Genomic DNA, 144,179 nt, shown 5'->3' with positions numbered 1-144,179 from the left:
AGTCCTATCTTGGACAGATAAAGATAATTATAATTGCTGAAGATTAATTATTCCAGCCCAGTGCCTTGCCACAAAAATTCCTTAGGGTAATGCGTCATCTGTGACTGTCCTTCTATCACAGAGCTGGAAGTGGGGAGGTTTCGCTGACAATTGCATACAGCAAATGAAACAGTTCACATCTGCATGAAGCAAGACCTAGAATAACATCTGGGTATTGGCTGATAAGTGGCAATAGTAACATTCCTGCCACCTTCACTCAGTGGCCACTTTATGAGGTACCTCCTGTATTCAATAAAGTGGCCACGAGATGTGTACCACAGCTATTTTAGCTGTTAATTCTGGTAATATATTTCACAAGACACAACCCATTATTTAAGAAAAAAAAATTGTTCTCTGCTTTTAAAAGCTTACATCTTTCTCCCAATTCATTCTGGGCCATTGGGATATCCTGAAATTTTAAACACCTTTATCAAATCATAGTCATATAGTCATAGTCATAGTCATACTTTATTGATCCCGGGAGAAATTGGTTTTCGTTACAGTTGCACCATAAATAATAAATAGTAATAGTAATATTACTATTAGTAAATAGTAAATAGTAATAGTCATAGAAATAATAAATAGTAATAGAATAGTAGTAGAAAATAGTAATAAATGGTTAAATAGTAATATGTAAATTATGACAGTAAATTATGAATTAAGTCCAGGACCAGCCTATCGGCACAGGGTGTCTGACCCTCCAAGGGAGGAGTTGTAAAGTTTGATGGCCACAGGCAGGAATGACTTCCTATGACGCTCTGTGCTGCATCTTGGAGGAATGAGTCTCTGGCTGAATGTACTGCTGTGCCCACCCAATACATTATGTAGTGGATGGGAGACATTGACCAAGATGGTATGCAACTTAGACAGCATCCTCTTTTCAGACACCACCGTGAGAGAGTCCAGTTCCATCCCTACAACATCACTGGCCTTACAAATGAGTTTGTTGATTCTGTTGGTGTCTGCTACCCTCAGCCTGCTGCCCCAGCACACAACAGCAAACATGATAGCACTGGCCACCACAGACTCGTAGAACATCCTCAGCATCGTCCGGCAGATGTTAAAGGACCTCAGTCTCCTCAGGAAATAATATTCAAAATCAGCATATCATATCTTTTTCTATTGAAAATTTGCAATTAGCCATCCTTATATTTAAGTCCATGCCTTATTTTTTCTGTAGTTCTTCTAAAGTTTACAGCCTTTTGACTTCACCAATATGTAAGAAGCTAATATGAATTAGCTAATACCTAATCATGGAAGTAACTCTGGACCCACAGCAATACAGTTGTTGATGAACCACTACTGAAGTGGCCTTACAGAGGTCAGAAATAAATGATAGCCCTGCCAGAGATACTTACATACTCCAAATGAACTAGAAAGGCCTTTATTGGAAATCCAGATTAAAATGTTATTTCCTTTAGTTTAGCTTTCATCCAAAACTGACACCATTAACATATCAGCATTCTGTTAGTATCGCACATGTAGTGTCCTTGGAATGGGACCTGAACCCATAACTAAACCTGCAATGTTACAAATGAGTCATAATTAATATCTCGTGCTGTAGGTTCCTTTCCATGCAAGGTAATTTCATATTCAAAAGGTTTTCTCAGAAGAAAACTATGTTGTATTAAATAACTTTCAAAGGCAAACATTGCCCTCTAAGGGAAATCATTGATTCTCTTTGCAAATAATTCAAATTCTAATTTAAAACCAGCCAGACAAAAAAAAACTATTATGTTCAAAGGCTTGGAAATCTGACCACGAGTGACTCAAGCATCAGAAAAAAAATGCCAGGTACCAATGTACCAGGTTTTTGAAGTTTTAGAAAAGATAGAGGAGAGGTAAAAGAGGGTGGGGGAGGGAGTTGCACTACTACTCAGGGAAATCATAACGGAGGGGGTCAGACACTCAGTCCATTTGAGTGGAACTCAGGTGTAGGAAGGGAGCGATCACATTGGTGGGATTGAACTACAGACCCTCTAATAGACACCAGAACATGGAGGAACAGATATTCAAAGTACATTTATTATCAAAGTATATATAAATTATACAACCTTGAGATTTGTTTGCTTACAGGCAGATGTGAAGCAAGTGTAATCAGATTAAGGAAATGTGTAAAAGTAATAGGGTTGTTGACATGGCGTTTTCAACTTCCTTTATATAAACTGGACCATCTTAATGTAAGAGGTTTAGATGGGGCGGAATTTGTTAAGTGTGTCCAAGAAAGTTTCCTAAATCAATATGTGGAAGTTCCACCGAGAGAAGGGGCCATGCTGGATATGGTGTTGGGTAATGAGCCTGCCCAGGTGACTGACCTTTCAGTTGATGAACAGTTAGGGAACAGTGACCACAATTCCTTTGCTATAGATAAGGATAGGTATGGTCCTTGTGGAAGAGCTTTAAATTGGAGTAGGGCAAATTATGTGGACATTAGGCAGGAACTAAGAAGCATTAATTAAGAACACCTTTTCTCAGGCAAGTCTTCATCAGACATGTGGAGAGTGTTTAAAGATCAATTGCACAGAATACAGGAAAGGAAGGACAAGAATGCAAAGAAGTAGAAGGGTGGGTTAGTAAGTTTGCTGATGACACAAAGGTTGGAGGTGTTGTGGATAGTCTGGAGGGTTGTTAGGAGTTACAGTGGTACATCAATAGGATGTAGAACTGGGCTGAGAAGTGAAAGATGGAGTTCAACACAGGTAAGTGTGAAGTTGTTCATTTTGGTAGGTCAAATTTGAAGGCAGAATATAATATCAATGGTAAGACTGTTGGCAGTATGGAGGATCAGAGAGATCTTGGGGTCCGTGTCCATAGGACACTCAAAGCTACTGTGCAGGTTGACAGTGTTTTTAAGAAGGCATATGGTGTGTTGGCATTCATCAACCATGGGATCTGTGCTGGGACCTCTGCTGTTTGTGATATATATAAATGATCTGGGTGAAAATGTAGATGGATATACATTTTACTCCTTACATCAGTAGGTTTGCAGATGATACCAAGATTGATGGAGTTTTGCATAGTGTAGAAGACTGGCAAAGAACATAGCACGATATAGATCAGTTGCAGATATTGGCAGAGAAATGGCAGATGGAGTTTAACCCAGATAACTGTGAGGTATTGCACCTTGGTAGGGCAAATGCTAGGAGACAGTACTCTGTTAAGGGCAAATCCTTAACAGTGTTGCTGAGCAGAGAGATCTTGGGATCCAAGTTTATAGCTCCTTGAAAGTGGCTACACAGGTCGATAAGGTGGTTAGAAAACTAATGGAATACTTGCTTTTATTAGTCAAGGTATTGAGTTCAAAAGTCAAGAGGTTATGTTGCAACGTTATAAAGCTCTGCTTAGGCCATATCTGGAGTATTGCATACAGATCTGATCGTCCCACTAAAGGAAGGATTTTAAGGCTTTGGAGAAGTGCAGTAGAGCTTTACCAGGATGCTGCCTGCTTGAGAATGCATGCTGTATCGTGAAAGGCTGGATATATTTGGGTTCTTTTCCCTGGAGCTCCAGAGGCTGAGGGGAGATCTGATAGAGGTTTACAAGATTATGAGAGGCAGAGATAGAGTGGACAGAGAGTATCTGTTTCCCAGGGTTGAACTGTTGAAAGGTCCAATACCAGAGGGCATGCATTGAAGGTGAGTTGGGGTAAGATCAAGGGGGATGTGAGGGGTAAGTTTTTTCTCAGAGACTCTTGGGTGTCCGGAATGTGCTGCCTGGTATGATGGTAGAGGCAAATACATTAGAGGCTTTTAAGAGATGTTTGGATAGGCACATGAATGTAAGGAAGATGGAGGGATATGGACATGGTGTAGGTAGTAGAGCTTAGTGTTTGGCTGTTTTGATTTGCCCTTTAGCCGGTTTGCCTCAACATTTTGGGCCAAATGATCTGTTGCTGTACTGTACTGTTCTATGTTCCAAGTATTTTTGCATGGGATCTGGAATGGTTTCTTTATGTATTTAGGATATAATGTGGTTCATACGCTTCTTCGATGACTAGACTCAAATGGTCAGTGACAGGAGGAAGTAAAGTGCAAAGCTATGAATGGGTGGAAAGTTGGGCTGCTGGTGATTGTACTGGAATCATACCTGTAGCAAGTAAAAAGGCAGTGTGTACCTCATCTCTTCCCCTCCTCTTCAAACCTTCTCTGACTCTCCAGCTTCTGTTTTTTTAGCTTCTTTCAGTATAGCTGGTAGCATAGTCAATTCATCATACTGTATAATATTGCAGGAAGTTTGTTCCCTGAAGTTCTCCCTGTCTCTCTTCTCTCTTCCAGCAGCTTGTCCACCTTTGGATATTTCTCAATTGAATTGAATTGACTTTATTTCTTACATCCTTCACATATATGAGGAGTAAAAATCTTTACGTTACGTCTCTGTCTGAATGTGCAATGTGCAAATTATAACAATTTGTAATAAATAGTATGTACAATAAGATATACAAAAGAACAGTCAAAATAGCTTAGAAATACAATTGTGTCAGTGTGAATTAATCAGTCTGATGTCCTGGTGGAAGAAGCTGTCCCGGACCCTGTTGGTTCTGGCTTTAATGCTGCTGTACCATTTCCCAGATGGTAGCAGCTGGAACAGTTTGTGGTTGGGGTGACTCGAGTACCCAATAATCCTTCAAGCCCTTTTTACGCTCCTGTTGCTGTAAATGTTTTGAATAGTGGGAAGTTCACATCCACAGATGAGCTGGGCTGTCTGCACCACTCTCTGCAGCGTGCTATGATTGAGGGGAGTATAGTTCCCATACCAGGCAGTGATACAGCCAGTCAGGATGCTCTCAATTGCGCCCCTGTGGAAAATCCTTAGGATCTGGGGACTCATGTCGAACTTCTTCAACGGTCTGAAGTGAAAGAGGTGGTGATGTGCTTTTTTCACCACACAGCCGGTATGTACAGATCAAGTGAGTTCCTTGGTGATGTGTATACTGAGGAACTTAAAGCTGTTCACCCTCTCAACCCCAGATCCATTGAGGTCAATGGGGGGTCTCCATTCCTCCTGTAGTCCACAACCAGCTCCTTCGTTTTTGCGACGTTGTGGGAGAGGTTGTTTTCTTGACACCACTGTGTCAGGGTGATGACTTCTTCTCTGTAGGCTGCTTCATCATTATTTGAGATAAGGCCAATCAATGTAGTATCATCTGCAAATTCAATTAGCAGATTGGAGCTGTGGGTGGTGACACAGTCATGGGTGTACAGAGAGTAAAGGAGGGGCTTAGGACACAGTCCTGGGGGGGCTTCTGTGTTGAGGGTCAGAGGGGCAGAGGTAGGGGAGCCCACTCTTACCACCTGCCTGTGATCTGACTGGAAGTCCAGGATCCAGCTACACAAGGAAGGGTGAAGGCCGAGGTCTCCGAACTTCTTGTTGAGCCTGGAGGGAATGATGGTGTTGAATGTTGAACTGTAGTCCAAGAACAGCATTCTCACATAAGCATCCCTCTTCTCCAAATGTGTAAGGATGGTGTGTAAAGCTGTAGTTATTGCATCATCTGTCATCTGGATTTTGTCCCTGTAATGTTTTGCGGTCTTGATGACTGCGCATAGATTGTAGCTGCATTTCTTTAGTTCCTGGTGGTTACCAGTGGTGAAAGCTCTGTCTCCTGTGATGAGTGCAGTGTGCAAGGAATGGTTGATCCAGGATTTCTGGTTTGGATAGACCCTGAACGATTTTTGGGGGACTATGTCCTTGATGCACTTCTGGATGAAGCTTGTAACCCCTTCCATGAACTCGGAGACATCCTCATCGCGAAAGACATTCTAGTTGATGTTGTCAAAGCAATCTTGTAACATGGAGACTGATTGATCAGACAAGCTGTGGACCGTTTTAACTCTGGTCGCCTCCTGTTTCAGCTTCTGCCTGTACATGGGCAGAAGCAGGATGGAGGAGTGGTCAGACTTCCCAAATGGTTCATTTCCCAAGATACAAGATTTAAGATTCATTTATTATCAAAGAATCTATGAATTATACAACCTTGAGATCTGTTTACTCACAGGCAGCCACAAAGCAAGAAACCCGAAAAAAAATTAAAGATTAAGAAAGAATAAAAATAAAAATAAAAGACTAACACTCGATGCACAAGAGAAGAATAAATCATGCAAACAATTGAAGAGAATAACAGCATTCCGAACCAAAATTCAGACCTCAGCTCCAAACCCCGGAGGTGCCCAGAGCAGGCCCAAAGCCTCGCTTATTAGATCTTCATGTTAGCGAGCATGGAGCAGTGCAGCCGGGGCAGTCTTCACAGCCTCAGCGCCATGGAGATGACCATTGTGGGAGTGAGCAAAATCAGCTCTTGTCTCCTGGCACCCTGTCTTTTCAGTCTATCTGGGCTGGCATTTAAATTGACCAAACAATAGAACAGCAAAAGGCTTCGCGCCCTGGAGGGAGGAGTGAAGATCGCGGAGAGCGAGCAAAATCGGCTCTCACCTCCAATCTGGACCAGCGTTTAAATTATCTAAACAGCGTATTGTAACTTGTACTAGGCCCCAGGCACTGCTGCTATGAAAGGCTCTGGGCCTAGACCATGCCACCCAGCGGCTTGATCCAGGTCCAGATTTTGTTGCCCAGCCTGAAGCTGCCCTCAAGCTCTCTCATTCTGTCAGTTATGTTGCATTGCAAGGTAAATACCTACTAACACATCCATGACTAAAAAGAAAAGATTGGTGGAGAAGTTGAATATCATATTAAATAAAGTTCTGGAGCATCTGCGGCAAAGCAACTTGGATCAGCTTTTAGTGAGTATCAAGTGCTTACAGAATTACAATGGCAAGAACCCAACCAGCAACTAAGCTATTAATGATTCCTTAAAAATCATTGGCATTCTCCTTTCTGCTGATGAATGTATGGTCAGAAAAGCAAATTTACAGCAGCATTTAGTTTAGACATGTATTGGATCAGATTGAGACCTACCCTTTCCAACAGACTCCTGATACAAGCCTGTAGAAACATTATAAACACTATTTTGGATCTCCTAATAATTGTTGAAGTGCCTGAGAAATAAGGACCAACAAATCAAATTTCAGGCCCTAAGTCTATACATTTCCACCATTGTTATTGGATGGATGGTTGTATGTATTGTGCATGTAGACCAGGAGATCAGCAGTTTCTCAGATAATCCAACCACCCCATCTGGAACCAACAATCATTCTACTGTCAAAGTCACTTAGATCATATTTCTTCCCCACTTTGATGTTTGGTCTGGACAACAACTGAACCTTTTGAACTTGTCTGCATGCTCTAGGCATGGAGTTGCTGCCACATGATTGGCTGATTAGATATTTGCATTAACGGGCAGGTGCACAGGTGTACCTAATAAAGTAGCCACTGAGGATAGATCATTTCCGCATTTTAAGAGTAGGTTTAATGAAAATGAAATGAATGGAAACAGGATTGGGATGAAAGCATGAGATTAGGATTAATATACAGAAACAAAAATGTGGAATTATTGATGAAATTGTCTGAAATTCCATTAAAATGTTTCTTGAAAGGCTTTAGAACATAGAACATAGAAATCTACAGCATATTACAGGCCCTTCAACCCACAATGTTGTGCTGACCATGTAACCTACTCTAGAAACTGCCTAGAATTTCCCTACCGCATAGCCCTCTAATTTTCTATGCTCCATGTACCTGTCTAAGAGTCTCTTAACAGTCGCTGGCAGTGTATTCCACACACCCACCACTCTCCACTTTGTATGGAGTTTGCCTGCCATTTGCATTATAACAGTTCTTTGGATCTCCTGAAAACACTCTTCTCAATGGAACTTGATGGTTAACACTTTCCGTTGCAAAGTTATCAGCTCCTCACACCCGCTGCTTCACTAACTATGCAAAGAAATGCAGTATCCATCATCAAGGACCCCCATCACCCCACATGTTCTCTTCCCACCGCTGCCCATTGGGAAGGAGGTACAGGAGACATAGGCTCCACATCACCAGCTTCAGGAACAGTTCTTCCCCTTCAACCATCAGGTTTCTGAACCTTAGTGGATAATTTTACCCTCCTCAGCTCTGAATGAATTCCACAACCTCTTGCCTCCGATCTGGGCTGGCGTTTAAATTGTCCAAAACAGCGCATCACAGCCTGGTGTGGAGCATCCAAAGCACAGGATTGTGAGAGGCTGTAGAAGGCTGAAGACTCAGCCAGTTCCATCACAGGCACAACGCCCCCACCTCCACCACTGAGGATATCTCAAGAAAGCAGCATTCATCATTAAACACTCTCACTCTGCTGGGTTGAGCTTCGAGCTAGCCACTCGGCCTCGTAAAAAAAAGGATCACATCAGGAACATTCATGTTGTGACCCGAGTTAATCTGAAAGGAGACCAATCCTGACACTGCACGCCAGACAAGAATGGCTGACTGGTGCGACACGCTAGGAAGGAAGGACCATCTGGGACATGCCCTCTTCACATTACTAGCATACTCCATGTATGGAGACCCTTACTCAATGTTTCAAGAACAGCTTCTTCCTCTTTGCCATTAGATTTCTGAATAGTCCAGGAACCCATGAACACGACCTTGTTATTCAGCTTTTGCACTTTTTATTTATTTTTGTAACTCATAGTCATTTTTATGTCTTGCACCGTAACTGAAATTTAACTCTCTGAAGGATGCCTTGGTAGAATCAGCAAAATTAGTGATTCCTAAAAAAGAAAAAAGCACAAAGAATAAATGGATGACAGATGAAATCTAAAATCTAATGGAAGAAAAGGAGAAGGAAGAAAGCAAATCCTATAGAATATAAGTCTTTAGATAAAAAAGTTAAAAGCTTATGTCAAGAAACCAAAGAAGAATGGTTAAACCAGAAATGTGAGCAAATAGAAAGAATCCCTATTACTGATCCAAAAAAGTTACATCAACAAATGAAAAATATCACTGGTAAAAAGCTCCTCTGTTCTTCAGGTGGATGTTTGAAAGCAAAGGATGGTACCATTATCATGGAAAAAGATGAGATTATGAACAGATGGACAGAGTATATTCAGGAATTGTTTGAAGACGATTGAGGCGAAAAACCAGAAATTAAAAAAAAACATTGAAGGTCCAGGCCCAAGTATTTAAAATCTGAAGTTCGTAATGCAATAGATAAGATGAAGAAAGGAAAGGCAGCAGGTCCTGATGAATTAGTAATAGAACCAATCATCGCCCTTGAAAATTATGGAATTGAAAAACTTACTGAATGAATCAATGACATTTATGAGACTGGAATAATCCCAGAAGAGATGAAGAAATCAGTATTTATCACTCTTCTTAAGATAGCTGGAGCAATAGAATGTGAATTACATAGGACCATAAGTTTAATGAGTCATATCACCAAGATACTTCTAAGAATTTTGATGACAAGAGCTAAAAGTAAGATACAAGCTGAAATAGGCAAAGAACAATGTGGTTTTGTGAAAGACAAAGGTACAAGAAATGCAATATTGATGTTAAGGATGCCATCAGAATGAGCTATTCAAGTGCAAAAAGATTTGTTTGTTTGTTTTATCGACTATATAAAAGCATTTGATAAAGTGAAGCACAATAAGTTGTTCGAAATATTACAGGAAACTCTAGATCTAGATTCGAAAGACATCCGCCTAATTAGAAATCTGTACTGGGAACAAACTGCCGCTGTAAGAATAGATGGAGAAGTGAGTCAGTTTATAAAAATCAAGAGAGGCGTAAGACAAGGGTGTGTTTTCTCCCCTGATTTATTTAATGTGTACAGTGAAACAATATTACAAAAAATAACAGACATCTTAGGAATCAAAGTTGGCAGTGAAAACATCAATAATTTCAGATATGCAGATGACACTGTGTTAATTGCAAGTACGGAGGAAGAACTACAAAACTTAATTGATATAATTGTTGAAGAAAGTGCAAAAATGGGTCTTTCTATGAATTGCGAAAAGACAGAATGTATGGTGATATCCAAAAAGAAGGAGAATCCTATCTGCAGGCTGAGAATAAATGGGGAAGACATAAAACAAGTACAGAACTTTTGCTACTTAGGAAGCTGGGTGACACCAGATGGCAGGTGCGACTTGGACATCAAAAGAAGAATATTAATGGCAAAAGACACCTTTACGAGAAAGAAGAGAATACTGACCAATACTAAACTAGGCATGACAACCCGCCTCAGAGTACTGAAATGTTATGTTTATCCAGTTATGTTATATGGCTCAGAATGTTGGACAATATCTAGTAACATGAGGAAACGAATTGTTTTTGAGGAGGATGCAAAGAATATCATGGACAAAATGAATATCTAACGAGGATGTCATGAACAGAGCAAGCACAAAAAGAGAAATAATCTATGAGATCATGAAAAGGCAACGTAACTTCATTGGAAATGTGATTAGGAAAGAGGAGTTAGAATGTACGGTAATTATGGGAAAGATTGAAAGCAAGAGGAAGACAAAGACAAATAATGATGGATACAGCAGCCGGAGAACTGCAGATGAATACCAATGAATTGACCCACTTGACCCGAAACAGGAGTGTGTGGGCCATGACAGTCAAAGCTCAAAATGGGCGTGGCACCTGATGATGATGATGATGACTGTAACTGCTGCCACAAAACAATAAATTTCACAACATATATCAGTGTTAATAACCCCGATTCTGAATAGAATTGGCAAGTTAGCAAGTTCAGTGCATAAGGCTAGCAATTAGTCCCTTTACATACATGCCCAGTCTGAACTTGTAGGAGATACAGATAGTAATAACCCACCAGATCTTTTGGCAGTTATTTGAACCCAGAGAAATCCCATATGATTACAGGAAAAAGGTGCAGACTTCTTACAGGCAGTGCCAGAGGTGAGGACTGAAGCCGGGTTGCTGAAGCTTTAAGGCAGCAGCTCTAGCGGCTGTGCCTGTGAATCATCCTGTCAAAGGCTTTCAAAGCCTTCCTGAAGTGTGGTCTCCATAACTGTATGAGGGGTGATTGATAAGTCCGTGGCCTAAGGTAGAAGGAATCAATTTTAAAAAACCTAGCACATTTATTTTTCAACATAGTCCCCTCCTACATGTACACACTTAGTCATAGTCATAGTCATACTTTATTGATTCCGGGAGAAATTGGTTTTCGTTACAGTTGCACCATAAATAATAAATAGTAATAGAACCATAAATAGTTAAATAGTAATATGTAAATTATGCTAGTAAATTATGAAATAAGTCCAGGACCAACCTATCGGTTCAGGGTGTCTGACCCTCCAAGGGAGGAGTTGTAAAGTTTGATGGCCACAAGCAGGAATGACTTCCTATGACACTCTGTGCTACATCTCGGAGGAATGAGTCTCTGGCTGAATGTACTCCTGTACCCACCCAGTACATTATGTAGTGGATGGGAGACATTGACCAAGATGGCATGCAACTTAGACAGCATCCTCTTTTCAGACACCATCGTGAGAGAGTCCAGTTCCATCCCCACAACATCACTGGCCTTACGAATGAGTTTGTTGATTCTATTGGTGTCTGCTACCCCAGCACACAACAGCAAACATGATAGCACTGGCCACCACAGACTCGTAGAACATACTCAGCATCATCCGGCAGATGTTAAAGGACCTCAGTCTCCTCAGGAAATAGAGACGGCTCTGACCCTTCTTGTAGACAGCCTCAGTGTTCTTAGACCAGTCCAGTTTATTGTCAATTCGTATCCCCAGGTATTTGTAATCCTCCACCATATCCACACTGACCCCCTGGATGGAAACAGGGGTCACCGGTACCTTAGACCTCCTCAGGTCTACCACCAGCTCCTTAGTCTTTTTCACATTAAGCTGCAGGTAATTCTGCTCACACCATGTGACAAAGTTTCCTACCATAGACCTGTACTCAACCTCATCTCCCTTGCTGATGCATCCAACTATGGCAGAGTCATCCGAAAACTTCTGAAGATGACGAGACTCTGTGCAGTAGTTGAAGTCCGAGGTCGTGGAGCATACGGATCCCTTCTTTGTAGAAGTGGTCCACAGCATGGGTCATTGATAAGTTCGTAGCCTAGGAGATGAGTTATTAACTTCAAACTTCCTGCATTATCACTCAAAGAGTTGAACTGCACGTGCATGTAACGAGAGTGTCCTGGACCTCCAGGTTGTCCACAGCAGAGGTGATTGATAAAAATTCGTGGCCTAAGGTAGAAGGAGATGGGTTATACAGCTCTCGTTACATGCACGTGCAGTTCAACTCTTTGAGTGAAAATGCAGAAAGTTTGAAGTTAATAAACTCATCTCCTTCTACCTTAGGCCACGAACATATCAATCACTCATGCTGTAGACCACTTCTGGAGTTCCAAGACACCGACTTCTACAAAGAAGGGATCCGTATGCTCCACGACCGCTGGACTAAGTGTGTAAATGTAGGAAAAATAAATGTGCCTAGGTTTTCTAAAATTGACTCCTTCTAACTTAGGGCACAAACTTATCAATCACCCCTCGTTCACTGTAGTCTAGAGTATCTTCTCCAAGTGAGAATTTATTTTGTTCCTGACTATAGTCTCTAGTATTTTTCTTACCACAAGCATTAGACTTATGGGTTGAAAATTTGTCTTCAGTTGATTGTGGTAGGTATGCATGGGTGATGACTCTGTATCATATTCTGTTTCTGACCTTCTGTTCCATTGTTTCCAATGGAGCCACATTTTGAAAGCTGTATAGAATTGCTGATACTACTCTGTGTCTATTTAGTACAAATCGCTTGATGATGCAGCTCCATTTCAATGACTTGTATTTACAATGTTTAATCAATTGAAATACCTTCAATCCTTCAAGGATGTTATCCTGGAATTTCAATATAGTCAGGGGTTCCAGACCCTTAGCACTGTTCGGATGAAAATAAGATATGATCACCTCTCCATTAATCTTATTGTTTATTATTTTAAATTTCACCCCCCAGCTTTTGATCTCTCAACTAGGGGGAAATAAATCCTTTCCATTTGCTCCATATAGCCTACCCACAATTTTAGACATCTCATTTCAGTCTCAGCAGCCTTCTTTATTCTAATCTTCTGTTATACCTAAAATTTTCCAAAATTTGGCAAAATCTTTCCTACACTCACTCAAATACTCTCAAAGCTTTTCTGTAAAGTACTGAACAAACCATTAACAAACCTCAAGCTGCGACTTAACAACCATTTCTTCCATAAGTTATTGTGTGCATTTCTGGTTGCCCAGTGCAAAAAAGATGTGGAGCCTTTGGAAAGAATGCAGAAGCTGTTTACCAGGATGTTGCCGAATTAGAGGGTATGAGCTACTGTATAGGGATAGGTGGGACAAACTTGTGTTGATTTTCTTTGGAGCGTCAGAGGCTAATGGAAGTCTTGATTGAAGTTTATAAAATTATGAGAGGAATAGATGGGATAGACTGTTAGTATTTTTCTCAAGTTAAAATAACATGTACCAGAGGCCCACATTTAAGATGAGAGGAGGAAAGTTAAGGAGATGTGTATTATACAGAGACTGGTTGGTACCTGTAAAGGGCTGCCGGGGTTGTGGTGGAGGCAGATATGATGGTGGCATTTGAAAGGCTATTAGATAGAACATGGATTGGAAAATTTAGAGAGATATGGACCAAACAAGGACAAAAGCTTAGATATGAATCTTGGTCAGTAGGGAACAGCTGAGCTTAAGGGCTTTTTTCTGTGCAATATGACTCTATAACTCCATGATACCTGACTATAATATGTGTGTGGGGGGGGGAGGGGAAGCTATAGATTATGTGAGAGAATTAGTTTAATTTGGCATCACGTTCTGAACAGACGTTGTAGGCCAAAGGGCCTGTTTCTATGTTCTAAGTTACTGTGCCTTGATTAATAAAGAGAAGTAACCTGTATGCCTTTTTAACCATTTTATTCCTACTAGTTATATTACCTTTTCGGGTAACTGACACTCTGTACATCAATATCCCTTTCTTTAAAAGACCATTGTGCCTTGTTGTGTCATTGCAGGTGTCACACTTCCCTGTGCCATATTATCATTTTCCACTTTGCTCCCCTTTCTTTCATTTGTCCTGAATTAAACACAGCCTTCCCTTAATTATCATTTACTTTTACATTTTGACAAGCAATTTTAGAAACTCTTTCTTTTTAAATATTTTTATTAATTTTTCAAAATTATAAACTCAATAACAAAGTTGGTACAAAGAGATTGGAAAAATGTTCATCAGCATATATAAAATGAATTATAAGTAACATAGATATAAAAGACTTCCAAACTCATAATGAGATTAAACATTAAAAAAGAAATAAAAAGAAAAAAAATATATAAACAAAAAAAACCCCAAAAGAAAAAGAAAAAGAAAAAAAAATCCAAGAAAACAAAACAAAACAGGGCTAGACCAACAGCTTGTATCAGACACGTTCAATAATGTCAATAACTCCGCTTCTCTCATCATATAATTTAAGTTTAGAAAAAAGATTCAGAAAGGTCAGATTACATCATATGAAAATGTTGCATAAAAGGTTTCCAAGTTTCTTCAAATTTAACCGAAGGGTCAAGAAATAGAAACTCTTTCATGTAACTCACTAATCGTTTCTCACACACATTTTTCCCTTTTGAATCACTCTTCAATTTTCCGAGCACAGCTTGTGTCCTGTCTGGTGTAGGTAATATTTGCCATAAAACTTGCTTGTTTTTTTATTATCATTTTTATTTATTTTTCATCCACCTTTCCTTTACTCCTTTTAAAAGTGTGTTTGGATTGTAGCCAGGGGTAAAATTAACAAGTTTCTCAATTGTAATAATCACGTTTGTAACATTGACAATTTAACCCATTTATACTGATTGCTTCAACTACTTTCTTACCAGTGCATATATTGACCTGTAGCTGACTTACTTTTGCCACTGTCCGTACATGAAGTACGCTTGTATTTCTGCACCAAGTTCTGCCTTTGTTCAGTTTTTGTTTTTCTGACTAGTCTTTGTTTCTATTTCGCTGAAAGAGGTCCTTTTATGTTGCAAATTTGATTTCTTTTTTCCCTAATAACTTTAATAATTATAAAATTATCACTATTGCCTGGCTATCTTTCCATTGAAATGTTCTACTTATTGCTCCAGAAATGGTTTCAGTGCTTCTTCCTTTCTTATTCATTTACAAAATGCGTACATTTCTGGATTACAAAATCTGCAGGAAATGCCACACCTGGTTAAACACTGGTTTAACCACAACAGAATATAATTCTGAGCGCTACACTGCAGAATGGACGTGCAAACACAGACAGGATGAGGAAATATTTCCTACAATGATTCCAGGAATATTGACCTGAAGTTATGCGGACAGTCTGGAGAAGCTAGGGTTGCTTTCCTTTGATCTGGGAAGCTGAAAAATGGTTTGACATAAGTACTGAGAATCTAAACAAAGTAAATAAAAGGGAAATTGTTTCTAATACACAACTGCAGGAAAGATTTAAAGTGGATGCCAAAAAGACAAGGAGTGACATGAGAAAAAGCATTTTCATTCAATGAGTGATCAAAATCTGGAGTTTTTTTGTTTAATATGGTGTTGATGCTAAATTCAATTGGTTAGGTGGATAGGTGTACTTGGTAGATGGAAGCACACTCTGCATGGAAATATGGAGTGAAATGGGTTGGGGGATGTGCAGCATGGTAGCATAGTAGTTAGCGCAATGCTTTACAGTACAGGTGACCTGGGTTCAATTCCTGTAACACATACAAATGCTGGTGAACACAGCAGGCCAGGCAGCATCTATAGGAAGAAGTATATTTGACATTTCAGGCCAAGACCCTTCGTCAGAACTAACTGAAAGAAGAGATAGTAAGAGATTTGAAAGTAGGAGGTGGAGGGGGAGATCTGAAATGATAGGAGAAGACAGGAGGGGGAGGGATGAAGCTAAGAGCTGGAAAGTTGATTGGCAAAAGAGATACAAGGCTGGAGAAGGGAGAGGATCATGGAACGGGAGGATCATGGGATGGGAGGCCTAGGGAGAAAGAAAGGGGGAGGAGAGCACCAGAGGAGGATGGAGAGCAGGCAAGGAGTTACTGTGAGAGGGACAGAGAGAGAAAAAAGAGAGAGAAGAAAAAAGGAAAAAACAGTAAATAAATAAGGGATGGGGTAAGAAGGGGAGGAGGGGCATTAACGGAAGTTGGAGAAGTCAATGTTCATGCCATCAGGTTGGAGGCTACCCAGACGGAATATAAGGTGTTTTTCCTCCAACCTGAGCCCAGACGGCATCCAGGATAAGGTGTTGTTCCTCCAATTCCTGTTGCTGCCTTTAAGGAGTTAGTACGTTCTCCCTGTGACCACATGAGTTTCCTCCAGGTGCTCCAGTTTCTTCCCACGGTCCAAAGATGTATCATTTGGTAGGCTAATTGGTCATTGTAAATAGTCCTGTGATTAGCATACAAAATTCTCATGGGTCTTGAGTAGTCAAAAGTGTAGTTGATGTTTCCCCTGACTGGGGTGTTTAGAACCAGGATTTATCAATTGAAAATAGAGATGAGAAGAAATTACTTCACTAAAAGTATAGCGAATCTTTGGAACTCCCAAATGCTGAGGGTGCTGGAAATTGAAAGCCGGTTAAATATGAAGCAATCAGGTGATACAGAGTTTGTGCTGGGAAGTGGCATGTAGATAAATAATCAGCTGTGACCCCTGTCGATTGATGGAGCAGCTATTAGGGCCTGATTGGGCTATTCCTGAATCGGTTTCTTATGCTCTTAGAGTACTTTTAAAGCCAGCCCATCAAAATCCTCCTTTGAGACCTCTGAAGCTTTTCCAGCCTTTAGCAGAAGGCCGTTCATGCTCAGCGAGTCACCTGATGTAGGGCCTGCCTCTGCACTAAATATTCTGCAGTCTGTCAGCACCTGAACTGGTGTTTGTGAATGTCAAATCACATGATGGGGGGGGGAGGTGAATAGTGAGGGCAGTGGGTATATGCAACGAACTGCTAGAGGAAGTGTAGCAGTGGGTACAATTGCAAAGGTGAGTAGGGATTTAGACAGGTACATGGGTGAGAAGGGTTGAGAGTTACATTGGCTGAATGCAGTCATTATGGACCTAGCTGATATTTGCAGCTTGGTTGGTATGGAGGAATCGGTCAAAGGACCATTATCCATGTTATGTATCATTCTGACTATGAACCTATGACTGGGGATTGTAGAAAGTTGTCATCCTCAGTAGTTTCAGCCTCCCTGTTAACTACATCTGTTGACTATCAAATACCTTTTTCAACATTTGGACTAAGATGTACATGGGAAAAGTACATCAAAATGTTTGCCACTAGTTCTTGCAAAAAAATACAATTCCTTCATCATCAGTTCACTGTGGCTGCAGTTAAATCATAGGCTAAAGTTTCCTCAAAGCTCCTCTAAATCAGTTATCTATATCATCTGGAAGGAAGAGCAGAGAGCTCATGGGAATATTACTTTCTCTCCAACTGACACACCAGTCATTTAGAAACTTCTCCCTCATTGCTGCAGAATCAAAATCCCAGTTTTCCCTAAGTTACCGGCAGTAATTTAATTGGGCCTGTCCAACCTTCACCAGGCAGTTTGGGATCACCAATAACCGTTTTCATTTCATGAATGAATTGAAACTAATCCTTTTGGGTATGTACATTAAAAACACAAAATTTTCATCAACATTACCCCAAAATCAGCAACTCTTCTGCCCATTCTTAAAGCTCATGAATGCCAAAAGAACTTGTTCTAACCAAATTGCATTTGTATACAGTATCCTGTTCTGTGGAGTTTCTAGCTGATGGTAACACCTAGAGTGTTGTGCTATGAGCAACGTGAAAGGTAGTTTGTTCAATTGCCCCTTTATTGGAGTCCAAATGTTCATTGCCAGAGACTTCAATGACATAAGTGCCAATTGCCATTTATCAGCCTGTGCCTGAATGTTGTCCAGATCATACTGCATTCTTTACGTCTGAGGAGTTGGAAATAGAATTGAGTATTCAATGAGCATATTCACTTCTGGCCATGTTTTATTTTGTATTTATTTAGAGATATAGCATTGTAATAAAACCTTCCGACCCTACACCCATGTGACCATTTAACCTACTAACCCGTACACCTTTGGAATGTGGGAGGTGCTATGTTTTGTAACTCCAAAATATAAAACTAATTGAAAGAAAAACACATGGGAGACTGGGAGAATGTGTATGCTTCATTTCTTTATTTTAGTGAAACGTGTATAAGATGTGGTGGTGTAATGATGTATGCCATTCACATACTTTTACATATAACCTGTAGCAAATTATGTAAAAAAACAAAGAATGCTAAATCAAACAATCCTGCGTGCGAGATGGCATCTGTGTAAAATGCTCCCATAGTCGACATTTTCTGGATAGACCATGAAATCCTACATTTCATTTTTTTAATGTTTTTTGTGTTTGTTTTACATCTTGAATGTGATTCTGGAACTGTTGGAGCCTATGATTTGCAGCTTGGAGATCGTTTATGTGTTTCAACACTCTGCAGTCTTTGAGAGGATTCTGGGAGGCAGAGGCAGTGTACACGAACCTCGTGGTGAGAAGGCTACGGGACGAGGCGCGAGCTGATGTTCGATTCCATTTCATTGATTAGAGCTTCCATTGTTCACCGATTAAATCGATTGAAACATCGAGGCAAATGCGGAAGGTGAGTGCTGGCTGCCTGCCTTTTGATCGCTCTGCTGTGGAGAGGGAAAGCTGCCTACTGATTGCCAGTGGAATCGCTCTGCTGCCGGAGTGAGAAGCTGCCTCTGTGCCTGGAGAACGTTACCCAGGTTTTCTGCGTTTTGGATATGGAGATTTTTCAGTCTTAATTATATTCTGAGTTTTTCGCCAGATCTTTCTTATTTTTGTTGTGCAGGGGAGGGGCATTTGGGGGTTAATGTGCCTGCTCTGTTTTTGTTTGTTTCTCTGTGCGCAGAGGGGGCATTTGGGGGTTGATGATTGTGCTGCCGTTTTTTTCTTCCTTGGTTTCATTGCTATCTGGAGAAGAAGAATTGCTGAATTGAATACTTATATGATAAATGAACCTTTGATCCTTTGAAATTTACAATATTATTCAAATGTTAAATTCCTCCCTACTTAGCTATAAACTCAACCTCAATATAGGATGCATCACAACTTTTATCTACATATACACACATACATACACACAGTAGATTATAGCAAACAACTCCTATATAGACATCCACAGCATAGTTAATTTTAAGCTGTCCCTATTCAGGCCGAAAGATTTAATCGCTGGTTTTCTTACTTTTGTGAGATACCATCCTTCCTGACAGGAGGGATCACTCTGCTTGGCAGATGAGACTTGTGGCTGTGAAACAATCTCATAGTTCTGGAGCATCCTTTGTGTTGGTTGTAGGGGTTGACTCTGGGACCGCAGGAAGTGGTTCTGACAGCTCTGGACACCTTTCTTCTGGACATGTTGGTATCCAGAACAGAGCATGGAAAGATGATTGTTCTGCTGATCCATCCCAGGCACCAGACAAATCTTCAAGCCAATGCTTTCATTTCGACCATGCCCAGATGACAGGTGTGTAGCTCCTTCAACAATGTAGCTCTTAGCTTGGATGATACAACTACTCTCAATCCCCAGAAAAAAAACCTCCATTAAGGGCACGTTCATTTTGGCGCTGGCAAAATGGGGGAACTAGAATTTCTGCTGCACATCCCAGCCATGTAGACCTGAGACACTGAGGGATCTTTTCTGTTTTCCCCTTGGATTATCTTTGCTGTAATAAGGAGACATTTGGTTTGCAAGAGGAGAGTCCTCTTTTCATTTTTCAAATACTTCCTTTCATACAGATTGTAAACGGAACAATCTATTAGCATTTTCATGAATAGTCATCCTCTTGAACTTGTAATTGTGTCCTCCAAGAAACAAAGACCATCTCTGCATTTGTACTGCTGTTGTAAGTGGAAACCCCTTCTGCGGATTGAAAATGGACTCCAGTGGTTGATGATCAGTAATGAGGGTAATATCTCTCCCTTACAAATACTAGTTGAAGCGTTTTAAACCCCAAACTAGACTCAAGGCCCTCTGTCAATCTGTGCATAATTTTTCTCTGCAGTGGTAAGAGAATGTGATGCAAAGGCTATGGGGTATTTCATTTCATCACTCATAACACATGATATGTCTGCACCTACAGCATAAGATCTGATCTTCTAATCTTTTGAACGCTGTCTTGAGATTTTGGAGATGTTCCTTGTCATCCTCACTGGTAACAATGATGTCATCCAGGTAACACTGAGTGCCTGGGCAACCTTGCAGTACCTGGTCCACAGCAGGTGCCAGAATGTAGGTGCGAATCTACTCCAAACGTGAGCCTATTATAGCAAGTAAATCCTATGCGAGTGTTTTTGTGAGAAGTACTTTGAGCTCTTCTTCCATCCCCATCTGTAGATAGGCTTCAGCTAAGTCCATTTTGCTGAAGTGTTTCCCTCCTGAAAGGTTTGCAAAATGTCCTCTACTTTGGGCAGAAGGTATCCGTTTACTTTCAGTATTAGGTTAAAGTCAACACAGATCTTGATAACCCAATATTCTTGGCTACTGGGACCATTGACATTGCCCATGGGTCCCAGTCAAACTTTGAAGGAATTCCTTCAGCCTCCATTCGATCCAGCTCACTGGCTACTTTATCATGGACAGAATATGGAACTGAACAGGCATTGTTAAACTTGGTGTGGCATTTTCATTCAACCCTTGATATGTTTGAGTTTTCCAGTGCTATCCTTGCACACTGCTGTGGCATCATCCAGTACCTTTCTTAATTTGCTTTCATTTGACTCTATTGCAGGAGGTGTGGCATTCAAATCATGGATGAATCTTCAATTAAGTTGTAGTTGTCTCAGCCTGTCATGATCCCACTATGGTGGCCCTTCTGTTTTTACCACATACAAGCCCAATGTGGATTGTTGGTTGTTGTATTTCACTGTTATGCATGTCATTCCCACAGGCTTTATCTTTTCTCCGGTGTAAGTTCTTACTTGGTTATCTGCAGGCTTTAATCCAGCATCTTTGAAATGCCATTCAAACTCATGTTGTGGAATGACTGAAACAGCTGAGCCAGTGTCTAATTCTATTTTCAAGAGAAAATCTGCAGTTGCTGGAAATTCAGCAACACACACAAAATGCTGGAGGAACTCAGCAGGCCGGGTTGCATCTATAGACAAAAAGTAAACAGTCTTCGTTTCAGGCCAAGGCCCTGCACCAGGACTGGAAAAAGGATGAAAGTCAGAGCAAGAAGGTTGTGGGGGGGGGGGGGGGAGGAAAGGAAGAAGAAGTACAAGTAGGTAGGTGATAGGTGAAACGGGGAGCGGTGAAATAAAGAGCTGGCATGTTGATTGATGGAAGAGATAAAGGGCTGGAGAAGGGGGAATTTGAGAGGAGGGGACAGAAGATCATGGAAGAAAAGGAAGAGCACCAGAGGTAGATGAAGGGCAGGTAAGGAGATAAGATGAGAGAGGGAAATGCGGATGCGGGAAAGGTGAGGGGGGGCAATTACTGGAAGTTCAAGAGATCAATGTTCACACCGTCAGGTCGGAGGCTCCCCAGACATAATATACGGCGTTGCTCCTCCAACCTGAGTGTGGCCTCATCATGGCAGTAGAGGAGGCCATGGACTGACATGTCAGAATGGGAATAGGAATGGGAAGTAGAATTGAAATGGGTAGCCACTGGGAGAACCCATTTTTTTCTGGTGGATGGAGCGTAGGTGCTCGGTAAAGCAGTCTCCCAATCTACGTCGGGTCTCATTGATGTACAGGAGGCCACTCCGGGAGTACCGGTTTTGGTAGATGAGCCCAACGGACTCACAGGTGAAGTGTTGTTTCACTTGAAAGGACTGATTGGGGCCGTGGATGGTAGTGAGGGAGGAGGTGTAGGGGCAGGTGTAGCAATTGTTCCGCTTGTGAGGGTAAGTATCAGAAGGGAGACAAGTGGGGAGGGACGAATGGACAAGGGAGTTGCATAGGGAACGATCCCTGCAGAAAGCAGGGGGATGGCAAGATGAGCTTTGTGGTGGGATCCCGTTGGAGATGGCGGAAGTCATAGAGAATTATGTGCTGGCTGCAGAGGCTCATGGGGTGGTGGGTGAGGACAAGAGGAACCCTATTCCTGGTGGAGTGGTGGGAGGGTAGTGTGAGGGTAGACGTATGTGAAATGGAAGAGATGTGGGTGAGGGCGGTGTTGGTGGTGGAGAAAGGGAAGTCCTTTTCTGTGATGAAGGAGGACATCTTATTAGTTCTGGAAAAGCCTCATGCTGAGAGCAGATGTGGTGAAAGTGGAGGAACTGAGAAAAGGGGATGACATTTTTACAAATGACAGGGAGGGAAGAGGTATAGTCCAGGTAGCTGTAGGAATCAGTGGGTTTATAAAAGATATCAGTAGATAAACAGTCTCCAGGGAGAGAAACAGAAATCAAGAGGAAGGAAGTTGTCGAAAATGGCCCAGGTGAATTTGAGGGCAGGGTGGAAGTTGGAGGCAAAGTTGATGAAGTTGACGAGCTCAGCATGGGTGCAGGAAGTAGCACCAATGCAATGGTCAATGTAGTGTAGGAAAAGTTCGGGAGTGATACCGGTGTAGGTTTGTTCCACGTAGCCTGTTCCACATAACCGTCAAAAAGGCAGGCATAACTGGGACCCATGCAAGTGGCCATGGCTACACCTCCTCCCTCACTACTTTTCAAGGCCACAAACAGTCCTTCCAGATGAGGTGACACTTCTCCTGTGAGACTGCTGTTGTCATCTACTGTATCAAGTGCTCTTGGTGGGGGCTTCAGTATACCGATGAGACCCGACGTAGTTTGGGGGACTGCTTCGCCAAGCACCTACGTCGAGGCAACCAGACAAAGTGGGATCTCCCAGGTGGCCACCCATTTCAATTCTACTTCTAATTCCTATTTCGGCATGTCAGTCCATGGCCTCCTTTACTACTGTGGTGATGAGGCCACTCTCAGGTTGGAGCGACCACATCTTGTATTCCATCTGGGTAGCCTCCAACCTGATGGCATGAACATCTATTTCTGGAACTTCCTGCAATTGCCCCCCCCCCCTTCACCATTTTCCATTCCTGTTTCCCTCTCTCCCCCTTTCTCCTTACCTGTCCATCATCTCCCTCTGGTGCTCCTCCCCCTTTCTCCTTACCTCCCTCTGGTGCTCCTCCCCCTTTCTCCTTACCTGTCCATCATCTCCCTCTGGGGGTCCTCCACCTTCCCTTTGTTCCATGGTCTTCTGTACTTTCCTATCAGATCCCCCTTTTCCATCCTTTAGCTCTTTCATCAATCAATCTCCCAGATCTTTATCCCCACCCCCAGTGTTTCACCTATCCTCTACCTTGTACTTCTTCCTTCTCTCCCCCCACCTTCTTGGTCTGACTTCTCATCTTTTTTTCCAGTCCTGATGAAGGGTCTTGGCCCGAAACTTCAGCTATTTACTCTTTTCCATAGATGCTGCCTGGCCTGCTGAGTTCCTCCAGCATTTTGTGTGTTGTTTAATTAATTGCTGTTCACTTCTGGTGTAAGTCATATTGCTTGTCTGCAGTTAGTTTTCATATTGTACATCTCAAGGCGAGTGCTGTGTCACTCTCATCATTATCAAATTTTTCATCAACAGCTTAGTGCAGATTAGCGCTCTTTTTGAAACTGCAATGTGACTTTTTTTCTTTTTCTCTTGCCTAAGCAGTTCATTTATTTTTGTCTGCCCAACATGCTGTTTGTATCTGTCCTACTTTGTTGCATTTTCTGCAGGTTTCACCATTAAGTTTGCATTGGTCTGTTGAAGGTGAGACCCTGCCGTCATGGTAACACAATTTGTTCAGCCAGGCCTGTTTCTCTTCTGCTGTTGCAATTTTGTTCATGCTCACTTTTTTTCTTGACTACAACTCAATTAATATGTCTGCTGTTTCCATTAATACAGCTATTTCAACTGTTCTTTTAAATGTAAGTTATGCTTCAGTTAGGAGCCATTTTTGAATGTTTTCTGGTAAGATTCTACAGACTAAACAACCTCTCAGTGCCTCATTACTGAACTGACAATGCTCAGTCAGCTTCTTCAGTTCAGCCACACTTACTGACATGGGCTCCCCTTCCTTTGAATTCCGCATATGAAAACTAAATGGTTTTGATTCTAAATGTTCCTGTATTACTTCCACGATATCATCAAAGCTAATTTTGGCTGGTTTAGTTGGAGCAGTTAAACTCATAATAAACTATATGCCTTTAAACCTAATGCACTTAGCAAAGCTGGTACTCACTTTTCATTTAAAATTTGCTGGTGAACGCAGCAGTCCAGGCAGCATCTCTAGGAAGAGGTACAGTATACGTTTTGGGCTGAGACCCTTTGTCAGGACTAACTGAAAGAAGAGCTAGTAAGAGATTTGAAAGTTGGAGGGGGAGAAAAGAGAGTGAGAAAAAGAATGTGTGTATTGTGGCGACCCACTTTCTGGCACCCACGAACCGGCTCACGAAACAGCGCGCGCAGGCAGAGGGCCGGCAGCAAAAAGGGCGCCAGGCCATCTTCACCAGCAGGGGGAAAATCCCGCGCGCAGAAAGGGTCTGGGAATATGCATTCCCCACAGTAGTCCCGCCCAGGGAGGGCGGGAACGGGAAGGCTTTAAAGCGGGCCGCGAAGTTTGAATAAATCTCTTTCATCGCAACTCTAACTCACCGACTCCGTGTGGTTATTCTAGCGCTGTGTGTAGCACATCGCTACAATTGGTGACCCCGACAGCCCAAACGATATTTGGACCAGAGATGACCGACGCTGCATCTGTTCACGCAGTTTCGTTAAAACTGCCAAGCTTCTGGACGCTGCGACCCCATTTATGGTTCGAACAAGCAGAAGCACAATTCCACATTCGGCAGATAACCTCGGAGTCCACTCGCTACTACTACGTGCTGAGCTCCCTCGACCAGGAGACTGCTGCACAAGTTGAGGAATTTATACAGTCGCCCCAGGAGGACGGCAGATACACAGCATTCAAAGCCCTGCTCATAAGGACTTTCGGACTCTCATGGCGCAAACGAGCACGCCGCTTAATGCACCTGGATGGTTTGGGAGACAGGCTGCCGTCAGCATTAATGAACGAGATGCTGGCCCTGGCTGAAGGACACAAGCCCTGCCTCATGTTTGAGCAGGCGTTCCTAGAGCAACTGCCCGAGGACATATGCCTGCTGCTGTCCGACGCAGATTTCAGCAACCCCCGGGAGGTGGCGGCCCGAGCAGATGTGCTGTGGAATGCCAGGAAAGAGAGAGGGGCATCCGTCGCACAGATCACCAAGCCGTGTGCCCAACGACAGACCAGACCAGGCCCGGCAGCAGAGCCTACAAAACCCGGCGACGGTAGTGAGGAGCCCAACGAACAATGGTGTTTCTACCACCAGCGGTGGGGCACGGAGGCCCGCCGCTGCAGACCGCCCTACAAATTCCCGGGAAACGCCAGGGCCAGCCGCAGCTGATGGCTACGGCGGCTGGCCATCAGGACAGCCTCCTGTACGTCTGGGACAAGCAGTCGGGACGCCGCTTTTTGGTCGACACCGGAGCGGAGATCAGCGTCTTACCTCCAACGAGTTACGACACCCGCAACAGAGAACCGGGACCCACCCTGAGGGCCGCTAATGGCAGCACAATACGAACCTACGGCACCCGCACGGTGCGGCTACAGTTCAGCTCCAGCCGGTTCACGTGGGACTTCACACTGGCCGCCGTGGCCCAACCACTGCTGGGGGCAGATTTTCTACGAGCCCACAGCCTGCTGGTGGACTTGCAAGGGAAGCGATTAGTCCACGCCAAGACTTTTCAAACGTTCTCCCTGGGTGAAGCACAGTTGCCAGCCCCACACCTGGACTCCATCGCGCTGTCCGACAATGAATTCACCAGGGTCCTGGCGGATTTCCCATCAGTACTGACACCGCAGTTCACGGCAGCCATGCCCAGACACGGAGTACAGCACCACATCCCGACCCAGGGACCACCCCTCCACGCCCGTGCTCGAAGGCTTCCCCCGGACAAGCTCTGACTGGCGAAGGAGGAGTTCAAGAAGATGGAGGAATTAGGGATCATACGACGGTCCGACAGCCCATGGGCCTCCCCCCTTCACATGGTGCCCAAGGCAACAGGGGGCTGGAGACCATGCGGTGACTATGGCAGACTGAACGAGGCTACAACGCCAGACCGCTACCCTGTGCCGCACATTCAAGACTTCGCAGCAAACCTACACGGCGCAAGGATCTTTTCCAAGGTAGACCTCGTCCGGGGATACCATCAAATCCCTGTACATCTGGACGACATCCCCAAAACAGCAGTTATCACCCCGTTTGGACTTTTCGAATTCCTCCGAATGCCGTTTGGTCTAAAGAATGCCGCACAGACTTTCCAGCGGCTAATGGACGCGGTGGGACGTGACCTGGACTTTGCATTCATCTATTTGGACGACATCCTCATAGCCAGCAGTAGTCGGCAGGAGCATCTGTCCCACCTCCGCCAGCTCTACTCCCGCCTGAGTGAATTCGGCCTTACAATCAATCCAGCCAAATGCCAGTTCGGACTCGACACCATCGACTTCCTGGGCCACAGGATTACTAAAGACGGGGCAACCCCGCTGCCCGCCAAGGTAGACGCGGTCCGCCACTTCCCCCGACCCAACACAATCAAAGGCTTGCAGGAATTCGTGGGTATGGTGAATTTCTACTACCGTTTCCTCCCCTCAGCAGCCCGAACCATGCGCCCCTTGTTCACTCTAATGTCGGGTAAGGGCAAGGACATTACCTGGAACGAAGAGGCCGCAACCGCTTTCGTTAAAACCAAAGAAGCCTTGGCAAACGCCGCGATGCTAGTGCACCCCAGAATGGACGTTCCTACTGCCCTCATGGTGGACGCATCCAACACAGCAGTCGGTGGAGTGCTGGAACAACTCATCGAGGGTCGCTGGCAACCCCTGGCGTTCTTCAGCAAACACCTACGACCACCTGAACTCAAATACAGTGCTTTCGACCGGGAGCTATTGGCACTATACCTGGCAATCCGACATTTCAGGTACTTCTTAGAAGGTAGGCCCTTCACCGCGTTCACAGACCACAAACCGCTTACCTTTGCGTTCACTAAGGTGTCCGACCCCTGGTCGTCCCGCCAGCAGCGACATCTGTCCTACATCTCCGAGTACACGTCGGACATCCGGCATGTCTCTGGAAAGAACAATGTCGTGGCAGACGCACTTTCCAGACCTACCATACAGGCCCTGTCCCAGGGGGGTGGACTATGCAGCGCTGGCAGAGGCACAGCAGGCAGACGCTGAGATCCCCAGTTACAGGACTGCAGTCTCCGGTTTGCAGCTCCAAGACCTCCCCGTAGGCCCAGGTGAGAGGACCCTACTATGTGACGTAGCTACTGGCCAACCCCGCCCCGTCATCCCAGCAGCCTGGCGCCGGCGGGTGTTCGAATCCATTCACAACTTAGCGCACCCCTCCATCAGGACAACTGTCCGGCTGGTCTCCAACAGGTTCGTGTGGCATGGACTTCGTAAACAGGTCAGTGAATGGGCCAAAACGTGTATGCAGTGCCAAACGGCCAAGGTGCAGCGGCACACCAAGGCTCCACCGCAGCGGTGGCCCCTGCCAGTGTCACAAGGAGCGCGGTACCTCCTAACTATGATAGACCGGTTCACCAGATGGCCAGAGGCAGTCCCGCTCAGCGACACCACCTCCGAATCCTGCGCCCGAGCACTGATCGCAACCTGGGTAGCACGCTTTGGGGTACCGGCCCACATTACCTCTGACAGGGGCGCTCAGTTCACCTCCAGCCTGTGGTTGGCTATGGCCAGACTTTTAGGAACACAGCTACACCACACAACTGCCTACCACCCACAGTCGAACGGACTATTGGAGCACTTCCACCGTCACCTGAAATCGGCTCTCATGGCCCGCCTGGAGGGGCCTAACTGGGTGGACGAACTTCCCTGGGTCCTGCTCGGAATCCGCACGGCGCCCAAAGAGGATCTACACACCTTGTCGGCCGAGTTGGTGTACGGCGCGCCCCTGGTCGTCCCAGGAGAGTTCATACCAGCCCCAAGGGGGCAAGAGGAAGAACCCACAGCAGTCCTGGACAGACTACGGGAGAGGCTCGGTAACCTGGCCCCCATACCCACTTCACAGCACGGACAGAGCCCGACCTGAGTACCCAAAGACCTGCAGAACTGTAAGTTTCTTTTTGTACGACGGGGCGGACACCGGGCACCGCTACAGCGGCCCTACGAGGGGCCGTTTAAGGTGATCAGGAACAACGGGTCCACGTTCGTGCTGGACATTGGGGGGAGAGAGGAGGTTTTCACGGTGGACCGACTCAAACCGGCCCATGTGGACTTGGCGCAACCGGTCCAGGCTCAGGCACCGCGGCGCAGGAACAGAGGCCGATCCAGACTGTGGACATTGGGGGAGGTATCGCCGGTTCTGGGGGGGGGGGGTTATGTGGCGACCCACTTTCTGGCACCCATGAACCGGCTCACGAAACAGCGCGCGCAGGCAGAGGGCCGGCAGCAAAAAGGGCGCCAGGCCATCTTCACCAGCAGGGGGAAAATCCCGCGCGCAGAAAGGGTCTGGGAACATGCATTCCCCACAGTAGTCCCGCCCAGGGAGGGCGGGAATGGAAAGGCTTTAAAGCGGGCCGCGAAGTTTGAATAAATCTCTTTCATCGCAACTCTAACTCACCGACTCCGTGTGGTTATTCTAGCGCTGTGTGTAGCACATCGCTACAGTATATAAATAAATAACGGATGGGGTACGAGGGGGAGGTGGGACATTAGCGGAAGTTAGAGAAACTAACTTCTATTTCATTGCAATAAACTCAATTTTTATTGAAATAAGATGGTGCCGGTAACTGGCGACTCTGCGCGTGCTCTCCCGAGCAAACTGCCCTCTCCACTTTTCATTGCATACTTCCTTTGCTTCAAAGTAATGTTCCGTTTGCTCAGTGTGTAAACAACAAAGAATGCTTTATCAAACAATATATTTACACTATTACTCAAATATTACTGAAATATTAAATATACAACAGGGGTAAAATGGAGCACTTAGAGGAAACCCGTGTGGTCACAGGGAGAACTTATTGATTCCGACGGATAATGGCGGATTTGAATCTGGGTTGCTGGCACTGTACTAATGTTGCACTAACCGCTACACCACATTGCCACCCATATGATGCAAAGGAAGTCAATCTGGAGAATCTGAAGAAGGTTATGAGATGAGGAAGTTCTACAGTGACAACCAAATACTGAAATGATTGGCCTCCAACAGGCACATCCACCTTCCATGTTCCCAACAAAGAAATGGTTTCCTTTTGAGTCCCATCATTTGAAGCCACACTCTGTTAATTGCTGCTTTGACGTCAAGGACAGTCACTTTCACTTTCCTTTTGGAGCTTCGCTCTTTGTTCTACACTTGATCCAAGACTGCGATGAGGTCTGGAATCAAGTGATTCTGGTAAAATCCAAATTGGACTTTGCTGAGCACATTACTCAGTGGATATTGAACAGCTCACAGAAGATCAATTTTCTGTATACTTGGGCCAGTTATATGTTAAATGTTAGGCAGTACAAAATCCATCAGTCATTTCTTTCCCTGGGAGAGCATGCAAGGAAACACCCGCATATATGGTTCTATCCAATAAAAGTACTTCAGGGTATTCAGGGTCCATGAAATCTGCTATATTAGATTTGATCACCTCGGGGCCTGAGAATGTAAGTTCTCAAATTTAAAAAAAAATGAAATGAGTGCTTAATTGTTTATTTATCACATAGGCTGGGTTGGGATAAGTTTTGCAAATGTTGCGATAAAATGGTATAATTATGAGGGATAAGTTAAATGGACAGAGGATCTCTATCAGTCCTTTGTTGTTGATAGGTTTTCATAAAATGTAAGCACTTTATATCATCTTTAGAATTGAACTGTGCATTCAACTTAAAAGTGCTAGTATGGACACACATTTATGAAAAAGAAATATTTTCTGTCAAGAGCCAGTATAAGTGCATTGTGGTGGTGCTATCATGCTTATTTGGCACATAATGACCTTCCTTTTATATTGCTAATCAGAACCTTCGAACTTATTGTTGTGAGTTACCTCCACATTTTGGCTTCAGTGAATGTTAATCTGGTTGTATGCTACAGCTGATAAATCAGGGTGACTCATTTGAATGTATAATGTTATCTCATTCTGCAGGAACTGTGGAAAATGAACATCATTCTAATTACATTTCCTTATCACCCAGAAAGTACAATTTTATATTGTTTCCAAAGATGGTATACATAGATATACTTTGTTTTGTGTTACAACAGCAAAACTCTTTGCAGCTAAATACATTATAAAATAAGTCTTGAAGTCCGGAAATATTGACCTGTCATTCATTTCCATAGATGCTGCAGATGCTGCTTCACCTATTGAGTTCCTTCAGCAATTGTGTGTGTGTGTGTGTGTGTGTGTGTGTGTGTGTGTGTGTTTTGCTTTGGATTTCCAGTATCAATAGTATTTCTCGTATTATAACGCGTTCATAAATACAGATATATCTTAATTACAACATGACATTTCACAATTTCAATGTACCATCCAATCATTTGAAATCATAGTGATAAGTGTATGTAAAAATGTTAAATTAATATATAAATCTGTAAAAGGGAATTTCAACTAATCTAGCTATATAAGAGATGCTCAAATTAGTGCCACTTATTTCAACATATATATTCTGGTTTTGTTATTGTTGTTCACTACCACTTGTACCAGGATAAACTTGGGCACTGACATCACTGAAGGAGACAAAGAGAGTATTATGTGCAAGAATCTTTGCGTTGATGGCATGATAATAAACCTTCAATATCATTATGCTGTCTCCTCCTGATTTACATGATGGAAGTAGAGCTACTAAGTAGAATTAAAGTAGAATTAATAAGTAGAATTGTATTTCAATTCAAAGAAAAGTGAGCAATTCTGTTTATTTAAACTATAATCTGGAATCAATTTTTTTATGGATTAGAGGGGGGAAGAAATTTGACCCCTTAACACCTGTTTTGGGGACTCTACAAATGGTGGCGTGCTTCCAATTTGCAGTGTGAAGTACTGGCATAGATGCAGAACAATTTAAGCGTATTCTCATAATGAGAATGTCTAATACTTGAACAGTCTTCAGAGTGTTTGAGTCATGCATCAATCAATATTCATTTTACACCAAAATGGTGATTGATTTACAGTATTCCAATAGGAGTATTTCAATAAGCCTTCTTTTCATAATCAATGCAGTTCCGTTATCGCTGGTCAATGTTTTGCAGAAGAAAGTGAGCATGTATTGATCTTAAGCATTGACATAATATTGCTGCATACAGACATGAGCACCCTAATGAAGTCTCCTAGGTGTGTAGCATGTGAGAGAATGAGGAGGGGGAAGGCAAAGCAGAGAAATCTGATGAAAGATGGAGGCAAATGGGAAATGGTGTGACCAGTCAAGAGGTCCAGTCCAACAAGTGGTAGTATATGGAATACATATCCTAAGTTCAGCTTGATGAAAAACAATACTCTTGGAGACTAGAGTTTCTCAAGAATGACCTTGAAACCCCTAAATATAGTTGACCCTTAACTGCCTTCTGTAGTAGTCTAGTGTGTGCGGTCATTGAACTCATTGCAGAGCTGCATTCATGTCCATGGGGCTGCTCTGCTTTACCTGTCTCCCACTGTCACTTTGCTTGCACCCCAACTTCTTTATAGATCCTAGCATGTGAAGTACGCAGCCCCTTAGCACTGCATTGTAATGTTGCCTGCGCTGTTGTCTACACATGCACATTGTTCTGTCTCTCCCTCTCTCTCACTGCAATGCGAATACACCAGTTAAAGTCATCTCCTGCGTGTGTGCTTTTATTTAATTGATATGTAGTTGTGCACAGACACAACAAATTGGTGACAAGGATGAACTTAAATGTCAGAAAATATCACAAACTGCACCGACAGTTATGGGAGGAAACAGCAAGAGTTAAACAGCAGGAGAAGGCAATCACAGACGCTAACAAAGGAGGAGGAGAAGATGGCGGCACGACAGCAGTGCGCATGGCAACTTTGGTGGTGATGTCTGTTATCTGTCAAGTAGGGGACCATGCACAATTCTGATTTGATGGAGACAGACGTGAGAGCACGGAAGAACATCTGGAAAACTTCTGAAATGCCTGCTTCGCTGCTGCTGCTACTGTGTGGTAACCAGAATCTCCGGAGCAGAAGGCCCCGAAATCCTTGGCTTTGCGTGTTTCAGCGGCCGGAACGAGGTCGAAGGCGCTCGGCAGAGGATGGCACTCAGGAGGCTGTATTGGAGAGGCTGGTCGGAAGCTTGAAGCTTTCGGACGGATGGACTCAGTGTTGGCTGTGGTCAGCTGCTTCCAAGGCATTGGCAAGTTGGCGGTGCCTGGAGGTTTATGGCAGGGAGGTTCTCCTTTTTGCCGCCTGCTATCGGGGACTCGGAAGTCGATCGACTCAGGGACTTTTGAGACTTTATTTAAAGTGCCCATGGTTTGTCTTTCATCAAATTATGGTATTGCTTTGCACTGCTGCAACTATATGTTATAATTATGTGGTTCTGTCAGTGTTAGTCTTTGGTTTGTCCCATTTTCTGTGATATCACTCCAGAGAAATATTGTATCATTTCTTAATGCATTTATGCATTTCTAAATGACAATAAAAAGAGGACTGAGTGTTCTCATAATCTAATCTAAATGTGTGAGTATAGTGCATAGTAACAGAAAAAGAGGCACTGACTTTTAAGTGAAAATAATCGGACGATGGCTTCAGTTGGAAAATTTGACAAATTTGATAGTGCTAATGAAGGCTGGGAGTTGTATATCGAGAGGGTGGAACTGTATTGTAATGCAAACAACGTGGAGGAGCAAAGGAAAACCCCTACACTTCTTTGCCTAATGGGCCAAAGAACGTACAGAATCTTATGCAACCTAGAAATCCCAGCAAAGCCAGCAAGCAAGACGTTTGTTGAAGATGTTACAATTTTACAAAATCACTTGAGCCCTAAACCACTGGTAATAGCTGAAAGGTTTAGATTTTGCACAAGAAACCAGTCAAAAGATGAAAGCCTTTCTGAATACATTGGAGAACTGCACAATCTTTCCCTGTGCTGTGACTTTAGAGATGGACTTTCTGATGCATTAAGGGATAGGCTTTTATGTGGCATGCATTGTCAAAGCACTCAAATGAGGCTACTGGCAGAAAGAGACCTAACCTTAGAATGGGCATTGACAATTGCAATATCCTTAAAGACTGCAGCAAAGGATGCAACAGAACTACAGAAAAGGAGGTTAGAATGTGAAATGCACAAAATTTTCCTGAATGGTGAAAAAAGCCAAAAAATGTTGTCGTTGTCGCAAATCCTCCCATGATGCAAATGACTGTTGGCTCAAAGAAAAAGTCTGCAGAAGTGTCACAGACAAGGTCACATAGAGAGAGTGTGCAAGACAGACAAAAAGCACAACTGAGTGAAAAGGTTCAAACACAAAACTAAGCAAATGCATAAAGTTACTGGATGTAAAACAAAATCAGACAACATAGAGTCTGACATAGGTGAGCTGTCATGCCTAGAACTGCATAGTATACCTAAAGCATATCGCAATATAATATGGATCACAAAAGTTGTGTCTGGTGTAAAACTGAAATTGGAGCTCAATTCAGGGTCAGCTTTGTCTATAATTTCGGAGGCTGATTACAACGGACTGTTTTCTAAGATACCATTAGAGAAGACCTCAGTGATGCTAAAGACTTATATAGGTGGAAAATTGTCTCCCAAAAGCAAACTCAAAGCAAATGTGATGTATGAAGGTCAAAAAAATACAGTTACAGCTTTATGTATTGAAAAGTGGAGGACCAGTTCATTTTTGATGAGAATAGTTGAAAAAAATCCAACTAGTCTGGTGCACAACCAAAGCTCTCAGTGTGACATCAACAGGCAATGGCGGCCCAAATGGTAGCACTAACCAGAGACTGGCACAGCTGCTTAAGGCTAATAAGAAGGTGTTTGAGAAGGGGATTGGTAAACTCAAAGGCATGAAGGCCAGAATTGAACTGGATGAAGCAGCAACACCAAGATTCCATATAGCGTGTCCAGTGCTTTATGTGCTATGTCCTGAAGTAGATGCTGAACTTCAGAGCTGGGAGGCATCTGGAATTCTCTCCAAGGTTGAGTGGAATGATTGGGCCACACCCATTGTCCTGATGTTCAAGAAAGGGAAGGTCAGAGCTGTTCACTTATATGGAGATTTCAAGATGAGCATCAACCCTGTGCTGTGTACTGTACAGTATCCCCTGCCACAAATAGAAGATATTTTTTCATCTTTGGCAGGCAGAGAGTGATTTCCAAGATTGACTTGTCACAAACCTATCTACAAATGGAGATTGAGAAGTCAAGCAGGAAGTTCCTCACAGTCAAAACTCACAAGGGACTGTTCCAGTATAATTGTCTCGTCTTTGGCATCGCATCAACCCCAACAATTTGGCAAAGAGTAATGGACTAAGTGCTCCAAGATATCCCAGGAACACAATGTTACCTTGATGACATCATCATGACTGGCAAAATTGATGAAGAGCACCTCCAGAACCTTGGTAAAACGTTTATCAGCCTGAGTGAGTATGGTCTGCGTGCAAAGAGAGAGAAATGTGAGTTTTTTCATGAATGAAATCTCATATTATGGACATTTCATTGACAAGCATGGTGTACGTAAGTCACAAGAGAAGATTGAAGCAGTGCTACAGGCTCCCAATCTGGAAAATGTGTCACAACTCAGGTCATACCTGGGCCTTGTAAAATAAATGTATAACAAATATCTTAGGTGACTGATATTGATCTAGTTGTTAAGGCAAAACCTCTGTTCAGCTTGCTGCTCCATGAGGTTTTTATCATTTCCATGCTGAACATGGGTTGTGAGCTGCTCACCCATTATGACCCATACCTACCCATCAGAATGGCATTGGAGCTATTTTGTCACACATTATGAAAGATGGATCTGAATGCCTGATTGCATTTGCTTCAAGTTTACTGATGAGCCAGAGTACAACTAAACACATTGATGAAGATAGAGCCGTAGATGTAGTGTATATGGATTTTAGCAAGACATTTGATAAGGTACCCCATGCAAGGCTTATTGAGAAAGTAAGGAGGCATGGGATCCAAGGGGACATTGCTTTGTGGATCCAGAACTGGCTTGCCCGTAGAAGGCAAAGAGTGGTTGTAGACGGGTCATATTCTGCATGGAGGTTGATCACCAGTGGTGTGCCTCAGGGATCTGTTCTGGGACCTCTACTCTTCGTGATTTTTATAAATGACCTGGATGAGGAAGTGGAGGGATGGGTTAGTAAATTTTCTGATGACACAAAGATTGGAGGTGTTGTGGATAATGTGGACGGCTGTCAGAAGTTACAGCGGTACATTGATAGGATGCAAAACTGGGCTGAGAAATGGCAGATGGAGTTCAACCCAGATAAGTGTGAGGTGGTTCATTTTGGTATAGTCAAATACAATACAGAATACCGTATTAATGGTAAGACTCTTGGCAGTGTGGAGGATCAGAGGGATCTTGGGGTCCGAGTCAATTGGACACTCAAAGCTGCTACGCAGGTTGACTCTGTGGTTAAGAAGGCATATGGTGCAATGGCCTTCATCAATCACAGGATTGAGTTTAAGAGCTGAGAGGTAATTTTGCAGCTATATAAGACCCTGGTCAGACCCCACTTGGAGTACTGTGCTCAGTTCTGGTCACCTCACTACAGGAAGGACGTGGAAACCATAGAAAGGGTGCAGAGGAGATTTACAAGGATGTTGCCTGGATTGGGGAGCATGCCTTATGAGAATAGGTTGAATGAACTTGGCCTTTTCTCCTTGGAGTGACGGAGGATGAGAGGTGACCTGATAGAGGAATACAACATAATGAGAGGCATTGATCATGTGGATAGTCAGAGACTTTTCCCTAGGGCTGAAATGGCTAGCACAAGTGAGCACAGTTTTGAGGTGCTTGGATGTATGTACAGGGGAGATGTCAGGGGTAAGTTTTTTACGCAGAGAGTGGTGAGTGTGTGGAATGAGCTGCTGGCAGTGGCAGTGGAGGCGGAAATGATAAGGTCTTTTAAGAGACCCCTGGATGTGTTCCACACAGCAAACATCTATGAAATTACCATGCAAGGATGGCCAGCTCATGATAACCCTATGTTTCTAGTGTTCTCAGTGAGGTGTGACCAGTATGTCAAAGAACGCTGATGTGTTGATCTCATGTTGTGGTTCCTTCTAAACTGTGCACCAGAGTGTTAGAAAATCTGCATGAAGGACACATGGGTACGGTCAAGATGAAGAGTCTTACTCGGAGCTACAAGTGGTGGCTGGGAGTAGGTAGACAGATTGAAGACTTGGCCAAAAGCTGTTGTGGATACCATAAAGTTCAAATTGCAGTCCCACAAGCACTGTTACATCCATGCTAGAGAATGTCATCACCACGGTAAAGAGTACAGATTGACTTTGCTGGGCCATTCATGGACTCCATGTTTCTGATTGCTGTGGATGTTCATTTGAAGTGGCCGGAGGTTATACCAATGAAGTCAACCACCTCAGCAAAGTCTGTCTCTACACTGAAGACTATCTTTGCCAAAAGTGGCTTGCCAGAACAAAGTGTGAGTGAGAACGGATCAGAATACACGTCACAAGAATTCTGACTGTCCATGAAGAAAAATGGCATCAGACATTTCAAGTCAGCTCCTCACCACTCAGCAATGAATGGGTTAGCTGAAAAGTTTATCCAAACCTTCGAGGTCCATTAAAGCACTGCACTAGAGGAGGACATTTCTCTACAGCGCAAGGTGGACAACTTCCTTTTTTGTGTATTGGAACTCTGTTCATGTGCAATGCTGTCCAACCATGTGCAAACATCTGCGATGCTGTTCATGAGCAGAAATCTGAGAACTCACATAGACTTCCTGAAACCAGACCTCCGGAGTGAAGTACAGAATAAACAGTTCAGCCAGTTGCCAAGAAAAGCAGCAAGGAGCTTCAAGATTGGACAGGAAGTCCTGGCACTGAGAAGACAAGTAGACACCTGGTAGGATAGCTACAAGAACTGGATATACACAGTGGATGTTGGAGATCAGACATGGAGGCATCATGTGGACCAGATACTGGATGCTCAATCGAAGAACACAGGAGTCAAATGCATCCAACAAGATGGACACATTATAGTCACTGGACTTACCTCTCAGTGATGATGTCACAGTCAGCAACGTGACACTGGAATTGTGACAACGTTGTCTTAGACAAGACACCTGCCAAACCTGACGCAACTCCACAGGTCCAGAGGCGTGATGAGAACATTATCCTTGAGAAGGCACCTGCCAAACCAACCTGATGCCACTCCATAGGACCAGAGGTGCTATCCTGAAAGAAACAGAGCGCCACCCAAAAGACTGAACCTTTAGAACTGTGAAGTTAGTTATGGACTGTTATTGTGAAAGCAAGTTTATTTGAAACATGAGAATTAGAACCAAGAATAGGCCATTCAGCCCCCGATACCTGCTCTGCCATTTAATAACATGATATTCGATCCTTTATCACAGTGACTCTTTCCTTCACCAACCCTATATTCCTACATACCTTCTTACAAACAACCATTGAGTATATAAACTGGCCTGCACAACCCCGGCTCTACCTCAGCAGCAGAACACTGTAGAATGAAATATGTTTTTGTGAAAGGGAAGTTGAATGTTTTGTACCTATACAGTTTTATGTTGCATTAATCTAAATGGGGGAGGAAGTGTAATGTATGGATCTATTTCTTTTAGAGCAATCACACCTCCCCTTAGCACTGCCTATTGATCTGTTGTCTACACTTGCGCATTGTTCTCTCTCTCTCTCTCATTGCAATGTGAGTGAATACACCAGTTAAAGCCATCTCCAACCTGTGTGCTTTTATTTAATTGACATGCAGTTGTGTACAGATAAACAGACTCCTTGCAGATGACATTGAAATTGAACTCTGAACTCTGATGTTCCGAGCAGTAACAGCATGGCGCTGGCCACTACGCAATGCGACACTGATTTATGATTGTATTAGAGTTCCAGTTGAATGCTAACTTTAAAAGTCATTCCTAAGTGCAATTTAGTATTTATCTGGTAAGCAAGTTTTGATATTAAGCATCACTATCATTAATGATATGGAATCAAGATGGAGCCAATCATCATTGGCATAGCCAAATTAAATAATATGGAGCATCCAACTTACTTTTTAACCCAAACTTTGATGCTTTTGAAAATTAAATTGCTGGAAGAAAATATGCAATGATCCAAATATATAACAAATATCTTAGGTGAATGATATTGACCTATTTGTTACAGCAAAATCTCTGTTCAGCTCATTGCTCTAAGAGGTTTTTATCGTCTCTGTGCTGAACTTGGGTTGTGGATTGCAACTAATAGGCTCCTAGACCAGCTGCACCAATGATCTGGCTTCATGGCTGTGGACTCACTTTTGTGATCTTCAATTCTGAGTGTTATTTGTTTACTTTTTATTGTTTGCATGATTTGTTCTTTTTTTCACACATTTGGTGTTTGATGGTCTCTTTTAATTAGTTCTATTAGGTTTCTTTGCTTTTGTGGCTGCCTGTAAGAGGATGAATTTCAAGGTTGTACATAGTATATGTACTTTGATAATAAAGACCATAAGATCTAGGAGCAGAAGTAGGCCATTTGGCCCACTGAGACTGCTCGGCCATTCAATCATGGGCTGATCCAATTCTTCCAGTCATCACCACTCCTCTGCCTTCTCCCCATACCCTTTGATGCCCTGGCTAATCAAGAACCTGTCTATCTCTACCTCAAATGCACCCAATGACTTGGCCTCCACAGCCACTCATGGCAACAAATTCCATAGATTTACCACCCTCTGACTAAAGTAATTTCTCCGCATCTCAGTTCTAAATGGACGTCCTTCAATCCTGAAGTCGTGCCCTCTCGTCCTAGACTCCCCTAACATGGGAAACAACTTTGCCAAATCTAATCTGTTCAGGCCTTTTAACATTTGGAATGTTTCTATGAGATCCCCCCTCATTCTCCAGATCTCCAGGGAATGTAGTTCAAGAGCTGCCAGACGTTCCTTATACAGTAACCCTTTCATTCCACGAATCATTCTCGAGAATCTTCTCTGAACTCTCTCCAATGTCAGTATATCCTTTCTAAAATAAGGATGCCAAAACTGCACACAATACTCCAAGTGTGGTCTCACGAGTGCCTTATAGAGCCTCAACATCACATCCCTGCTGTTATATTCTACACCTCTAGAAATGAATGCCAACATTGCATTTGCCTTCTTCACCACCGGCTCAACCTGAAGGTTAACCTTTAGGGTATCCTGCACAAGGACTCCCAAGTCCCTTTGCATCTCTGCATTTTGAGCTCTCTCCCCATCTAAATAATAGTCTGCCTGTTTATTTCTTCCACCAAAGTGCATGATCATACACTTTCCAACATTGTATTTCATTTGCCACTTCTTTGCCTATTCCCCTAAACCATCTAAGTCTCTCTGTTTCCTCAACACTACACACTCCTCCACCTACCTTTGTATCATCAGCAAATTTACCCACAAATCCATTAATCCCATAGTCCAAATCATTGACATACATCGTAAAAATCAGTAGTCCCAACACCGACCCCTGTGGAACTCCACTGGTAACCAGCAGCCAGCCAGAATAGGATCCCTTTCTTCTCGCTCTCTGTTTTCTGCCAATCAGCCAATGCTCCAGCCATGCTAGTAAATCCTCTGTAATTCCATGGGCTCTTATCTTTCTAAGCAGCCTCATGTGCGGCACTTTGCCAAAGGCCTTCTGAAAATCCAAGTACAACACATCTATTGCATCTCCTTTGTCTACCCTGCTTGTAATTTCCTCAAAAAATTGCAGTAGGTTTGTCAAGCAGGAATTTCCTTTTAGGAAACCATGCTGGCTTTGGCCTATCTTGTTATGTGCCTCCAGGTTTTCCGTAATCTCATCCCTAACAATCGATTCCAACAACTTCCCAACCACTGATGTCAGGCTAACAGATCTATAGTTTCCTTTCTGCTGCCTCCCACCCTTCTTAAATAGCGGAGTAACATTTTCAATTTTCCAGTCAAGTGGTACAATGCCAGAATCTATCGATTCTTGAAAGATCATTGTTAATGCCTCTGCAATCTTTCCAACTACTTCCTTCAGAACTCGAGGCTGCATTCTATCAAGTCCAGGAGATTTCTCCATCCTCAGAAGAGTAAGCTTCCTGAGCACCTTCTCCGTCATAATTTTCACTGCACATACTTCACTTCCCTGACACTCTTGAATGTCCAGTATTCTGCAGATGTCTTCCACCATGAAGACTGATGCAAAATATGCATTCAGTTCCTCTTCCATCTCTGCATCTCTCATTACAATATCTCCAGTGTCATCTTCTATTGGTCCTATACCTACCCTCAACTCTCTTTTACCCTTTATATACTTAAAAAAGCTTTTAGTATCTTCTTTGATATTAGTCGCCAGCTTCCTTTCATAATTCATCGCTTCCTTCCCAATGACCTTCTTAGTTTCCTTCTGCAAGTTTTTAAAAGCTTCCCAATCCTCTATCTTCCCACTAGCTTTGGCTTCCTTGCATGCCCTCTCTTTTGCTTTTACTTTGGCTCTGACTTTACTTGTCAGCCACTGTCGTGTCCTTCTTCCATTTGAAAATTTATTCTTATTTGGAACATATCTGTCTTGCACTTGGAATTTAGTTTCTCCTTCTCAAATTTCAAAGTGAACTCGATCATATTGTGATCACTGTTCCCTAAGGGCTCCTTAACCTTGAGCTCTCTTATCACCTTTGGATCATTGCACAACACGCAATCTAGCACAGCCGATCCCTTAGCAGCCTCAACAACAAGCTGTTCTGAAAAGCCATCCTTTAGACATTCTACAAATTCTCTCTCCTGAGGTCCAGTACTGGCCTGGTTTTCCCAATCCACTTTCTTGTTAAAATCCCCAACAATTATCATGACATTGCCCTTCTGACAGGCCTTTTCTATTTCCTGCTGTAATTTGTAATCCACAACCCGGCTGCTGTTTGGAGGCCTGTATATAACTGCCATTAGTGTCCTTTTACCCTTGCCATTTCTTAACTCTACCCATAGGGACTCTACACCTTCCGATCCTATGTCATCCCTTTCTAATGATTTAATATTATTTCTTATACACAGGCCACACCACCCCCTCTGCCTACTAACCTTTCTTTCCTTAGACATACAACTCCCAATGGCAGCCAAGTTTCAGAGATGGCCACAACACCATACTTGTCAATCTGTAGCTGAATTTCAAGATCATCCATTTTATTTCTTATGCTGCGTGCATTCAAATACAACACTTTCTGTTTTAACTGCATCATGCCTCTATTGCCCTGTAACTCATCCCAGTGGCTGTGATTAAGCCTCATCTCCTGCCTGTCCTTTCTATCATCTCTGTTGCATGCTATCTTTGATTTATTTCTGTTTTCCCCTTCTTCAGCCCTGTCACTCCAGTTCCCATCCCCCTGCCAAATTAGTTTAAACCTTCCCTAACAGCTCTATTAAACCTGCCTGCTAGGATATTGGACCACTTTGGGTTCAGGTGTAACCTGTCCTTTCTCTACAGGTCATACCTCCCCCAGAAGATCCCCCAGTGATCCAGGAGCCTGAAACCCAGCCCCCTACACAAGTCTCTCAGCCACGCATTGATATGCCTCATCATGCTATTCTTGTACTCGTTAGCACGTGTACTTTGAACTTTGAGATGTATAGTACTGTGCAAAAGTCTCAGGCACATATATAGCTAAGGAGCCTCAACCTTTGCTCAGTACTTCAGTAATTTTATGTATTGCACTGCACTGTTGCTGCTATTGCAAAAAACAAATTTCATGACATCCATTGAGTGATGATAAACCTGATTCTGATATGGGTCTCTATAGTGAGTGGGAAGGGAGCAGGGAGAGGGGAATCATGGTTGGGAAAAGGGGAAGGGAGTGGGAAGCGCCAGAGAGACAATCTGTAATGGCCAATAAACCAATTGTTTGTAATCAATTGACCTCACCTGGTGTCTCAGGGCTGGGTGCGTCTGCCACCCTCCACCGCTGGCTCTCCTTGTCTGCCACCTATCCCACACTCCTCCCACTGTGCCCCACCCTTGCCATTCCCAAAATCCTTTGCTCCCCCCAGATTTACAAACTCGCTCTTCGCTCCACGTTGACAAATACAGTACTGTGCTATATATATATATATATACACACACACATATATAACTCTCAGGCTCACCCAGCTCGTGTTCGTCTAGGGGCTTTGGCCTCACTAAACTGGGAAATCACGTTTGTGTGGATGCTGTGTAATGTACCACTCAGTTACAAACCCACAATACAAAATATCAGACAGTACACCATATGCAATTAAATGATTGAACTTTATGAATCTTAATCTCAATATAGGGTTAGTAATGAAAATTTCAAAAGAAGGCCCAATTCAAGGAAACGTCAGAAGTTCACGTTGGAGCTCACTCAGCAGTCATTCTTCCACCATTAGTCTCCTCTGAACGTCGCCGACCTTCGGACCCTCAGATCCCAGTCCACTCCGTCCGGCGGTCTACCAGCTCTCTTCACACACATCTTCCCTCTTCATCTCTCCTCGACAAAAGACCCCGAAAAAACATCCTTCTAGATTCACAAGACAGAGAAACAATCTCTGATTGGCTAACATGCATACACTACAGTCCTGTTATCTCCAGCCATAACCCAAACAATGCTGCTACAGAGAAACCATTACCTCAGCAGTGAACGTTACAGAGAAGCCATTACATTAGCAGTGAATCCTTACAGCGCGTTACATATATATACGTATATGCGCCTAAGACAGTAAGTGGATCGTGTTAACATTTTTTTCTTCGTTTGGTGGAATCTAACAATGGATTTAATCTTTAATAAAATGTCCCAGCAATAATGCCGGAGTAAAATTGTTCCAATTGGGAAATTATCAGAGTGTATCCAATTATAGAACATAGAACACAGCACATTACAGGCCCTTCGGCCCACAATGTTGTGCCGACCCTCAAACCCTGCCTCCCATATAACCACCCAACTTAAATTCCTCCATATACCTGTCTAGTAGTCTCTTAAACTTCACTAGTGTATCTGCCTCCACCACTGACTCAGGCAGTGCATTCCAGGTACCAACCACTCTCTGAGTAAAAAACCTTCCTCTAATATCCCCCTTGAACTTCCCACCCCTTACGTTAAAGCCATGTCCTCTTGTATTGAGCAGTGGTGCCCTGGGGAAGAGGCGCTGGCTATCCACTCTATCTATTTCTCTTATTATCTTGTACACCTTTATCATGTCTCCTCTCATCCTCCTTCTCTCCAAAGAGTAAAGCCCTAGCTCCCTCAATCTCTGATCATAATGCATACTCTCTAAACCAGGCAGCATCCTGGTAAATCTCCTCTGTACCCTTTCCAATGCTTCCACATCCTTCCTATAGTGAGGCGACCAGAACTGGACACGGTACTCCAAGTGTGGCCTAACCAGAGTTTTATAGAGCTACATCATTACATCGCGACTCTTAAACTCTATCCCTCGACTTATGAAAGCTAACACCCCATAAGCTTTCTTAACTACCCTATCTACCTGTGAGGCAACTTGCAGGGATCTGTGGACATGTACCCCCAGATCCCTCTGCTCCTCTACACTACCAAGTATCCTGCCATTTACTTTGTACTCTGCTTTGGAGTTTGTCCTTCTATAGTGTACCACCTCACACTTCTCTGAGTTGAACTCCATCTGCCACTCTCAGCCCACTTCTGCATCTTATCAATGTCTCTTTGCAAACTTTGACAATCCTCTACACTATCTACAACACCACCAGCCTTTGTGTCATCTGCAAACTTGCCAACCCACCCCTCTACCCTCACATCCAGGTCGTTAATAAAAATCACGAAAAGTAGAGGTCCCAGAACAGATCTTTGTGGGACACCACTAGTCACAATCCTTCTGACTTTCTGAATAAGCCAACCGTGTGGTACCTTGTCAAATCCATGTAGATCACATCCACTGCACTACCCTCATCTAATGCCTGGTCACCTCCTCAAAGAACTCTATCAGGCTTGTTAGACATGATCTGCCCTTCACAAACCCATGCTGACTGTCTCTGATCAGACCATGATTCTCTAAATGCCCAGAGATCCTATCTCTAAGAATCTTTTCCAACAGCTTTCCCACCACAGACGTAAGGCTCACTGGTCTATAATTACCCAGACTATCCCTACTACCTTTTTTGAACAAGGGGACAACATTAGCCTCCCTCCAGTCCTCCGGTACCATTCCCGTGGACAACGAGGACATAAAGATCCTAGCTAGAGGCTCAGCAATCTCTTCCCTCGCCTCATGGAGCAATCTGGGGAATATTCTGTCAGGCCTCAGGGACTTATCCGTCCTAATGTATTTTAACAACTCTAACACCTCCTCTCCCTTAATATCAACATGCTCCAGAACATCAACCTCACTCATATTGTCCTCACCATCATCAAGTTCCCTCTCATTGGTGAATACCGAAGAGAAGTATTTATTGAGGACCTCGCTCACTTCTACAGCTTCCAGGCACATCTTCCCACCTTTATCTCTAATTGGTCCTACCTTCATTCCTGTCATCCTTTTGTTCTTCACATAATTGAAGAATGCCTTGGGGTTTTCCTTTACCCTACTCGCCAAGGCCTTCTCATGCCCCCTTCTTGCTCTTCTCAGCCCCTTCTTAAGCTCCTTTCTTGCTTCCCTATATTCCTCAATAGACCCATCTGATCCTTGCTTCCTAAACCTCATGTATGTTGCCTTCTTCCGCCTGACTAGATTTCCTACCTCACTTGTCACCCGTGGTTTCTTCACCCTACCATTCTTTATCTTCCTCACCGGGACAAATTTATCCTTAACATCCTGCAAGAGATCTCTAAACATCGACCACATGCCCATAGTACATTTCCCTGCAAAAACATCATCCCAATTCACACCCGCAAGTTCTAGCCTTATAGCCTCATAATTTTCCCTTCCCCAATTAAAAATTTTCCTGTCCTTTCTGATTCTATCCTTTTCCATGATAATGCTAAAGGCCAGGGAGCCTTTAGCATTATGATCCATGTTAACAAACTTCTCAATTTCCTAGTGACGGGTCTACACCTAATGAAATCAGTTATCATTCAAAGGAAGTCTTTGTCCATACCACCATAAATTGGAACTTGAATCTCCACACATTGATCATTGCAGGACAGTCTCAAGAGAACAGAAACACAGCAAACTATATTCTTGAATATCTTAGAGATTGCAGATACTGGAATCTGGATCAACCACCAAGATGCTGGAGGGACTCGTTGGGTCAGCCAGCAAGACTAACAAATGATCTTGACCTGAAATGTCAGCTGTCCATTTCGATGCCTGACCTGTTGAGTTCTTCCAGCATCTCATTTGATTTGAAGAGATACCATGCTGACATCAGAACTCTCCTTTGGATAACTTCAGAATTGACTGCAGACTGGCCAAGCACACCCCAAAGGTGCTAAAGTTAATAGAAAATGTTTTTAACAGTGGCTGAGCTACTCATGAGTAAACGCATCAGTGATGATACTGCTGACAGTGTTGCACAACAGGAAGTTTCTGCTGATAGTCTTCCACGAAAGGAAGTTTCTGCTGACAGAGCTCCACAACAGGAAGTTTGGGAGAGGCAGTGCTAGCAATTTCAGGAGGATGATTTACTGTTGTGGCAGGAAGACATGTCCATCTGCTAAGACCCTATTTCCCAAGGGGGCTTCAACATTTCTACATTCTGCCTGGACCAAACTATCTGCATTATATTTGCAGATTCATGTCTCTAAGTGTAGTCTGCAACCACAAAGGCATGTGGAAATTAGCAGGAACAGCATCAGTCTTGATCTCCAGCCAAGAATGTTCCCTATATGGAGGTCAAATTCTTAGCCATTCCAGGCAGATGAAGGGGAGCTGGACAACTTGCAGCTAGCTGCAGTATCGGCACAAGACCAGAGCTTTCTACTCGTATGGAATAGATCATTTTTTAGATGTAACAAGGAGAAATTGGTGTTTCGGGTACTGGGCTTTGCACACATTGGTGACTTCCCATCAGTATGGGTATATCCATAGACTGCATTCTTGTGGCTATAAAGTCTTTGATTAACTACCCAGATAATTTCATGAACAGGAAGAGTTTCTACTCTCTGTGTGTCAGCTACTTCTGGGTCATAAGAATAATGTTTTAACATGTTTCCTGATAATTTCCATGCCTTCTTTACCCTGAAGGAGTCCACACCAGCAGAAACTTAGAGAGGTTCACTCTGCCTTGACATATGGATCCTGAGGTCTTTGAGGACAAATGCTACATTCTATTTTCATGGCTTCTCACACCAGTTTGTACTACACCCACTAGCTGAGCTGAGATACAATGAGAAGTCTTCTTTATTCAGTATGGATAAACGGTGAAAGCTTTGGACTCTTTTTTGAAATTGAGCATGCCCAATGTACAAACTTGTAGCTGGTTGCGTGATTGAATCACATGAGAGACTGCAGTGGGAAGCAAGTTGGAGTCGGTCCCTTTGTGAGGGGGAAGACATCAATAACCCGCACCTATACAGCAGCTGACTTCTCAGCGAACTGGAGTGACAAGTCTGTAACACACTACTCTGCAGCCTGCAGAAACAAAACTGAGACTGGTGAAAGATCCAAATCACAAATGCCTGATTACAGGTTTTGACGTTATGCTGCCAACATCACAATCTTTTCCCCCTTTTTCTCCACTCTTCCCTCCTGCTCCTATATCCATTACAACCCTGTCTGCTCCTCTATCCCCTTCGTTACGTGTTGTTTTGGTGAGAGAGGATGGTGCACCTCTCCCTATATCTGAGAGATAAACTAAAGATAAGATGGTTGTGCTTATGGCCAAAACACAGAATGATGAGGACGTACTGTATATTGAAATACTTTCATAGAGGATGTACTAATGGCAATAAAACATGAATTTTCCTTGCAGGTTTAGTGTAGCTCTGGCTTGAGCGGTAGTTTGCAGCTTGGTACCCCTTTGTCCATGAGAAGAACTTTATTTTATTGAGATACAGCATGGAATTGGCCCTTCCAGCCCTTCGAGCTGCACCACGCAGCAATCCCCGATTTATTCCTAGCCTAGTCACGGGACAATTTACAATGACCAATTAACCCATCAATGGGCATGTCTTTGGACTGTGGGAGGAAACCAGAACTGGAGAAATCCCACATGATCACGGGGAAACAAACAGGCAGTGGCGGGAATTGAACCCCGGGTGGCCTGAACTGTAAAGCATTGTACTACAACTACGCTACTGTGTCGCGCCAAGAGACCAAGAATGATCTTGTCTGGCCCAGTGCGACATTGCACATGAGTGGGGCCGACAATTCAGGCGGCTTCTTTCCAATTCATTGCTGTGTATCATAAATATGCTCTTGAATGACTGTTTCATTGCCCTGGAGAAGGTGTGGGTGTGGAAGAGTCAAATGGCAATGATGTTTCAGGATGGGAGTTTTGTAGGAGAAGGAGGAATTCGAAGGTTGAGAATGGAGTAAGAACTTGTGCAGCTGAACTTGTATGTGTGTATATATGTGCTTTTTCTGTATGTATTTATGCTTTCACCATAGAACCATAGAACCATAGAAACTACAGCACAGAAACAGGCCCTTTGGCCCTTCTTGGCTGTGCCGAACCATTTTCTGCCTAGTCCCACTGACCTGCACACGGACCATATCCCTCCATACACCTCCCATCCATGTATCTGTCCAATTAATTCTTAAGTGTTAAAAAAGAACCCGCATTTACCACCTCGTCTGGCAGCTCATTCCATACTCCCACCACTCTCTGTGTGAAGAAGCCCCCCCCTAATGTTCCCTTTAAACTTTTCCCCCCTCACCCTTAACCCATGTCCTCTGGTTTTTTTCTCCCCTTGCCTCAGTGGAAAAAGCCTGCTTGCATTCACTCTATCTATACCCATCATAATTTTATATACCTCTATCAAATCTCCCCTCATTCTTCTACGCTCCAGGGAGTAAAGTCCTAACCTATTCAACCTTTCTCTGTAACTGAGTTTCTCAAGTCCCGGCAACATCCTTGTAAACCTTCTCTGCACTCTTTCAACCTTATTTATATCCTTCCTGTAATTTGGTGACCAAAACTGAACACAATACTCCAGATTCGGCCTCACCAATGCCTTATACAACGTCATCATAACGTTCCAGCTCTTATACTCAATACTTCGATTAATAAAGGCCAATGTACCAAAAGCTCTCTTTACGACCCTATCTACCTGTGACGACACTTTTAGGGAATTTTGTATCTGTATTCCCAGATCCCTCTGTTCCACTGCACTCCTCAGTGCCTTACCATTAACCCTGTATGTTCTACGTTGGTTTGTCCTTCCAACGTGCAATACCTCACACTTGTCAGTATTAAACTCCATCTGCCATTTTTTAGCCCATTTTTCCAGCTGGTCCAAGTCCCTCTGCAGGCTCTGAAAACCTTCCTCACTGTCTACTACACCTCCAATCTTTGTATCATCAGCAAACTTGCTGATCCAATTTACCACATTATCATCCAGATCATTGATATAGATGACAAATAACAATGGACCCAGCACTGATCCCTGTGGCACACCACTAGTCACAGCCCTCCACTCAGAGAAGCAATTCTCTACCACCACTCTCTGGCTTCTTCCATCGAGCCAATGTCTAATCCAATTTACCACCTCTCCATGTATACCTAGCGACTGAATTTTCCTAACTAACCTCCCATGTGGGACCTTGTCAAAGGCCTTACTGAAGTCCATGTAGACAATATCCACTGCCTTCCCTTCATCCACTTTCCTGGTAACCTCCTCGAAAAACTCCAACAGATTGGTCAAACATGACCTACCATGCACAAAGCCATGTTGACTCTCCCTAATAAGCCCCTGTCTATCCAAATGCTTGTAGATTCTGTCTCTTAGTACTCCTTCCAATAACTTACCTACTACTGACGTTAAACTCACCGGCCTATAATTTCCCGGATTACTTTTCGATCCTTTTTTAAACAACGGAACAACATGAGCCACTCTCCAATCCTCTGGCACTTCACCCATAGACAGCGACATTTAAAATATTTCTGCCAGGGCCCCCGCTATTTCAACACTAGTCTCCTTCAAGGTCCGAGGGAACACTCTGTTAGGTCCCGGGGATTTATCCACTGTAATTTTCCTCAAGACAGCAAGCACCTCCTCCTTTTCAATCTGTACAGTTTCCATGGTCTCACTACTTGATTCCCTCAATTCCATAGATTTCATGCCAGCTTCCTTAGTAAATACAGACGCAAAAAACCTATTTAAGATCTCCCCCATTTCCTTTGGTTCCACACAAAGCCGACCACTCTGATCTTCAAGAGGACCAATTTTATCCCTTACAATCCTTTTGCTCTTAATATACTTATAAAAGCTCTTTGGATTATCCTTCACTTTGACTGCCAAGGCAACCTCATGTCTTCTTTTAGCCCTCCTGATTTCTTTCTTAAGTATTTTCTTGCACTTCTTATACTCCTCAAGCACCTGATTTACCCCCTGTTTCCTATACATTTCATACAACTCTCTCTTCTTCTTTATCAGAGTTGCAATATCCCTTGAGAACCAAGGTTCCTTATTCTTATTCAATTTGCCTTTAATCCTGACAGGAACATACAAACTCTGCACTCTCAAAATTTCCCCTTTGAAGGCTTCCCACCTACCAATCACATCTTTGCCAGAGAACAACCTGTCCCAATCCACGCTTTTTAGATCCTTTCTCATTTCTTCAAATTTGGCCTTCTTCCAGTTCAGAACCTCAACCCTAGGACCAGATCTATACTTGTCCATGATCAAATTGAAACTAATAGTGTTATGATCACTGGAACCAAAGTGCTCCCCTACACAGACTTCTGTCACTTGCCCTAATTCGTTTCCTAACAGGAGGTCCAATATTGCATCCCCTCTAGTTGGTCCGTCTATATATTGATTTAGAAAACTTTCCTGAACACATTTTACAAACTCTAAACCATCTAGACCCCTAACAGTATGGGAGTCCCAATCAATGTATGGAAAATTAAAATCCCCTACCACCACAACTTTATGCTTCCTGCAGTTGCCTGCTACCTCTCTGCAGATTTGCTCTTCCAAGTCTCGTTGACTATTGGGTGGTCTGTAATACAATCCCACTAATGTGGCCATACCTTTCCTGTTTCTCAGCTCCACCCATAAGGACTCGGTAGACAAGCCCTCTAATCTGTCCTGCCTGAGCACTGCTGTAATATTTTCCCTAACAAGCAATGCTACTCCCCCACCTTTCATTCCTCTGCCTCGATCACATCTGAAACATCGGAACCCTGGAATATTAAGCTGCCAGTCCTGCCCCTCCTGTAGCCAAGTTTCACTAATTGCTACAACATCATAATTCCACGTGTCAGTCCACGCCCTCAACTCATCTGCCTTCCCCGCAATACTCCTAGCATTGAAATATATACACCTCAGAAGATTTTTACCACCACTCACAACCTTTCTATCAGTGGATTTGCTTAAACTTTCAACATCATTTATTTTCACCCCAGCCACACTGTCAGCTCTGGCACTCTGGTTCCCATCCCCCTGCAAATCTAGTTTAAAGCCTCCCCAATAGCACTAACAAACCTCTCTGAAAGGATATTGGTCCCCCTGTGGTTCAAGTGTAACCCGTCTCTCTTGTACAGGTCCCACCTGCCCCAGAAGAGGTCCCAATGATCCTGAAATCTGAAACCCTGCCCCCTACACCAGTTCCTCAGCCACTTGTTCCTCCTCCAGAGCATCCTATTCCTACCCTCACTGGCACCTAGCACAGATAGCAATCCTGAGATTACCACCCTTGAGGTCCTGCTTTTCAACTTCCTACCAAGCTCTGGTAGGTCTGGGAAGCATCTGGCTGGTCACCCTCCCACTTCAGAATGTCATGCAATCGATCAGAGACATCCTTGACCCTGGCACCTAGGAGGCAACAAACCATCCTGGATTCTCTGTCACGACCACAGAACCTTCTATCTGCACCTCTAACTATCGAGTCCCCTATCACTACCGCTCTCCTCTTTTCCCCCCTCCCTTTTGCACTGTAGAGCCAGACTCAGTGCCAGAGATCCGGCTACTGCAGCTAGTCCCAGGTAAGTCATCCCCCCAACAGTATCCAATGCGGTATACTTGTTGTTGAGGGGAATGGCCACAGGGGAACCCTGCTCTGCCTGCCCTTTCCTCTTCACTCGCCTGACAGTGACCCAATTTCCTGTCCTCTGCTCCTTTGGCGTAACTACCTCCCTGTAGCTACGATCTATAATCTCCTCATTCTCCCGAATGATCCGCAGGTCATCCAGCTCCTGCTCCAGTTCCCTAACACGATGAATGTGTCAGCATTAGACAGCAATGCTTTGAGTGGTGTGGAGAACATTATGTCGTATTAAATGAGGTTATTCCAACATTGCTCCTGTATGTATTCCGAGAGGGGAAATGACCACCCTCGGTCATGGTCAAGTTAACCTAACCCGGATGAGTTTCCGGAACCTTAGTGCACCGGCATGGGTCTTGTTCATTGGACACTTTAGTTTTGCTTTCTGTGAATTGTGGAATTTTCTGCTTCTTCCCTGCAGCATGCATCTTCTATGCAGCATTTATTATGCATGCTGCTGTTGTTTGGCTGCCATGGGGAATGGTGCCCTTTTGACACCATTCTCGCATCTTTTTAATTTAAAAATATACTTTATTTGTAACCAGGAACGCAGGAAGTACAGCGGGAACATGGCATTCTCTACTTTCATTGCACTATCAAACCAAAACATTCCCTTACATTTTGTCAATGCCACTCATGTTTTCTCCTTAAGAAGTACTCCCATGAAGGAGTTGACAAGTTGTTACACAGAAACCAGCCCTGCGGTGTCCAGTGACAAGAACACTTTCCTTACACTGGAAGATCTGAGGCAGATCGAAGTGCATCTTTCACTGCATGAATCCCTGAGAAGACCATAAAACCATAGGACTATAAGATATAGGATCAGAATTAGGCCATTCGGCTCATGGGGTCTGCTCCCCCATTTCATCATGGCTGATCCATTTCCTTCTCAGCCCCATTCTCCTGCCTTCTCCCTGTAATCTTTCCCGCCCTGACTGATCAGGAACATATCAACCTCTGACCTAAGTATACCCAATGACCTGGCTTCCACAACCATATGTGGCAGCAAATTCCACAGATCCACCATACTCTGGCTAAAGAAATTCATCCTAATCTCTATTCTAAATGGACGGCCCTCTATTCTGAGTCTATGCCCTCTGGTCCTAGACTAGGAAACATTCTCTCCACATCCACTCTATCAAAGCCTTTCAACATTCGGTAATTTTCAGATATCCCCCCCACCACCACCTCATTTGTCTAAATTGCGGTGAGTACAAGCCCAGAGCCATCAGTCGCTCCTCATATGATAAGCCTTTCCTTCCCAGAATCATTATCATGAACCTCTTCTGCACCCTCTCCAAGGTCAGCACACCTTTTCGTAAATAAGGGGCACAAAACTGCTCACAATACTCTAAGTGAAGCCTCACCAGTATCTTATAAAGCCTCAGAATTACATCTTTGCTTTTATATTCTTGTCCTCTTGAAATGAATGCTAACATTGCATTTGCCTTCCTCTCCACTGACTCAACCTACAAATTAAACTTCATGGAATCCTGCATGACAGCTCCGAAGTCCCTTTGCAACTCAGACTATATTTTAAATGGGGGAAAAATTCAAAAATCTATGCTTTTATTTCTTCTACCAAAGTGCATAACCATACACGTCCTGGCACTGTATTCCATTTACCACTTTTTTGCCCATTCTCCTGATCTGTCCTTAGAAACATAGAAAACCTACAGTACTTTAGAAATTACCGAGGGTTACCCATAGCCCTCTATTTTCCTAAGCTCCATGTACCTATCCAGGAGTCTCTTAAAAGACCCTATCCTTCTGTAGCTTCTCTACTTCCTCAACACTACTTGTACCCCCTACCTTGGTATCAGCTGCAAACTTGGCCACAAAGCCATTAATTCCATCATACAAATCATTGACATACAACATAAAAAGAAATGGTTCCAAAACTGACCCCTGTGGAACACCACTAGTCACTGGCAGTCAGCGAGAAAAAGCTTTGTTTATTCCCACTCATTGCCTCCTCCCAATCAGCTAATGCTCTATCCATGCTAGTACATTTCATGTAATACCATGGGCTCTTATCTTGTTAAGCCGCCTCATGTGTGTTATCTTGTCAAATGCCTTCTGAAATTCCAAGTACATAACATCCACTAATTCTCCTTTGTCTATTTCGCTTGTTATTTCCTCAAAGAATTCCAACAGATTTGTCAGGCAAGATTTTCCCTTGAGGAAACTATGCTGACTACAGCCGATTTTATCATGTGCCTCCAAGTACCCTGAAACCTCATCCTTAGCAATCAACTCCAACATCTTCCCAACCACTGAGGTCAGACTAATTTCCTTTCTTCTGTCTCTTTCCCTCCTTAAAGAGTGTAGTGACATTTACAATTTTCCAGTCCTCTGGAACCCTTCCAGAATCTAGTGGTGATTCTTGAAAGATAATTACTAATGCCTCCACAATCCGTTCAGCCACCTCTTTCAGAATTATTGGGTGTAGACCATCTGGTTCAGGTGACTTACTCTACCTTCAGACCTTCAGTTTTACAAGCAGCTTTGACCTTGTTATAGCAATTGCACTTGCTTCGGTTCCCTGACACTCTCGAAAATACAGCATAATGCTCGTATCTTCAATGGTGAAGACTGAAGCAAAATACTTACTCAGTTCACCTGCCATTTCCTTATCCACCATTGCTTCTTCTCTCTAGTGTGATTTTCCAGCAGTCCAATATCTACTCATCTCAAGAAAAGGCTCAGCACATTTTAAGAACTGGTAACAGGGCAACTGTGTGTGTGTTAGGATTGAGAACATCCAATGGACGACAATCCTCTGTTGTGCAGCTGCTCGGGGGAACCTTGCTGGCACCCTTTTCTGATTTCTATGGAGCAAAGTGTTGGCAATTTTCTGCAATCCCATTGAAAACTCTGCACACCATGTTTCAGCACTTCTTGATGAGTGTAAACCATCCAAAGATTTCTGCATATTTGATATTGACCAGTGACATGATGTTTTAAGGGGGACCCAATTTGGTTCTGGAGCCGAGCAAGTACAATCCAACTTCAAGGCAAATGCCTCAAAGCAATAAAAAATTCAAAATTACCTAAATGTGTAAAAATCATTTTATAGACAAATGAAGAGAGAATCAGGACTAACTATACAAAAATATGCAGTTATAGACGTATAATCTCAATGACATGGATTATTACTGTTCTATTTCCATGTTGAATCACTCGTGGGTGGCCACCTACATTCCAAATTCATCTCATGAACACCCCCAGCGAATTTTAAGAACCAATAACAGAGCAACTGTAGGTTTGAGTTGCCCGATATTTTAAGGAAGCACAAATATATGACTAAGTGCAAAACATTAAATTGAAATGCCTTGTATCACTCCATAGCAGAGTCTGGATTTTCATCACTATTTTAAAAATCAACATATAATTTATGCTTCTTCCTTTTTATCTTTTTCCTCTCTCAAAGTCATTAAATCATCTTATAGGTGGGCTCCACACCTTTACCACAGCTCTCTTATGTTTCATTCAGTTGCCCTTCCTCATGTGTAAGCACCAGAATGAATATTGGCAAACTATCCAAGCAAGGAGAGCAACATGACCTAGCCCAAGCCTCAACTCCCAGATATCTACAAAAGAAAAACAAGAGAAGTGCAGTTGTGGTCACGAGATAGAAGTTAGCTACGGGTGTAATTCCTGGTTACTTTTCATGTCTTTACCTTGAAGCACTCTGAGCCAGCTTTCTCATGTTAACCACTGTATGAGATGAATCATGTAGAAAAGAAATTGAACCTACAAGTCACTGGATCTGTAAGCCTCACTGCCATCCACAGTATTGATGAGGAAGCTGTCATAACATGGTTTCAAAAAAATCTGACAGTATGCACCTTTGATAAAAAAATATAGAATGGATATTGTCCATTTCATTTTTATTCTAATCTATCGCTGGAGAATCTCTCAAGCCTACTGAATCATAGTTATGTCTATAAAAATAATTGTGGATGTTGGAAATGCAAAATAAAAACAGAAAATTCTGGAAATGCTCAGCAGGTCAGGTAGCATCTGTTGAGAGAAACAGTTGATGTTTCAGGATTAGTATCATTCATCAGAACTGGGAAGGAAAGAAGAAATGCGTGCAACAAAGAGAACGTGATAAGTTTTAATCTACAATTTGAGAGGGAGAAGGGAAATTCGGAAGTGTCAGTATTACAGTTGAACAAAGGGAACTATGGTGCTATGAGAGAGGAGCTGGCCAAAGTTCAATGGAACAATACCCTAGCAGGGATGACAGTGGAACAGCAATGGCAAGTGTTTCTGGGAATAATGCGGAAGGTGCAGGATCAGTTCGTTCCAAAGAGGAAGAAAGATCCTAAGGGGAGTAAGGGGAGGCCGTGGCTGACAAGGGAAGTAATAGACAGTATAAAAATAAAAGAGAAGAAGTATAACATAGCAAGGATGAGTGGAAAGCTGGAGGATTGGGAAACTTTTAACAAGCAACAGAAGGTAACTAAAAAGGCAATGCATGGAGAAAAAATGAGGTACGAAGGTAAACTAGCTAAGAATATAAAGGAGGATAGTAAAAGCTTCTTTAGGTATGTGAAAAGGAAAAAAATAGTTAAGACCAAAATTGTGCCCTTGAAGACAGAAGCGGGTGAATTTATTATGGGGAACAAGGAAATGGCAGATGAGTTGAACAGGTACTTTGGATCTGTCTTCACTAGGGAAGACACAAGCAATCTCCCAGATGTAATAGTGGCCAAAGGACCTAGGGTAATGGATGAATTGAAGGAAATTTATATTAGGCAGGAAATGGTGTTGGATAGACTGTTGGGTCTGAAGGCTGATAAGTCCCTGGGACCTGATGGTCTGCATCCCAGGGTACTTAAGGAGGTGGCTTTAGAAATTGTGTACACATTGGTAATCATTTTCCAGTGTTCTATAGATTCAGGATCAGTTCCTGTGGATTGAAGGGTGGCTAATGTTGTCCCTCTCTTCAAGAAAGGAGGAAGAGAGAAAACAGGGAATTATAGACCAGTTAGCCTGACATCAGTGGTGGGAAAGATGCTGGAGTCAATTATAAAAGATGAAATTAGGACACATCTGGATAGTAATAACAGGATTGGTCCGAGTCAGCATAGATTTACGAAGGGGAAATTGTGCTTGACTAATCTTCTGGAATTTTTTGAGGGTGTAACTATGAAAATGAACAAGGGAGAGCCAGTGGATGTACCTGGACTTTCAGAAAGCCTTTGATAAAGTCCCACATAGGAGATTAGTGGGCAAAATTAGGGCACATGGTATTGGGGGCAGAGTACTGACATGGATTGAATTTTAAGTCCACAACATAGGAACAGGCTCTTTGATTATTTGCATCTAAGTCAACCATTATGTCGACCTATACTAATCCCACTTGCCTGCATTAACTCCCTATCCCTCTAGGCCTTGCTCATTCATGTACCTGTCTGGGTGGCTTATTAATGTTACTATTCCTGCTTCTACCACCTGTTCTGGTGTCTCTCATTGTGTGAGATAATTACTGCTCAGATTTCCTTCATACCTGTCCCTCTCATCTTAAACTAATATCCTCTAATTTTCGACACCCTTACCATGGGAAACAGACACTGGCTATCCACCCTATCTATACTTCTCATAATCTTATATATCCTTGTCACATCACGTTTAATTTTCCGTCATTTTTAATGTGTGAAAATTTATTTCTGCAATTGCAACAGTTTTAATACCAAAATATTTTGAATTACTATACAGGCTGAAGCGGGATTTCAGGGTTGGGACCTTAATGACGTTAAGCTTGTCATTGATGAAGTTCTGAGATACCTCATGGGATGTCTCCTGACCGTAGAGGTGATATTGATGAACTATATTAGAAAGAGGTAAGGACACATTTGTTGGAGCCACAGGCAGCAAGTTTCAGCATATTCATATTTTAACTTAATTGGTATAATTTAATTGGAATAAACGAGACAGCCAGACAGAATTGAAAATTAGGACTTATGTTTGTCAGTAGTTAAAGAGTTAATACTGTAAGTCTACTCTGAAAAACTGGCACCACAATCACACAACACACATCAAAGTTGCTGGTAAACGCAGCAGGCCAGGCAGCATCTGTTGGAAGAGTTTCAGTTGTTGTTACCACAATCACAAATCACCTTTTGTATACTTTGAAAAAACAAGCAAGATAAAGTGTATGTATATACAAACGTTTGTATGAACAGTTGGCACATTACAAAATATTCCTTATTCACTTATGGAATGTAAGAACATTAACAACATCATGCTCTAAGTCTCTGATAAAGGTTTCAATCATTTAAGTACATAATATTAACTGACCTGTAGATAATGTGGGGGAAAAAAACACTGTTCTAATCACAGATCATTATCCTTCAGAAAGAGCAATTTGGTTGTTGCTGGTGGTATTAACACAATGAAGTCAATAACCTTCACAGTTCTCGTTTTGTATTGATGAAGATAGTGGACTTCCTCTGTTGCAAACTGACAAATGTACTTCAAATCACATTTCTAAACATTCTATAATTCTAACAATAAATCATAGCTTGGTAATATATGGATAATATTAGTAGTTATCCAGAGCATTTAACAGTGCAGAATATAATTATTTTGATGGTGGAATTTACTCAGAATCGTGGAGTTGTAGGAATGTGTTTACGTTCACCTATGGGATGTAGAATCATTGGCCAGGCTGGCATTTATTCCTGTCATTTACTGGCTATGAGAAAGTCGTCTTGAGCTGTCCTGAGCTGCCATAAAGTCTCTCCTTAAGATTCACACTCTGTAGAACCCCTGGTTAACATATTGTAACAGTGTTTTATTATCTCGTCATCATCCCCATACAATACTGTAGAAACTCTATCAACAGATTGACCCTTTGTCTTAGAACCTCTGATCATTCGAACTCACACAAAACTGAGGTGGGTCTGACTATATTCATGAAAAACTTGAAATGAAAAAGTGTCAAGGTGATTGATTTCTGGATTACTAATTTTGAGACCGAGTACAACAGTGCAACTTGGTGGCTCTTGGGGAAATTACAAACGTTTGTTTAAAAAATGACCTGAGATATAAAATCTTAAAAATGTTAGATTGAGGTTACTAATGTGCTTTGATACAGAAAATCCGCTGTACAGTGTGGCTCTGGGTGCTTTTCCCTAACCTCAATGTAACAGTCATCCAGGCTTGGTGATACACCATGTGCAAATCTGCATCTGAACTCAGAGTCCAAGATATGAGGTGGATGGAAATAACAGGTACCTGATGCAGAGTTTTCTTTCCTGGAATGAGATAGCTCTGTTGCTTAGACGAAGACAGCTGCTTTGTTGCTGTTTCCATAGACTTTGACTACTTGTACGATGCTATTAAATTTGCTGTTGCATTGGACAGGTTTTTATAGGATATCGCCACTTTAGCTCTCTTGGTTACTCCTCAAGTTGGCTCAGGGAGGCTTCCTGCATGCGTCCAGCTCTTTTACCAAGAATTCAATGGTGATTTGCAGCAAACGTTCAACTTTCTCGTCAACTCACGGGCATGATGCCAGTCAACAGTGGTTAGTTTCAGCAAGCATAAAGAACTCCTGAAATTACTTGGACTTAACATGCGTGACTGGTGCCTACAAAGTGTGCAAGATCTGTGTGTGAAAATCATTCACTGTAGATGCCATGTCAAACTGCCCTGAATAACATGTTTCTATAAGCTAATGAATTTCTCATCTTCTAATGTACTGTGTTAAAAGACATAGAGCATAGAACAGTACAGCACAGTACAGGCCCTTTGGCCTATGATAGGCTGCCTACACTTCAACATATTCCAGATCAGTCTAATGCTTTCCTCTCACAGAGCCCTCCATTTTTCTTTCATTCATGTGCCTATCCAAGGGTCTCTTAAATGTCTCTAATGCATCCGCCTCGACCACCACCCCGGCAGTGCATTCCATAGTCTTACCACTCACTGTGTAAAACACCGACCTCTGACATCTTCCCAATACTTTCCTCCAATCACCTTGTATTTGCCATTGCTGTGCTAGGAATAAGGCACTGGTTGTCCACTCAGTATATGCCTCATATAATCTTATACATCACTAGCAAGTCATCTCTCCTTGCTTGATCCAGAGAAGATATCCTTAGCCCGCTCAACCTTTCCTCTTAGGACATACTTCCTAATTAAGACAGCACCCTGGTAAATCTCCTCTGCGCCCTTTCTAAAGCGTCCACATCCTTCCTATAATGAAGCTACCAGAACTGAACACAATACTCCAGGTGTGGTTTAACCAGAGTTTTATAGGTCTGCAACTTTACCTTATAGCTCTTGAGCTCAATGCCTCAACTAATGAAGGCCAACACATCGTACACCTTCTTAACTACCCTGTCATCTTGCATGGGAACTTTGAGGGATTTATGGACTTGGACTCCAAGATCCCTCTGTCCTTCCACACTTCTAAGAATCCTGCCATTAAGATTTTATTCTACCTTCAAGATCAACTTTCTAAAATTGAACTCCATCTGCCACTTCTCAGCCCAGTTCTGCATCCTATCAGTGTCCTTTTATAACCTATGACCACCTGCTACACTATTCATAACATCACATCCTTCATTTTATCTGCAAACTTGCTATCCCACCTTTCTACATTCTCATGTAAGTCATTTATAAAAATCACAGAGCAGTGTTCCAGAGCAGATCCCTGGGGAACACTACAGGTCACCATCTTCCAGACAGAATACACTTCATCTACAACCACCCTCTGTCTTCTGTGAGCAAGCCAATCCATGCATCCAAGTTTCCATGGATTCCCGGCCTCCTGACTTTCTGAATGAGCTTACCATGGGGAACCATGTTGAATGTTTTACTAAAATCCATATACAGTGCATCCACCGATCTGCCTTCATCAGCTTGTTTTGTCATTCCCTCAAATAAGTCAATCAGGCTTGTGAGATATTACCTGCCCCTCACCATGCCATGGGGACTATCCCTAATCAGACAACGTTCCTCCAAATTCTCATAAATCCCACCTCTAAGAATCCTCTCCAACAGCTTGCCTACCACTGATATAAGACTCACTGTTCTTTAATTCCCAGGATTAACCCCATTACCTTTCTTGAACAAAAGAATAAGATTTGGCACCCTTCAATTTTAGAGAATGTATATCTTGTTAATTAAATTTTCCGACATATGAAATTTTGACGATGTAACCATGAAACTGGTAGATGGAACAAAGGCCAGTGAAGACACAAACGTCATTACCAAAGGCTCATCAATATTTTCTCTCACTTCCCATATAACCTGGGGTATATCTCACCTATCCCGGGGACTTATCTACCCTAATGCATTTTTTTAAGGTTCAAAGTACACCTATTCTAAAGTTTTGCTAAAGTTCCAGTTCATCCTCTTTCCTAACCATAACATACTGTTAACTGTTAGAGCAGGCATTCTGTATATGATTATAATTGCTGATAGCTGCCCATAGAGTCATAGAGAAGTACAACACAGAAACAGGCCCTTCAGCCCATCTAACCAAACATTGAAATTGAGCTTGCATGCACCACTTAGGCTGGCAGCTTGTTCCTCTGAGTGAAGAAGTTTCCCCTTATGTTCCACTTAAACTTTTCATCTTAAGTCATGACTTCTGGTTGTAGTCCCACCCAACCTCAGTGGAAAAAGCCTGCTTACATTTACTCTATCTATATTCCTCATAGTTCTGTATATCCCTATCAAATCTCCTCTCTATCTTCCATGTTCTAAATAATAGTCTTAACCTATTCAATCTTTCCTTATAACTCTCTACTTGTAAATTTTCTCTGTACTCTTTCAACCTTTTTTACAACTTTCCTGCAGGATGCTGACCAAAACTACTCCAGATTAGGCCTCACCAACATCTTATACAACTTCAACATATCATCCCATCTCCTATACCCAATTCATTGATTTATTCACGCCAATGTGGCAGAAGCTTTCTTTATGACCTTATTTACATGTGATACCACTTTCAATGGCTTATGAACCTGTATTCACAGATCCCTAGCGCATGGCCAAGTGGTTAAGGTGTTCGTCTAGTGATTTGAAGGTCGCTAGTTCGAGCCCTTGACTGAGGCAGCGTGTGTGTCCTTGAGCAAGGTACTTAACCACACATTGCTCTGCAACGACGCCAGTGCCAAGCTGTATGGGTCCTAATGCCCTTCCCTTGGACAACATTGGTGTCGTGTGCAACATGGACAACTGCCGATCTTCCATACAACCTTGCCCAGGAAACTTTCCAAGGCACAAATCCATGGTGTCATGAGACTAACGGATGCCCAACTCACTACTTCATCTTGAAATGCTGAGTGACAAAACATTCTTGACCAACCTCCCATGTGTGACTTTTTCAAATGCCTTGCTAAAGTACGTGTAGATGACATTCACTGCCTTGCACTTATCCACTTTCCGAGTAACTTCCTCGAAAACTTCTATAAGATTGGTTAAGCATGATCTACCATGCATGAAACCATGCTGACTATCCTTTATCAGCCCATGTTTATCCAAATACTTATATGTCCAGTCCCTTAGAATACCTTCCAATAACTAGCCCATAATTGATGTCAGACTCACCAGCCTATAATTTCCTGGTTTATGTTTAGAGTCTTTTTTGAACAGCGGAACAATATTGGCTATCCTCCGATCCTCTGGTACCTCTCCTGTCACTAAGGATTTAAATATCTTCGCTCGGGGCCCTGGGAATTTCTGCACCTGCCTCCCGTAGAGTCTGAGGGAACACCTTGTCAGGCCCTGGGGATTTATCCACTCTGATTTGCTTCTGGACAGCAGCCTCTTCCTCCTCTGTAATCTGTACAGGGTCCATGAAATTAATGCCTTTTTGCCTCATTTCTATTGACTCTGTGTCCATCTCCTGAATAAATACAGATGCAGAATAATTACTTAAGATCTACCTCATCTGTTTTGGCTCCACACATTTATTACCATTCTGGTCTTCCAGAGACAAACAAGAGAAAATCTGCGGATGCTGGAAATCTGAGCAACACACACAAAATGCTGGAGGAACTCAGCAGGCCAGGCAGCATCTAGGAAAAGAGTACAGTCGACATTTCGGGCCAAAACCCTTTGGCAGGACCTTTTGTGTGTGCTGGTCTTCCAGAGGAACAATTTTGTCCCTTGCAATCCTTTTGCTCTTAATGTATCTGTAGAATCCCTTGGGATCTTCCTCTGCCTCATCTGCTTGAGCAACTTCATGCCTTCCTTTAGCCCTCCTGATTTCTTTCTTAAGTGCTTTCTTGCATTTCTTATACTCCATAAACACCTCATTTGTTCCTACCTACTGATATCTGCTTTACACCTCCTTTTTTCTCTTTACCAGGGTCTCAATATCTCTAGAAAGCCAAGGTCCCCTACCCTTCTTATCTTTACCTTTTATTCCGACAGGCACGTACAAGCTTTATTCCCTCTCAAAATTTCACTTTTGAAGACCTTACCAAGTTCACCTTTGCCAGAAAACAGCCTGTCCCAATCCACACTTGCCAGTCCCCATGTTAAGATTGGTAATTAGATCACTCGATATTAAGAGCCATGAGATATGATGCTTACATCACATATTTTCAGGATTCAGTTAAAAATAAACTGTGCTCTGTGGTGAAACATTTATGGAATAAGTGTTATGTATTTATTCTGGCTTTTGCTGGGATTTTTATACTGTATAATATGTGATCAATAGATATACTCCATAATTTATGATACTGAGCTACCGGTGAAATCAGGAATAGCAATGCCTACTCATAAATGTTTCACATAACCCAGAAAATAAAAGATGTCATTTACTGAAGATACCCTGTATTAATTGCAGGATTTACAGTGTGCTTTTATTGAGGATATAGCTGTCCTTACAGTGAAAGTGCTGTGATATTTATGATGAGCAGTTTTGGATACTTGAGGGACATTTTCTGAGATTATTTATTGGATTTAACTGTACTATAATGGAGAGTGATACTCGGGTTTTTATGACAGGCTTATTGATGACTTCTGCAGGAAGGGCTATCGTGATATAAGGTAGTATTTATGGGGGTGTAGAATATTATTGAAGGAGGTGGCTGTTTGAGTGACATTTATTTGAAATCTGTGCTTTGCATTGGATTAATGGGCTTTGCGTTGAATTTATGGGACTCTGCCTGTGGAATACATTTCGGGTATATGCTGAGATTTTTATAGGGAGTTTTTTAAAGATATTTATAGAACTTAGTGCTATTTTGAACTTCTGTTGGTTTACAATATTAGTTCCTCATGAATCTGGGCTTTTCATGGCATTATTTCTGGATCAGATACAGTGATATTTATCAATGATTTACTGGATCATAATTGGGAAATGCTCTATGATATTTATAGGGATCTAATAGCTTCCTGTAGAGCATTATCATAATATTGCAGGGTATTTCCAAGGTTAATGGGGTTCTGTTTTCGTATTAATGGAGATGTGCTGTAGTAAAAGGACCTAGTGCTTTCCCAGCATATATGACAAACAAACTTTTCTTGGGCTTCCAGCCAGATACAGATATTGATTATAATCGATGTTTCGATGACAAACTCTGCCATCTTCATTAGGCATGTGCTGTGATACTTATTTGTTTGTTTTAGAATGCTTATTGAAAAAAATGCAGAGAATTTCAATGTGTTTGTGTTTGTGAAAATTATGTAGGTTACATTCTGAATCTTTTATGATAGATATCAAGATAATAAATGACCTTTATTTTGGTTAGGTTGTGATATTTACTGCTTATATAATGGGAGGATATAAGACTTAATGACAGAACTATCTCCTTCTTTCTATTCCACTTCCTTCTACTTTTAAAATTGGCATCCATTTTCCTTTGAATCTTTGTACAAAAATGCTGTCCACCAACAACAGTGAAATTTCAAGACACAAATGATAAGTTTCTTTGAACTGACATCTCAATTTGTTTATTGCCATATTAATTTGGTTATTTACTGATTGTACCATGCTAAGTACCGTGTATTCTTGAATATAAACCTCAAAAGCAGCAGAGATGAGGAAGCAAACATGAGGAAATCTGCAGATGCTGGAATTTCAAGCAACACGCATAAAAGTTGCTGGTGAACGCAGCAGGCCAGGCAGCATCTCTAGGAAGAGGTACAGTTGGCGTTTCAGGCCGAGACCCTTCGTCAGGACTAACTGAGAGAAGAGCTAGTAAGAGATTTGAAAGTGGGAGGGGAAAGGAGAGATCTGAAATCATAGGAGAAGACAGGAGGGGGAGGGATGGAGCCAAGAGCTGGACAGTTGATTGGCAAAAGGGATATGAGAGGATCATGGGACAGGAGGCCTAGGGAGAAAGAAAAGGGGGAGGGGGGAAGCCCAGAGGATGGGCAAGGAGTATAGTGAGAGGGACACAGGGAGAAAAAGGAGAGAGAGAAAAAAAGAATGTGTGTATATAAATAAATAAATACTGGATGGGGTACGAGGGGGAGGTGGGGCATTAGCAGAAGTTTGAGAAGTCAGTGTTCATGCCATCAGGTTGGAGGCTACCCAGACGGAATATAAGGTGTTGTTCCTCCAAAGCGGAAGTTTGAGAAGTCAATGTTCATGCCATCAGGTTGGAGGTTCACCTACGCTCTGTCCGCCAGAGAAAGCAGGATCTCCCAGTGGCCACACATTTTAATTCCACATCCCATTCCCATTCTGATATGTCTATCCATGGCCTCCTCTACTGTCAAGATGAAGCCATACTCAGGTTGGAGGAACAATACCTTATATTCCGTCTGGGTAGCCTCCAACCTGCTGGCACTTCCGCTAATGCCCCACCTCCCCCTCGTACCCCATCTGTTATTTATTTATATACACACATTCTTTTTCTCTCTCTCCTTTTTCTCCATCTGTCCCCCTCACTATATCCCTTGCCCATCCTCTGGGCTTTTCCCCCCCTCTCCCTTTTCCTTCTCCCTGGACCTCCTGTCCCATGATCCTCTCATATCCCTTTTGGCAATCACCTGTCTAGCTCTTGGCTCCATCCCTCCCCCTCCTGTCTTCTCCTATCATTTTGGATTTCCCCCTTCCCCTCCCACTTTCAAATCTCTTACTAGCTCTTCTTTCAGTTAGTCCTGACGAAGGCTCTCGGCCCGAAACGTCGACTGTACCTCCTCCCAGAGATGCTGCCTGGCCCGCTGCATTCACCAGCAACTTTCTTAGAGATGAGGAAGGCTGGTTAACTATGTCAATCCATGGGCTCAATCCAATCCCATCAAAACATGCATGTATCTCTGGAATCAATTCAAACCATATGCTCCATTTTCACATCCAATGACATCCATGTTGGTAGAATAGTAAACATTTCTTCATGTAAAGATGTGTTTTCTGATAAAGTTGCTTTTTATTATTTCAAATTTAGTATCTTTGATATATAGTTGACTGTTAACTTGAAAAGCAACTACTAAATTATGATATTTTCATTGAATTTTTGATACTCAAAATAAAAAAGGCTTTTAACTTTTGCTATTCAAATATCAAATATCACTGGAAGTTAAGGTAAACAATATTATATGCACAGGCACAAAACATAGATAATCCACTGAGATTTTTAAAACTATGCATCAATTCATTTATGTAGTTCATGGTCGCGCACTTCCTTGTAATATTTTCTGTTCTCCTCAGGGCTGGTGACTCTAATGAGTGGCAATTTGTAAATCGCTTTGTTGTTACTGGTCATCAAAAGGAAAAGGATAGTGGAAAGGCAGAATGGCCAAGTGCATCCAGGTAGTCCAACCTGTAAAATGACACAACATAGCTGTGAAGTAACAATTGGTTGCAGACCAGACATATGCATTGTAGATTCAGTCAGCTCATCATGGGCTCTAGCCTCTCCAGCAGCCAGGACATCTTCAAGGAGTGATGCCTCAAAAAGGAGGTTTCCATTATTAAGTACCCCCATCACCCAGGACATGCCCTCTTCTCATTGCTACCTTCAGGGAGGAGGAACAGGAGCCTGAAGACACACACTCAACAGTTCAGGAACAGCTTTTTCCCCTCTGCCATCAGATTTCTGAATGGACATTGAACCCATGAACACTACCTCACTACCTTTTTTCCTCTTTTTGCACTATTAGCTTTGAATTTAATATAACTTAATATAATTTTGAAAAAAAAAGTAATCTATATACATACTTCCTACTGTAATTTATTTTTTATTATTCTGTATTGCAATGTATTGCTGCTGCATAACAACACATTTCATGACATATGTCAGTGATATTAAACCTGATTCTGATTCCAATACACAAACTGAAGGAATAGAAATGAGTCAAATAAAAGAATCTTTGACAGTTACATGGATGGGAAAGGTTGGAGCAGGGGACTTCTTTATGCTATCGACCAATACCATTAAGCAAGGGGGTCCATGGACTCCAGGTTAGGAACCCCTGATTTAGAGGGAAATGAACCAAACATTGGCAAATGGGACTGACCAGATGAGAAGGGAATCTTGCCTGTCAGCAAGGCTGATTCCCTGATATGCTTCTTTGGAAAAATGTCACATGAAATTTTCCCAGTGTGGCAATGAGAGGGCATAATTTTAAGGTGATTGGAGGGAATTATAGGGAGAATGTCAGATATAGGTCTTTTTTGCACAGAGAGTGGCAAATGCCTGGAATACACCACCTGGGGTGGTGGTAGAGGCAGATCCATTAGAGCCATTTAAGAGACTTTTAGATAGGCACATGGATGAGAAATAATGGAAGGCTATGCATGAGGGAAACATTAGATTTATAAACTCATCTCAGGCTTCCAGCCGGGTCCAAGTATTGATTTTAACAGATGTTTTGATGATAAACTCTGCCATCTTCATCAGGGATGATGCATGATCATCTCTAGTCTAGTGGTATTTATACTCCCATCATCCTTCCCTCCTGATTCTCATCCAGTAAGGTTTCTGCACTCCCACCTTATTTACAATCGAATTCCAGTTCTTACTTAGAACGAGACTTTCGTCTTGGTTCAAATTCTTTTCCTCTAGTTTTACTTCAATGGCTTCTTTCACTAGGTGGTCCCAAAAGCCATTGGTGTGGCACAGCAGTTTTGTGCTTTCGAAGTCAATCCTATGGCCATTCGGCCCATCGAGTCTGCTCCGCCATTTTATCATGAGCTGATCCATCTTCCCATTTAGTCCCACTCCCCCGCCTTCTCACCATAACCTTTGATGCCCTGGCTACTCAGATACCTATCAATCTCTGCCTTAAATACATACAATGACTTGGCCTCCACTGCCGCCCATGGCAACAAATTCCGTAGATTCACCCCCCTCTGGCTAAAAAAATTTCTTCGCATCTCTGGTCTGAAGGGCGCCCTTCAATCCTTAAGCTATGCCCTCTCGTACTAGACTCCCCCATTATGGGGAACAACTTTGCCACATCCACTCTGTCCATGCCTTTCAACATTCGAAATGTTTCTATGACATATTTGAGGTCCCCCCTCAGTCTTCTAAACTTCAAGGAACACAGTCCAAGAGTGGTTCTACTACTGCCGATTTCTCTGGGTAACCCAAATCGATACACCTCCTGTGCTCTTTGATGCGGGTTTCCACCGTGCGTCCCATCTGGCCAATGTACACTGCTCCTCATTCACAGGGAATCCTGTAGATGTCAGCTGTCCTGAGTTCCAGGTCATCTTTGACCCGCATAAGCATGAGCTTCCTTGTGGGATGGTATTAACCTGGTATTTCTTCAGGATCCTGGCAATCCTTCCAGAAACTATGGAAGTATAGGGAAGACAGGTGGTGGCAATGGGTTCCTCCTCGTTGTTAGGCTCCCTGGTTTTTCTGTCAGCCCTTTTAAGGGCCTGATTGACTTCCTTCACCTTGTAGCCATTCTGTAGGAATGTTGTCCGTGATGTCTTATTTTCACGTGAACACTCTCCAAGTCTGAAAAATTTTTTACGCCGTTAATCAAAGTATAAAGAACTGCTCTACCATAAGGAAGCTCAAATCACAGCTTATGTGGGTCAAAGATGACCTGGGACTCAAGACAACTGGCGTATACAGGTCTCCCTGTGAATGTGAAGGAGAACAGGAGGTGTATCCGTTTGGGAGAGAACTTGGCAGAAGCAAAACAATGCATCCACATTCGCCTTAGGATTGACTTCAGTGGCACAGAACTACTGTGCCATACTAATGGCTTTTGGGACCACCTGGTGAAGGAGGCCATTCAAATAAAACTGGAGGAAAAGTATTTTAACAAAGATGAGGTCTCGCTCTAAGTAAGAACTGGAATTCGATTATAAACAAGGTGGGACTGCAGAAACCTGATTGGATGAGGACTAACCAATCAGGAGGGAGGGATGACAGGGTTATAATACCACGGGACTAGATATGCCCAGGCATCATCCCTGGTGAAGGTGGCAGAGTTTGTCTGATGAAGATGGCAAAGTTGATGCCTGTACCTGGCTGGAAGCCCAAGAAGAGATTATTCATCATACACACTGGGAAAACACTAGATCATTTTTCAGCATTAGATTTATCTTGGGTATAGGTTAAAAGGTAAGCACAACATTGTGCGCTGAATAGCCTGGACTATGCTGTACTGTTCTATGTTCAATGATCTCAAACAAATCTTTGTTCAGCACCTGATCATAATGGCAGAATTTACGATCATGTAACTCTCTGTCACTTAGCATGCTTTTTGGAAGCTGGAAGCTATTAAATGCCCTGTGCTTATTGTACTTACATCCTCTTTTCTCAAAGAAGGTGATGCTCTTTTAAAACATTTGGGTGTTTTGCATAATGTCACCATTGCATGTAAGCATTCTTGTGTGTAAACTTTTAATTTCTGGCTATGGTCTGAAGATTGGACTTGAAGGTGTTCTTTGGCAAGCATTGGCTCATTTTCAAGGTTCAAGAATCAAATTTCAAAACTTTTTAATGTTGTTTCCAGTACCCAACCATAAGTGAGAATGAAATAATTGCTACTTTAGATCCAATGCAGCACAAAAAATGCAGTGATAATTAAAAAACACAATAAATATAAATACAAGAGACGGCTTATATACATAGACTGGTTGCATGTCCATAAAGTATTTGTACATAGGATGATTCTGACAGGAAATGATAAAGCAGTGGTGGTATGGGGAATTAATTTTGAAACTGAACTAATACAATTGGTCTCTGGCTGGCTGCCTGTTTCATAAATTGAGGAGGGACAGGCTGTATAAGAATGAAAAAACTTTTACAAATCTAGGTATACAATTATAAGCCCTAAATGTTTCCCCATCTAGTCATTTCAAGATTTGCTGAAAGTGAAATTATTTTAGTGAGCAAGATAACTGTAAGAAATTGATCTGGAAGTAAAAACTATGATGTAGGATGGAAATACACACTTGAAGAGTACAAGCACGGATGAACTTTAAATTGGGGTCCGTTTTGTTGAACACCTCTGCTTCATCTGCCAAAAACGGAACTTCCCGATGGCTAAACATTTTAATTCCCATTCCCATTCCCGTTTGGGCATGTTGATCTATGGCCTCCTCTTGTGCCAATACGAGGCCATCCTTAGGGTGGAGGAGCAACATCTTGTATTCTGTCTGGGTAGCCTCCAGCCTGATAGTATGAATGTCGACTTCTCCTTCCAAGAAGATTTTTCCCTCCTCCTATTCCCCACTTTGGTTTCTTACCTCTTCTCACCTGCCTATCACCTCCCCCTGGATCTCCTCCTCCTTCTCTCTCTCCCATGGTCCACTCTCCCGTCCTATCAGATTCTTGCCTCTCCAGCCCTTAACCTTTCCCACCCACCTGGCTTCCCCTATCACCTTCCTCCCTCCGCTCCCCCCACCCTTTTTATTCCGTAGTCTTCCCCCTTCCCTTCCAGTCCTGAAGAAGGGTCCAAGCCCGAAACATCAACAGTTTATTCATCTCCATAGATGCTGCCTGACCTGCTGAGCTCCTCCCGCATTGCTCCAGATTTCCGGCACCTGCAGAATTTCTCGTGTTTATGATTTGTCACTATTTTAATATTAACTTCTTGATGTTTAATGATAGCAGCTTACCTGAGACATCGTATTCATCAGTGCTTCTCCAAAATATGCACAGAAAATTGCTGTTGGAGGAAAAGATTATCTTGTAGATATTAAACATAATGGTTAATTTTGCAAACAGATATTTTTCATAGTATATCAATGTATTGCTATAATACTACAACTTCTATTTTCACAGCAGTCTATCTAACTGGAATGTCATAAGGCCTCTTGCAGATCTGATACGAAACCAAATCTGGATCATGCATTTAAAGGCCTTAGTAAAATTGTTTTTAGAGCACTTGAAAGTGATGTGAAGAAAATAAGTAATTTAAAGAAAAAAGATTTAAAAACAATAAAAGTGATGCATTCATTAAGTGAAGCATTATATTGCTGTTAATTCAAACTATAAATGTCCAGAAAAATCTCTGATTTACTAAATCCTTAGCTTCAGGAAGCCTATGGAATGCTCATGGACTTTATAGAGAATGAAATGAGATTAATGAGACTTTGCATGCTCACACAGCAGGCATCAATGCATCCCAGGACTGTACTCCCCTGTGCTTAGTCATGGAAGTCCCTACTGTACTGAAATCAGCCCTGCAGCTAGCCAATAGTTCTCCACAAACCTGGTAGTTAATTGTCAGTGTGTTATAGAGCCATAGAACACCACTGCACAGATGCAAGCCCTTTGGGCCACCAAGTTTGTGCTGAACCATTATTCTGTGTAGACCCATTGGGCTGCACCTGGAGTGTTTAGCCTCACGAGATGGGGGAGATCTTAAACAATTTTTTTGCATTGGTAGTTACTCAGGAAACTGGCATAGCGTATAGGGAAGGAAGGGAAATGAGCTGTAGTGTCATGGAACATATAGAGATTAAAGAAGAGGAGGTGCTTGCTGCCTTACAGCGAATAAAGGTCAATAAATCCCCCGGGCCTGAAGTGATATTTCCTCAGACCTTGAGAGAGACTAGTGCAGAAATTGCAGGGGCCCTGGCAGAAATATTTAAAATGTCCTTAGCCACAGGTATGGTGCCGGAGGATCGGAGGGTAGCTCATGTTGTTCCGTTGTTTAAAAAAGGCTCCAAAAGTAAACCAGGTAATTACAGGCCGGTGAGCTTGACATCAATAGTAGGTAAATTATTGGAAGGTGTTCTGAGAGATCGGATATACAAGTATTTGGAAAGCCAAGGGCTTATTAAGGATAGTCAGCATAGTTTTGTGCGTGGTAGATCGTGTTTAAGTGCGGAGGAACAAAGATCTGGGAGCTCAGGTACATAATTCCCTGAAAGTGGCGTCACAGGTAGACAGGGTTGAAAAGAAGCTTTTGGCATCCTGGCATTCATAAATCAAAGTATTGAGAATAGGAGTTGGGATGTAATGGGGAGGTTGTATAAAACATTGGTGAGACCAAATTTGGAGTATTGTGTACAGTTCTGGTCACCTAACTATAGGAAGGATATCAATAAGATTGAAAGAGTGCAGAGAAGATTTACTAGGATGTTGCCGGGTCTTCAGGAGTTGAGTTACAGGGAAAGATTGAACAGGTTAAGACTTTATTCCTTGGAGCGTAGAAGAATGAGGGGAGATTTGATAGAGGTTTACAAAATTATGAGGGGTATAGACAGAGTAAATGTGAATATGCTCTTTCCACTCAGATTAGCAGAGATTAATAAGAGAGGACATGGCTTTAGGGTGAAAGGGGAAAAGTTTAGGGGGAACTTCTTCACTCAGACAGTGGTGGGAGTGTGGAACGAGCTGCCATCTGACGTGGTAAATGCAGGCTCACTCTTAATTTTTAAGAATAAATTGGATAGGTGGGAGAGGTCTGGAGGTTTATGGACTGGATGCAGGTCAATGGGATTAGCGGAATAATGTTTTGGCACATAGAAGGGCCAAATGGCCTGTTTCTGTGCTGTAGTGTTCTATGGTTCTATTGTTCTATCCATACCCCTTCTGTCTATGTACTTATCCAAACTTCTCTGAAACGTTGAAATTGAACCTGCATCCATCAGTTCCTTTGGCAGATCATTCCATATCTGACTGAGGAAGTACCCCCTCAGTTTCCCCATAAATATTTTACCTTTCACTCTTAGTGTATGGCCTCCAGTTCTAGTTTCACCCAACCTCCATGGGAAAAGCCTGTTTGCATTAACCCTGTCTATACTAGTCATTATGTTGTATTTGTGTTCTGACCAAATCAGGTAGAAGACTAGAAGATTGGTTCTAAGAGACATCACAAAGAAGAACAGTAGGTAGGGAGGCATGGAGGTTCATGAAGGATTTTCACAACTTGGGATCAAGGAAGATGAAGTTACAGCTGCCAACTGAATTTGGCAATGATTGAGAGGTCAGCATTACAGCTTACCTGGAAGATTGTAGGGCTGGAGGAAAGACTGGCCTGGAATTGTTTAAATAACGAAGACTGGATATATCAAGGTTACATTGGTGAGGGTTTCAGTGAAAAGACAATAAGACCATAAGAAATAGGAGCAGAATTAGGCCATTTGGCCACCAAGTCCGCTCACCATTTCATCATGGCTGATCCAATTTTCTACTCAGTCCCAATCTTCTGTCTTCTCCCCATATCCCTTAATGCACTGACCAATCAACAATCTATCAGCCTCAGCCTTAAATATACATGAAGACTTGTCCTCCACAGCTGCCTGTGGCGAAGAGTTCCATGGATTCACCACTGTCCGGCTAAAGAAATTCCTCCTCACCTCGGTTCTAAAATGACGTCCCTCTATTCTGAGGCTGTGTCCTCTAGTCATAGACCTTCCCACCATAGGAAACATCCTCTCCAAATCCGCTCTATCAAGGCCTTTCACCATTCGATAGATTTCAATGAGGTCATCCCTCATTCTTCTGAATTCCAGTGAATGTAGGCGCACAGCTATCAAATACTCTTCATATGACAAGACATTAACCCTGGAATTATTTTATGAACCTCCTTTGAACCCTCTCCAGTTTTGAAGATAAGGGGCCCAACCCTGCTCATAATACTCCAATAGAGGCCTCAGCAGTTTCTTAATAAAGTTTCAACATTACATCCTTGCTTTTATATCCTAGTCCTCTTGAAATGAATGCTAACAATGCATTTACCTTCCTCACCCCAGACCCAACCTGCAAATTAACCTTTAGCTGGCTTGAGGTAGGGGCTTCTATACGTCAAAGAGTCAATCTTAGCGTTGGCTTAGCAGTGTGGTCAAAAGCTCATGGAGGAGTCATGAACAGACTGGTTCAGGTTTAGCTGGAGGGAGAAGGAAGGAGTTAGTGGCCAGTGGAGTTTGTGGTGGAAAGATGGTTGTTTTGATTTTTTCCACATTGAATAAGGCAAAACTTCTACTCTACCAAGAGTGGACTGCAGGCAAGTAGTTGACAATTTAAAAGCAGTGGCAGCTAATAACATTTACTTTGAAACAAAGTACTATGTAGCCAGTATATTGAAAGTACAGTGTGGGAGGGACAGAGGCACTACATGGAATTGAGCGGTCTCACAAGATCAAAAAGTAGATTTATTATCAAGGTACATATACTTCACACAGTCTTGAGATTTGCCTCCTTACAGGCAGCTACAAAACAAAGACACTCAGTAGAACCGACTGAAACAAAAGATGACTGGTCAAACACCGAACGTGCAGAGAAAAAAAAAGAGAGAAAAAAAACCTGTGCAAAGAATGAAAGTAAGCAAGCAGCTTTCAGAAGGGAAGTTCACAAAAGTGAATTCTCACTGTGATAGTTGCAGACCACAGCCACAGTTCAGTGCAGAGGTGAGTAAACCTTGCAGAGCTGCGATTTGAACTGATCTCTGGAGCGGCTGAAGTTGAGTTTGCATATTTTATTGTGACTTTTGTTTCTTCTGGGCCACTTGGTTTACTTCCACTTCCCAAAGACACGCTGCTTTTTTCAGATTAATGGGCTATTGTAATTTCCCCTTATTGGAGAGTACTGATTTGGGGAAGGGCCATCTCAGAAAGAACACTGAGGGAAAAATGAAGGATTGGAATGACTCTGAGAGCTGACACAGAATTGAAAGGTTGTTTGATCTCCTTTTATGCTGTATGGCAAGTGAACAAAGGTAAGGGGGATTGTGGAGAGCATTTAATGATTCTATTCTCACCAGCACTTACAAAGTTCAATTATTTAAACATTTTATGACAGTAATAAAATGTATTAATTATATTCCGGGTACAACTTGACCATGACCATTTATGGTAATCAAAATGCCAACATGTTTTGATCTCGTTCACTTGGTAAAACACTTTCTGTTGTATAGTATCATTCTTTAGGTCCATTACATTGTTGATTAGCGACATGAAATTAGCTGGGAGATAAATTGTTCTCTTTACTAAATAGTTCTATAAACTGCTCAAGCTTTTTTATATCGCAACTCTTATGAATCAATATTTTAACTGTCTCCAGTAACTTCAAGGCCAGCAATTCATTCAAGGAAATTTTGAAAAGTGAAAATTAAGAACTAAAAAGAACGGCTTTCTTATCTTAACCCACTTCTGAACTATTTAATTAGAGACAGTATAAGGGACAGGCTGCCAATCTGTTTCAAAGAGGGGCATTTCTGGCTTTTTCATTCATGTTTTGAGAATAGGAATCTCATTTTTAAAGTTCCTTTCCAGGTTTAATAATGACTATTTAAACCTTTCAGGCCAGGGAAATCCATGTTGAAGGGATCTGGCAGTTGAGGGCTAGGTAGGCTGTTTCCCAGCAAAGAGATGCTTGTCAAGTGGGGCCCTCAAAAGTGAAATACTGAGAAGCATATTATAATAAAAGGCAAGACTAACAGGCTTAGGGAACCTTGTTATTGAGGATTTATTGAGACGCTGGTAAAGAGGAAGAAGAAGGTGCATGTCAAGTTGCAGGCAGTTGCAGTTAGGATCCTAAGAGGCACACGAGTATAAGAAATGCAAGAGAAAACGTATGAGCATAATCAGGAGGGTTAAAAGAAGCTATGAGGTTGCTCTGGCAGACACGGTGAAAGAAAGTCCCAAGGGCTTCATAGCTATAGTAAGATCAAAGGCTTAGGAGACTAGGAGACAATGGCGCCTATCGGCGACTCCTTCGCTTGCATCTTCGGAAACAGCTCTATTTCCATCTTTAATATCTCTGTTTTTCCCTCTCAGGGTTCATTTGAAGACCCTTGACTTGGAGTTACACGCTGACTTCGGTTCTTTGCCAGAAGGGGACCTGCTCTTGGGGTCTCAGGACTGGCCATTATTTGATACACCAAGGATGCGGCCTAAAAGATTAGAGCGTCTTCAGAGTTTCGGGATCTCGTGGCTCTAGAGGCGGGCGGACTCGAGGTAGGTGCCTCTGTGGGAAATCGGTGTGTCGTGGGAGACAGAAGATCTCTGGCTGTGTACCCAGAGACCCGAGTTCTTTGGGCACAGAGCTCGGAAAAAGTGACGCAATGGACTTTTAACATCGTAAATCAGTGAGTTGTTTGTTATGTCTCCCCTCTCGCTTTGAAACAGAGACACTTCTTTTTCCCTTATTAGGGAGAGAGAGGGCCTGTGGTATGTCAAATTACCGGGTAAGTGAGTAGTCTTTGGGGTACTGCAGATCTGTGTCTTTATTAATGCTTTGCTGCATGCTTGAGTACCTGGTGGGGGGTGCTGATGCTGTTTTTTGCTGGTAGCGGAGGGGGATTGTTGCGTTGCTGCTGCTTACGCATGGAGGGGGGAGCTGGGGAGGAGGCTTTGGAATTCTAACATTTAACTGTCACTCATTCTTTGGGGCATTCCTCTGTTTTCGTGGATGTTTGCGAAGAGAAAGAATTTCAGGATGTATAGTATATACATTTCTCTGACATTAAATGTACCTTTGAAAATTTTGAAAAAGATAGGAATGGACAAAATTGGTCTTCTTGAAGATCAGTATGGTCATCTACACATGGAGTCAAAAGAGATGGGGGATATATTAAATGAATTTTTCCATCTATATTTACTCAGGAGACAGACACAGAGTCTATAGAACTGAGGAAAAAGAATATCTGGATTATGAAAGAGGAGTTGCTTGCTGTCTTGAGGCAAATTAGTGTAGTATACTATAGTAATACTTCATTGATCCCGGGGGAAATTATTGGCAGGTGGAATTTAATGCAGACAAGTGTGATGTGTTGCACTTTGGGGCGACAAACCAAGGTAGGGTGAATAAATCCCCAGGGCCTGACGAGGAGTCCCTTCAGACATTGTGGGTAGCTAGTGCAAAAATTGCAGGGACCCTGGCAGAGATATCTATAATATCCTTAGCCATGGGTAAAGTACCAGAGGACTGGATGTTGTTCTGTTTTTAAGAAAGGCTGTAAGAATAAGCTCGGAAATTATAGGCCAGTGAGCCTGATATCAGTCTGGGTAAATCATTGAAAGGTATTCTAAGCAAGAGGATCTATAAGTTAAATGCACAAAATGCTGGAGGAACTCAGCAGATCAGGCAGCATCTATGGAAATGAACAAATAGTCGATGTTTTGGGCTAAGACCAAGGATATGTAAGTATTTGGGTAGACAGTGTCTGATTAGGGCTAGTCAATATCGCTTTATGTATGGTAGTTATGAGGAAAATTGATGAAGGAAAGACAGTGGACATTGTCTACACGTAGGTTAGCAAGGCTTTTGACAACATTTTGCATGGGATGCTGGTCCAGAAGGTTCAATTGCTTGGCATTCAGAATGCAGTGGCAAATTAGATTCAGCATTGCCTTCGCAGGAAAAGCCAGAGATTGGTTGTAGATATTTTTCACTCTGACTAGGGGCATGTGACTGGTGGTGTGCCACAGGGATCGGTGCTGAGTCCATTGTTGTTTGTCATCTATATGAATGGTTTGGATGATAATGTGGTGAACTGGTTCAGATTGCAAGGAAGGCAATCAAATCTTGCAGCAGGATCTGACCAGCTGGAAAAATGGGCTGAAAATTGGCAGGTGGAATTTAATGGAGACAAGTGTGATGTGTTGCACTTTGGGGCGACAAACCAAGGTAGGGCTTACATGGTGGAATGGTAGGGCACTGCAGTAGAACAGAAGGATCTGGAAATATAGATGCATAATTCTTAGAAACTGGCATCGCATATATGTTGTAAAGGAAGCTTTTGGAACATTGGCCTTCATAAATGAACGTATCGAGTACAGGAGTTGGCATGTTATGTTGAAGTTGTATAAGTCATTAGTGAGACCAAATTGTGTGCAATTCTGGTCACCCACCTACAGGAAAGACATCAATAACCTGGAAAGAGTGCAGAGAAAATCTACAGAGCTGCCGCCGAGACCTGAGAGCCAGAGTTACAGAGGTGAATAGGTGAGGATTTTATTCCTTTAAGCACAGGTGAATGAGGGAATATCTTACAGAGATACACGAGATTATTTTATTTGTTATTTAGGGATACAGCGGAGAACAGGCCCTCCTGGCTCAAGGAACCATGCCACCCAGCAACCTACCTACTGAACACTAGCCTAATCACAGGGCAACTAACAATGACCAGTTAACCTACTCACCAAAATCTTTGGATTTTGGGAAGAAACCAGAGCACACAGTTGAAAGCCACACAGTCAAATTCCTTACGGATGGTGCTGGAGTTGAACACCAAACTCCAACACCCCAAGCTGTAAAGGCATCGTGCTCATGGCTACGCTACTGTGGAACCTCCATGGTAACATACTATGAGGGATATGGATAGGGTGAATACATGCAGGTTTTTTCCTTTCAGGTTGGGTGAGACTAGCACTAGAGATTGTAGGGTTTTTGTTTGAAAAAGCATTGTGAGAATTTGATTAGTTTATCAAAAGATTATGATAACAAAGATTTTGTTTATTGTGTTCTAAATGCTGATAGAATTACAGGGTGTGATATCCTCAGACTAGAATTGTAGATATTATATAAAATTTTACATGATCTATCAATATGTACCGCAGAGTATTGCCAAAAGATGGGTCTGCCATGTCAGGGCATAAAACATCCCACCGACTGCAATGCAAGCCAGAGCACTGTTGTAACTCCACAATCCATCATAGATTTTACGAAATGGTGAAGCCAGAGATAATCCTAAAAGACAAATTAGATACCAAAACAAAAAAAATGTAACTATTCATCTCTACTTGTGAAGTAATTTTCACTTTATCTATGTACAATTACATCAGTTACATAATTACTATAGTAAAATAACACGGTAAAGTGCTGAATTTAAAAGTTTTAAGCATTTGACAGGAACTTAAGTAAATAGTTGATCTTTCAACAAATGGAGTTCAAATCAGCCTCTGTTACTTTATAATAAATACTTGGTAATGTATCTATTACGTCACATGTACTGAGATATAGTGAAAAGTTTGCTGAGCCAAGAGAACATGTTACATTTAATTCCTGAAGATATTTCCACTTTACTATGAAAACCAAGAACTTGGATTCCAGAATCTCATAGATAAAAAAAAGATTATTAACCTACCTGCCAATATACCAAGACAGGATCCAATTGTAGCATGCAGACAGATAATGGGAGATGAGATCAACAATGCAAAAAGCAAAATGCCACCAGTCCAAGGATTGTTGCAGCCATAGACCTGTCCAACTCCTACTGGAATAGCTCTCAAAAGCTGAATTAAAAAAAGATTAAAGTTCATAATTTAATGTATATATGTAAGTATAAAAGAGCTAAAGTCACGGGAGATGTTGACATAAAATCATGTCATTGTTTTTAAGTTTCATTCTTTTTGCCATAACAAATTAATTCCTCCTTATTCCTGCCAGAGACCAATATCCTGGCGGGAAAGCTTAATAGAGCTGTTAGGGAGGGTTTAAACTAATTTGGCAGGGGGATGGGAACTGGAATGATAGAGCAGAGGAAGGGGAAAACAGAAATAAATTTAAGATAGTGAGCAGTAAAGATGTCAGGAAAGACAGGCAGGTGATGGGGCAAATGTGTAGCCATTGGGATGAGTTGCAGTGCAATAAAGTTGCAGTGAAATCAAAGCAAAAAGTATCAAATACTGGTCTTAAGATGTTGTACTTAAATGCACGCAGCATAAGGAATAAGGTGGATGATCTTGTTGTACAGCTACAGATTGGCAGGTATGATATTGTGGCCATCACTGAGACCTGGCTAAAGGATGCATGTCTCTGGGAGCTGAACGTCCAAGGATACACGGTGTATCGGAAGGATAGGAAGGTAGGCAGAGGGGGAGGCATGACTTTATTGGTAAGAAATGATGTTAAATCATTAGAAAGAGTTGATATAGGATCGGAAGGTGCAGAATCTTTATGGGTTGAGCTAAGGAGTTGCAGGGGTAAAAGGACCCTGATGGCAGTTATTTATAGGCCTCCAAACAGCTGCAGGGATGTGGACTATAAATTACAACTGGAAATAGAAAAGGCTTGTCAGAAGGGCAGTGTTATGATAATTGTGGGGGATTTTAACATGCGAGTAGATTGGAAAAATCAGGTCGGCACTGGATCTCAAGAGAGAGAATTTGTAGAATGTCTGCGAGATGGCTTTTTAGAACAGCTTGTTGTTGAGCCCAATGGGGGATCGGCTGTACTGGATTGGGTATTGTGTAATGAACCGGAGGTGATTGGAGAGATTGAGGTGAAGGAACCCTTAGGAGGCAGTGATCATAACATGATTGAGTTCATTGTGAAATTAGAAAAAGAGAAGCCGAAATCTGATGTGTCGGTATTTCAGTGGAGTAAAGGAAATTACAGTGGCATGAGAGAGGAACTGGCCAAAGTTGACTGGAAAGAGACACTGGCGGGAAAGGCGGCAGAGCAGCAGTGGCTGGAGTTTATGCGAGAAATGAGGAATGTGCAAGACAGGTATATTCCAAAAAAGAAGAAATTTTCGAGTGGAAAAAGGATGCAACTGTGGTTGACAAGAGAAGTCAAAGCCAAAGTTAAAGCAAAGGAGAGGGCATACAAGGAAGCAAAAATTAGTGGGAAGACAGAGGATTGGGAAGTTTTTAAAACCTTACAAAAGGAAACCAAGAAGGTCATTAAGAGAGAAAAGATTAACTATGAAAGGAAACTAGCAAATAATATCAAAGAGGATACTAAAAGCTTTTTCAAGTATATAAAGAGTAAAAGACAGGTGAGAGTAGATATAGGACCGATAGAAAATGATACTGGAGAAATTGTAATGGGAGATGAGGAGATGGCAGAGGAACTGAACAAGTATTTTGCATCAGTCTTCACTGAGGAAGACAGCAGGATACCGGACACTCAAGGGTGGCAGGGAAGAGAAGTGTGCGCAGTCACAATTACGACAGAGAAAGTACTCAGGAAGCTGAATAGTCTAAAGGTCGATAAATCTCCTGGACCAGATGGAATGTACCCTCATGTTCTGAAGGGAGTAGCTGTGGAGATTGCGGAGGCATTAGCGATGATCTTTCAAAAGTCGATAGATTCTGGCATGGTTCCGAAAGACTGGAAGATTGCAAATATCACTCCGCTATTTAAGAAGGGGGCAAGGAAGCAAAAAGGAAATTATAGACCTGTTAGCTTGATGTCGGTGGTTGGGAAGTTGTTGGAGTCGATTGTCAAGGATGAGGTTACAGAGAACCTGGAGGCATATGACAAGATAGGCAGAACTCAGCATGGATTCCTTAAAGGAAAATCCTGCCTGACAAACCTATTACAATTTTTTGAGGAAATTACCAGTAGGCTAGACAAGGGAGATGCAGTAGATGTTGTATATTTGGATTTTCAGAAGGCGTTTGACAAGGTGCCACACATGAGGCTACTTAACAAGATAAGAGCCCATGGAATTACGGGAAAGTTACATACGTGGATAGAGCATTGGCTGATTGGCAGGAGACAGACAGTGGGAATAAATGGATCCTATTCTGGTTGGCTGCCGGTTACCAGTGGTGTTCCACAGGGATCAGTGTTGGGGCCGCTTCTTTTTACATTGTACATCAATGATTTGGATTATGGAATAGATAGCTTTGTGGCTAAGTTTGCTGATGATATGAAGATAGGTGGAGGGGCCGGTAGTGCTGAGGAAACGGAGAGTCTGCAGAGAGACTTGGATAGATTGGAAGAATGGGCAGAGAAGTGGCAAATGAAGTACAATGTTGGAAAGTGTATGGTTATGCACTTTGGCAGAAAAAATAAACGGGCAGACTATTATTTAAATGGGGAAAGAATTCAAAGTTCTGAGATGCAACGGGACTTGGGAGTCCTCGTACAGGATTCCCTTAAAGTTAACCTCCAGGTTGAGTCAGTAGTGAAGAAGGCGAATGCAATGTTGGCATTCATTTCTAGAGGAATAGAGTATAGGAGCAGGGATGTGATGTTGAGGCTCTATAAGGCGCTGGTGAGACCTCACTTGGAGCACTGTGGGCAGTTTTGGTCTCCTTATTTAAGAAAGGATGTGCTGACGTTGGAGAGGGTACAGAGAAGATTCACTGGAATGATTCCGGGAATGAGAGGGTTAACATATGAGGAACGTTTGTATGCTCTTGGACTGTATTCCTTGGAGTTTAGAAGAATGAGGGGAGAGCTTATAGAAACATTTCGAATGTTAAAAGGCATGGACAGAGTGGATGTGGCAAAGTTGTTTCCCATGATGGGGGAGTCTAGTACGAGAGGGCATGACTTCAGGATTGAAGGGCGCCCTTTCAGAACAGAAATGCGAAGAAATTTTTTTAGTCAGAGGGTGGTGAATCTATGGAATTTGTTGCCACGGGCAGCAGTGGAGGCCAAGTCATTGGGTGTATTTAAGGCAGAGATTGATAGGTATCTGAGTAGCCAGGGCATCAAAGGTTATGGTGAGAAGGCAGGGCAGTGGGACTAAATAGGATAAAATGGATCAGCTCATGATAAGATGGCGGAGCAGACTCGATGGGCCGAATGCCCTACTTCTGCTCCTTTGTCTTATGGTCTTATGGTCTATTGTGTTATTTTAGTGTGAGGTCGCTGCACAGCTTCTTTCTCTATACAGTTTATTTCCTTCCTTCATTGTTTACTGTCATTTCTATGACTTGACAATGCATCTCTTAAATAATAGGAGAGGGCACTCTTCAGCATGCAGAAAAGATTGAGCTGGAAGGTCTCAGCTATTTAAACAGACCAGGGGAGCTGTATGATTGGTTTCCTTGGTGCAATGAGGAATGAGAAGTGGATGGATGGATGTGTTTATTAACGGCAAGGATCTATACAAAACAAATAAAGAAACGTGTAACTTTTGCTGAAAGAGTCTTTAACTAAAGGAAATTATTTAAAGTGATTGATTGAGTAGCCATATGTGATATGAGGAAACACCCTTTGCCATAATGTGCAGGCATTGTGTGGAATTTCCTGTTTGAAGGATGGTAGATGTGGATTCAATTGCAGCCTTCAAATGGAATTTGCTTTGGTACTTGAGAGAAAAAGTATCAGGTCCATTTGAAAAATATAAGCATAATAGCTCAACAGCTGATAATTTTCAAATGATACCAAATAAACAGAGAAAGTTTTTAAGTTACTTAGTTGTACAACATGGAAGGAAGCTGTTCAGCCTAATGAGTCCATTCTGGCTCTAAGAACAATCACGTTCATCTTACTCCTCTGTCTACTTCCCATTGCTCTGAAAATTCCCTTCAGCTCATCAGCTGTGTTTTGGAAGCAGTGAGTGAATCTGCCTCCACTACTACTCCATAGTGCCCCTGACTATTTGCTTAGTAAAATTGTTTCCCCAATGTCACTTTCAGTTCTTTTGCTCTTTGCCTTCATTCTCTGTTCTTTGGTTCTTGACCCTTCCAGCAAAAGGAACAATTTCTTGCTTTCTTCTATACCTAGGGTGTACACTTCCGTTATCTTTTCATGATTTTATTCCATCAAATCACAGGAATCTGAGAAACAAGAGGCCTTGCACATTATCATCTGCCTGCAGTGCTCTTTCTCTGTTAGTGTAACTATGACACTTTATTCTGCATTCTATTATTGTTTTCTCTTTTATTATCTCAATGGCTTGTTATAATGAAATGATCTGCATAGATGGCATGAAAAACAAAGATTTCCACTACCTCGGTAAACGTGACAATAGTAAAACAATTTACTGATTTAGCAGGGTCAGTCAACTGATCTCTGTTCCGCTGTTCGGCATGATCTTAGCTTCAATACCACTTTCCTTCTCTTCCCATACTCCCTAAATCCTCATTCCCTTCAACCAAGTCATTGAAAGAAAATTACCCCAAGACTGATCCCTGTGACATCCCTCTAGTTACTGATCTCCTCACAATCTCTCCAGTTCCTTGGAGAGAAATTCCAGTTTCTCCACTCTATCTAGATGATTAAAGTCCCTCATCAGAAGAGGCAGTTTAGTAATTCTCCTTCTCATCTAAAGTCTTTGCTTCTTTCCTGAAGTGTGGTCACCAGAGTTTACAATTCTTTCCTGGCTTGCATGCTAATAGAATTCAGTATTATATTTCTTGCCAGTGTTTCCTGGTACTCTCTTTTGACATCTTTTGTTTTCTTTTTAACCCCCCTCTAAACCTGTTGTCTCTCACAGGCTCTTTACTTGGCCCCCCATCTTTTCAGTCATTCAGGGAGCTCTAGTATTTATTTCCCTCATGAGAATATACCTCCACAATAGTTGAGACACCTCCAGCTTAACAACAGACCTCCCATTGTTCAGTTGCAGTTTTATCTGCCAAGCTTCGATGTGCTGCTCCATTTGACTGGCTTAACTTAGAATGGTCCACAGCTTTTTTGTGTGTGTGTGACTGTTCTAAGCCTTATAGCTGTTTCTAAGATGTTCACCAATGGTATTTTCTCTATTTGTTTTGGCTCATTTCCTAGGATCAAGGCCAGGCATTCATGGGTTCCTCGATGGGCTTGAAACAGACTCATCCTATTTAAGAAACTCCTCCCCCCTTTGCCCTATATGCTATTGCTTTCCCACACTATATTTGGATAACTGAAGTTCCTCATTATCACAGTACTATTGTTACTGCAAGTCTCTGTAATTTTTAGGCAACTCTGCTTCTCTAATGCTTTCCATTAGTTGGCATCCTATAGAATAATGCAAGTCGTATCTCACTTGTTTGTTACAGTAGATTTTCATTTCAGGACATCTCTCTGGAGCAACAATGTAGTTAATTAAAGCTCAATCCTTTCCTCTTTTTTTCTGTCTTTCTTGAATACCTTACATCCCTTTTTTGCCTTTTGTTTTAGCCATCACTCTGTGAATTACCCATAATTACCCATAATTTCAAGTGTTAATTTGCTGGCAGCTCACTAACTTTATTTAATGGTTTGATAACAACATCGTAAAATTCTGTGGTAGCATTTTGCTTACCATTGGAATACTGAGTTCTGACCACGTGGTATTTACTGGTGTGTTTATGGGTTGAATAAGGACCTGGGGAAAATAATTGTTGTTATGTCCCGTTGCAGCCAAATATATCCAAATGGCAATATTAAATGGCAGAGTGAAAATAGGCAGGTCCCATCTTTCCATCACAGAGGTCAAGGCACTTGAAAGCACAGGACTGCAAAAAGAAATAGTTTTCAGTGCAAATACGTGCTGCTAACCAGATTAATTTTTGATATGAATGGCATGCCTTTTTAAAGGCTAAGTACAGAAATTCTGAGCAACCTCTTCTGCATGACAATTAAACATTTCTAACAAAATTTTTTACATAATAGATATAAGGATCAAAATGCTGGATGATAATGTTTTGAAAGAATCATCTTAAAAAAGCAAAAAGTGATGAAATTTCTATTTAAGAAATAGTTTAGGATCAGATGGATGTTTGTCATCTAGAGTGGAATAGTGGAAATAGGATGTATCATGGGCAGAAGTGATCTGACAGTAGGTATCTCAGAGCACTGGAGGACTGGAGGAGGTTATTGACATCGCGTCGTCCATTTGAATGCAAGGATTGAAATTTAAAATTGAAGTTTTGGTGAATGGAGAACTAATTAGGTCACCGAATGGGAATGGGTGCAACATTGAAATGAACAGCAGAATTTTCGATAATGTACTGTTTATGAAGGGTGGAATATGGGAGCCTAGCCAAGGGTTGTTGCTGCAATCGAGTCTGAGATTGGTAAAGGCATGGATGAGTCATAGTCTTTCAGCACTTTGGCCCATCTAGTCCATGCTGAACTCTTTTACTCTGCTCAGCCGCACTGACCCACACCCAGACCAAAGTCCCTCCTTATCCCAGTCATTTATTACTATGCAAGCGTCCCTTAAAAGTTGCAGTCAAGCCCACATCTACCACTTGATGAGTAGTAGCATGCAGACGAGGGATAGGACAGGGCCAAAGATAGATGCTTCATAGATTTCAAAAATGGCAGAAAGCTTTCAAAGTAATTCTATAGCTGTAACTGAATTGTATTTAAATATAAATGCTATGGGTAACAATAATTAGGACATTGCCAACCTTGGGTGATAAATCTCTCCTGTCCTCTACCCACTCATTATCTCTCTCCACCTGTTTGCCACTGCTCTACCACTCACACCCTCACCCATTGAACAAAACCATTCAACCAAAGGTCTTTTAACCAGGCTTACACCTGTTTACATTTGACAATGGGTCCTGTCACATATGTATTTACATTCATCATAAAGCTGAAAGGTCAAGTTAGCTATAATAGGTAAGCCCGATGAATGCTGCAAATCATTACACTGATGATACTTTATAAACATAAAGTTAATAACATACTATATTGTTTTGGCCCAAAGAAAAATGTTTAAAGAACACATGTAATATGAGCCTTCTGAGATATTTAAAGTGGTGGGGAAAATTAGAGACAAGGTGATTTTTACGGGAATTCTCTAGATGAATTCTGCAAGACATTACTTCCTACAAAGTGAAACCCAATAGTATGAATGGCAGTGATGCTTCACTACCAGATGAACTCAACGCCTTCTATGCACGCTTTGAAAGGGAGAACACAACTACAGCTGTGAAGATCCCTGCTGCACCTGATGACCCTGTGATCTCTGTCTCAGAGGTCGATGTTAGGCTGTCTTTAAAGAGAGTGAACCCTCGCAAGGCAGAACGTTCTGATGGAGCACCTGGTAAGGCTCTGAAAACCTGTGCCAACCAACTAGCGGGAGTATTCAAGGACATTTTCAACCCCTCACTGCTACGGGTGGAATTTCCCACTTGCTTCAAAAAGGCAACAATTATACCAGTGCCTAAGAAGAATAATGTGGGCTGCCTTAACGACTACTGCCCGGTAGCACTTACATCACAGTGATGAAATGCTTTGAGAGGTTGATCATGACTAGACTGAACTCCTGCCTCAGCAAGGACCTGGACCCATTGCAATTTGCCAATTGCCACAATAGGTCAATGGCAGACACAATCTCAATGGCTCTCCATACGGTTTTAGACCACCTGGACAATATAAACACCTACGTCAGGATGCTGTTCTTCGACTATAGCTCAGCATTTAATATCATCATTCCCACAATCCTGATTGAGAAGTTACAGAACCTGGGTCTCTGTACCTCCCTCTGCAATTGGATCCTTGTCTTCCTAACTGGAAGACCACAATCTGTGCGGATTGGTGATAACATATCCTCCTCGCTGACGATCAATACTGGCGCACCTCAGGAGTGTGTGCTTAGCCCACTGCTCTACTCTATATACACATGACTGTGTGGCTAGGCATAGCTCAAATACCATCGATAAATTTGCTGATGATACAACCATAGTTGGTAGAATCTCAGGGGGCAACGAGAGGGCATACAGGAGTGAGATATGCCAACTAGTGGAGTGATGCCGCAATAACAACCTGGCACTCAACGTCAGTAAGATGAAAGAGCTGATTGTGGACTTCAGGAAGGGTAAGATGAAGGAACACATACCAATCCTCATAGAGGGATCAGAAGTGGAGGGAGTGAGCAGCTTCAAGTTCCTGGGTGTCAAGATCTCTGAGGATCTAACCTGGTCCCAGCATATCGATGTGGTTATAAAGAAGGCAAGACAGTGGCTATACTTAATTAGGAGTTTGAAGAGATTTGGCACGTCAACAAATACACTCAAAAGCTTCTATAGTTGTACCGTGGAGAGCATTCTGACAGGCTGCATCACTGTCTGGTATGGAGGGGCCACTGCACAGGACTAAAAGAAGCATCAGAAGGTTTGTAAATCTAGTCAGCTCCATCTTGGGTACGAGCCTACAAAGTATCCAGGACATCTTTAGGGAGCAATGTCTCGGAAAGGCAGCGTCCATTATTAAGGAACTCCAGCACCCAGGCCATGCCCTTTTCTCACTGTTACCATCAGGTAGGAGGTACAGAAGCCTGAAGGCACACACTTAGTGATTCAGGAACAGGTTCTTCCCCTCTGCCATCTGATTCCAAAATGGAAATTGAATTTTTGGACACTATCTCACTTTTTTAAAATATACAGTATTTCTGTTTTTGCACGTTTTTGAAGAGTCTATTCAATATACGTAATTGATTTACTTGTTTATTTAATATTATTATTTTTATTTTATTTATTATTATTTTTTTCTCTCTGCTTATTATGTACTGCGTTGAAATGCTGCCGCCAAGTTAACAAATTTCACGTCATATGCCAGTGATAATAAATCTGATTCTGATTCTGACTGGAATTTGGGGCAGAAACTATGAAGACATGATATGAGTAATTGATTATTCAGCTGATCTGGGCTTCTGCAAATGTTTCGAGTATCTACTGTAGTTTCCAATTCCATGTTCGAAAGGATGGGTTGTGGACTCATTGCCTTTTTGTATCCTGGCTCACCAAACATATCCACAATTACTTACAGGTCAAGTTTTGGCTGATTTGATTTGGGAATTGAAACAAATTGGTATTTTTTAGAGTTGTTTCAAATAAAGAAAGTCACCAGGTAAGGGATATTTGTGCAAGCCAATTGTTGCTATTGATGGAATCATTAATATCAATTTCCCTTGCAATACAGCATAATTGACACAATCAATAGAGCCTATGCAGAACATAACAAGCTTCAGGATGAAACTGGGGCAGATAATTTTCTTTCCAGCAGATCTTGTCTACTCAAGGCGTTCTTGAAGTTATTCAATTTGTTGAATCTCAGCAAGAAACTTCAAAGATGATTTTCTCAATCCTTCACTTGTTGCAGCCACCAGGATAGCCTGGGAGAGCTTGAGGAATCTATATTTGCAGCCTCTCGTAGAATGTCCCTATGAAATGGCATTCACCAATAACCTGCTCTCCAAAGTTCAGGCTGATTTCTATCAATGCCATTCAGCTCCAGGCGCATTACAACCCTGATCCAATATGGTCAGAAGAGCTACATTGCAACTTAGTTCACAGGTTTGATATTAATGGGAACCAGGGTGGAATTAAATTGGGTGGCCACTGGGAGAACCTGCTTTTTCTGTCAGATGGAGCGTAGGTGCCACTCAGGGCTCGAAACAGTCCTTCCAGGTGAGGCGACACTTCACCTGTGAGCCTGCTGGGGTCATCAATTGTATCTAGTGCTCCCGGTGTGGCCACTCATATATTGGTGAGACCGCTTCGCAGAGCACCTATGCTCCGTCCGCCAGAAAAAGCAGTATCTTCCAGTGGCCACACATTTTAATACCACTTCCCATTCCCATTCTGACATGTTGTGACGAGGCCACACTCAGGTTGGAGGAGCATCACCTTGTATTCAGTCTGGGTAGCCTCCAAGTTGATGGCATGAACATTGATTTCCTGAACTTCCAGTAATGCCCCCTTTCCTTCTCTATTCCCCATCCCCTTTTCTCTCTCTCACCTTATCTGCTTGTCTGCCCATCACCTCCCTCATTTGCTCTAACCCCTTTTCTTTCTTTCATGGCCTCCTGTCCTCTCCTATTAAATTCCCCTTTCTTCAGCTCTGCATCTCTTTCACCAATCAACTTCCCTGATCTTTACTTGTGTTTCTCCCTCTCCTCCCCTCACCTCAGCTTTTTTTCTCCAGTCCTGCTGAAGGGTCTTGGCCTGAAATGGTGACTGTACTCTTGTCCATTGATGCTGCCTGGCCTGCTGAGATCCTCCAGCAGAGGGAATTGAACCCCACTGATAATCGTTGGTGCTGCAAAATGATTGTGCTAACTGCTACACTACCATGTCACCTTCATGGTCAATCTCATGGAAAATGTACAGACTGTCACTCTCCTACCTCTAGCACTCTGAAGAAGCTATTCAGAGGTTAAAGCTTTTAACGTCACATGAGGAGGTCTGTTATCTTTTACAGACAGAACTACAGTCACATCTGATGCTTTGATTGTCAGGGTCAATATCATCTTGACTTAACATAGAACATAGAATAGTACAGCACAGTACAGGCTCTTCGGCCCACAATGTTGTGCCGACCCTCAAACCCTGCCTCCCATATAATCCCCCACCTTAAATTCCAACATATACCTGTCTAGTAGTCTCTTAAACTTCACTAGTGTATCTGCCACCACTGACTCAGGCAGTGCATTCCACGCACCAACCACTCTCTGAGTAAAAAACCTTCCTCCAATATCTCCCTTGAACTTCCCACCCCTTACCTTAAAGCCATGTCCTCTTGTATTGAGCAGTGGTGCCCTGGGGAAGAGGCACTGCCTATCCACTCTATCTATTCCTCTTATTATCTTGTACACCTCTATCATGTCTCCTCTCATCCTCCTTCTCTCCAAAGAGTAAAGCCCTAGCTCCCTTAATCTCTGATCATAATACATACTTTCTAAACCAGGCAGCCCTTTCCAATGCTTCCACATCCTTCCTATAGTGAGGTGACCAGAACTGGACACAGTACTCCAAGTGAGGCCTAACCAGAGTTTTATAGAGCTGTATCATTACATCGCGACTCTTAAACTCTGTTCCTCGACTTATGAAAGCTAAAACCCCATACGCTTTCTTAATTACCCTATCCACCTGTGAGGCAACTTTCAGGGATCTGTGGACATGTACCCTAAGATCCCTCTGCTCCTCCACACTACCAAGTATCCTGCCATTTACTTTGTACTCTGCCTTGGAGTTTGTCCTTCCAAAGTGTACCACCTCACACTTCTCTGGGTTGAACTCCATCTGCCACTTCTCAGCCCACTTCTGCATCCTATCAATGTCTCTCTGCAATCTTCGACAATCCTCTACACTATCTACAACACCACCAACCTTTGTATCGTCTGCAAACTTGCCAACCCACCCTTCTACCCCCACATCCAGGTCATTAATAAAAATCACGAAAAGTAGAGGTCCCAGAACAGATCCTTGTGGGACACCAGTAGTCACAATCCTCCAATCTGAATGTACTCCCTCCAGCACCACCCTCTGCCTTCTGCAGGCAAGCCAATTCTGAATCCACCTGGCCAAACTTCCCTGGATCCCATGCCTTCTAACTTTCTGAATAAGCCTAACGTGTGGATTCTTGTCAAATGCCTTACTAAAATCCATATAGATCACATCCACTGCACTACCCTCATCTATATACCTGGTCACCTCCTCAAAGAACTCTATCAGGCTCGTTAGACACGATCTGCCCTTCACAAAGCCACGCTGACTGTCCCTGATCAGACCATGATTCTCTAAATGCCCAGAGATCCTATCTCTGAGAATCTTTTCCAACAGCTTTCCCACCACAGACGTAAGGCTCACTGGTCTATAATTACCCAGACTATCCCTACTACCTTTTTTGAACAAGGGGACAACATTCGCCTCCCTCCAATCCTCCGGTACCATTCCCGTGGACAATGAGGACATAAAGATCCTAGCCAGAGGCTCAGCAATCTCTTCTCTCAACTCGTGGAGCAGCCTGGGGAATATTCTGTCAGGCCCCGGGCACTTATCTGTCCTAATGTATTTTAACAACTCCAACACCACCTCTCCCTTAATATAACATGCTCCAGAACATCAACCTCACTCATATTGTCCTCACCATCATCAAGTTCCCTCTCATTGGTGAATACCGAAGAGAAGTATTCACTGAGGACCTTGCTCACTTCCACAGCCTCCAGGCACATCTTCCCACCTTTATCTCTAATCGGTCCTACCTTCACTCCTGTCTTCCTTTTTTTCTTCACATAATTGAAGAATGCCTTGGGGTTTTCCTTTACCCTACTCGCCAAGGCCTTCTCATGCCCCCTTCTTGCTCTTCTCAGCCCCTTCTTAAGCTCCTTTCTTGCTTCCCTATAATCCTCAATAGACCCATCTGATCCTTGCTTCCTAAACCTCATGTATGCTGCCTTCTTCCACCTGACTAGATTTTCTACCTCACTTGTCACCCATGGTTCCTTCACCCTACCATTCTTTATCTTCCTCACTGGGACAAATTTATCCCTAACATCCTGCAAGAGATCTCTAAACATCGACCACATGTCCATAGTACATTTCCCTACAAAAACATCATCCCAATTCACACCGGCAAGTTCTAGCCTTATAGCCTCATAATTTGCCCTTCCCCAGTTAAAAATTTTTCTGTCCTCTCTGATTCTATCCTTTTCCATGATAATGCTAAAGGCCAGGGAGTGCTGGCGGTGGTCACTGTCCCCCAGATGCTCACCCACTGAGAGATCTGTGACCTGACCCGGTTCATTACCTAGTACTAGATCTAGTATGGCATTCCATTGCTTAGCCTTTGGATCAAATCACACATTTGACTGGATATCCACCTGTTTACTATTCTTCTGCACATTTCATTACTGAGGAGGTAACAGAGAACCTCCATGACGAAACAAGATGTTGTTTCCGATTTCATGAGCGTGACCTGATCAGGCACAAGGTTCAGGATCTGACACTGTATTGACTTCAGTGGGAATGGTAAGGCACAAAGGAAAAACACATTTCTTTTTTGAGAATAGTTTCTGTTAAGATTACACCTCAGGTCAAATTGAAGTGTTTTGAAAAGAATATTCTGACATGACTTTTTTTAAATTCAAAGGACAGCAGATGTTTTTTGCATGCTTGTAGCAAGTCAACTATTATGGATTTCAACCCCAAAAATACAATAGAATTCTCTTATACTTGCCATGTTAGCATTGCATCTCAAGTCATGAAGTAAATTGGGATTAGTTGAAAATATGAAAAAAACCGAGTGATTAACTTTTAATAAACCGATTGGGGCAGATGGAGTACATCGAAGAATGACCAATAAAAGGAAGGCTGTGGAAGGGTGAACTGTTGCTCTAAATAAGCTATGACTAACTAAGGACAAGGAAACCAGCAGGCGGTTAGAAAATAATGTATTCCAGTTTGATTAAAACTTGTGTGCATTATTAGTCAACTGGAGTGCCTGTAAAGTTCACTGAGAAAGGAAGCACTTCGAGCATATTTAACAAGAATAAAAGGAGTAACCTCAAGTCAACATTGGGATTATGATATACTGGTCATGCCTAACAAACTTATTGCTCAAGCATTCATTCTTCTGAAACATCTAGTTTGGCACTACACTATAAAGCATACAACTGCTATCTTGCTAATCTTAAGAAACACAATTCAGACAGTGGAAATATATTTTTAATATTCCAGATTTCTGTTGTAAGCTTTGTGATTTATTAACCTCGCTCTGGCTATCTTTGCAGGACTTTGTGGGCTGTGCAAGTGATCTATTCACAATGACATAATCATGCACTCCAAGAATTCATCCTTGCGAGCTGCCATATCTCTTGACCACAGACACAAGAGGTACTGCAGATGCTGGAAATGTAGAGCAATACACAAAATGTTTTGGAGGAGCTCAGCAGGTCAGGCAAGCATCTATGGATGGGAATAAACAGTTGATGTTTCGGACTGAGACCCTTCAGCTTGAACATTCTGGGCAGAATGAAAAAGAAAAGAGTGATGGAGTTTTGTACTGGCCCAGGCTGTGTGATTATGATATCATAAATGCCCCACATTCAGTCTGGAACTGACAGTATGTAGGTTGATTTCTCTATCTTCCAATAATTTCTCCGCCCTCCTCATTCTCTCCTGTCCATTCCCCACTCTGGCTCCCCTCTTACCCCTTCTCTTCTCCTCACCTGCCTATCACCCTCTGGTGCCTCTCCTGCTTCCCTTTCTTCTATGGTTCGCTCTCCTCTCCTATCAGATTCCTCCTTCTTCAGCCCTTTACCTTTTCCACCTATCACCTCCCAGTTTTCACTTCATTCTCCCTAGCCATACACCTACCTTCCCCCACACCTTCCAGCTTGTAATCCTTTTCCTCCCCGATCTTCTTATTCTGAATTCTTCCCCTTCCAGTCCTGATGAAGGGTCCTGACCTGAAACGTGGACTGTTTATTCCTCTCTGTAGATGCTGCCTGACCTGCTGAGTTCCTCCGGCATTTTGTTTATGTTACACTGGGTTATGATATTCTGTTCATTAGAGACCAGCTGCATGTTTATGCTTGCTTAAGTAATAATAGATCTCTAACAATTTATCTTGCAATGATAGAAACATTGCTTGTGCCATTAAAAGCTTAAAATAAGTTAATCTATAATTATTTATAGATAAATATAAAATATATTTATGTTTTCTTTCTATTTATGTTAGTTAATAATGTGTATATCTAACGTCTTAGTGTTTATAATTGTCTATGTCAGTAACCAAATTTATTTCACAATCTATAATGATAATATAATCAATTGCATATAAATCTGCTTTGTTTGAAATAAAATTATCATCATCAGACGAGCAGAGAATATAGTTGTCCTACTCACTTTATCAAAACCCTTCATAATTTTAGAACACTTTGCAAGATGCCTTTATTCTCTCTGTTCCAATAGAACAGGGGTCCCCAACCTTTTTTGCACTGCGGACCGGTTTAATATTGACAATATTCTTGCGGACCGGCCGACCGGGGGGGGTGCTGGTAGGGTTGCCGGTAGGGTTGCCAACGAACAAGAGTAGCAGTCAAATGCATTGTTTACCCAAAAGACTACAATGACCATGAAGCCTTGCGCGGGCACCAATGCGCATGCGCGTCGTGACCAGCTGATTCCTCCCCTCCCCCCTCTGCCAAGCAAATCCTTTTTGGTGATTCCATTCGTGGGGGTGGGTGTTAATCACTACCGGAATGTAGGTGATAAGTGGGTAATACACTCAATTTTGTTTCTAAAAGGGTTTATCTAACGAATTTAATATTAAACACAGCGCATATTTTCCTCGCGTGGATATAATGATAAGTCAATTATCAGGGGAGCTTGAAGTGTTGAACGAACTTCCAGTAGAAGTGACAGAAACAGGTTCGATATGATCATTTAAAGAAAAATTGGATAGGTATATGGACAGGAAAGGAATGGAGGGTTATGGGCTGAGTGCAGGTCGGCGGGACTAGGTGAGAGTAGCGTTCAGCACGGACTAGAAGGGGAGAGATGGCCTGTTTCCGTGCTGTAATTGTTATATGGTTATATAGGTCACATAAGTCAATAGCATCATAACATTTCAAGTAATATTTGGATATTAAACGCACAGCACATATTTTCCCCGTATGAATATATAAAATCATTGCCAATATCGCTGAATCAGTGGGAGCCCTGGGCTTGTTTCCCTGCAACAACACGGTCCTATCGAGGGGTGATGGGAGACAGCGATACTCAAAGGGGGTTCCTGATGTCCAGTCTATTCCGCAGTTTAGTATTCATTGCAGAAAACTCGCTATGCAGAAAAATGTTGGAAATGAAAGCAACGTTTTCAGTGCTTTCGTAGCTATCTCAGGATATTTAGCCTTGACTTTGATCCAAAATGCCGACAGAGATGTTATGTCAAACATACTTTTCAGCCCGTCGTCATTTGCAAGCTCGAGGAGTTGATCGCGTTCCCGCCCTGACACGGATGACGCGCGGGTCATGACCTCGCATGCATAATGGCTGATCAGTGCCCGTGACAGGGAATGAGGAAAGGTGCAGCTGACCAAATCATATCGCTTCCTCGCGGCCCGGTGGTTGGGGACCGCTGCTCACAACATGCTCTTCAGTTTCCTCTTAAGACTATAGTTTTTTCAAGTTAATGAGGTAACTAATAAATAGATATTAAATACCTAGGTATAGATGTAGAGAAGAACAATTGTCAACAGGGCAGATATGGCTTTTGGATGTTTGCCAGAAAATTACATCCTGCAGTAGAATACAATTCACCAGAAATCATGATTGTTCCCTTATGCCTGTCTCTACAGTTTCCAGGGCCTTGAAAAGGGTAAAGTTTCTAAGGTGAATGACACTCTAGTCAGGAGTGAGATTTCAGTCAAAGAAGTGAAGAAAAGGCAATTAATTTCTATACTTAAAAAACAAATTGTTAGATTGATAGATTTTTAGATATGGAAGGAATATAGGGTTTTGGGACGAGTGCGAGCAAGTGGTGCTGAAGTAAAAGATTAGTCATTATTGAAAGATAGAGTAGGTGCAAGAGCACAAATGGCCTGCACCTGCTTCTATTTCTTATATAAACTGAATGCAGACTCCCATCATTTAAAGTAGCAAGGCAGGTTGACAAGGACAGAAATTGAAAATCAAGCACTGATGTTAATTCCAGAGGAGCAAAAATTCAAAAGCAGAGCATTTGTATTATTCAAATGTTGCTTTGTTCTTACAGCGTACTGCATGGATCTTTGGTTCCCATATTACAAAATGAAAGAGGGGCATTGGGGAAGGTGCAAAAACATTTATAATAGCCAGAAAACTGAATGATTATGTATGCCTGGAAAACCAAAACCAGCTGAAACACAAAGTCCAAAGGCAGTCTTTAAAATTATGAAAGAATCTGAGAGGGAAGCTATTTCCATATATGGGTGAGATCAAATCCAAATATCAGAATTATGAGTTAAGGTATGGGGAGGGGGCACTGCATGGGATCAAAATAAGCTGCAGAAAGTTGTAAACTCAGTCAGCTCCATCATCCTTCCCCAGCTTCCAGGACATCTTCAAGGAGCGATGCCTCAAAGAAGTGCCACCCATCTTTAAGGACCCATCACCCAGGTCATGCCCCCTTCTCATTGCTACCATCAGGGAGGAGGTACAGGAGCCTGAAGGCACATAATGATTCAGGAACAGCTTCTTCCTCTCCACTGTCAAATTTCTAAATGTACATAGAACTTCTTACTATAATTTACAGTTTTTATTATTCTGTATTGCAATGTACTGCTGTTGCATAACATCAAATTTTACAACGTATTCAATAATATTAAACCTGATTCTGATTCTGATAACTGTTAGAATATTCATCAAGTACAGGCAAAGTATTTTTACCATAAAAATGTGAAACACATGCCACATGGAGTAGTCAAGGCAAACAGCAAAATGCACTTGCAAAGAGGTGAGTGGGAAAGGAGTACAATGAAATGCTGACTGGAGTGAGGGAGACAGATAGGAGATTATGTGGCTGCCGAAGGAATGCCAGGATGGTGTGTTGCTTCCCGGATTCCAGGATTAAGGATGTCTCTAAGTGGCTGCAGAAATTTCTTGAGGGGGAGGTTGAACAGCGAGAGGTTGTTGTACATGTTGATACAAACAGTATAGGTAGAAGAAGGGATTAGGTCATAGATTTATAGAGACATAGAAAAGTACATCACAGAAACAGGCCCTACACAGGTGTGTGGCTAAAGAGATGGTATAGAGGGTAGGAGTTCAGGCCTCAGATCATTGGGATCTTTTCTGGGATTAAAAATAACCTGTACTAGAGGAATAAGTCACACTTGAACTAGAGAGGGACTGATTTCTTTGCAAGGAAATTTGCTATTGGCACCGGGGAGGGCTTAAATTGGATTGGCAAGGGGAAGGACTCAAGAGGGTGAAGTCAGTGATGGTATATGTAGTATCAGAGTAGCCATATTTACAGTAAATGGGCAGAGTGGATCACTGTTTTAAACTGCACCTGTTTCAATGCATGTAGCTTAACAGGTGAAGCAGATGAGCTGAGGATGTGGATTGCCTCTGGGGACTTGGATATTGTGGCTATAGCAGAAACATGGTCCAGAAAAGGGAGAGACTGGCAGCTGAATGCTCTTGCTGATGCCTTAAGCGTAAAGGAGGAACAAGTAAGAGAGGAGGGGTCATTGTCTTTTTGATAAGGGAGCACATAACAGCAATACTTGGACAGGATATGCTTGAAAGATCATCTAACAATGCCATTTAGGTAGAACTTGGAAATAAGAAGGGAATGATCACCCTGGTAGGACTATATTATAGACACCTCTCCCGAATAGTTGGTGGGAACTTGGGGAGCAGATGTGTTGACTGAATGAGCATATTTGTGAGAATAGCAGAGTACTGCTAGTGGGAAATTTCAGTTTTCCCAATATTGACTGGGCTTCCCAGAGTGCAAAGGGCCTGGATGGGGTAGGATTTGTGTGATGTGTGTTCACACGTTATACAGAAAATCCTACTCAAGATGGAGTGATACTGGACCTCCACATAAGGACTGAGGTGGCAGTGGGGAACATTTTTGGATCCAGTGACCATATTTATATTACTTTTAAAACAGTTATAGGAAATGATAGAATGGCTCCAGAGATTAAAATCTTAAAGTTGACCAACTTTAAGGTCACTAGGCAGGATCTACCTGGGTTCACCTGGCTTAACCTGGCTTACTCTATTTAAAGGCAAAGGAACAGCTGGATGAGAGGAGATCTTATTGAAACCTTTCAAATGTTGAAAGGCCTAGACAGAGTAGATGTGGAAAGGGTATTTTCCATGGTGGGAGAGCCTAGGACAAGAGAGCACAGCCTCAGAATAGAGGGGTGTTCATTTAAAACAGAGATGCTGATAAATTTCTTTACCTGAAGGGTGGTGAATTTGTGGAATTTGTTACTATAGGCATCTGTGGAGACCAGGTCGTTGAGTGCATTTAAGGTGGAGATTGATAGGTTCTTGATTGAACACAGCTTCAAAGGTTATGGGGAGAAGGCCAGAGAGTGGGGCTGAGGAGAGGAGAAAAAGGGATCAGCCATGATTGACTGGTGGAGCGGACTCGATGGTCCAAATAGCCGAATTCTCCTCCTGTGTCTCATGGTCTTAAGAAGGGTAATAGAACAGGCCAGGGAACTAACAGGCTAACAGGCTGCTGAGTTTGACTTTGGTTGTAGGTAAGTTACTGGCTGGAATAATAAGGAACAAGATGTACCATCACTTGGATAGTCAAGGCTTGATCAGGAGATGTCAGCATTGTTTTATATGTGAGTGTGGGGGGGGGGTGTAGGTAGGATAGGGTCATGTCTGATAAATCTTTTGGAATTTCTCAAAGAGGTAACTAAGGTGATAGATGAATGTAAGGCATTTAATGTTTTCTATATGGACTTTAGTAAGGCTTTTGACAAGGTTCTGCATGGTAGGCTGATCTGGAAGGTTGGCTCATTTGGAATCCAGGAGAAGGTGACAAGGTGGATTCATAATTGACTTTATGGTAGGAAGCAGAGGGTGATGGATGAAGGTTGATTCTCTAACAGGAGGCCTGTAACCAGTGGGGGTATCCCAGTGGTCAGTGTTAGTCACATGGGATCTTTATTCCCTGGAGCACAGAAGAATGAGGTGTGACCTCATAGAAGTTTATAAAATCACGAGGGGTGTGGATAAGGTAGATGGTTGTAGTCTTTTCCCCAGGGCTGAGAATCCAGAACTAGAGACCACAGATACAAGATAAAAGGGGAGGGAATTAAAAGAAACCCTAGAGGTAACCTAACACAGCACATGGAATGGGTTGCCAGAGGAAGTGGTCGAGGTAGATACAATTGCAACATTTAAGAAGTATTTGGATGGGTACCTGGAGGAGAGGAGTTTGGACTGAATTATAGGCAACTGGGACTAGCAGGTGAATGATACGGTCATTGGGCTAAAGGTCCTATTTCCGTGCTGTATCCTATACAGTATTACTTTGATGAGATTGGCTGAAAATGTGTTGGACAACATAAACAGCACCTGTTCTGAGTTTGACGTAGTTCTGTGTAAAATTGATGGAGACATGGAGAATGGGGGTAAAGCAAAGACAAACTCCTACTCCCCAGTCACTAACCAATGAAAATTAGGCAATGGATTTTCAAATAAGCACTGGGAAACCGATGCTGGAAGTGCCAGAGGTAGTATATGCTTCATGCAAAATAAATGTCTTCCCATTGGCTCTGCCCATCTTCTTGGCTGTCTTAAAATTTTGTAATATAATAGTCTTGAGCACAACCCTTGCTTTTGTGATGCTGCTTCCTCACGTGAGTGGACATACTGTATACCAATTTCCAAAAAACTGGGTAAGGGGCTCACCTAGGAGCTCCAACTGAACCATGCCTTTTGAAGACACGATAGACTGCAGATGTGGGAGCCACAGTCCGCTGGTGGGGCTCAGCAGGTCAGACTCATGCAGAGTATCTTCCCTCTTTATGCAAACCCGATGCCAGATTTTGACCTGAAACGTTGACAATTCAGTTGTTGCTCATAATGATGAGTTCCCCAGCAAATTCTTTATTGAACCATGGTTTATGCTGCCTGATCAGCTGTAGGAAATATTGTAGGGTTGAAGGCACTTGGCTGGTTTGGCAAATGACAGAGCTATTGATATGAGACAGATCAGTCCCTGAGAGATCCAAAAATGTCACTTAATTCCAGTTATTCCGTGCTGTAAAGGAATCTTCCAAGCAATTTCTCCATTTTCTGGGACCACCACTGGACAGTATTCGATGCAACTTCTGGGATGATATCCCATAAATTTTCAGTATGATGGTTTTTCTTGGAAAGTTTTAGCCACTGTTAAAAAGGGTTATTACATTAAAAAGTTAAAGGACTGACATATTTTTGTTGTTAGGAACCCTTAAAACATTATGATTTAATCTGAGTGTTTATTCTTATTCCTTTGTTTGTCCTTTGGCTCTCACTTATCTATCAAGTGAGACATTGCAGTCATTTATTCATGTGGCAAAGTAGTCCTGTCACGTCAAATAATAGTAAAGCCCTCTTGAATCATCACGTACCATTAATGGATTAAGCTAGAGTCAGAAAAGGAAAACAGAAGGCCAGAAACGGAAAAATAAGTTTGATAAGGAAGAGGTGGCTTCAGTGTATGGACCTCTCACAAATCACTGAGCACACTAGGTCTCATACTGTTATTTATCTGAAAACATATCTCTCATCAATCTTGAATATTTTGGCATCAAATAAATCTCCTTCTGCATTGCTCATTAGTCTATGTATATTTTAAAATCATATGGGGTACCCAAGTGGAGAAATATGAAATTTAAATAATAAACGGAAAGAGTTTTTGAACATAGAGTCTTATAATGTCCTTTAGTCATTTTCAACTTCATTCACATACTCTTACCTTCTTCTAAGTAGCAGGGCCTGTTTGTCTTAATGATATGTTTCATAGCTTAACCATATCACTCTTAGCTTTGACTCAGGAGGTGATGGCTTTGAGTTCAGTCCAGAGCCTTGAGCATAAGATGTAGGTTAATATTTCAGCGTTGTACAGGTAGTATGTTGAAGGTTTTGGATTTCAATTTACATTTTCAACCAACAACTTGTCTGTTCTCTTTGGTAGATATAAAGTATCCTATTGCACTCCCAAGACATTCAATGATATTTTCCTGAGGCAGTTGTTACCTTATTTGATTCAGCTAAAAAAAGAAATGATCATCTTGGGTAGAAAGAGGTTTTAACAGGTTTCTGATGCTTCCAGCTCCCTCCTGTTTGACAGACAGCTAGAGTATGCCCCCAGGGTGCTGAGAACATTCAGCCTTTTCTCATTGTTTAAGTTTTGCATTCATGTTTCTTTAAAGGCACACACTCAGTGGCCACTTTATTAGGTATACCTGCTCTTAATGCAAATATCTGATCAATCAATCATATGCCAGCAACTCAATGCATAACAGCATGCAGACGTAGTCAAGAGGTACAGTTGTTGTTCAGACCAAACATCAGAATGGGGAAAAAATGCAATCTAAGTGATTTTGACCATGGAATGATTGTTGGTGCCAGATAGGGTGGTTTGAGTATCTCAGAAACTGGTGATCTTCTGGGATTTTCATGTGCACCGGTCTCTAGAATTTACAGAGAATGGTGTGAAAGACAAAGAAAACTGCACTATGCAGTGAGCGGCAGTTCTGTGGGTGAAAACGCCTTGTAATGAGAGAGGACAGAGGAGAATGGCCAGACTCGTTCAAGTTGACAAGAAGGCGACAGTAACTCAAATAACCATGCATTACAACAGTTGATGTGCAGAAGAGCATCTTGGAACGCATAACACACCAAACTTTGAAGTGGCCGGCTTACAGCAGCAGAAGACCATGAGCAGACACTCAGTGACCACTTTATTAGGTACAGGAGGTGGCAATTAAAGTGGCCACTGTATGTACAGTATGTACAGTACTTCATATTAATGGATGATATGCAAATTAAATTATTATATTTTCAAAAACCAGAGGTTTGAGTGTAGAATATGTGCATCAATGGTACTAAATTTTTTTAAAAATACTTCACATACCACATAATTGACATGAGAATCACAGGTAGAAGCAACCACCAGTACCAATCTCCTTTGTTGGAAAATACAGCCATCAGAATGCCAACCAGGTTTCCATTGTATCCATAAAGACCCGCTTCAACTGCAGATCTGAAACACAAACAACACAATGTATGTTCATAACCCCAAATTAACAATTTAGAAGAGAATGGTTTTGTTCAGTTTAGATGAAAGGCTTTTGGTCTGAACTGAAGGGCAGTTCAAGGGCAGAGGTAGAGCTACTGCTCAGAGTGCCAAAGACTTGGGTTCAATCCCGACCTTGGATGCCAGCTATGTAGAGTTTGCACATTCCCCTTATGACATGTGGGTTTCTCCTGGTTGGTCTGCTTTCCTCCCACATGCCAAAGATCTGTGGACTGGTAAATTAGAAAGGCCATAATAAATAGCCTTTAATGTGCAGCTAACTCTTAGGATCTACGGGAAATGAATAAGAATGTTGGGGGAATACAAATTGGCATTAGTATATGACACAAATACAAGAGAATCTGCAGATGCTGGAAATCAACACATAAAATGCCGGAGAAACTCAGCAAGTCAGGCAACTTCTATGGAAAGGAATAAACAGTTGATGTTTCAGACCAAGACTCTTCATCAGGCTTAATATAAGATTAGTGTAAATAGGTGCTGATGGTTGACACAGACTTGGTGGGTTGAAGGGTTTGTTTCTGTGTTGTATCCCTATGTATTTCACCTTGCACAGTGTTCTAATTCTTTTGAACTGCGCGGTTCCTTCTGAGGGTGAGGTGGCAGCCTTGGGGATGGATGTTAAGAGTGTATGAACGCACCATTAGGTGTATATTAAGCTTGCTTCTACTGTACTCTCTTTATTGTTTTATTATTCAGTGGACTATTTGCATGTTTTATTGCATTTATGAGACTGCAGGCAACAACTTTGCAGTACATTAATGATTTGTTTTACTGGAAGAATATAATCTTTAACCTAAGACGTTCAGAAAATTTGTAAAACATTTTTTCCAAAATCTGTCTTTGCTTCAATATTCCCTTTTTTCTCCATTCTTCCTACTTTCTAATTTAAATCATTTCAAGTAAAAAAAATGGATAGTCAGAGGCTTTTTCCTAGGGCTGAAATGGCTAGCACCAGAGAGCATAGTTTTAAGGTGCTTGGAAGAGGGTACAGAGGAGATGTCAGGGGTAAGTTTTTTACACAGAGAGTGGTGAGTGCATGGAATGGGCTGCTGGCGGCGGTGGTGGAGGCGGAACGTATGAGAAAAATGAGGAAGATAGTAGAAATTCCAGGCAAGTGCTTCGAGAGGTCTGTTGGTAGAATAGATGGTAAAAGAAATTCAATACATCAATTTGTAAGGCAAATGTGAAGTAAAAAATAATTGCAATATGTTGTTCATGAACTTCCTCAATAAAGGTCAAGGGAGTGAAAGAAATTAGTTGATGGAAATATTTAAGCCATCTGTTAAGGCTTTGTGGTCAAATGTATCATCTAACAAATCTATAAACTATAATTTCAGAAATCAGGATAGATTTTCCAATGAAGGCATGTGTTCATGCTAATAACTGTCTCACACTTTAAACCTCCCATACATAAATATAGATCACAAGCATTAAAACACTTCAAAGTCTTAAAATTAAGGAGCAAACGTATATTAGCACAATACATTTACCTGTTCTGACTGAGCAAAACCGCTGCCAGAGTTGAGAACACAGTGCCCACAATGCTATTCAGTGCCCACCACGGATTATGCAAAATTAAAGCGGCCAAGATAATAATCCCACTTAATGAATTGTTGACAAACATCACCTGAGCAATTCCACGCAAGTTCCAGTCAATGAAACGAAGCAGAATGTTTTGTTCTGTAATGTTTTTAGAAAAATATTTTAGAACATCCATTTTGTGCACATGACATTCACTTAATGCATCCAAGTTACTTCCAGAGTAAAGTTAAACTGCAAGTTGAAATGAACATGCTTGATAATGTTTGAATCTTAAACTACTGGTCTGCACAAAGTATAACTTCATTGCCCAAAATGCTTTGAATGAGCCGTGCAATACTTAGCAGAATATGGACAGAATCAGAATCAGAATCAGGTTTATTATCACTGGCATGTGTCATGAAATTTGTTAACTTAGTAACGGCAGTACAATTCAATACATGATAACATAGAAAGAAAACAAATGAACAAGTAGATTAATTACAGTAAGTATATATATCACTGAGTTGGTGCCGTCAGGGTTCTGTATCTCCTCTCTGACGGTAACAGTGAGAAGAGGGCATGTCCTGAGTGATGGGGGTCCTTAATAATGGACGCCGCCTTTCTGAGGCACCGCTTCAACTGAGATTGAAGTGTCACAGTTTTTCCTACATTACACAGTCGCAGGATCACAAGGACTCGGCCCTTGCTAGTACCCTCCAGGGGATCAGCTGCAGAACAAGAGGAGGCCAAGAGGAGAAAGGAGCAATATGGCCCCAGAGCTCTCCGTATTAGTAATGAACGTAGCACTAAACCATCATTCAGCAAATCTATTCTGTTCATAAATCTATAGTTGCTATTTGATCCTTTCTCTGTTGCTGACCATCACAGTTCCCAAAATTCCAAAATAAATAAATTCAAAACAAGTGTATACATTAAGCCATCAGATGCAGACATCAACCAGTTACCACCGAGCATTCTCCTGATGTGTTTGGGCCTTTGCATGTCCTGGAACTCTAGATTCCCGATGAAGGGTCTTGGCCCGAAACATTGACTGTATATTCCCATCCATTGATGCTGCCTGACCTGCTGAGCTCCTCCAGCACATTGTGTGTATTGCTCTAGATTTCCAGCATCTGCAGTACCTCTTGTGTCCTGGAACACCAATATATAACTGCAGCATGGCTTTCAGGTGAGATGGCCAACAGTAAGGGTCATGGCATTGGCAATGATTGTGATGCTACTTTAAAAGTACAAAATGCACATTGGTCCCTACAATGCCCGATAGTTATATTTTCTATCTTTACAGCCAACTAAGTTTGAGGAGGCAGTGAGGAAATAACATTTGGCTATCTCAGTTTTTTTTTGTGTGGGTGGGACTTCATTCTGATTCATTCTTTCTAACGGCTCCTGGAATTTCTTGCTGGGATGATCAGTTCAAGGCAAGTTTAAGTTTAAGGTGGAGGTCAGACTGAGCAGATGGTGCATCTGAGCTCTGCACCAGGGAAGCCAAATGGATTGGATGCCGACTTTGTGCAAAACCTCCATTCAGATTGCATACATGACCCGGGGCTTCCACTGTCCCAGCTGTTTTAATTCACTCACCCATTCATTCAGCTCGCCCTCTCCTTGGCTTCCTTTGCTTTCCGCAGCAAGTTCAACAGCTTGTGAAAAAGCAGCTTATTTCTCAACTTGACACATGACCGCCCCAAGTCAGCACAAAACTTGACAATGTCATGTAATGATTCAGCCACTTCCAGTTATACCTCCTCTGAAGTCACCTTTTGTTTCTTTATTTCCACCATTACACCCACTTTTGGCTTGCAACACCATCCTTATTGTCATCTAATCTTACCCGCATTCCTTAATTTTACAGACTCTCCTTTTGTTCTTTCTCCATTCAGTCTTTCTCTGCATTTGAAAGTACTTCACCTACTTATTTAAAACACAGGAGATTCTGCAGATGCTGGAGATCCAGAGCCACACACACAAAATGCTGGAGGAACTCAGCAGCTCAGACAGCATCTATGGAATTTAATGCGGAAACATCGACTCTTTATTTCTTTCATGAGCTGCTGAGTTTCTGCAGCATTTTGTGTGCGTTATTTATTTACTTATCTATTATTTGTTCCTGTTCTGCTGAAAAGCTATGGACCTAAAGTGTTTACTTTCCTTGTGTACAAATTCTGCTTATCAGCTGAGCAATGTGAGCATTTTCTGTTTTGTGTCAAATCTGCAACATTTGAAACATTTTGCAACATCTGCAACTTTTTTAGTTCGCCGTGTATAACGTTTTTACTGTGCATTCTGGGTTTTGCTCATTAATTGGTGTGTAAGATGACCCAGGTTTATTTTCCCCCCTTAACAGTGTTCTTTAGATGGCTTTCCCTGAAGGCACGAAATTGAGTATAGTGAACAAAGGTTTCCTGATGAACAGTCATTGATCTGAAACATTCGCTCTGTTGCTCTATCCATGCATGCTGTCTGATTGGTTGTGCATTTCTCTGCTATGGTTCTTGTGTCTTCCTATTGTTAAAGGAAATCTGGAGCAGTAAAACTACATGGACATTATAATACAGAAGAGGGCCATTTTTCACATTTGTCTTGATTATTATCTTTCAAACAAATATGAATCTAATCCAATATGCCCTGAACATTTCAATAATCCTGCAAATATTTTCTTAGAATGCATCTATGGACTTGGGTTCTTATTTAGCTATTGTCTTTTGGGAGAAATCGTGCAGCAACCTAACAGTCCACAATTAAAATAGATGTGCAAAAAATTAATCTCTCATTTGCCCTGATGCTTTACAAACTTTTATTTCACTGGTAGATTTGGCTTTGAACCCATGTTAAAGCATGATGTTAATGTATCTCAATAATTACCCATGGAGTATGTTGAAAAAGAATTAGGGATCATGTATTTTTCATACATACATAGAACACCGAATAATAGAGGGTGAAAAGTTGAACTATTTAAGGGGAGTCTGAAGGAGAACTTCTTCCTTCAGAGGGTGGTGTGAGTGTGAAACGAGCAGAGTGAGTGGTAGATGTCAATTAAATTGCAACATTTAAGAAAAGTTTGAATAGGCACATGGATGGAAGGGATATGAAGGGCTATGGTCCAGGTGCAGGTAGATGGGACTAGGCAGAAAAGTGGGTCAGCATGGACTAAATGGGCCAAATGGCTTCTTTATGTGCTGTACTGCTCTATTACTCTACAGCAGAGGTCGGCAACCTTTTTAAGCCCAAGATCTCCTACCTTGGCCTTAGTGAAAGGCAAGATCTACCTACTAAATCGTTTAGAGAAAAAACAACCCAGATTGTACTTCCAACTTGAGGCCTTTTATTTGGGCTAATTGTTTTTGAATTACATAAAAGGCTTTTGTCAAACTTTCAAATTAATTCAACCAAGAAAACACTGTAACTAGAATATCAAACAGGCCGTAGCTGTTTTTCTTTAAGAATATTACAATACTTCATACCTTTTGTAGTAACTTCTACTTTGAAAAAGGACCACCCGACAACTTCATAAAGAAACAACTTTATCTGGGACGGCAAAACCAATGCGGCAGAGGGGCTTATACACATGCACAGAGAAGACCGGACGTAAAACCCCACAACCCCGGAAACAACCTCTGTTTACAAACAGCTTTCCGTAGTGGGAGTATTGCTATATTATCATTATCCTAATTGCTATTAACTTATCTTTATAATGCTTACATTACAACACTTCTCCCTCTTCAAATTCCAACATTCCCCAAATGTAAAAGAACTGGGAAACAAAAAACAGTGGTGTCATTAGCTTGCGTACCCCTGAAACTTATACAAGTGTCTCAGTAACAGTTTACCAATACAAAACACCTGAAAAACGTGGCAGATTCAACATTCAGTCTAACAAAGGAAACTGTCCATTCAAATATTCAATCTGTCAGGAGGTTTGCGAGGGCGCTGTGTTGCAGTGGTTTGTTGACTTGCTGCCTGAGATAAAGAAACGAGGAGCACGAGGAACTGTCAGATGATGCGTGGCTACTGGATTTAGGGTTTCTGACAGACCTAATGGCTAAATTAATTGCACTTAACAACGAGCTCATGGGAAAAGACCGACACCTGCCCCACATGATAAGCGCAGTAAATGCGCTTAAGGCCAAGCTCGGTGTTTGGATTTCAAATTTAAAGAACGGGCGGCTGATACACTTTCCCAACTTGGAGAAACTGTTATAGGCCATCAAGAAAAAGAAAATGCTTTTCGCCCTGAGCAGTACTGTGCTTACCTAGACAAACTGGCAATAGAGTTCAATTGGCATTTTGGGGAGTTAAACGTCATGAAAGATATTGCTACATTTATTTCAAACCCATTTCTGCTGATCGATATTGAACAGATACCAGCCAAATTCCAGCAAGTATTTGGTGTGCCAAGTGATATTGAAATGGAAATAATTGATTTGCAAAATGACATCGAGCTTAAAGCAAGATCAGGGGACGGTGACTTTTGGGGGCTACTTCGGGTCAACTTATCTGTGTGAAATTGTATTTTCACAGATGAAAATTATTAAATCTAAGTACAGGAGCTGTCTTACTGACAGACACCTCATTGACTGTCTCAGACTGGCTATCTGTACTTATGAGACAAATTTCAGGGAACAAGCAGAAAGTATTCAGCCCCAGTCATCACACTGAGTGCAACAGTCAGTTTTTATTCATTTATTTTTCGTGTTGAAATGAAATGAAATAATGAAACTTAGAATTAAAGGTGTTGTAATGTGAGCATTATAAAGATAAGTTAATAGCAATTAGGATAATGGTAATATAGCAATAGTCCCGCTACAGAAAGCTGTTTGTAAACAGAGGTTGTTTCCGGGGTTGCAGGGTTTTACTTCCGGTCTTTTCTGCGCATGTGTGTATAAGCCCCTCCACCACATTGGTTTTGCCGTCCCAGGTAAAGTTGTTCCTTTGGACATGAAGTTGTCGAGTGGTCCTCTTTTGAAGTAGAAGTTACTACATATGACTAACATATGCGCCCTAGGAGTAAAATTTGCTTTTGCGTCAAAAGGTTTATCAGGCATAATGTATTTGTGTATTTATTTTTCATTTTTTTCAGGATCTACTGGGAAAGTCTCAAAGATCGACCGGTCGATAGCAATCGACCGGTTGGGGACCACTACTCTACAGCATAAGGACAGGCCCTACAGTCCATGACATCCGTGCTGATTCGGATGCCAGTTTAAGCTGCACATCTGCCTGTACATGTTCCAACTCCCTCTATTTGCTATCTGTTCGTGTGTCAGTCTAATTTTGCTATTGCATATCTCACTATCACCACCCCCCCCACCCCCCGGCAGTGCACCTACCAATATCTGTGTAAAAAATCTTGCCTTGTAAATCTCCTTAAACTTTCCTCTTACCTCTCGTATTTGGCATTGCCACTCAGTGAAAAATTTAATCCAAGTAAATTTCTGATTTAAGCAAAATACAGTAAACCTTAATTTCCGAGCAACCACTGAAAATTCTATTTTTATTTGTGGAGTCTTTGTTGTTTGTAATCTAATTATTGTTGAAAACTGAAAAAAAAAATTCCTTTCTGTATTTTTCTGTATTCCCTTTCTGTATTTCTCTTTCAATCCTATATTGCTTCTTATTGAATTTTGCTTCCTTTTGACAATTTTACAATTAATTAAATATTCTAATTTATATTTCCTGGTTTAGAATCTTCATGGCTAATTGGTTTAAATGCCTTTACCATTGTTTACTTGTTCCTACACACCACAAATACCCTGTGGAGCATGGCAGACTAAATATTATCTGCAGGAATGATAAAAAGCCATTCAAATGCCTGCCAAAGGTTAGCAGGCAGCACTAAATGTACTGGACTGCAAGTCCCATGATCTCGCACCTGACTGCTTGAAGCACCAGTATCTTCCAAAGCTATTTAACAATGATAATTTTATAGTCTGCTCTAAATCTTTGATACTTAAGCTTAAATCCATGGCCTCTGACTTTGGGAATTTTAATTTGTGAGCTATCTCTAACCATTTTTCCCCTTGTCCTTCTAATTTTAAATATCTCCATGAGGTGTACTCTTTATTTTGCCTCAAAACCCTCCTTGGACAGCATTCACTATCTACCAGGTACTGTTTAACTAATGTTTTATAATGCTACTATAAATGTGCTGTATTTTATATTTACTGATGTTAGAATCCTCCCGCCACTTTTTTTGCCCTGTTCACCTTCTTCTCAATTCCCACTTGAAATTTCTCAGAATTATTTATTTTGTTCGGCTGAAGGGTCTCGGCCTGAAACGTCGACTGTACTTTTTCCCATAGATGCTGCCTGGCCTGCTGAGTTTCTCCAGCATTTTGTGTGTGTTGCTTGGATTTCCAGCATCTGTAGATTTTCTCTTTTTTGCTAGTTTTGCTACAGTTTACAAAGAAATGGAATCAGGGTTGCAAAAGACTTTGGCTAATAGGAGCGACTAGTGTTACAAAGTGCAAGATAGGATTAGTGTAAATATAAGCTATATGTGGTCAGATATGAAGATGAGCAGTGATCAGTGTGTGAAGAATAATGATGGCTTATTTGTTTAGGATTTTATCTGCATATTGCATGCATTTTTAGTGTAGCATAATGCCATGTTCAATATTCAATAAACTGGTTAAACATATTGGAAAGTACAGATTTACCATTTTGTGAGTTTAAAGTAAGATTGACTCACAGTGACCTGGCATTATGCCTGTACTTAGGGAACACTGTTTAGCAGCAGGAAGAAATCTCACCCACCACTTGCGTTACTTAAGAAGATTATCAATTATCTGTAAGCATGTTGGTGACTCATTTGAAAATAAACTGTGGAAGTTTACCAGGTATTGATATTTGATTAGCATGGGAGCGTTGGCGGCCATTCGTGTGACTAACGAAGCTCACAGGTTAATCAAATTGAGAACATTGCGAACAAAGAAAGTGAACAAAGGCAGCTTTCTTAAAGGAGCAGGAGGAGGGGAAGTGGTTTTCTTAGCAAGAGATCTTATCCTTGAAGAGCCTTTGGCCTGCAGTTTAGCTATGTCCACCTGACGAGGGGATAATGCATAAGGAGATTATTTCTAGAAGTGCCAAGCACAGTGATCTGTCAACTTTGCCGTTCAACCACAACTATTCCTACAGTAACATTTTGCAGTTTCACCTACATTGATGTATATGGGAGATGGAGTAATAGTGTCTTAGCCTGTCCTTACTATTTCCTATTTGCCTGCATTTGACTCATATCCTTAGTTTAAACATTTCCTGTCCAAATAACTTTAAAATATTGTTATTGTACCTGCCTCAGCTACTTTCTCCGGCAGCTAGACCCACATATTCACCACTCTCTGCATGAAAAAGTTAACTCTCAGATCTCTTTTAAATTTTTACCATCTCACATTAAATTTATGCCCTCTACTTTTTGATTTCTTATCCCTAGGGTAAAGACAGTGTGCATTCACCCTACCTACAGTATCGTCCTCATGATTTTATGCACTGCTAGAAGATCACTCTTTAATCTCCTACCCTCCAAGGAATAAAGTCCTAATCTCTCCCTACAACTTAGGCCCTCGAGTCTTGGCATCGTTCTCGTAAATCTTCTTTGTACTCTTTCCAGCTTAATGATATATTTCCTATAACTGTAGACGATATTCCAGGTGCAGCCTCACCAACATCTTACACAAGATAATAGAAGCCTGATATTTAAGGAGAGCTGAATTCCTCTCTCCAGTTGGAGAATGTGTACACGTGGATACTCAGGGGTTCTGGGTTTACCAATGGCGCGAAGGGCCATTCATTGTATCCAAGTTACCTTGATATTGTACCTTCCTCAACCACTTACTCTGGCAGCTAGTTTCACATTTTCACCACCCTCTGCATGGAAAGGAAATCATAACCAGAAACGTTGACTGTACCTCTTCCTATAGATGCTGCCTGGCCTGCTGCGTTCACCAGCAATTTTTACGTGTGTTGCTTGAAATTCCAGCATCTGCAGATTTCCTCGTGTCAGAGATTCCTGCTGGTTTACAGAATTTGCCTGATAACAAGGAAATCAGCATTTCCTTGGTATCAGGTAAATTCTGTAAACTAGCAGGGAATACTTGATACTAAGGAAATCAGCATGCATTCATTCTGCAACAATCTCTTCTTTCACAAGACTTTTGTACCAGACTAAAAGGTGGTGAATTTGGGATCAGGGTCATTCCACCAAACACTTTGTTCCTGACATCATTTTCAAAGAGCATGTGCAAATGGAGAGCACAATTTAACAGAAACATTCTGTCCACATGAACATCATAGCCTGGAACACTGTGGTATATATTGCTTCATAATTCAGATAGGATATAAACATTTGTCATTATCTCATACATAATATACAACTTGGCAAACAATGTAGGTACACACAGAAATTATGAGCTTTTTTAAATAGCAAAGGATTGGGAAATGTTGGTATAATGTTTTATTTTTAAAGGGACCTGCATGTCCTTGTTCAGATGTCACTGGAAACTATTACATAGGTGCAGTTGACAATTAGAGAATCAAATGGAACAGTAGCCCTTTTTTACTGGAGAATTTGAGTATAAGTATAAAAATGTTTTACTACAACTGTATTGGTCTGTGGTTAGACTATATCTGGATTAGGGGACACAATCTTGGACCCAAATAAGTATGTACTTACCATGCAAGGAGTGCCGTGAAGATTCACCAGACTGCAATAGTTTGATCGGTCTGCTATATCTAGAAAGACTGTGCAGGGTAGGCCTCTGTTCTAGAAGACTGAATTAGATCAAATTGAAATCTATTGGGTAGATATGGGAAGGAAGCTCACCATTGCTAAGGAACTAGAACCAGTGAGCACAATCTTAACTTACAGTAAGTGGTGGGTCATTATAATTGAAATGAAGACATTTTTTCCACTCAGGAGGAGGTGAATCTTTGGGATTCTCTATTCCAAAGGACTGGGGAGTTTTGGCATTTATTGCATTCAAAACTGGTATCAATAGATTTCTGGATACTAGAGGAATTGAGGACTACGGCAACAGTGCAGGAGAAAGGAGTAGATATAGAAGATAAGCCAATTTTGTTGAATGGCAGAGCAGGTTCTGTTAGTATTCAGTCTCTCAACTTATATATGTATGCATTTTGCATACTTCCTTATTTTTACTCAAATTAATAAAGATAAAAGATCAACAAAACAGCTTCTTACCTTTAAGCCAATTGCCAAAATTGTTAATCTTATTAGGGAGGTCTACAAAATCTTCACAATTGCATTTGAAAGACTCAACCTCTTTGATAGCTGTATTCTGTTCTTTAGATTCTGGTTGAATTTGGTGCAGGAATGTATTTGACTCCACCTAAAATTCACGATCATTCACAGAATTTCCATAAAAAAAGCTCTTTAAAGTTAAGGACAGACTTAACAAAGTTAAGTTAAGAACAAATGGCAATAACAATATAGCATTTACTGCAAAGCTTAGAAACTTAAGATGTGCCTCGTAAATAACACCGTACCAAAAGAGCCTAGAACCCATTTATAACATAGGTAAGAACTTCAATAACAGCTTGTAACCAAGAGTACTACTTCACATAGGTACATTTATTTTCATAAGGCATATTTACTTTTAATAGATTCAGTTTCAAGATTTTATTGTTGCTTTGTGATCACATCCCTCAATTCAGTTCATATAAACCAAAACCCCCTACTGAGAAAATCAAATATTTGCATGGAAGTGCACTGAAACATGAACTTAATATAACTGAAGCTGCAGTTTGATATTTCAACTGTTGAATAAATTTAAGTGAAAATGAAACATTAGAGATCAAGTAATTTATAATACACAATAAATAGCAGCGGCTCTGATGTTCAGAGGGATCTTGTGGCTTCATGAAATTGGCAACTCAATTGACTAGGGTAATTTTAACGCAAAGGGTAATTATCAAGGTGCATAGCATACTTGGCTACATTGTTTAGGACACTGAGTATAACTATGTGGAAGTTCATGTTGCATCTGCATAAAACTTTGGTTAAGCTGCATTTGAGGGACTGTGTGCAGTTCTGGTTTCCACACTGCAGGAAGATTGTGGAGAAGCTGCAGCAGAGGTTCACCGGTTTACTTCCTAGAATAGAGGTAATGATCTCTAAGGAGAGGTTTGACAAAATTGGATTGTTTTGCTTGGAGTGGCAGAAGCTGAAGGTCAAGTTGACAGCAGCATATAAAATTATGAGCAGTGTAGATAGGGTACATACAGAATATTTCTGGTGGTCGATCACAACAGGGCATAGATTTAGGGAGGGAGAAGGAAAGTTTAAAGGGGATTGGCAAGCAAGTTTGTTTTACAGAGACTGACAGGTGCCAAGAAAGCTCTGCCAAGGGAGGTAGTAGAAGCAGATACAAGAGCAATGTTTAAAAGGCATTTAGTCAGACACTTGAAGCGGCAGGGTATAGAGAGATACATGGCATGGGTAGCCAGATGGGATTAGTTTAACCTGGCATCATGGTTGGCACAGATATCCAGAACCTTAGGGCCTAATCTCATGTCGTACTGTTATATGCTCTGTGTAAAGTTCAGAATTTAGAGATGTTATAACATAAAATAAGATGATATAGAATTTATTTTCAAAGGAAGTGTTGGGGATATAGGATTTGAAAATTTTAATTTTTGGCTTTATTGCACAGCTTTGATGCCACTCCTGGTGCTTTGTGCTCTTTCACTATGTTTTTTTTTATCTTTATTAACATTTTCTTCACCCAGCTGTTCAAATTGATCCAAATTGTGGATCTTTGCCACTTTTTATGTAAGTCTATAGACCTATTATTTACATTTGGGCAATTGTGTGGGATGCAGACCAGTCACATGACAAATTCCATCCAACCTAAGTGTTGATGTTGAGACAAGCATTTTAATATGCTGTGATGTGCTAAGACCATACACCATAAGTCATAGGAGCAGAATTAGGCCATTTGGCCCATTGAGTCTGCCCCACCATTCAATCATGGCCGATCCTTTTTTTCTCCTCAACCCCATTTCGCAGCCTTCTCCCCGTAACCTTTGATGCAATGTCCAATCAAGAACCTATCAATCTCTGCCTTAAATACACCCAATGACCTGGCGTCCACAGCTGCATGTGGCAACAAATTCCACAAATTCACCACCCTCTGGCGAAAGAAATTTCATCGCATCTCTGTTTTGAATGGACATCCCTCTATCCTGAGGCTGTGTCCTCTTGTCCTAGACTCCCCCACCATGGGAAATATCCTTTCCCCATCTACTCTGTCTAGGCCTTTCAATATTCGAAAGGTTTCAATGAGATCCACCCTCATCCTTCTAAATAACAATGAGTACAGACCCAGAGCCATCAAATGTTCCACATTTCCTGGAAATCTGATGCTGAATTAAAATTTAGCTAATTTGAGTCATTCACTCTTCGAAATCAGACTATTTTTAATTTTAGTGTGAATTATTCAAACTTTAACTTAATACTTTTCCCCAAACTTCATATTTTTCTTTAAATGAATGGTGTGTTTGTCAATTTGTCCTATAATTCTTTTTTTTAACAATGAATACATAAAACGACTGAATAGTTTTTGGTGAGATATTTCTGTTAGTGCAGTGTATGCTGGTAATGTAAATACAACCACAGAAAAATTAGGATGGATGTTTTCATAGTTTATTGTTAAATTGACACTATTGCAATGACACGTATAATGAATTTAAAAGGCAAGGTATTTGTTTAGAAATTAAAGGAAAACTGAAATATGTACATAAACAGTATACAGCCTTTGGAATATCTTCCTTTATGAGTAGAGGAAGTTTGAAAAATACCCTCTTGTAAAAGTTTGAAAGTACAGATAGGGCATTGTCCTTCTCAGACAAATGAATCAAGCTTCAGAAACAGGTGTCTTGGCAATGTACCATGAACACACATCGCATTTTGGGCGGTACAGTAGCGTAGCGGTTAGCGTAACGTTATGCCAGTAGTAGTGGTGCATGCGAGCTCGATTTCAAAGTTGATAGGTACATAGATAGTAGGGGTATGGGGGGTTTTGGTCCCGGTGCAGGTCGATGGGAGCAGCCAGTTTAAATAGTTCGGCATGGACTAGATGAGCCGAAGGTCCTGTTTCTGTGCTGTACTTTTCAATGCCTCGAGGAGTCCGTGATAGTGGTTCAGTCGCCGCCGCTGTGGGTGATGAATTTGTCCGTTCTCCCTGAGACCGGTGCTCCGGTTTCCTCCCGCATTCCAGAGATGTACGGGTGAGGGGTAGTACACTGGGGGCATGCGACACCTGCGGACTGCGCCCCCCAGCACATGTTACATGTGGAGAGTGTTGCTCGCAAACGCCGCATGTTATTGTGTGTTCCGATGTTTGAACGTACATGTGACAAATAGAGCAAATCTTTATATCTTTAATCGATAAACTCATGTAAACCGTTTATAAACTGCCACAATCACATCTCTTATTTGGCAACAGGATAAGTGAACAAGAGAATGGTCACCGCATATTACCAAAGCATTGCAGCTGAACCTGACTGTCTTACAGAATACTCCGTTTCAGCTGGCATATGCACGGTAATTTTCAGCTTTCTATTTGGATACCTCTGGCCTCATAATCACCCCAGATTTCCACTTGCCCCTCACTGACAACTTAGTATTCAGCTGCCTTGTTGAGTTCTGAAATTCTCTGTCTTCTGCTCTACTCCGTGCTAATCCTTTGGGCGCTATAAAGCTCTTTGACAAGGCGTTCGGTCACTTCTCCCAATGCTGTACTTCTCTTCCATGCCGCGATCTGAAATTGCTGTATGATATAACTCTTTTGTGAAGTTGTTCTAATCGATGTTAAAGATGCCGAATGCATTGAAGTCGCATTTGGTTGCTACATTCCCCCCTCCCCCCATGGCACATAGCTGCACAATGATCCAGCACTTGCTCCCAGTGTGGATCGGTCGGACAGTGAGTGAAATCAAATCAGGAAACCCAATAGCTGTAGCTGTCAAGAGAAAGCATAGTAAATCTGGCAGGTATCACAGTGCGAAGCAACTTCCTGAACCCCATCTATCTCTGACCTACTAACACCTGGCTCCCATGTCTGTGTCACAACTTCACAAGGCAAATCTACTTTTACTTGCGCCCTAGTGCCTCCATGCCCCCTATCCTGACTAACTCTTGTTTCCTTTTTCTCCTCGGTCACAATGATAGTCCACTATTCCTTGAATCCCATGAGCACCATGCAAGGTAAGCAATATATCTGAGCAATTCATTTTTTTAAATCCAACTGGACATCATAGATCGTATTCTTCTTTCTTTATTGCTTCGTGGTGTGCATTGAGGAATTGCAGGCTGGGTGCACACTCACTCCGCACATTCGCTGTCCCTTTAGATCTGGCGCCGCTGCACAGAAGCCGCTCATTTGCATCCTGACAGAGTGGGAGACAGTCACACACGGACAGTCACACGCAGGCAGCGAAAAGGGAAGCGTCATTGTGGTCAATTGAGTTCTTAATTCAAAACAGACCAGAAACATAACCTAAATACAGCGCATTTACATCATAAAATTTACAGAATGCAGACATTAAGCGCCAAATACCTGGACCAGCCCGGCGATGTCCCGCCTGATCATGCTGGAAGCGTACTGATGGAGTTGCTACTATGACAGCTGGGTGTGAAATTTGTCACTAGCCGGAGCTAAATGCTAAAGTTTTGCTGGAGCATTCCCATTTGATTAACGTGAAACGGCGACAGCCCACATGACTGCATAAAGCCAATTGTGAAACAGTTTAAACTCGGACAGCGAAAGGGAACAAAGCTGAGAGGTGGCGGAAATTTTCAATTGGTGTTCGTGTAAGAGAGCGATATCTGCACTCAGCAGGTGTGCTATTGTGACATTTTGGAAATGCAGACGAAGGGGGTATGGTGAAATCACACGGAAAGGTTGCTTCCCCTACCTGAAAAATCGACGTGGAATTGATAGTGGAAAATAAAACTTAATTTAAAAATTTAGACAATGTATTATTGTAATTAGCATGTCGGGCTTGTACAGTTATCGTGGTAAACATTTAACCTCCAACCAACAGTCGGGCTTAATTTATGAAAGCCACCTCTTATAAAACTAAAGTTGGTACTTAGCTGTTAAAGACCTCAGTGCTGCACACAAAGGGGGCAAAGCGTGCACTTTTAGTCAGATTCATATTTTAATTACTTCACACAATTTTTGCCTCTCCCTGGACTTTATCTCAGTTTTACACATAGACCCGAATCCATGTGTTTGAGGAATCAATTGGACTTCCTCTTTTCTTTTTCATATTCTTCTCCTGTCTGTCTCTCAATCTGATCCCAATAAAATAATGTATGGCCAGTTTCTGTAAGGTTGATGGGTACAAATGCTTGTATAGTAGAACTCAATGAAAACGTTCAAAATAAATTTATTATAGTCATAGTCATACTTTATTGATCCCGAGGGAAATTGGTTTTCGTCACAGTTGCACCATAAATAATTAAATAGTAATTAAATTATTAAACAGGAAATAAGTCCAGCGTCTATGTTACTGTATACTACCTTGACTCATTTTTGCAGGCATTTCAAGAAAAGAAAACAATAAAATTTACAAAAAAAAAAGAAATATACATAAACAGTCAAAGACTGGCAAACAACTAATGTGCAAAAGAAGATAAAAGGCAACAAAATGTGTTCTTGACTGTATAGACACACACACAGTGATTTATGAATTCAGATTCAGGGATAACAACAAAACACCCTGAGATTCATGGTCTCGACATATTAAAATGTGATGCATACAATGGTTTAAGTAATCGCAAACACGAGGAAATCTGCAGATGCTGGAAGTTCAAGCAACACACATAGAAGCTGCTGGTGAACGCAGCAGGCCAGGCAGCATCTTTAGGAAGAGGTACAGTCGACGTTTCAGACTGAGATCGTTTGTCAGGACTAACTGAAAGAAGAGCTAGTAAGAGATTTGAAAGTGGGAGGGGGAAGGGGAGATCCAAAATGATCAGAGAAGACAGGAGGGGGAGGGATGGAGCCAAGAGCTGGACAGGTGATTGGCAAAGGGGAAATGAGAGGATCATGGAATGGGAGGCCAAGGGAGAAAGAAAGGGGGTGGGGGGAAGCCCAGAGAATGGGCAAACGGTATAGTGAGAGGGACAGAGGGAGGAAAAGGAGAGAGAAAGAGAAAGAATGTGTGTATATAAATAAATAATGGATGGGGAATGAGGGGGAGGTGGGGCATTAACGGAAGTTAGAGAAGTCAATGTTCATGCTATCAGGTTGGAGGCTACCCAGACGAAATATAAGGTGTTGTTCCTCCAGCCTAAGTGTGGCTTCATCTTGATGGTAGAGGAGGCTGTGGATAGACATATCAGAATGGGAATGGGACGTGGAATTGAAATGTGTGGCCACTGGGAGATCCTGCTTCCTCTGGTGGACACAGCGTAGGTGTTCAGCTGAATGGTCTCCCTGTCCACATTGGGTCTCGCCAATATATAGAAGGCCACATTGGGAGCACCGGATGCAATATATCACCCCAGCCGACTCACAGGTGAAGTGTCGCCTCACCTGGAAGGACTGTCTGGGGCCCTGAATGCTGGTGAGGGAGGAAGTGTAAGGGCATGTGTAGCACTTGTTCCGCTTACAAGGATAAGTGCCAGGAGGGAGATCGGTGGGGAGGGTTGGCGGGGGGGACGAATGGACAAGGGAGTCGCATAGGTACTGCTGCGTTCACCAGCAGCTTTTATGTGTGTTGCTATCGTTTAAGTAATGATCCAGCTCCCACCTAAAAAAACACAAGTTGACTCTGGCAAAATAATTCAAATAGGTATTTCATTTTTCATTATTCTGAAAGTGAAATGAAATTGCTAAAAGGAATGGTGGAGATAGAGTCAATGGTTCTGAATGTGTGTTCTCAAAACTTCCATCCATGGGAGCAGTCACCTTTCAATTTTTTCCAAGTCCTTCCTTGTCTTGAAGATCTCTAAAATGTCTTGTAACACTCTTACTTTAAGGACAATTTAAACTGCCCCCTCTCTGATATCCTTGCTAAACTGCAGTGATCAGAATTAAGCTTAGAGCTTCAACTGTGGGCAAAGCCGTGGCATATGGAGACCCCTTCTTTTAGTCCCTTTCCTCTTACTTATGATGTGCTGGATCTTGTATGCCATTGCAGTTACTTCCTAAATCTTTCCTGTTCCTTCAGAGAGTTATATACAGTTTTGTGTTCATGCAAAGGGTTTGGAATTGAACATTTTGTGTTTCTCTTCATTGTTCTCTCAGAATTCATCACTTTACACGTTTCTGCATTGCTTCCTTTGGCTCCAAGCCCACAGCATTATTTGAGTCCAACTGCAATCTGGAGGTCCTCCTGCAGGTAATCAGATCTCCCCCCCAGCTACTCCCCCACCACCACTACATACACATCACCGAGCTACCATCCTTCTTTTGAAAAACAAGCATTGGTGAGACCCATTGTAAATTGGCGGAACACTTTATTGAGCACTTCTGCACCATCCACCGCAAGCGGGACCTCTTGGTGGCCAAACATTTTAATTTCAATTCTGATTCCCATTGCAATGTGTTGGTCCATGGCCTCCTCTTGTGCCAAAATGAGGCCAACTTCAGGGTGGTTGAGGTTCCATCTGGGGAGTAGCTTCCAACCTGATGGCATGAATATTGATCTCTCCTTCCCTCCTAATTCTATTCCCCACTTTGGCCTTTTACCTCTTCTCACTTGCTTATTACTTCCGCCTGGATCCCCTGCTCTTTACCTTTCTCCTATTGTCCACTCTCCTCTCTTATCAGATTCCTTCTCCTCCAGCCCTTGACCTTTCCCACCCACCTGGCTTCACCTATCACCTTCTAGCCTCCTTTCCCTCCCCTCCACCTTTTTATTCTGACATCTTCCCCCTTCCTTCTCAGTCCTGAAGAAGGGTCTCAGCCTGAAACATTGACTATCTATTCACTTCCACTGGTGCTACCTGACCTGTTGAGTTCTTCCAGCATTTTGTGTGTGTTGCTTTGGAATTTCCAGCATCTGCAGCCTTTCTCATGTTTATTCTTCACAATTCTCTGTTTCCTGTTATTACTGTCACGTGACCAGCAACAATGCATATAGAATTGAGCCAGTTTTAAGAAAACAAACATAAACATTTCTTAAACTCTGCTCAACAATAGCAAAAAGAATTCAAACAACTAACTTAACTGGAAGTTAACTGCTATATGGCAACTCTGGACCAGTTCTTAAAGTGGTAAATTCAAACACAGTTCTTAAAATGGTAAATTCGAAAGTCCAAGTGATTTACACAGTCAATAAGGAGAGACTTCTCTGGAAACGGATTTCTTGGAAGACATGACGTGACTGCTGATTCTGTCCAAAGGATTCACGAGGAAGGAAATAAAACGGCTTAAAGGAACTGACATTTTCCTGGTGAATGAACACTGCAAAAAACCCTCCTGTTCTTAAAGCGGTTATCCCAGACGCAGGTCACTATTTACCATAGAAACCATAGAAACTACAGCACAGAAACAGGCCTTTTGGCCCTTCTTGGCTGTGCTGAACCATTTTCTGCCTAGTCCCACTGACCTGCACACGGACCATATCCCTCCATACACCTCCCATCCATGCATCTGTCCAATTTATTCTTAAATGTTAATAAAGAACCCACATTTACCACCTCATCTGGCAGCTCATTCCATATTCCCACCACTCTCTGTGTGAAGAAGCCCCCCCTAATGTTCCCTTTAAACTTTTCCCCCCTCACCCTAAACCCATGTCCTCTGGTTTTTTTTTCTCCCCTTGCCTCAGTGGAAAAAGCCTGCTTGCATTCACTCTATCTATACCCATTATAATTTTATATACCTCTATCAAATCTCCCCTCATTCTTCTACGCTCCAGGGAGTAAAGTCCTAACCTATTCAACCTTTCTCTGTAACTGAGTTTCTCAAGTCCCGGCATCCTTGTAAACCTTCTCTGCACTCTTTCAACCTCATTTATATTTCTGAATGAAGATTCAATAAGGTTGATCATTTATGAAAATGCCAGACGACACCAACTTTACTCAATCCCTCAGGTTCCCGTTCTTCAGTAAGGTCTTCACTCTCCAATGCTAGACTTACAATAGAAAGTAAAACTCCACCTTTAAATGAAACTGTGTCATGAGACGAATACGCAGCATAACGGAGTAATTGATGAATTAAACAACGAACTAAACTGTGTAACAACAGGGGTTTCCCGTTATATACCTGTTGAGAACACATCATCACGTGACCTCACACTGGCGGGAAAATTACACAAGATACTCAATTACATCACGATCATAATACAGTCACAAGATACCCACGAGGTATGTAACATACGCAGTTTTTTTTACCCCTGCTGCCATTGCTCCTCCTATTCCATATTTTTTGTTAGTAAGGCTGAACATATGGAATTAGATAAGCAATGGAAAGGTATCTGTCAAGCACTTTTTGAAAGCCCATTTAAACCACATGTACTGGATTGGGGCTTTATCAAAACTCTGTGTTACTTCACAAAGAAACACTCACATGACTTGGGTTTATTTAATTCATATCCAATCAGCTGTTAAGTTTGTCACAGGTTATTTCTCTTCAAGCTTCCCCAGCACCGAGGTTCAAGTGACACATTTGTGGTAACTATGGTTATCCTTTCCAGTTGGTTTGAATAGAGGTACAAGTAACTTTGCCTCCCTGACTAGTCTTCAATTCAGTTCCTAATTACCCCCATCTATCTCAAGAACTTAAAATTAGGAGCCACAATCGGCCACCTGACCCTTTGAACCAGCACCACGATTCATCAAATTCAATGCTGACCTTTCACCTTTACTTCTTTTCCCGCTATATTCCTGTCTTCATTTTTTTTGATACCCAGAAATCTATTAATCTCTTTCTACTCACTGAACCTTCACATTCTTTGAGCATAAAGAATTCCAAGATTCAAGGGGAGTTTATGAGCATTGATCCATGGTGCACGATTGATTCATTTGCACAGTTTGTCTTCTTTGGGACATTGGCTGCACATTTGTCAGTCTTTATGTATAATTCTTCAAAAAATTCTGTAAGTTCTGTAGTATTTCATTAAGTTCTTGTTAATACCTGCAGGAAAATTAATCTTGAGGTAGTAGATGGTAACATATGTGTACTTTGACAATATATTTACTTTGACTACCTCAATAGTTGCAGCTCTTATGTCTGAACTTATGGAAACTGCTGATATACTTTCATATTATTTCAATGCTGTTCTCAATTTTTCCCTCATTTTCCTGCTGAGCATTCTTTGGTTTAGCCTAGTACTCAGTTTGGCGTTTATCATGCATCCTCCTTTTCCACTTCATCTTGTTCTCTAACCTACATTACTTAGTCAAAATAAGCCTTACCATATTATGATCATCATTCTCTAAATGTTACCCCCGTGATGCTTGACCAATTACCCAGCCTTATTCCAGAATGAGGCGCAATGATGCTTGTTCTCGCTGGGGCAGGTTAATGCAGATGGGGGCATCACAGTTCAGGGTTCAATTCCAGCACACTCTGTGAGGAGTTTGTATGTTCTCCCTGTGACCGTGTGGGTTTCCTCCAGGTGCTCTGGTTTCTATCCACGATCCAAAGACAAACCAGTTAGTAGATGAATTGGTCATTTTAAATTCTCCTGTGATTAGGTTAGGGTTGTTAGGCATTGTGGCTCATTGCTCCAGAAGCTCTTGTTGTATGTTGCATCTATAAATAAATAAACAAGTACATAAACAAGCAAACAAACAAATAAATAAATGAATTTCAATTTAGTCCGTGTTGGAGAAATTCCACAGTATCACTATTGTATCATTTTTACAGGTAATTTTCCTGAAAATGTACTCATCCTTATATTTTGCATTGGTAACCTACACAATACTCCCATACTGTTTCTTCATTGTAAGCAAAATAGTGTGTGGAATGGGCTGCCAGCGATGGTGGTGGAGGTGGATACGATAGGGTCTTTTAAGAGACTCCTGGATAGGTACATGGAGCTCAGAAAAATAGAGGGCTATAAGTAACCCCAGGTAATTTCTAAGGTAAGGACATGTTCGGCACAGCTTTGTGGGCCAAAGGACCTGTATTGTGCTGTAGGTTTTCTATGTTTCTAGCATAATCAGATCCACAACAGCCCTGGCAGGTTTTGCACACCATTACCTGCTATAAAGTGAAACAACAGCATAAATAGCAGAGATGCTTCACTTCTTGACGAGCTCAACTCCTTTTCTGTATGCTCTGCAAGGAAATATAACACTAAGCCTGTGCGAATCCCCACAGCACCTAGTGACTCTGTGATCTCTCTGAGGAAGGCTTTACCTATGATGGACTGGACTGTATCCATCACCTTTTGCAGGCTTTTCTGTTTAAAGGCATGGGTGTTTCCATACCAGGCTTTGATGTAATCAGTGAACATACTCTCCACCGCACATCTATAGAAGTATGTCAAAGTTTTAGATGGTATGCTGAATTTTCGCAAAGTTCTAAGAAAGTAGAGGCGCTGCCGTGTTTTCTTTGTAATGGCTCTGATGTGTGGGACCCAGGACAGACCCTCTGAAATGATAACACCGAGGAAGTTAAAGTTTCAGACCCTCTCCACCTCTGCTCCCCTGATGATGGCCTCCAGTTTCCTCCTCCTAAAGTCAATAATCAGCTCCTTGGTCTTGCTGACATTGAGCGAGAGGTTGTTGTGGCACCACTCAGCCAGATTTTCAATTTCCCTCCTGTATGCTGTTCCGTCACCACATTTGATTTGGCCAATAACAGTGGTGTCATCAGCAAACATAAATATGGCATTGGAGTTGTGCTTATCCCCACAGTAGAGAGTATAAAGCAAGTAGAGCAGGGGGCTCAGTACACTGCCTTGTGATGTACCTGTGCTGATAGTAATTTTGGAAATGTTGTTGCCATTCCAAATTGACTGGAGTCTGCAAATGAGGAAGTCAAGGATCCAGTTGCACAAGGAAGTACTGATGCCTAGGTTTGAAGCTTATTGATTAGTTTGGAGGAGGTGACAGTATTGAATACAAGCTGTAGTCAGTGAAGAGCATCCTGATGTATGCATCTTCACTGTCCAGATGTTCCAGGGTTGAATGAAGAGCCAATGAAATGGCATCTCCTATTGACTGTTTGCAACAGTAGGCAAATTGGAGAGGATCCAAGTTGCTTCTCAGGCAGGAGTAGATATATTTCATCACCGACCTCTCAACGCACTTCATCACAGGGGATGTTAAGTGCTACTGGACTATAGTCATTGAGGCAAGTTACCATGTTCTTCTTAGGCACCGATATAATTGAAGCCTGCTTGAAGCACATAGGTACTTCAGACTGCTGAAGAGAGAGTTTAAAGATATTGGTGAACACTCCAGCCTATTGATCAGCTCAGGATTTTAGTACTCAGCCAGGTAACCCGTCTGGGCCAGATGCTTTCCTTTGGTTCACCTTCCTGAAGGATGCCCTCATGTAGGCCTCAGAGACTGAAATTACAGGGTCATTATGGGCTGTGGGAGTTTATGAAAGTGCCTCCAGGTTTTAATGGTCAAAGCGAGCATAAAAGGCACTGAGCTCATCTGGGAGAGAAAACGTCACCTATGTCACTTGGTTTCAATTTGTAGGAGATAATAGCATTGTCCATGTATTGATCAATGCTCTGAGTTCATCACCTTTGTTCTGATACTGTACATCTCACATTAAAGTAGACACATTTCAACCCATCCATCTCAGCACATTTATGCCCTATCCACTGCCTATCCCCCTCACAGTCTATCCACAAGCTGCATCTACTTTTATGCCATCTTTGCCATTCTCTGACCAATCACTCTGGTTCCCATCCCCCTGCCAACCTAGTTTAAACCCTCCCCACTAGCTCTGGCAAATCTGCCTGCAAGACTGTTGGTCCTCCTCAAGGAGTAACTTATCTTTTTTGTACAGGTTATATCTTCCCCAGAAGAGATCCCAATAATCCTCAAATCTGAAACCCTGCTCCCTGCACCAGTTCTTCAGCCATGCATTCATTTGCCAAATCATCCTATTCTTACTCTCACTGGCGTGTGACACAGGAGGCAATCTAAAGGTTACTACCCTTGTTGTCCTGCTTTTTGACTTCAGTCCTATCTTCCTATATTCACTTTTCAGGACCTCATCTCTTTTCGTACCTTTGTTGTTGTTGTCAATATGTACCACAGCTTCTGGCCGCTCACTCCTTCAAGAATGCTATGGGTCCAATCTATGGTGTCCTTGACCTTGGCGCCTGGGAGGCAGAATGCCATCTGCAGGTCTGTCTTGTCCATGGAATTTCCTGTCTGTTTTTCTAACTTCTCAGCACTTTTCTCCTCTTTTTTCCCCACTTCCTTTCTGAGACACAGAGTCAGACTCAGTGCCAGAGACCTGGTTGCTGCAACATTCCCTGACAGTCTCCTCACCACCCCTGCCTCAACAACATGCAGAACAGCATACCTGTTATTGAGAGAAATAGCTACAGAAGTACTCCATACTGTCTGCCTTTTCCCTTTCCCTCTTCTGACAGACACATGGCTGCCTGCCTCCTGTAGTTTACGTGTGACTGCTTCCCTATAGCCCTGTAGCTCCTGTCTGTTCACCACCCCCACCAATCTCATTCTCCTGAATGATACATCGGTCATCCAGCTCCGGTTCCCGAAAGCAGTCTGAGGAGCAGCAGTCAGATGCAGTTCTCGCGGCTGCAGCCTTCAGGTACACTGGAGGTCTTCCAGTTTTCCAGCATCGTGCAAGAGGAGCACATCACTGCTCTGGGATCCATTCTCTCTGCTCGATGTGTACAATAGTAAAGAAAGAGAAATTTGACAGAAACCTCAGGCTAGTCTCTGCCTTTTCTTGGCGAAGCCTCAGTTCCCCCAGTCTAACCCCGTCCACTCACACTGTGACTGCTCTCACAATATCCACGTCACCTCTCTTATTTATTTATTTATTTATTTAGGGCCGAATGGCCTACTCCTGCACCTATTTTCTATGTTTCTATGTTTATCTTTTGGCCCTTGTTTAATCAGATGATCAATATAAAACTGAACAGAAAAGTCAGAAAAACAGAAAGAACAGAGTTGGAAAGGGTGATGAATCCGTGGAATTCATTGCCATAGACGGCTGTGCAGGTCAAGTCAATGGGTATATTTAAAGTGGAGGTAGATGGGTTCTTGATCAGTGAGGGCATCAAAGGTTCAGGGAGAAAACAGGATAATGAGGTTGAGAGGGATAATAAATCATGATGGAATGGCAGAGTAGAACTGATGTGTTGATGGGCCTAATTCTGCTCCTATGTCTTATGGTCTTATGATTTTAAGTCTCAACAGGTTCCACTTTTTAAATCTCCCGCTTGTCATGACAAGGGCTCCTGAACTGGAATAATAGAATAATATAGAATATCTTACTAATAGAAATTTCAGAGCTAGTGTTATGATCAAAAGTAAAGAGTATTTAAATAACCAAGGGTAAAGAGATAGCGATTACAGGCTGGACTGCAAAAGTATGGGATTAGAGTGAGGGAGAGGGGGAGGAAGGAAGAGTGTGATGGAGCGAGGGAGAGAGAGTGGGACAGTGGGAAACAGGGAGGAGAAATGATGAGGATACAGGGAGGAAAAGAGAAGGAGGGAGAGATGGAAAGAGAGAGGGTGGGACAGAGAGGGTGAGAGAGAGAAAGAGAGGGAGAAGGGGGGAGGGAGGAAGAGGGAGAGAGGAAGAGAGAGGGAGAGGGAGGGAAGGGGAAAGAGGAAAAGAGGGAGGGGGAGAGGAAGATAGATAGATAGTGAGAGAAAGAGAAAAAGTAACATTCTACAATCAAGAATCAATTTTATTCACTATATACCTGTAGATATATTTATATGTACAGCGGATTCCAGTTAATTGGACCATCAGTTAATCAGGACAGCAGCTTAGTTGGGACAACTCCTAGAGAACAAAAACAAATCTAGAAAATAGCTGGGAATCCCTTTGTTTATTTGGGACAGTATGGCCCTTAACTGGGACAGGAGATGTTGCTGTACAGTTTCTAACCAGCGTGAGTCACGTGTATGTCATGTAGCTGTTAGATACTACACCATGCTTAGAACACACACTATTTTATAAATGCCATTTGTGTGTTTTTGTGTTTAAAAAGCGGTGATTTTTCTCACTGATAGTTGGCGAGTAATGAGCAGTAAGATAATTCAGAAACTGCTTTTCTCACCGCGGTTTCAAGCATTCAGGCTTGGAGATGCCAGAAAGAGCCGAGAGTGAAAACGAAATGACTTTACTCCTTCAGCAAGTTTGGAACTACGAAGAATTTGAAAGTATTAGCAATCATCTTGAACATTACAATGGACATGAATATTTGGAGGATGCAATTGTCGTAAATCATTGTTTGAAGGCAGTTCATTGTCTGCACTGATTGTTAATTTACTGTCAATTAAAAGAACATGGCAGCGTACACTGGATTAATTTCTACATAAATAACTATTAGGGACTAATACATACATAGAACATAGAACATAGAATAGTACAGCACAGTACAGGCCCTTTGGCCCACAATGTTGTGCCGACCTTCAAACCCTGCCTCCCATATAATCCCCCAATTTAAATTCCTCCATATACCTGTCTAGTAGTCTCTTAAACTTCACCAGTGTATCTGCCTCCACCACTGACTCAGGCAGTGCATTCCATGCACCAACCACACTCTGAGTAAAAAACCTTCCTCTAATATCCCCCTTGAACTTCCCACCCCTTACCTTAAAGCCATGTCCTCTTGTATTGAGCAGTGGTGCCCTGGGGAAGAGGAGCTGGCTATCCACTCTATCTTTTCCTCTTATTATTTTGTACACCTCTATCATGTCTCCTCTCATCCTCATTCTCTCCAAAGAGTAAATCCCTAGCTCCCTTAATCTGTGATCATGATGCATACTCTCTAAACCAGGCAGCATCCTGGTGAATCTCCTCTGTACCCTTTCCAATGCTTCCACATCCTTCCTATAGTGAGGCGACCAGAACTGGACACAATACTCCAAGTGTGGCCTAACCAGAGTTTTATAGAGCTGCATCATTACATCGCGACTCTTAAACTCTATCCCTCGACTTATGAAAGCTAACACCCCATAAGCTTTCTTAACTACCCTATCCACCTGTGAGGCAACTTTCAGGGATCTGTGGACGTGTACCCTGAGATCCCTCTGCTCCTCCACACTACCAAGTATCCTGCCATTTACTTTGTACTCTGCCTTGGAGTTTGTCCTTCCAAAGTGTACCACCTCACACTTCTCTGGATTGAACTCCACCTGCCACTTCTCAGCCCACTTCTGCATCCTATCGATGTCTCTCTGCAATCTTTGACAATCCTCTACACTATTTACAACACCACCAACCTTTGTGTCATCTGCAAACTTGCCAACCCACCCTTCTACCCCCACATCCAGGTCGTTAATAAAAATCACGAAAAGTAGAGGTCCCAAAACAGACCCTTGTGGGACACCACTAGTCACAACCCTCCAATCTGAATGTACTCCCTCCACCATGGCCTTCTGCCTTCTGCAGACAAGCCAATTCTGAATCCACCTGGCCAAACTTCCCTGGATCCCATGCCTTCTGACTTTCTGAATAAGCCTACCGTGTGGAACCTTGTCAAATGCCTTAATAAAATCCATATAGATCACATCCACTGCACTACCCTCATCTATATGCCTGGTCATCTCCTCAAAGAACTCTATCAGGCTTGTTAGACATGATCTACCCTTCACAAAGCCATGCTGACTGTCCCTGATCAGACCATGATTCTCTAAATGCCCAGAGATCCTATCTCTAAGAATCTTTTCCAACATCTTTCCCACCACAGACACAGACATAAGGCTCACTGTCTATAATTACCCGGACTATCCCTACTACCTTTTTTGAACAGGGGGACAACATTCGCCTCCCTCCAATCCTCCGGAACCATTCCCATGGATAACGAGGACATAAAGATCCTAGCCAGAGGTTCAGCAATCTCTTCCCTTGCCTCGTGGAGCAACCTGGGGAATATTCTGTCAGGCCCCGGGGACTTATCCATCCTAATGTATTTTAACAACTCCAACACCTCCTCTCCCTTAATATCAACATGTTCCAGAACATCAATACTCACAACTCGCTGGAGGAACTCAGCAGGTCGGGCAGCATCCGTGGAACCGATTAGTCGAAGTTTTGGGCTGGAACCTTCTGACGAAGGGTTCTGGCCCGAAACGTTGACTGATCGTTTCCACAGATGCTGCCCGACCTGCTGAGTTCCTCCAGCGTGTTGTGAGTGTTGCTTTGACCCCAGCATCTGCAGAGTATTTTGTGTTCCAGAACATCAACCTCACTCATATTGTCCTCACCTTCATCAAGTTCCATCTCATTGGTGAATACCAAAGAGAAGTATTCATTGAGGACCTCGCTCACTTCCACAGCCTCCAGGCACACCTTCCCACCTTTATTTCTAATCGGTCCTACCTTCACTCCTGTCATCCTTTTTTTCTTTACATAATTGAAGAATACCTTGGGGTTTTCCTTTACCCTATCCGCCAAGGCCTTCTCATGCCCCTTTCTTGCTCTTCTCAGCCCCTTCTTAAGCTCCTTTCTTGTTTCCCTATATTCCTCAATAGACCCATCTGATCCTTGCTTCCTAAATCTCATGTATGCTGCCTTCTTCCACCTGTCTAGATTTTCCACCTCACTTGTCACCCATGGTTCCTTCACCCTACCATTCTTTATCTTCCTCACTGGGACAAATTTATCCCTTACATCCTGCAAGAGATCTCTAAACATTGACCACATGTCCATAGTACATTTCCCTGCAAAAACATCATCCCAATTCACACCCGCAAGTTCTAGCTTTATAGCCTCATAATTTGCCCTTCCCCAATTAATAATTTTTCTGTCCTCTCTGATTCTATCCTTTTCCATGATAATGCTAAAGGCCAGTGAGCAGTAGTCACTGTCTCCCAGATACTCACCCACTGAGAGATCTGTGACCGGACCCGGTTCATTACCTAGTACTAGATCTAGTATGGCATTCCCTCTGGTCGGCCTGTCCACATACTGTGACAGGAATCCGTCCTGGACACATTTAACAAACTCTGGCCCATCTAAACCCTTGGAACTAATCAGCTGCCAATCAATATTAGGGAAGTTAAAGTCACCCATGATAACAACCCTGTTATTCTTGCACCTTTTCCAATATCTGCCTCCCAATCTGCTCCTCTGTATCTCTGCTGCCACCAGGGGGCCTATAGAATACCCCCAATAGATTAACTGTTCCCTTCCTGTTCCTGACTTCCACCCATACTGACTCAAAAGAGGATCCTGCTACATTACGCACCCTTTCTATAGCTGTAATAGTATCCATGACCAGTAATGCCACCCCTCCTCCCCTTTTTCCACCCTCTCTATCCCTTTTAAAGCACTGAAATCCAGGTATATTCAGAATCCATTCCTGCCCTGGTGCCAGCCAAGCCTCTGTAATGGCCACTACATCATAATTCCATGTATGTATCCAAGCTCTCAGTTCATCACCTTTGTTCCTGATGCTTCTTGCATTGAAGTACACACATTTCAGCCCTTCTACCTTACTGTCTTTGCACCGTTTATTCTGCTTCTCTTTCCTCAAAGCCTCTCTGTATGTTAGATCTGGCTTTACTCCATGCACTTCTTTCACTGCTCTATCGCTTTGGGTCCTATCCCCCTTGCAAATTAGTTTAAACCCTCCCGAACCATGCTAGCAAATCTACCTGCAAGGATATTGTTCCCCCTCGAGTTCAGGTGCAACCCATCCAATCTGTACAGGTCCCACCTTCCCCAGAAGAGATCCCAATGATCCAAAAATCTAAAACCCTGCTCCCTGCACCAACTCCTCAGCCACGCATTCAACTGCCATCTCCTCCAATTCTTACCATCACTGTCATGTAGCACTGGCAGCAATCCTGAGAACGTCACCCTTGAGGTCCTGTTCTTCAGCCTTCTGCCTAGTTCCCGAAACTCACACTTCAGGACTTCATCCCTCTTCCTGCCTATGTCGTTGGTCCCAACATGTATCACGACTTCTGGTTGCTTTCCCTCTCGTACCATGATGTCGTGCACCCGGTCAGAGACATCCCGGACCCTGGCACCCGGGAGGCAACAAACCATGCGGGTGTCCTTCTCACGTCCACAAAATCTCCTGTCTGCTCCCCTGACTATAGAGTCTCCAATGACGACAGCTCTCCTCTTCTCCGTCTCACCCTTCTGCACCACCGGGTCAGACTCAGTGCCGGAGGCCCTGCCACCGTGGCTCACACCTGGTCGGTCGTCCCTGCCAACAGTATCCAGGACGGTAAACTTATTATTCAGGGGAATGGCTACAGGGGTGCTCTGCACTAGCTGTCTGCTCACCTTCGCTTTCCCCCCTCTGACTGTTACCCAATGACCTGCTTCCGACAGCCTAGGTGTGACTACCTCCCTGTAGCTCTCATCTATGACTGCCTCATTCTTCCTTATGAGTCGAAGGTCATCCAGGTGCTGCTCCAGATTCCTTACACGGTCTTCCAGATCGCCCAGCCGTATGCACTTCTGTCAGATGTGACTCTGCGGGAGAGGGGCTTTCCCCCAAGACTGCCACATCTCACATGAGAGGCACATCACCATCTCAGGAAGCATTGTAAAGACTAACTGTGAGCAAGCTTGTCCTCCGGCTCGTCTCGTCGAAGTCTCTCGAGTCAAAGCCTCAAAACTCCACTCCTTCCCTGGCCCACTCACTCACTAGCCGCTTTCCACAGGCCGCTTTGCTTGAGCTATCCCTCTATTTATCTGTTTGAGCTTTTCAAAATGCTTGGTCACCTGACCTCGATTGCCCAATCAGCTGCTTTCTGCTGAGTCTGAGATATTCAAATCTTGATTGTCTAATCAACGGCTTTCTGCTGATCTATTCAAATCTTGATTGACTTGATTGCACAGACCAACTGCCAAAGCTGCCAGAATCTCTCAAGTCAAAGCCTCAAAGCTCCACTCCTTCACTGGCCCACTCACTCACTGGCCGCTTTCAACAGTTAAAACACAGTTTTATAGTATAGTAGTTTTGGTAGCATTCCAAGTTGTTCTGTATTGCATTAAAATACATAATTTGCCTTTTTTTATACCACTTTCATTTTGTCTATTGGGCACCTGCTTAATTGGGCCAAAATGGACAGGTCTCGATGTGCCCCAATTAACCAGAATCCACTGTATTAGGAAATTGCTGTGAAGAGCTGGCACTACATTTAACAAAAAAATATAATATTCAATAACATATCAATGGCAACATATGAAGAGGATATAGCAAACTTGGTGGTGGGTTCCCAGGTTACAAGGAACAGACTTTGACCACCTTATTGTTAATTATAAGTAGTTTGAAAAGGATAAAAAATACCATTCAAACTAATTCAGACTAGTTATAAAGCTGTTGTGTTCATCATCAATACACCTAGTTAGTTTAAAATAAAATTTTAAGTCAAGACTATAAATTAGGAAGTCTTACAGTGGTGACCCTTCTGGGATATTTGACCAACATCTGAGACCAAGCACTATTGTGTATTAGACCACAGGGAAAACTACCATGGATCAATCATGCATAGATCTTTGTAGAGTGACTGATAACTTCTCTTTCAAGGACCTCAAGACACATACCATTGATCTTTGGAAAGATTTATTGGCTAGAGTACGCAAGAAGGGTGTAAACATGCATGTACAGACTCTGAGGAAACATCCAAGAGTACCTTCACAGGACACAGATCTGTTCATTAGGAAACATTGTTAGGTGTATTTTGGAGTTAGATATTTCACAAATATTAATTTCAACAGCAACCAGTCTTCAGATTTGAATGTGGATTCAGATTGAATTTAAAACACAGCTCAGAACAATGGTCTTGGAACAGCAGTCAGAGATTGATTGCAAACCAGGAAAACACTCATTTACCTGAGATGCCTGCATATGTATGAATGCAACTAGAGAGACAGTGGAGATTAACATTCAATCTAAGGCTATGTCCACACTAGACTGGAAAATTTTGAAAATGCTGGTTTCGCGTAAAAATGATAGGCGTCCACACCAAGTGATTTTGAAAATACCTCCGTCCACATTAAAACGGGTATTTGGGCAAATATCCTCCTACTGGGCATGCGCAGGACGCATCTACAGAAAACAAGCGACATGTTTGGTGTTGAATCTCGCTGTGAAAGTGCGTGTTTGAGCAGTTACAGACCAGAAAAACTTAAAAGGAAATTGCCAAATGACGGACAGCTGTTTTGTTACATACCTCATGGATATCTTGTGACTGTCTTATGACCATGATGTAATTGAGTATCTTATGAGCATGAGTAATGGTCATTTGATGGTGGGGTGATGTAATTTTCCTGCCAGTGTGAGGTCATGTGAAAACATGTTCACGACGGGTATAAAAGGGAGACCCCTGGGGTGACGCAGTTACTTTTATGTTTAGTTTGTTATTTAATTCGTCAGATACTCTGTTATGCTGCGTATTCGTCTTACAACACAGTTTTGTTTTAAAGTGGAGTTCTACTTTCTATTGTAAGTAGTATTGGAAAGTGAAGACCTTACCAAAGTACAGGAATTCGCCGAGTCGAGTAAAGCTGATATCATTCGGTGGTTTTGGAGAGGATTAACCTTTATTGAATCTTCATTCAAGAAACAGTGACCTGCATGAGATAACCTCTGCTAAAGCAGGAAGGGTTGTGCAGTGTCTATTTTCCAGAGGAAAAGGTCAGTTTCTTTAAACTGTTTTACTTCTGTCGTCGTGAATCCTGCGGACAAGGCAGGTTTCGGCTGGGATCAGCAGTAACATCACATCTTCGAGGAATTCTTTACTTCAGGAAAGTCTCTCCTAATTGACAGTATAAATCTCTTGGACTTTCGAATTTACCTTTCTAAGAACTGTGTTCGAATTTACCACTTTAAGAACTGTTTTTACATTTACGCTTTTAAGAACTGTTCCAGAGTTGCCATATAGCAGTTAACTTCCAATTAAGTTAGTCGTTTAAATACATTTCGCTATTTTTGAGCAGGGTTTAATAAATGTTTGTTTGTTTTATGAAACCTGACTTAATTCTATATTCATTTTTGCCGGTCATGTGACAGTTGGTTCTCGCGCAGGAGGACTTTAAACTAAAAAAAAACAAATATGGAGGCTGACAATGAACATTGAAAAACTGACTAACTCTGTTGCATTAATAAAGCAGCTTGTTAAATGTATAAAACGTCTGCATATGTGTGAATGCAACTAGAGAGGCAATGGAGATTAACATTCACTTATTTCAGCCCAAATACCCGTCTCCCTTGTATTTCCATACAACGTTACATTAGGCTGTTACACATCTATTGTCAGAGAAGTACTTGCATCAATAGGTAAACCACCTTCATACAAGCTAGGACAGAAAACAGGGCAAAGTGAGTATCCTTATTTATTCAGTAAGTTAAGGGTCAAAGTATTTGGTGAATACATTTCTAACTCTTCTGGCTTCAGTCTCGTTGCTATCTGTTCTGAAATTGTTAGGTTGTGTGGGGGGGGGCGCGGTTGCGTTCAATAAAACAATGAAATGCTGCACTGCTGCCACCATCTGTTCCGGCACGTCGTGACAGCGTTTTTAGAAATCTCTTGTTACTCCATCCACACTGCTCTGCCCAATCGGCGTTTTCAAATTGACACACTCTGGAGGGCGTTTTAGAAAAGCTCTGTTTTCGGGGGAGGAAAACGCCGTTTCAGTGTGGACGGAGGGTCAAAACAGAGAGTAAGAGCTTCGGTTACGGATTTATCCAGTCTAGTGTGGACGCAGCCTAAGGTGTCTGGCGTATTGGTGTGATGATTTAAGTGTTTGAAAATTATATCTAACTTAAATGAAGCTTTGTCAACCCAAGGTATTGAAGTAAACAATATCACTGTAATCATTGAAAGTATTAAATTGCCATTGATCTTAAGGGTATAAAAATGTGATGTACTTTTGGGAGTTTAGGAGACATCTTCTTCTGAGAATGCCTCAGTATGACGGCTGCTTGTGCACTAAATCAATACTTCTGTATCAGAGAGCTTCAGTGTCTCCGTGACTTCGTTCACAGCCACAACATTTGGGGGCTCATTCAGGATATGTTCATGAACCATCTTTTGGCCAGCGATCTCAGCAGTCTAACTGGATGAGTATTTTTAAGATTAACACTCACACTTCAATTTGTTCAGGTCGGTGACCATGGGATCATGAAGTATCATGAACGTGGCAGAGAGCTGAACTGGTCGACATTAGTGTGGTATGTGTGCATGCACATATGTTTACATAAGGGACTAGACATATGTGTGGGGCAGAACTAGAGAGGTGCTCGACAGTGACTCCTTTGAGATCATCTGTGAAAACAGCTTAATTTCTACCTTTAACGTCTCTCGTTTTCCTTTTCAAGGTGGATGGGGTTCTGTCGAAGCACCCTGACTGAGAGCTATACTCAGACTTTGGTTCTTTGTGGTGGTGGAACCCACTTCTGAGGCTTGTTGACCAGCCGTTTTTTGATATCCCAAGGACGTGGCCTCGGAGATGAGCATGCCTAGAGTGTTCTGAGGATTTGTGACCCTGGGGATGAGCCTATTCTCTGCCAGTGCTGCTGACTCTTCCATTCCCTGGATCATTCTCCTGAACCTCTACTGGACTGTCTCCAATCTTTTCTTTCCATAGAAAAGGGGCCCAAAATTTCTCACTATACTCCAAGTGTAGTCTAACCAATGCCTTATAAAGCCTCTGCATTACGGCATTATATTCTAGTTCTCGTGAAATGAATGCTAACATTGCATTTACCTTCCTTGAAACCAACTAAACCTGCAAGTTAACTTTCAGCGAATTCTGCATGAGGATTCCTAAATCTCTTTACACCTCTGAGTTTTGAATTTTCGCCCCACTTGGAAAATAGTGCTAACTCTTTAAGTTCACCTTTTTTCCCTCTTTTTCGAGGTACTCGACAAGGTTGTCCTCTTAGTCCCTTATTATTTGATATTGCATTAGAACCTCTTGCAATTGCCATTCGAGAATCTCCAAATATTACTGGGATAACTCGGGGCTTAAAGTCCCATAAATTATCACTCTATGCTGATGATTTACTTTTATATATTTCTAATCCTCAAAAATCCATCCCGGCTGTTTTAGAGTTATTAGCACAATTTGGTCTTTTTTCAGGTTATAAATTAAATCTTAGTAAGAGTGAACTCTTTCCGATTAATAAACAACTTCCCTTATATTATAAATTTCCATTTAAATTGATTAATAATTATTTTTCATATCTTGGGATTAAAATTACTTGTAAATACAAAGATTTATTTAAGACTAACTTTTTACCATTAATAGACCATATTACTCAACTTTCATCTAAATGGCTTCCTTTATATTTAACTTTGATTGGTCGTATTAACGCAGTTAAGATGTTTTTTTTGCCAAAATTTTTATATATATTTCAGGCGTTACCAATCTTTGTTCCAAAATCTTTTCTTGACAAAGTTGACTCTAAAATTTCTTCATTTATTTGGCAGAACAAAAACCCGAGACTGGGTAAAATACATTTACAGAAAGCTAAGAGAGATGGAGGCTTAGCATTACCTAACTTTAGATTTTATTATTGGGCAATTAATATTCGACATATGAAATTCTGGTTACTGGACCAGGATATACTATCCATTCCTAAATGGGTAGTATTGGAATTACAATCTGTTCAGGGTTTTACACTTGGCTCCATTTTAGGTTCCTCTCTTCCTTTTGATTGGAAACGCCTTAAACAGGTGTCTAACCCGATAGTTAAATATACCTTGCGTATTTGGTTTCAATTCAGAAAATTTTTTGATCTTAATCAATTTGGGTTAGCAATTCCTACTTTAGGTAACATATTTTTTCCTCCCTCTTTTACGGATCGTGCTTTTCAAATTTGGAAGACTAAGGGTATTTCACGGTTTTTGGATTTACTTTTAGATGGTTCCCTTATGTCTTTTGAACAATTATCTAATAAATATAACTTATCAAGAATACATTTTTTTAGATATTTACAAGTTAGAAATTTTCTAAGTACTATACTTTCTTCCTTTCCAATGCTCCCTCCTACATACATTTTAGATACTATAATCAACCTTAATCCATGTCAGAAAGGTGCATCGGCTATGATTTATAATATTGTTATGAAACTTAGGAAAGCTCCATTTGATAAGATTAGGGTAGATTGGGAACAGGAATTGGGGTTTACCATTTCTGTGGATGACAGGGGGCAGATTTTACAATTAGTCAATACTTCCTCTATCTGTGCTAAACATTCCCTAATTCAATTTAAAGTTGTTCATAGAGCACATATGTCCAAAGATAAGTTAGCGCGCTTTTATTCTCATATTAATCCTTTTTGTGATAGATGTCCAGGGCAGATAGCCTCTTTAACTCATATGTTTTGATCTTGCCCTACTTTGGAAACGTTTTGGAGAGACATTTTTAATATTATCTCCAAGGTATTGAATATAGATATCTCTCCTCACCCTATTACTGCTATCTTTGGACTACCTAAAATTTCCAGTAATCTCTCCCCTTCAGCCCGTAGAATGATTGCATTTCTTACTTTAATGGCGAAAAGATGTATCTTACAACATTGGAAAGAGCTTAATGCTCCAACTACCTTTTTTTGGTTTTCTCAGACGATATTATGCTTGAACTTGGAGAAAATTAGAAGCAATCTTTATGACTCCTCTTTTAAATTTGAACAGACTTGGAGATCTTTTATTCAATATTTTCATTTAATGTAATATATACCCTTCTTGTTTTTTTCACTGTTTTTAATGGAGGTCGGGATTGAGGACGTGATTTTAAGTTCAACTCTGTTTGGTTTCAAGTTAGCCCATTGCTTTGCGTTGCTTTTAGTTAGTTGCACAGTGGGTTTTTTTTTGGGGGTTTTTTTTTTCTTTTTCTCTATTGATATATATATAAAATTAGTATACTATTATGTTACCTTGGTATATTATGTTTAAATTACATTGTTTGTAGTATTTTTTTTGTATTAATATCTTCTGTAATTTTATTATATTCTAACAATGTATTAGTGTCTATATGGCTTACCTTTTTGTATACTTACTTAATAAAAAGATTTAAAAAGAAAATAGTGTACACTTTTATTTTTTCTGTCAAAGTGCATGACCAAACACTTCCCTACACTATATTCCATCTGCCATTTCTTTGCTCAATCTCCCAATCTCCTTGCTTCCTGAACAGAACCTGCACCTCCACCTATTTCGTATCGTCTGCAAACTTGGCCACAAAGCCATCAATTCCATCATCCAAATCATTGACATATAATGTGCAAAGATACTGTCCCAACACTTATCCCCGAAGAATTCCACTAGTCACTGGCAGTCAGTCAGAGAAGGCCTCATTTATTCCCACCTTTGCCTCCTACCAGTCAGTGTCAGGCAAGATTTCCCATTAAGGAAACCATGCTGACTTTGGCATATTTTATCATGTGCCTCCAAATGCCCTGAGACCTCGTCCTTAACAGTTGATTCCAACATCTTCCCATCCACAGAGGTCAGGCTAACTGGCCTATGATCTCCTTTTTTCTGCCTCCCTCTTTGTTTGAGGAGTGGAGTGACATTTGTAATCTTCAGTTCTCCAGAGCCAATCCAGAATGTAGTGATTCTTGTCAAGGTAATGAATAATGCCTCCATAATCTCTTTAGCTACCTCTTTGAGAACCCTGGGGTGTAGTCCATCTGGTCCAGGTGACTCATCTACCTTTAGACCTTTCAGCTTCCCAAACACCTTCCTCTTGGTAATAGCAATGGCACTCACTTCTATCCACTGACCCTTTTAAATTTCTGGTATACTGCTAGTCCTCCACAGTGAAGGTGGACTGAATAAGTTTGACTGCCATTTCTTTGTCCTTCATTTCTACTCTCCAGCATCACTTTCCAGTCTGATATCCACCTTTGCTTCTCTTTTTATATATCTGAAAATAAATTTTGATATTGTAGTCGCGCTGATATGCAACGAGTGAAAGCAATATACTGAGTCAAGCAGGGTCTGATTGAACTGTTTACTGTTTCAATCCGTGCACACTTAAGTGCCTGCTCCCAGCATCCCCCGCTCTTTGTGGGGCGGAAGTGACATCGGCTTCCAGGCCGAGGTCTGCCCCGCACTCAGAGCCCTCTTGGTTGCCGCTGGCTGCAGACTCACCTACGACTGCTGGAGCCGGTTCGCTTGCCACGTGGGCGAGCCGCCATAATATCATCCTTTTTTTTTGCTTGCTTACCTTCATATTTCATCGTTTCACTCTTTGTGGCTTTTTAGATGCCTTCTGTTGGCTTTTAAAAGCTTCCCAACCTTTAACTTCCCAATAATTTTTGCTCTATAATGTGCCCTGTCTTTTGCTTTTAGCTGTCTTTGACTTCCCTTGTCAGCCATGGTTGCTTCATCCTGCCTTTAGAATACTTACTCACCTTTGGGGTATATCCATCCTGCGCCTTCTGAATTGACTCCAGAAACTCCAGTCATTGTTGTCCTGCCATCATCCCTGCTAGTTACCTCTTCCAATCAACTTTGGCCAGCTCTTCTCTCATACCTCTGTAATTTCCTTTACTCCATTGTAATACTGATACATTTGATTTTAGATTATGAAGACACACAGTCCTCTTTTATTGTCATTTAGTAATGCATGCATTAACTAGCTCCTTCCTCTTAAACTGCAGACTGAATTCTATCATATTATCATCATGCTCCTAAGGGTCCCCTTACCTTAATCTCTCTAGTCAAATCTGGTTCATCACTTAACACCCAATCCAGAATTGTCTTTCCCTCTAGTGGGCTCAACCACAAGCTGCTCATTAAAAACATCTTGTAGGCATTTTATAAATTCCTCCTCTTGGGATCCAGCATCAACCTGATTTTCCTAATCTACCTACATATTGAAATTTCCTAATGACGATCATAACATTGCCCTTTTTACGTGCTTTTTCTATCTCCCATTGTAATTTGTATCCCTCATCCTGGCCACTGTTTGGTGGCTTGCATATAACTCCCATTAGGGTTCTTTTACCCTTGCAATTCCTTAACTCTGCCCATAAAGATACTACATCTTCTGATCCTATCTCGCCTCTTTCTTAGGATTTAATTTGATTTTTTGCCAACAGAACCACCCTATCCCCCTGGCTGCCCACCTGTCCTTTCAATACTATGCCAATCCTTGGATGTTAAGCTCCCAACTATGATCTTCTTTCAGCCACAATTCAGTGACGCCCACAATCAATCTCCAACTGTGCTACAAGATCATCTACTTCATTCTGTATATTGCGTCATTCAGATATAACACCTTCAGTCTTGTATTCTTCACTCTTTTCAATTTTGCACGTCAACTCATCGCAGTGACTGCAACTTTGTCCCATCATCTACCTGTCTTTCCTCACAGTCTCACTACACATTGCTTTACTTGTATACCAACTGCCCCATCACTCTGGTCCCCATCCACTTGCCAAATTACTTTAACCCTCCCCAGCAGCTCTAGCAAACCTGCCCACAGGATCTGATTCACCAAAGCAAGTCCCAAGACAGGGCTCATCAGAACCCTTGTGAAGAGGTCTGGTATCACTGTGATGGAAGATGCTGCTAATTTGTTAATGGCATTATGTAGAATTAGTAAAGAAAAATAACATGTGCAACAGGTGTCTCAGAGAGACAGCATTAAACATAAGAGGTTGTGTAGTATTGCACAAGCACAGATTGAGAAAGAATTCGATATAGGTGTAAGATATTCCAATTCATGACTTTTACTTTCAAGATTTAATTTAAAAGAAATCAAAATACCTGCAACAAAATATTGCAGTCATTTCAAAGATCTGTTGAAGGTTTTGTTCATTGCTAGCTCTTACCCTTCTACAAATTGAATGTTTCTTCATTGCACTTATTTACTTTCTTGCGGATTGAGCTACTTCTTGAATTGGATCCTCAAGCTCGTTGTCGAGCATTCTGTATCAAACGCCATTGACGTCACTAACAGAGCCTATTGGGTATTTCAGCTGTTTGGTTGTTCTATCTCTTCATTGGTATTCTGCCCCTAATGTACTAGTTCCAAGTTCCATGCTGCAATTGTGTGTTCCTGATAGATTGAGCATTTTTCTTCTGCCCCTGGCTATTGGTCTGCTTCCAGCATTGTATCACAATCTAATTTATTGCACTGACATCCATGGTAAGTGTTAAGCACGGTTCACTTTCGGCACATTATTTGAAGTTAGCACTGTTTTCATTTCAGTGACAATCATACTCTATCTTAGATCATGAAAACAAATGTATTTGTTTTAAAAAGTTTAACAACACAGGTTCATTGCAGCAAAGAATTTAAAACACTGAAAAATATTTTAAAATAGGCCTTATACATTTAAAACATTTTACTATTTGTTTAAGGTGCCTCTTTCACATCTTGATAAAGAAGTATTTTCAAGACAGCCCCACAGACTGTATCCTGAACGCCGCCTCTTCCCATGGTTGTCCCTTACCCAGAAATTCGTGCTGCAATTCCACTTGTGATCTTGTTTGGTGCATCGTATGCTGCAAAGGGTTGTGATCATTAAATGGCATATTATTCTAATCCATAGAGGACATTAAATATTTGAGTATGTGTTGAAGCTTGGAGAAGTTTATGAATGTTTTTTCATTCAGAACACTTTTGAGAACTTCTCATGTAGACGAGAAGTAAATTCATCATTGGTTTTTGAGAATAAGTGTAAAAATTACCAGTTGTTATCCAGAAGCTCTATAAAAACTTTATTGTCCTACGCAGTATTTCAGAATGTGGAACATAACAGCATTGTACAGGCGCTTTGGCCCACAAGGCTGCCGACTTTTTAACCTATTCTAAGATCAACCTAACCCTTCCCTCCAACATAGCGCTCAAATTTTCTGTCATCTATGTGCCAATCTAAGAGTCTTTTAAATGTCACTACCATTCCTGTCTGTACCACCTGTCCTGGAAGTGCGTTCCACCTGCTTCCATTCTCTGTGTAAAAGACCTACCTCTGACATCACCCCTATATTTTCATCCAATCATCTTAAAATTATACACCTTCGTATTTCTGTGAAAATTTTAAAAATACGTATTTAACGAAATTATCTTTGATTTTTTAAAAATCCTAGATGTGTTCCAATGCTTCCTTATACTGTGTACAGTATTATTTAGTTATTTATTTAGAGATATAGAGTGGAATAGGCCCTTCGAGCCACACCGCCCGCAACCCACCAATTTAACCCTAGCCTAATCACAGGACAATTTATAATGACCAATTAACCGACTAACTGGTACATCTTTGGACTATGGGAGGAAAGCTGAGCACCTGGAGGAATTCCATACATTCTTTGGGGAGGACGTGCAAACTCCTTATAGAGGATGCTGGGATGGAACTCTGAACTCCGACGCCCTGAGCTGTAATAGTGTTATTCTAGCTGCTATACTACTGCGGTGCTACCCTTTGTCATTTTAGTTAATTATTTAAGATAACTTGTTATGGAGTTGACAAGTTTCATTAAATTCCCTATTTCAGTCCGAATTATATTTTTATACTTTAATAGGTACCTAAACTTATTTTAACTGCAATCAAAATTTGGTTATTCTCTGAAATTTCAGGAAAATCCCTGTGCATTTTGTTTTGTAAAGTAATGAATAACCCCAAGAGTGTTATGTCCAAATCTCTGAGTGATTACGAGTGAATTCCAAACTACTAAACAATGCTAAGCGTGATGTTTGCAGACAAGTTCTTAAACTCTTTATTTGTTGGATCTCATTTAGTTCCAAAAGCTTTTCACTGCTTAAAAAGAAACAGAATAATGTACTGTCACTCTGCTTTATATCCCAAGGGAGTTAACTTCTTTATTTTCCGAATGATGTCCATTTAAAGTTAAACAAATTGGTGATTGATGAATGGAACGACAGTAATATTTAGACTTTGCATGTAACTCTACAAGCAAAAATACTAAAATGTATTGCCTCTGATGAATTTAAATCAATTTATTAGTTACACTGCCATAAATATATCTGTGGGACAATTGCACAGTTATGATTATGACTGTATGAGTAATAAATTACTCCATGGGTATGCTCTGTCCACAAAAAGCAGGAAACCTCATCTACGAACCATCTACCAGGCACGTCAAGAGCAAGAATTAGGACTATCTGAGTGCCGAGGTGAGTACCAATTTCAAAAGACTGGGAAGAGGTTTTGTAAAAGTGGACTACAAACAGCAAATTGAAGGACTAAGTGAATGGGACATTTCAAAAGGAGTTTTAAGAGATGATAGCATGTTACCCTGATTCCAGATCTCCAGAATGACAAGCTGCTTCGACAGCAAGATAAGGTATAAAGAAAAGCTTTTGTAATGTACAGAAATCTTAACATTGTTAATGTTAATGTTAACAATGTTAATCTTAACATTGCAGAAAAGCCTAAACTTTCATTTTAGGTGTGTAACTAAAAGGTAACCTGGGACAACAAGACAATAGGAACAAAATTCTCTATGCTACAATGAGTGGAAAGGATATTTTTTCTCATTGTGAACATATGTTTCACTAACCCTGTATTCATATGGACCTGGATTTAGTAATGACTTAGTGTTGATTGGGTAAAGTGCAGATTTGTGATTAAGAGGCATGGAAAGAGAGAGCTGAGAACTATCTGGGCTTTCTTTCCCTGCCTACTTTATGTTTTGCCCTTTTTGTCTGTTAGATAGTTGTGGGTAGTATTCAGCCACTCATTCTTAGTGAACTCTATCTGGTCCTGTGTGAAATGGGAGGA

The 144,179-nt window shown here is 41.9% G+C and overlaps 1 protein-coding gene across 5 annotated transcripts; it reads right to left on the bottom strand.

The window, feature by feature from the left end:
- Positions 1–65,540: 65,540 nt before the first annotated feature.
- slc14a2 (solute carrier family 14 member 2) lies at positions 65,541–117,051 on the bottom strand. Of its 5 annotated transcripts, XM_063042867.1 has the most exons (9): positions 116,927–117,051; positions 112,549–112,696; positions 103,301–103,490; positions 101,625–101,753; positions 84,571–84,763; positions 78,745–78,892; positions 78,213–78,347; positions 70,325–70,374; positions 65,541–66,059 (listed from the first exon to the last, which is right to left on the bottom strand). In XM_063042867.1, the coding sequence occupies exons 1-9, from the start codon at positions 116,957–116,959 to the stop codon at positions 65,892–65,894; spliced, it is 1,194 nt and encodes a 397-aa protein (XP_062898937.1). In that variant the 5' UTR covers positions 116,960–117,051; the 3' UTR covers positions 65,541–65,891. The 5 variants fall into 5 exon arrangements, with proteins under 5 accessions (XP_062898937.1, XP_062898938.1, XP_062898939.1 ...); XM_063042868.1 differs by lacking the exon at positions 112,549–112,696 and having other exon boundaries at positions 103,438–103,490; positions 116,927–116,969; XM_063042869.1 differs by lacking the exon at positions 116,927–117,051 and having other exon boundaries at positions 103,438–103,490; positions 112,549–112,627.
- Positions 117,052–144,179: the final 27,128 nt, after the last annotated feature.

Source organism: Mobula hypostoma, chromosome 3 (genome assembly GCF_963921235.1).
Source record: "Mobula hypostoma chromosome 3, sMobHyp1.1, whole genome shotgun sequence".
In the NCBI taxonomy this organism is placed as follows: Eukaryota; Metazoa; Chordata; class Chondrichthyes; order Myliobatiformes; family Myliobatidae; genus Mobula; species Mobula hypostoma.
This window is presented reverse-complemented; position numbering and strand designations above follow the sequence as displayed.

What these genes read in the sequence shown, in the direction of transcription:
- slc14a2 (XM_063042867.1), bottom strand. Translation starts at nt 116,959, where the DNA reads ATGATCAGGCGGGACATCGCCGGGCTGGTCCAG. An exon ending in TTTTGGCAATTGGCTTAAAG is followed by an intron (nt 103,491 to 112,548) that starts GTAAGAAGCTGT and finishes AAAACATTACAG; the next exon opens with AACAAAACATTCTGCTTCGT. An exon ending in CAGAACTCAGTATTCCAATG is followed by an intron (nt 78,893 to 84,570) that starts GTAAGCAAAATG and finishes TTTTTAATTCAG; the next exon opens with CTTTTGAGAGCTATTCCAGT.